Source organism: Camelus ferus, chromosome 35, assembly GCF_009834535.1.
Source record: "Camelus ferus isolate YT-003-E chromosome 35, BCGSAC_Cfer_1.0, whole genome shotgun sequence".
Classification (NCBI taxonomy): domain Eukaryota; kingdom Metazoa; phylum Chordata; class Mammalia; order Artiodactyla; family Camelidae; genus Camelus; species Camelus ferus.
The window spans coordinates 20302883-20447061 of NC_045730.1; the positions used below are offsets into that span (position 1 = coordinate 20302883).

At 38.0% G+C, this 144179-nt stretch overlaps 1 long non-coding RNA gene and 1 pseudogene across 3 annotated transcripts; both read left to right on the forward strand.

Annotated features, from left to right (window-relative positions):
• The first annotated feature begins 1406 nt into the window (after positions 1–1406).
• On the forward strand, positions 1407–57970 carry LOC106730910 (annotated as a pseudogene).
• Positions 57954–93883, forward strand: LOC116661514. Of its 3 annotated transcripts, none has more exons than XR_004317398.1 (7): positions 57954–58031; positions 59057–59122; positions 68320–68402; positions 69250–69338; positions 86321–86385; positions 92445–92602; positions 93778–93883. It is a non-coding gene; the product is annotated as an uncharacterized LOC116661514 (long non-coding RNA). The 3 variants fall into 3 exon arrangements; XR_004317399.1 differs by having other exon boundaries at positions 92481–92602; XR_004317400.1 differs by having other exon boundaries at positions 93781–93879.
• Positions 93884–144179: the final 50296 nt, after the last annotated feature.

The following is a 144179-nucleotide window of genomic DNA, read 5'->3' on the forward strand; positions in this document are numbered from 1 at the left end:
ACATCCGTGTGGGTCAGAGTGAGTTCGGGGACTTCATCTCTGTCCTGCTCCGAGCAGGCGGCACATAAATTGTGCTTCTGGTGGCCCCCTGGAGAGAGGGTTGACAGCTGGCGGGGCGCCTGCTGGGTGTTAGCGGTGTGGAGAGGTCCCGACAGCGAGGGGGGTGCATGCAGGTGGCAACAGCGCCGAGGGAGCCACAGAAAGGGTGCTTCTCTCTGCATTCCCCACGTTCCCTTCCAGGTCCATAGAGTTTTGTTCTTCTCAGTTGTGAGAGGAAGAGAATGAGGGATTTATTTCAGAAGGTTTTCTGAAAACCCCTCTACACAGGTGGCCAGGAGCTGACCTGTCGGGCTGACAGATGAACAGCTGAAGTCATAAAGACTCCTAGGTGACATTTTTGTGAGAGTTATTTCCAAGAGGGTCACTGCTGGTGAACTGCAAGGGCAAACTCACACTTGGTGTTTGGTCCCTTAGAAAACACAGCTCAGAGATCCAGCCCAGGGCCACGAGCAGGGGTCAATTTCCAGGGTCACCGAGAGATAAACACATCTGAACTCTCCCAAGTAATAATGGGCCCCGGTGTCCTGTGCAGGAGGGACACCAGGCTGACCTCGGGGAACAAAGCTTGGCCAGCACGGCCCTCCTCTTTCAGGACCAGATGGCACGGGTGGGACCCACACCCTTTAGATCTTGTGGGTCAGATTCCAAGTCCCCCGGATGTCCCCTAAGTCTGAGACTCAAGTTCCGGATTTTCCTTCTGCGATCTGGGCACAACCACTCAGGCCAGAAGGATGCTGTGGGGCTGGGGAGTGAGCTGAGGAATGAGGTCATGACCCTTTACTTGTTACGGAAACGACAGGCCAGCCAAGAAACAAGCACCACTCGGAGGGTTGGAGTACTCAGATTTATTACGCTGGCGGGCTCAGAGGGGCTTCTGCTCCGAAGCTCTGAGCACCTCCAAGACGTGCACATGAGGTTTTATAGGGTTAGTTACAATTATGGGGCTATTAGCCAATAAGGTTCAAACAACAAAAAGCAAGGAATCAGTACACTGGAGCTTATCAATTTGGAACAGATTACATTACTGACACTTGTTGAGCTTGGATTTACGAGTTAGCTTGTTAGCCCAGTAAACTGACACTAAACTTCAGATTTACGAGTTAGCCCAGCAGAACTTAGATCAGTAAACCTACACTTATCACACTTAGATTTGTGACTTAGCTTGTTAGCCCAGCTGGGCTTTTCCTTCACACTCTGAGCCACGGTTTCCTCCCTTGTAAAATAGGAATAAAAATAATTCTCACCTCCGGTTGTTTTGAGGATTGAATGAGAATTGAATATGTAGAGTTCTTAGCGCATAAAAGTGCTTAACATGCTATCAACAATACTAATAGTAAGTTTTTATTATGACTGTTGAGTATCGAGATGAGAGATTGAAGGAGGGTTTCTTTAAGGCTGATGATAGGTTCTGGGGTCCAGGCGCCTTTCCTAATACTCCGGGTGTCAGGTATATGGGCAGCTACTTCTGCTTGGTAAGCTTAACCCTAGCTTTCAACCTTACTTCCTGCCTTCTCTAGGCCCTCATGGCTTCTCTGCCTCAGAATCACCCTCCAAGAAGACCTCATCTTCACTATTTCTGGTGCTGGGCTGAAGGGGAACCAAAGATGCTGGCCCTGGCTGCCTGGGAAAGGCAGTGCAGGATGCATGCTCCGCTCACACCAGAGCACTGAAGACAGCAGAAGGGGCTTTGCTCATAAACTTAAATCCCAGCTTGGTTTGAAAAGGTCTCCACTTTCTCTTTCTGAGCCCTGGTCCCTGTGTCTCTCGGCAGCTTGAGCCATTGAAGAGCGTACCCAGCATCCCAGCAGATTTCTCAGCAGTTGTGCTGGCTCTTGGACTCCTGTCTTCTGACAGAGTCACGTAAATCCTGAAGACTCTGAACTGCCAATCCCTTGTCCATAGCATCCTTGGCCTTCTGACCAAGACCTAGCCTCGTGACTTTGTAGAAGCAGAAAGAGTGTTGGACTTGACCTTGGGAGATCTGGGTTCAAATCTTAGCTCTGTCGTTCAGTAGTGACCATGTGACCTTGGGCAGAGAGATTTACCTTCCTGAACCTCAGTTTCTGATGAGTGAAATGAGGATGGTAATATTGTCTGGGGGGGTAGAAAACCATTTCTTGGTGAAAATACCCTGATAAACCTTGAAGTAAAAAGAGAGTTATACAGTGTTATGTCCAGTATGATCACATTTTTGGAGAAGTAAAATACACATGCACAGAAAAAAAGCTGAAAAGGCTATTCACTGAAATGTATGGTGTTATCTCTGGGTAATAAAATGGTAAGTGATTTGTAATTATTTTCTTTGAGAATTATTGTTTTTAGAACCATACATTAATATGCAAGAGCAAAATGAAAGGTATTTTCTTTAAAAAAAAAAAGATACATTTTCCTCAAGGTTTTATCAGTTTAATAAGAGGAGATGCACAAATCTCTCTAAGGCACACAGGGAGGGACTGGGTGAATTGCAGCAGCTGGGCTAGTGGTGTCAGACTTTCTTGAATCACTGCAGGCAAGAGGTGAGAAAGCCTTCAGTAAGGAAATGAAACTTTAGCTAGGTCTTAAGATGACAGAGAAAGCCAGGCATATTTGGTGAATTTAGGTAGGTAATAAAGGTGGCTCCCAGCATCATTAGCTCAGCATTCCAAAATGGTAGTGGCCAAAACCAATAAATTCTTTTTAAACATCTCTTATGTGCTGGATCTTGTGACAATTTTGTCCTAGTCCCTGTGAATTTATGTTTTTTAAATAAGATACCAAGAATCTTTTAAACATTAGAATTAAGAATTTGGAAAATATGAAATGCATCCCCCAGAAAGCAATGTTCATGTAACTGTTGTGTAGATGTACCCCCTTACACATATATTTATATATTCAGTTCTTTCTTGTCAGTTGCTATAAATCTTAAAAGTGCAGCATGAGAGAAGAAAAATTCAGATTCACTTGAAGCAGTAGTTCCGAGCACACAGAGAAGAAGACAAAAAAAAAAAAAAAATGCACTTTCTGGAAAATAGTTTCCCTGGAGCTTGGGAACAACCACTGGGCATGCTCCCCCTTGATCTGATGCTGGGGGTTCCCAGTGTGAAGGGAGGGGCTGTCTGGTGACACGGAGCAGATTGACTTGATCAGCAATGCCAATCCAACCCCAAGAACATGGGCCACCACTTCTCTGACTGATCAGTTTTAGATATAAATGGTTACAAAATGTTCTAGGGCAGCCAAGGGAGATCACAAAAGATCAAAGCAATCTGCACGGGGGGAGGAGGTGGGCACAGCTGGGAGTCGCCAAGCAGATTTGGGGGTCTTCAGTGAAGGGCCACGTCTCCCTGTTCATGTTTATCCCGGGTCCCTTCTCCCTGCACTCAGCTCAAAGCCAATCTGAGCTACTGAATATGTAAATACCTTCTTAAGTCTTTGTGCCTGGAACATGTTACAACGTTTCCATATAATGTGTTTCTTTGCCCTCTCCTGGGCCTGGGTCACTGGCCATGAACACACACTTGGCCTTGGTCACAGGTCCTGAATTAGCACCCTGGACCTGGGTCACTGTTCCTGAAAACACACCCTGGGACTGTGTCACTGGCCTTGAAGGCACACCATGGGCCTGGGTCACTGACCCTGAGGGCATACCCTGGGCTTGGTTCAATGGCGCTGAAACATACCAAGATGGATTACAGTTTTTTTCCTTTTTAGTAGGATTCAGATCACTTTTATTTGCTTTTCCATACTTTAGTGGTGGAAATTATCAAATGAATGTAGTAACTGAAGGTAAGATTTTAAAAGCTACTATTAATACATCAAATCATCATTCATTTAAACCATTGGCTTAGGCTCTTAAAATAGACTGTGATACTTATCTGTCTGTATACTCATTCACCTATATCTATTTATATGATCAAATTTATTAAGCTAATTAATGGTAGCTCCCTAATAGCACACATGCCATTCCCTCATCTTATTGTGATCATCTACCTACTCATCTAAGAGATGGTCCTAGGAAGAAGAAAGAATAATTTGGGATAATTATTTTGTGAAATTGTTTTTCTTTTACCAATTTTCATATATATTATAAATATTTTGAGTGCTTTGGTAATTCCTTATGTCTTCCACAAGATAATTTAATTGATCCCTTTATTTGACCTGAACACACATATACACAATTACAAAGACAAACATAAACAAACTTACACATATACAAAAATGTCACAACTTTTCTAGCTACTTCTGTCATTTCAAAATGGGTGCTGCACTTTGACATAGGTTGGTGGCTTCTTTGCTCTCTTCATTTTTTTTCAATTTATTCCACAATTTTTTACTATTCCCAGTAGGTAAAAGGCTATTTGAAGTTTCATAGCACTATTTCTGACACTTTCGTGATGAGTACTTTCTTGTTGTATATAGGTTTATAAAAATATGGGAATGTATTTACTTATTTTTAAAACTTTAAACTGGGCTTTAGCAAGGCATGATGGAAAAAGAATGAGAATGTCTCTATGTGTGTCTGTATGTGTATAAGAATGCTTATGATGTTTAAAAGTGTGTTTGTGATGTGTGTTTATGCTTTGTATTTACAATAAAAATAAAAATATTTCATATTAAGTTCAATAATTTATGTAATATAACTAAAATATGTATGTATTATACTTTGTATGATAAATAATATAGATATATGATACATATCATATAGACTTATGAAGTATATAATATTTATATATATTCATAATATATTTATAAACATGTAAAATAAGTATATTTATTAATTTGTAAAATATATTTGTGATGTATTTATTATATTTGTAGAATGGACAGCTAATTGAATTAGAAGATGGCTTATGTAAGGATAGGAGTGGAGAATACTTTACTCCCTTTAACCCTGTTCCAGCCAGAAAGGGTGAAAAGTTAGAATCACTGCTTGAGTCATTAAAAATGCTGCTTGATGAGTAATCAGGAGTAATGGGTGTGCTCCTTTCTGCCTTTGTGCCTTCTTTATATTATCTAGATTCTGTATGTTTTATTTTCTGCTTGTGATTAGAAATCTGCAATTCATTTAACAACATTTATTCAGTGTATTTCCTGGGAACCCTCTACTTGGCAATAGAAGATTAGAAATGAAGTAAATAGTCTTTGCAAGTAGAAGTGCTTATTTCATACACCTAACTATGCATATATTTTACTTAATTTGTTTAAAAGTTTAGTTCTTACATAACTAAATTTCTACTTTGTGTCCATATTCATTTTATGTATGTATGTATTTTTTTGAATTTCTATATTTTCTTCCTGTATCCCTTTTTTTTTTTTTTTTTGAGATCCTTCTCTTACTCTTTTCTGCTATCTCTCCTATTCTGTTCTCTGTCTATATTCCTAGTTACCTGCTAGCCTCATTTCCCCATGTGACTTGTTTGACCCTCTGTGGAACAGCCTATTTACCACCACCTCCCACTCCCTTTTTCTGCCCCCTCTACCCCATCACAGTTTTTTGTACTCAGCTCCTGTGCCTTAGCTAACATGTAGAAATCATACTCTACCAAATCCTTGAGAAGTTAAAACTAAATATCTCCACTAGTTTATGAAAACAGTTCTGTCACTCTCTGATCTTTAGTTTCTGGATCTTTACATATATTTGAACACCCAGCATATCCATGGTTGAAGTGATACAAAAGAGAGCAGGGGTTTACAAGTGTTAAGATAACAGTGAGAGAAGAAAGGAGATGAAGGGAACATTGGTATAGTGAAAAGGAGCATGATCAATGGATTATAGGTCTTGGTGGGTTTTAAGGATGGTTGGAATTGGGTTATTAGGTAGAGTGAACCCAAAAGATAAAGATAGTTTGAGTGTAAGAAGCTTGACATTTCAATTAAGGAAGGTTTGTAGTTATTGTTTCTGAAAGTTTAAAGTCAGTAGCTTAGGTAAGTGGAGTACAAGTACATGGAAGGAGAGGAGTTCAAGGAACTAAGAGGATAGGGTGTTGGAAGTGTCACATTGATGTTGCTATCACCCCAAGTTAATATGTCTATGTAAAACCGAATCATCAGTGTTTTGAATCACAATTCTGGAGACTTCTTCCTATTTGATATGGAATCAAGTATCATTCTGTATGGATACAGAACCAGCTGAAAACTTCCACTGGTGTCCTATTTTGCAATCTATACATTTACCAGTTGTCCATAATAATATTTTAAGAGCATTTGTTAAATTCCAATCAAAATAGGCACAGTCAGAATGATCTAAAAGCATTGCCTGGATCTATCAATCTAATAACAAATACAATTCCAACAAACATTTATTTACTATTATTCTACAGCCATATGAATTTTTTTAAAGCTATGAAATAGACTGTCATCTAAAGGAATTTAAAATCTAGTGTATAACCATATGACAAGTAGAGAGAAGTTTTTATTGTATAATGCCTTGTCCTTATGAACCTATATTCTAGAAGTCAGTGGGTCTAAAATGGGAAACTGGTAACAGAAAGTTAATGTGAAAATTGCTGAAGAAATGGATCTAGAACTAAACTCAGAAGGTAATCTTTAGTAATTCAGATATTAAAACATTGGAAATACTTTTACCCCAGGGTCAAAACTCAGGGGTACCAGATGCCAAATTTAGGAGAAATATGTGTGTATGTATGTTATGTATGTGTGTATGTGTATGTATACCTATGTACGGTGTGTGATAAGCATATAATCATTCATACACATTTATATTTGGTTTATAGTATGTGCATCCTTCCTTGTATTCCCACAAATGTTCTTTTATCATTGCTTTTCGTCTTAAAACGTGATGATTGATTATAGAACTACTACATTCAATATAAATGAAATGTTATCTAAAATAAAAACAGTGTTGGAAATAGCTTGTAAAAGGTAAAGCACATCATAAAAGATACTGTATATTTGTTGTGTGTTTAACTTTTGACTCATTTAACAAAATATAATTATCTTTTCAAAAGATATTTGCAAAGAAGTGAAGATTGTCAAGGCGCACAAGAAAACTTCATTATCATTCCTATCAAAAGACATGACTTTCTTCGCCCTTGGGCAGAGTGTGCAGGGACTAGCGGGAGTACCTCTTCATGTCCTTGGAGTAGTCTTTATTTATAACAGCGTTGCCACATACTCAGCTGGTATTTATCTAGGCAAGTTTTTTCCCCGTCTCGTATGATTTATATATATTTTCATCATATCAAACTGTATAGGCTGCAGTTCATTTTTCTAGGAAAAAAAAACTCAAGGTACCAGATTAAGTTGCTTGAATAAATTGTATGTTTAAACTTCGGGAATGTAGTGGGATGTTGCTGCCATCATGTCGAAAAGGGGTAAAAACATTGTTTTATGCCTCTTTAGAGCCAGATTCTGTGTGGTGCTGAAATAATCATTACTGCACTAAGCTCTTTATGTACATTAGCTTACTTAATCATTCTGGGGAGGATTGATATTTTTGAAGTTAGTGAAAACATAATCTTGTTCATTCTATCAAAGAAGGGAGTGATACACTATTTAATTAATTAAAAACAGTGCAGTATCCTCTGTTTACAATGTTTTATGCTAAAGTATCATACAGTAAGTAACCCTAGGGTATATCTCAGAATAATAAGTGCCTCTTTATATTACACTAGCTGCTTGTCCTGATAAATCTCCTATTTATGCAGGTTTATCTAACCATCACTTTTGAAAAAACAATTTTAAAGTTGTTTTTACATACTTGTTGTGAAGGTGAGTTAAAAGAAAATAGCATTTTTGCATCAAAATAATCATTTTTCCACCAGAGGTAAGGAAAGTCATGTCAATAAAATAGATGACATTCATATTTATGTTTGCTTTTAGAAAAAAAATTTGCAGTGATTCGTTAGTGTTGGCTGATGGTGGCAACAAATCTGATTGTTTTAATTTGGTTCTACTGAATGGCAATTAAAACACACATCTGTACGCTGCAGAGAGTAGCTTACTTCATTGCCACCTCCTGCCTCCTTGGCAACTGAGGTGAAGGATGCAAAGGCAATATTTATGTTAAAGTATTGTTTTGCTTTAGCACCACGATTTAAAGTGAAATAGGATCTGTTGAATTTGTATGAATATAAATATATTTATATCACATTAATATGTAGATTAAATAAGGTATACTGAATTATGAAGTTATCTGAATTTCTCTAATACATGCACTGAGTAATACGTATAATGATTAATTTTATGTGTCAGCTTGGCAGGTTACGGCAACCAGTTGTTTAGTCAAACACCATTCTAGATATTTCTATGATTTTTTTAGATGTGACTAATATTTCTTATCAGTAGACTTTGAGTCAAGCAGTTTACTCTTCATAATATGGGTGAGCCTCATCCAATCGATGGAAGCCTTTCAGAACAGAGACTGAGGTTTCCCAAAGAAGCAATTCTGTCTCCAAAGTGCAATTTAGAAACTACCTGAGTTTTCCCATTCTGCTAGCCTGCCCTGTGGATGTAAGACTTAACTATGGACTCAGGACTGCAACATTAACTCTTATGTGGATTTCCAGCCTGCCAGCCTACCCTACAAATTTGGACTTGCTAGCCCTACAGTTTCATGAGCCACTTCCTAAAAATATCAGTCAATCAATCTCTCTCTCTCTCTCTCTCTCTCTCTCTCTCTCTCTCTCTCTCTCTCTCTCTCTCTCTCGATATCCTACTGGTTCTGTTTCTTTGGAGACTGATAGAGTATGGTATGAACCTATCAGAGGTAATCCATTTCAGTGAGGTAGTCTTTATATTTTTACAACAAAGCTGGCTTATGTAGTTGTTTGATGTCGAGTATTCATTTTATAGGCATTGTGGAAGCTTCAGGAATACTCAGATATGCTTTGGGTCATGCGATAGGAGAATGCTTAATTAAGACCTCTGAGAACAGTTCTTTTGAGGAAAGGTAAGCTGCTTTTGCCTTTTTTGGTTTACACTCTATATAACATTTATTGGTTAGATACTGTAGCTTGTGAATACACATATTGTAACAAATATATTTTAAAGAGAAATATATGTAAATGTGATGGATATGCATATATATGTACATATAAATACATCTAAATATGCATTTTTATCTTTGCTGGTTGAAATATAACTTTAAAAACTACTTCTAATTACAACCTTACTACTAATTCCATATATAGCTTTTTTTAAAAAATTGGGGTAAAAAAACACATAGTAAAAAATGTACCATCCTAACCATTTTTAAGTGTGTAATACAGGTAGTATTAACTATATGCATATTGTTATGCAACAGATGTTTAGAATTTTTTCATCTTGCAGAACTGAAACTCTGTATCCATTGTACAACAACTCCCCATTTTGCCCTTCCCCAGCCCTTGGCAACCACTGTTCTGCTTTCTGTATTTAAGAGTTTGACTATTTTTCAGCACCATTTATTGAAGAGACTATCTTTTCTCCAATTTATATTCTTACCATCCTTCTGAAAGAGCATTTGTCTGTATTTATGAGAGTTTATTTCTGGACTCTTTCTTGTCTTCTATTGGTCTATGTTGCTGTCTTTATACCAACCAACACCATACTGTTTTGAGTACTATAGCTTTGTGCTATATTTTGAAATCAGGAGGTGTGAAGCTTCTGGCTTTATTTTTCTTTCTCAGGATTGTTTTGGCTATTTGGAGTCTAGTCAGATTCCATATGAAATTTTAGGATTTTTAAAATTTCTGCAAAAAAAATTCTGCTGAGACTTTGATAGGGATTGCATTGAATCTATAGATTGCTTTGGGCATTAAGGGAATTTAATAATAGAAAGTCTTCAAATCCATGAGCATGGATATCTTCCCATTAATTTGTAGCTTCTTTAATTCTATTAGCAATGTTCTGGAGTTTTCACTGTGTAAGTCTTCCACCTTGGATGCTGTTCAGTGTGTATAGAAACACATTTGACTTTTGTGTTGATTTGGTATCCTGCCACTTTGCTGAATTATTAGTTCTAACAGATTTTATTTTTGAGTCTTTAGCATTTTCTAAGTATAAGATCATGTCATCTGCAAACAGAAGTAAGTTTACCTCTTACTTTCCAATATGGATGCCTTTTATTTCTTTTTCTTGCCTGTTTGTTCTGACTAGAATTTCCAGCACTATGTTGAATAGAAGTGGTAAGAATAGGTAGGCATCCTTGCCTTGTTCCAGATCTTAGAGGAGTGCAGTATTAGTAGTGGACTTCTCATATATGGCTTTTTATTATGTTGGGATAGTTTCCTTCTATTTTCAGTTTGTTGAGTGTTTTTATAATGAAAGAGTGTTAAACTTCATTGAATGTTTTTTCTGCATCAATTGAGATAACTTTGTGGTTTTGCCCTTCATTATGTTAATATGGTATATCACAATAATTGATTTTCCCATATTGAAACATTATTGTTGTATTCCAGAATATATCTATCTTGGTCATGATATGATTCTCTTAATATGTTGTTGAATTTGGTTTCCTAGTATTTTGTTGATGATTTTTACATCCCAATGATTTTAGTGTATGGTTTTCTTTTCTTGTAGTATCTTTGTCTGATTTTTTGTTTTTAGGGTAATGCTGACCTCATGGAATGAGTTTGGAAGTATTCCCTCCTCTTAATTTTTTTGGAAAAATTTGTGAAGGATTGGTATTAATTCTTCTTAAAGAGTTTGGTGGTATTCTCCACTGAAGCCATCTGGTCCTGGGATTTTCTTTGTAGTGAGGTTTTTTAAGTTTTGGGGTTTTTGTTTGTTCTTATTGAACCAAAACACTGTTTACAAAAGTCTGTTTACAATAGTGAGTTAATTTCTGGTGTACAGCATAGTGATTCAGTTACACACACACACACACACACACACATATATATTCCATTTCATATTCTTTTTCCTTATAGGCTATTACAAGATATTGAATATAGTTCCCTGTGCTATACAGTAGGACTTTGTTGTTTATCTTTTTTATGTATGATAGCATCTGCAAATCCCAAGCTCCCAGTTTATTCTTTTCCCACAGATAACCCTGTTTGTTTTCTACGCCTGTGAGTCTGTTCCTGTTTTGTAAAAAGTTCATTTGTGTCACTTTTTTTTAGATTCCACATATAAATAATATCGTATGGTATTTTTCTTTCTCTTTCTGGCTTAATTCACTTCATATGACAATCTCCAGATCCATCCGTGTTGCTGCAAATGGTGTTATTTTATTCTTCTTTATGGCTGAATAGTATGTGTGTTTGTGTGTATATATATATTTTATATATATATAAACATTATTGATATTATATATTATATATGTGTGTGTGTGTGTGTATATATATACACACACACACATTATAACTTCTTTATCCAATCATCTGTTGTGTTGATGGACTGTTAGGTTGTTTCCATGTCTTGGCTCTTGTAAATAGTGCTACTGTAAGCATTGGGGTGCATGTATCTTTTCAAATTAGAGCCTCCTCTGAATGTATGCCCAGGAGTGGGATTGCTGGATCATAGATTAAGTCTATTTTCAGTTTTTTCATGGAATCTCCATACTGTCTTCCATGATGATTGCACCAAGCTACTTTGTTGAAAGGTTTTTTAATTGCTGATTTAATTTCCTTACTGGTTATATGTTTGCTCAAATATTTTATTCTTTCATGATTCAGTCTTCATGGCTTATATGTTTCTAGAAATTTATCCACTTCTTATGTTATTTGTTGATATAAAATTGTTCATAGTAGTCTCTTGTGATTCTTTTTATTTCTGTGGCATCAGTTGTAATATCTCCTCTTTCATTTCTAATTTTTGTTATTTGAGTCTTCTCTTTTTTTTTCTTATTCTAGCTAAGGGTTTGTCAATTTTGTTGATTTAAAAAAAAACTCTCAAAAAAAGCTCTTAGTTTTATTGATTTTCCCTGTGCTTTTTCTATTCTATATTTTATTCTTTTCTAATCTTTATTTCATTCTTTATCCTATATAAATATGTATTTTAAAGTTATGTTTAATTATGTAGTGAAGTGGTACTATAAGTGACTTCTTGCCTTTTTTAGTTGTCTCATTAAGATGTTGGAGTTAATGAAGGAGGTATAATCTACCACTACAAGAAAATAGGGAGATCCATTCTCCATTTCTGAAACTCTGGTTTTATATAAATGGAGAACTAATTGAAACTGAGATGTAGAAACTAGCTAGCTCCTCTTAATTTATTGTCAAGCTGCCAACGAATTCCTTAATTATTTATTGCTACGGATACTGTATGGACACTCTGCTGCTAGCTTCCCTGCCAGCTCATCTGGGCTCTTACCTGGCCAGAATGAAGTGTTGGTAGCTATCAGATGAATATAATAAAGGGGGGCAGATAAGGTGTCAGAAGGTGTCAGGGAATAAGCTGTATGTTGGATATATTTAGTTTGACTCTCTAAATTCACTTCTTTCTAAAATCTTCTATTCTCTTCTCTTCCCCAGGAGGCTATATTGAGAGCCTCAACATAATCTCTTTAACTCTGGATTTCAGTTGGATTTGGCCAGTGAGAAGCACTGGCAGATGAGAGGACAGGAGCATATTAAGGCTAGGGTATTTTTCCTCCTAGTTCCTTTTCTGCAAGAGGTGTACCCAAATTGGCTGTATCCCTATTCTGAAGGTCATGGCTCCTTTCAGGCTTCCATTACCATTTATTAAGCATTGTTTTAGTTGACATTCAGGCCTGTGGTAACAGCTTGTTATTGTAGCTAGCCCCAGAATTTTGTGCTGTGCCTTGTTATTTCCCTAAATCCTGCCCACATCTCTGGAAATAGTTTTCTTGTCACTATCTCTTTAAATTATCTAATATGAATGTATTATGTTTCCTATCAGTATCCTGACTGATACCAAAAATAGTATCAGAAGTAGCTTTAGGATTCCAGAACTAGGTTGTGTATTTGTATGCCCAGATAACCTCCTTACTGAGAGTAAGTTATTAAAATGATCACAAATTGTAGATGGGATTAAGTCCAGGGGAGGGCCAGACTGGGAAATTAAGTATTCACAGCATTTAATCAATCTGAGGGATAGAAGTTATTGTAAGACTTCTGGGTCATTTGGCTTCTTTAAACAATATTGGAGAATATTCTCAGGGAAAAGGAACACGTTTAATTGTATGAATATTAAGTTTTCTTATTGAGATGAGAAAGGAGATGGCCACTATATTATAGCTCCACTCACCAGTGGCCTTAGCATACAGGAAATCATTCTAGTGAGTAGAACTTCAGGCTGGTTGACCACTTATCATAGGAGAGATGGCCTGAGGTATAAATTTATACTAATTTATGGTTGGGTAGCCAGGAGCTTATAATAAGATTAGAACATGGGAAATCAAAAGAAAATGTGAGTGAACCCCTTAGAATGGGCACATGTAAAAGGTGTGTACTTTGGAAGAAGCTCTTTAGTCAGCTGGACAAGATAACCCATCCTGTTAATGTCAGGTCAGCCTCTCTTCTTTCTAACCATCCCAGCTCTTCCTCAGTAGGCTCACGGAAAAAGTGGCCTTGGTGACAGTAATGGTGACTTTGCATGAGTGTGGTAACTTGGACTTCTTCACACTGGGACAGTCCGTCAACAAGAGGATTTACTAGGATGTGAGTATCTAATTCGCCAACAGTAGAGGTCCACCCTGAGTCCTTGGTATAGCACATTCATTGGGAGACAAGCTGTCATCAGGTTTACTACTTTGTCGTTAGGTTGCCCCTCTTTTAATTTGCCTTTATATGAAAAGATTCATATCCTAGGCAAGAATTTTTCTTCTATACTATCTTAGTCCATTTGGACAGCTATACAAAAACAGAAATTTATTTCTTGTAGTTTTATATGCTGAGAAGTTCAAGATCAAGGTGCTGGCAAATTCAGTGTCTTGGGAGATTCTGTTTCCTGGTTCATAGACATAGCCATCTTCTCCCTGTATTCCCACATCGCTAAAAGGTCAAGAAGTTTCTCTGGGTCATTAATCACATCCATGCAGACTATCCTCATGACCTAATCATCTCCCAAAGGCCCCACTTGCTAATACCATCACATTAGAGGGTAGGATCTTAACATATGAATTTGCAGGAGGCAAAAATATTCAGTTCATAACATCTGCCTACTGTGTTTATGCTAGCGTCACTATTCAAAGACTTAGATGCCATATTCATCCCTGTAGTATCACATACAGAATTGTCTTTGACTGGAGACCATATGATAAGACAAAGGAAGTGTGTCAGCATGATAATTACAGAACTCACTGGTGGTACTCTGTGACCCATTAAACAGAAATGACTGGCTTGATAGAATGGTATCATGGCTTGGTGCCTATATAGATTTTTGGTGGAGTAGTTAGGGTTTTCTGTATATACTATCATGTCGTCTTCAAACAGAGACAGTTTTACTTATTCTTTTCTTATTTGGATGCCTTTTATTCCTTTTTTTTTTTTTTTTTTTTTTTTTTTGCCAAATTGCTCTGGCTAGTACTTCCAGTGCTATATTGAATAAAGGTAAGGATGTTAGGCGTACTTGTCTTATTCCTGATTTTAGAAGAAAAATTTTCAGCTTTTCACTGTTGAGTCTGATGTTAGAGGTGGGGTTGTCATATATAGCCTTTTTATGTTCCCTCTATACCCAATCTGTTGAAAGTTTCAATCATGAGTGGTTGTTGAATTTTGTTAAATGCTTTTCCTGCATCAATTGACATGATCATATGCTTTTTATTAATTTTGTTAATGTGGTATCTCACAATGATTGATTTGCAGATGTTGAACCATCCTTCCATCCCTGGAATAAATCCCACTTAATCATGGTATATGATCATTTTAATGTATTGTTGAATTCAGTTTGCTAATATTTTGTTGAGAATTTTTGCATCTATGTTAATCAGGGCTATTGGCCTGTAATTTTCTTTACTTGTATTGTCTTTTTCTGAATTTGGTTGTACATTTAAATTTAACATCCAATTTTAGTTTACTTTTGTATATAATATGAGGCATGGGACACATTTCTGTTTTCTCCTGAAAGAGATATTTAATTGTACTGATGATCTTTATGGATCATTCCATGATTTTTTTAAATTAATTTCATTTGTACAGATACTCAACATTGTCTTTATCATAAATTAAAATTTCCTTTTTACATAGGCTTTCTTCTTGTCTCTGTATCTCTAATCTGTTCCTTGATATATTTTTCTACTCCTATGCCAAAAATGTAAGGTTTCAATAATTAAAGCTTTATTGTATTATTTTCTGTGTGTTTGGAAAAGTCTCCACTTATTCATCAAAAACCAGCTGCTATTTTTGCAAAATTATTCTTCTAGATACATTTGATAGTTTCAGTTATAATTAAAACATTTTGATTTGTAAATCTTGAGTTTATGTGTCAAATTGGGAATAATTACATACTAATAATCAGAAATAAGGCATGCTTATATTTGGAATACATAGCTGAGTTCAAAAGAAAAAAATTTCTAAAAGATGAAAAAAACTGTAATTTTATAAATGCTTTAAAAGAGAGGGGGGAAAAGGACATTTTCTGAATATTATAATCAATAAGGGAACATATAGCCTTAGTGATTGATTGTCTGGAGTTGAATCTCCCTGGGCATAGAATATTCACATATATGTGCCTAATGGATAATTAAAATCAAGATTGTAACCCTGTGTCATTGCAAGTTGGAATGTGGATCCCTGAATAATGTAGCAATGGATAAAAAGTTGTCCCATCAATGAATAAAGCTGAGAATATTCTCCATATTCTATGAAAAATGAGACCTATATGCAAGCTGCTTATCAGATTCTGTTGGCAGTAGTTCTCTTCTGGCAGTAGAGCACCTCCAAAACTGTGGTTCCTGTGGATGTGAAGATTTTCCCACGATGGCTGGTTGGACAAGGTCTTAAATGTGTGTGGACCTGAAGATAATGGCAGCTGTGTAGTAATCAGCTTTCCTAAATCTCCTCCCTAAATGAAACAAAATAACTTCACAACTGTGAAAATCCCCTGTAAAATCATGGCCTGAGCATTATTGAAGACAAGGAATGTTGAAATTGCAAAATAACTGTGAGTAAAAAGGGAAAAACCAACAAATTGCAGCAGAGGATCCTTTACATTCCCATCCCACCTGGCTCGATGCAAAGCTTTGCGGTTTGCAAAGGTAGACCAAGGAAGACCACACAGAAGATAGAAGGCCAAGGCTATCAAAGGGTGATTTGGTATGAGCACTAGAAGGGTAATAAACGTTCACTCTGAGAGTTCAGAGAAGGGACTATAGGAAAAAGATTTCAAAGTATATGTGATTTAAAGGGTCAGATGCCCAGATAAAATGTTAGTTGTGTAACTTAAAGGGCCAGGCTTGCCCTAAAGAACTGGGTGTAGGATTTAAAGGGGCAGGGATGATTTCAAAAAAGGATGAGATTTAGTGGGATACTCTTACAAATGCATAGCTTCTGTTGGAGAAAAAAAGTTAAAGAGGGAAAAAGAATTACTCTTCACTTGAGTGGACAGGTGAAAAGGAGTTGAAAGGAAAAATTTTAGGATCCTGCAGGATGAGAACCACATAATTGGAGGACTTACAACTACTCAATCCTAGCAAAACAAATAATAACAGGACAAATTAACAGAAAATGTTTATTCTCTCTCTCTCTGTCTCTCTCTAATTATGGCTTTGTTTGTAATAAAATATACATAGTTGAAAGTTTTTATTTCCTTTATTAAAACATTGAAGACTGTGATGCCAATGAACACTGGCTGCGGACTTGGTGGAGTCAGTTTGTTATTATCTCAGTTATTGCATGGTCTACATTAATACCATTGTCACACTTTCCACAAAGTATACGAGGTGACTGTAGAAATAAAATTAATTAAATTAGAGAACAGTAGATTGCTTACTTCCATCCTGGTCCCCAGTTTTCAGAGTATGGCTACTATATTCTTTCTGTCTACATTTCTTTCTGTTGTGAACATACAGTGACATGTGCTAGTATTATTTGAACAAATAAAGCTGCATGCAGCCAAGCATTCTTTTATATGTACCAGACTTTTATTAGTACATATTTTGCTTCTTGTCATTCCTCTTTAAAAATGCTTTATATCTAGAATTCAGAAACTTTTTAAAGAAAAAGGCATATTCAAATTTTTTTATCTAATATTATTTAATACATGTATTACCCCATAGAATTTTATGATAAAATAATAACTATTAGGATTCTTTTGGAAACACTAAATTATACATGTTAACATCAGAGAAATCAAATACTCTCCTAACACAAAATATTTTTAGTAATATCAAAGATTTGATTTAGTAATATCAAATGCTTTTATATTTTTGGGCTATGCTGTCAAGTACTGTAGTCACTTGCCATATGTAGCTATTTAAGTTTTAAATTGAAAAATCCATTTACTTATTCATAGGAGCTATATTTCAAGTATTTAATAGCCACATATGGCTGATAGTTACAGGGCAGATATGGACATTTTTCTTTATCATACAATATTCTTTAGGACATCACTGTTTTAGAAGAATGTGCATTTTACTTAGATTGACTTTGGCTTGTTCAAAAATAGCTCACTTGCCTTTCCAAGACAAACCGTCTGTATTGTGATATGTACATATGTTTATTATATGTTTTAGTTATTTGAACATTTCATAAGATTCTTTTACTTGTTAACATATAGGTACAGCCAGGATAAAACCCGAGAAACAAAAGCCTCATTTGCTGGATGAAAATCAAACAAAAGATCAGGAATTTGTACCTAGTCTCAAGGACTTCTTTGCTACTATTTGGATAAAGTAAAATGTTTTACATAAACAAGCCAATTAAATTGACATGTACAATTTTCTAATAGTGGATTTACCGATTTAATAAAATAACTATAAAATGTTCAACTTAAATCTAAGTGGGACTTATGAAGTCTTGATTAACATACTCATCTTATAGATAATGGAAAATAAGATGCATTGTGCCTAAGTGGTATTGCTAAGAGCTTGGTTAGTGTCAAAGACTGGTACTTAGTATTTTTTCTTCTATTGCTTTTAATTTTACCTTCATATTATGTTGTATTTTTTCCCTGTATAAATAAATAAGACATTTAATGAAATTACAAACAAAAATTAACATTGTCTTTTTGTTACACTTAAATGACTTAGACAAGAACTCTAGAAGTAAACAAATAACTCTAACAAACATTTTATTTTAAGGAAATTATCTCATCTCAGTATCAAATGGAGAACTATTTGTTTATTTGGGTGAGAAACAAGGCTTATAATACAGACTTGGTGGGGTTAAAAAAACACTTCTAAATAGTGATTCTGTATTCAATTTGTTTTCTCTTCTACTGCTCATAACTTCATTCTTTCTGTTGCCTGAAGAACTGTATTTCTCATGTGTAGATTTTATCAAGTCATTTTCCAGAGTACTTCACAGATAAATCTCACACTATTTCAGTGTGTGGGACTTTGAAAACTCTTCCCAGTAGCATCAACTGAATTTTCCTACCTCATCTCAGAATTTTATCCCCATCTCCCCCACATTCTAGCCGCTTGCTCTTTCCTGGACATACTGGATATTTTTATAATTCTGTACCTTTGTAGATGCGAATCTCTCTACTTCAAATGTTCTTCTCTCTCTTCTCCATTTGAAAGAACCTCCTTGTCAAATCTTATTTTACATTCCCAGGCAAAATGAGTTTCTCCTTCCTTAATGCTTTCATAGATGTTTGTTGAAAATATGATATAATATAAATGTATATACTGGATGTGTATATAAATATATATGTAGTACTTTTATTATACTAGTTTAATTCATCTTAAAATGAATAGATTTATTGTATAAAATCAGAAATTTTGTTTACTTGTTTTCCTTCACATGAGGGTTTAGTTTTTTATCAGATTATGAACTCTTCCTAGTAATAAATTATATTTCATTCAGCTTTTTTAATTTTAACTTTTACAAAATTATTACATGTATATATTTTAATTACATAAATAAATTAGGCATAACTTCAGAAAATTTAAACATGATTTTTTAAAAGATTATTGCCAGGCAAAAAACAAAAACAAGTCAATTCTAATATTTCTTTCTTGGAAATAGAGTTCTTTGATTACTATTGTTAGTCTACAGAATAATATAATGTTTGGTTAATAATCTTGGATTTCTGACTGACATTTGTCTGGATGGGTAACTCAAAGATATTTTAATCCTTTTAAAAGTTTATTAGAAGAGACTTCCAGAATGTCAGAGTGAGGAGCTTAGAATATCTTTAGCCCCAAAAAGCAGTAGTTGAAGCTGACAAAATTGTCAACAGTCATTTCAAAACTCTGGAAATTAGGACTACACTTTGAAAATTACTGATCTACTCTATTAGAGTTCTTCCTACTTACCCTAATTCTGAAAGCACTGTTACAGAGCAGGTTCTGCGTATGTTATTGGTTTGTAGATTCACTGTCTTGCAACTACCTGTCCCAGGAAGAAGGAAGGTAATGAAAACCATAAATCACATTGTGATATTCCTAACACATTGCCACAAAGCAGCCAAGAGCAAAACAATAGTCAAAATGAAGTTGCCTGCCAAAGACATTTTATGAAATCCCATAAGGGCACAAAGGAGACTCTGGCCTCCTGATAATGTTTGATTTTTCACCCAGGTGGTGGTTACATAGTTATGTTCACTTTGAAAATTTATCAATATGTATAATTGTGATTTGTGCATTTTTCTGTACACCAGTAAAATATTTACATAGAAAGTTGATTGGAAGTTCTGTACTTCGCAGTTGATTTTCAGCTGTTTTTTTTTTTTTTTCCTTTTAGAGTGATCTTTCAAGGACACAGCTATTTAATAGTTGAACTCCCCGTATCCAGTATTTTCTTATTGCCTAGCATAATGAAACTGACAGCCAATACTTTCTTAGCTGCATTGGGATCTCAGTTTTCTGCTTTACAGATGTGCTTGATGTTCCCAACTAGTTGTTGAGTTCAACTGGATAAACCTAGAGTCCTCTTCTGGGTCAGTGATCCTGTGTTGTGGGTGGGGGACACTGTATTTAGACTGCCATCCAATCCTCTTGGTTTTTTAAGTCTATTCACTCTTGCTTTCAGTCATACTTGCTGCCCTTAGTTTCTAAGATTGTGAAGCAAAATGTGGTTTACTTCTTCTTGACTTCCTACCTGCAGCCTTATTGTTCACCCCCTGAAATCTCCCGATTCACTTCCAGTTCCCACTATTTCCTTAATAAATATTGCCCTTAATCTATTTGTACTTTTTTGCTTTCTAATGAATGAATTTGTCTATAAATGTCTACCTTCTAACAAGCACTCATATATTTACTGTGTGGCTGGGCACTGTCCTAAGCACTTAAATATTAACTCATTTAATTCTCTTAACAACCTTATAATGGACATATCATTATTTATAGATTTTCTTTAGTAACATCTCATACATTTAGATACAATTTTTATTATTCTTCAGTTCTGAGCATTTTAAATTCTCATCATTATATTTTCATTTAAGCCATGCATTATTGGGAAGAGATTTATAGTTTCTAGTTATTCTCATTTCTCTTTTTAAATAACTGATTGTTCAGATCAGTTAATACTTTTCCATATTTTTAATAGTGTTGTAAGCTATGCCTCTGTTTCTGAAAAAGCTGAGTTAAAACACTACTAATAGATCTTTAGTTTTCTTGAAATCTAGGCAATGTTTACATGACTTATTTTGTACATTGTATGAGTTTACTGTGCTATCTTCATCTAATTTACTATTTTCTAACTATATTTCTTCTCCTCTTCCTCCTCTTCCTCATTTTCCTGCTTGTGTTTACCTCTTTCTAATCCCTTATGCTTGGTTGAAAAGAAAACTATGTCTCATAATTGCTGTTCTCTTGATGTGAGATTGTTAATATTTCACATCCATTCACAGAACCTATGAGTGGCTTGGTTTCATTTTTGGTAGCAAAACTATGTGAATGCTTGTCACTGTGGGCATACTTCTTGCTATAAACCATAAATGCAGGCAGTTATCCAATAATAGCTCTCAGTAAGACACCTCTCATTTTAATGTTTTACATGGATTAAGTTCTGGTTTTTTTCATTGAGCCATTACTGCTTAGGAGCAAAACTTCACCATCACTCCTCTAGAGTCCTTTAGGCCCATAGATTCAGCCCCACTCACAAATTTGTATTTCTTATAAGGTTCAGGTTTGTTGTGGTATTTATCATGCCTTTAAGTTTTTTCTCTGTCTCTTGATTTAAATCTATGTTTGCTGTATGTTTAGAGCAGAGATAATTGCATCGATGTATGAATTTTCTGTACTATATTTAGCTGATTATTTTTAACTATGTTTTCTCTTCCTCCTTTCTTTTAGGATTTGTTTTAATTCCAGAAGGTGCAATTGGCCAGTTTCTGGGAGGTATCATTGTTTCCAAGTTACAAATGTCTTGAAAAAGCCTTATGAGGTCTGTGGTGGTTACATCTGCTGTATCACTTGTTCTACTTGCGTTAATAATCTTTGTACGCTGTGCTCCACTACCACTTGCTGGGATCAGTGAAGATTATGGCAGGTAAGTGTAACTTTGTGCATTAGATTTTTTTTTAAGTTATAGCCAGTTTACAATTTTGTGTCAATTTCCAGAGTAGAGCACAGTTTTTCAGTTATACGTGAACATTCATATATTCATTGTCACATTCTTTTTCACTGTGAGCTACCACAAGATCTTGTATATGTTTCTGTGTGTTGTACAGTATAATCTTGTTTATCTATTCTACATATGCCTATAAGTATCTACAAATTTCGAACTCCCAGTCTGTCCCTTCCCACCCCCTGCCCCCTTGGCAACCACAAGTTTATATTCTATGTCTATGAGTCTGTTTCTGTTTTATATTTAAGTTCGTTTTTTTTAATTTCACATATGAATGATATCATAAGATACTTCGCTTTCTCCTTCTGGATTACTTCACTTAGAATGACATTCTCCAGGGACATCTATGTTGCTGCAAATGGTGTTATACTGAATAGTATTCCATTGTATAAATATACCACAGCTTCTTTATCCAGTCATCTGTCGATGAATATTTAGGCTCTTTCCATGTTTTGGCTATTGTAAATAGTGCTGCTATGAACATTGGGGTGCAGGTGTCTTTTTGAAGTAGGATTCCTTCTGGATATATGCCCAGAAGCGGGATTCCTGGGTCATATGGTAAGTCTATTCCTAGTCTTTTGAGGAATCTCCGCACTGTTTTCCACAGTGGCTGCACCAACCTGCATTCCCACCAGCAGTGTAGGAGGGTTCCCTTTTCTCCACAGCCTCTCCAGCATTTGTCATTTGTGGACTTTTGAATGATGGCCACTCTGACTGGTGTGAGGTGATACCTCATTGTAGTTTTGATTTTCATTTCTCTGATAATTAGTGATATTGACCATTTTTTCATGTGCCTATTGATCATTTGTATTTCTTCCTTGGAGAACTGCTTGTTTAGGTCTTCTGCCCATTTTTGGATTGGGTTGTTTGTTTTTTTCTTATTAAGTCATATGAGCTGCTTATATATTCTGGAGATAAAGCTTTTGTCGGTTTCATCATTTTCAAAAATGTTCTCCCATTCTGTAGGTTGTTGTTTTGTTTTACTTGTGGTTTCCTTTGCTGTGCAGAAGCTTGTAAGTTTAATTAGGTTCCTTTTGTTTATTGTACTGTTTTTTGTAGTAGCTGGACTGATTTATATTCCAACCAACAGTGTACAAGGGCTTCCTTTTCTTGACAGTGTCACCAACATTTGCTATCCCTCATCTTTTTGATGATAACCATTTTAACAGGCATCATGTAATAGCTCATTGTGGTTTTAATTTGCATTTCCCTAATAGAGAACGTTGAGCACCTTTTGATGTACCTGTTAGCCATTTGAGGAGCTTTGGGAAAAATGTCTGTTTAGATCTCTTGCCCATTTTTTAATTGGATTGTTTGATTTTTTTGTCCTTGAGTTGTGTGAGTTCCTTATGTATTTTGCATACTAATCTCTCAATAGATGTAATGTTTGCACATATTTTCTCCCGTTTTGTAAGATGTCTTTCCAGTTTGTTGACTGCTGCTTTTGCTGTGCAGAAGTGTTTTGTTTGATGTCTTGCTTATTTTGCTTTTGCTGCTTGTGCTTTTGGTGTCATACCAATAAAATTGTTGCCAAGATCAATGTCAAAGGCGTTTTCCCCATGTTTTCTTCTGAGAGTTTTGTGGTTTCAGGTTTTATATTTGTCTTTAATCCATTTTGAGTTCATTTTTGTGAATGATGTAAGATAGGGAATCAGTTTCATTCTGTCCTATGCAGCTGCCTAGTTTTACCAGCACCATTGACTGAAGAGACACTTTTTTTTCATTGAGTATTCTTGGCTTCCCTGTCAAATATTAGTTGATGATACGTGCATGGGTTTATTTTGGGGCTTTTGGTTCTGTTCCATTGGGCTGTGTATCTGTTTTTATGCCAGTACCATACTGTCCTGATTGCTATAGATTTGTAATACAGTTTGAAATCAGGAAGTATGATGTCTCAAGATTTTTCTGAAATACTGTAAATATCTTTGGTTTCTCCATTATTGCCTATGAAAGACCAAAATGAGGCACTGCTGACCTAAATAATTGCTTCCCCCCCCCCACCCTGTAAATATCTGAATGTGCTTTTTCTTCCATACATGAAAAGTATAGGTCTCTTAGCGTAAAGCATGGAGAACCCACATGGGAGCAGTGAGTATGCTGCTCTTTCATGGGAGTGAGTAAAGAGGGAGAAATGTATTTCGGTAATTCTACTTTAGAAAATAAAGTTTACTTCCTCTCAGAAAAAAAATGTTTATCCTATCATTAGGCACAACTGGAATCCTATTATTTCACCTATAATTCAGATGGACTGAGGTTTAACACACTTTTATTACACAGCCTAAGAATTTGGCCACTAATTAAATATTCTTGGATATTCTTCTGAAATATTTCTGGATTTTCAAACATAAGTGGAATCACTCAGAATGCTTATAAATTTCCTATTCATTTGTGGCCTTCAGCATCAAAAGCAAAAACAGAGCTAAAACAACAGAGTAGTATCTGGGGATGCTGTAGTCAGATACCACAGTGAACATGGACATTTACGTTAGAACACTTTGAGGTGAGTTTGCATCAATTATTATGGGCATGTACGTGAGGCCCTCCTCTCATTCTCATTCTCATTATGATTGGTGGTTTATATTGTGAAAATAAGTCACCCCTTCAGAGTTTGAACTATTATCTGTCTTATAAAGCATAAACTAAAATGTCAGATTCATAACTTACATGTACCATGTATTATGTTGAGGTTTTCTTTTTTTTTTAATTAGAAGAATGATAGGACCAGCTAAAAGTTTGTTGACATACTTTATCCTATGATGTATCTGTTGAATGAAAGAAAAAAGCACAATGTGAAAGTTGTGAGTTAAGCATTATTCAGGGACATTACTGGGGAGGCTGGGGAAGCAGCTTCTCAGATAGTTCTGAGGAACTACTCCAAAGAGGTGAAGGAGGATCCAGAATACATATGAATCTTTTGCTAGGAAAAAAGCACACAGTCAAACAAACGTCACAATATTAACTGCTGATCACAAAGAATAGACATCTCAAGTTTATGATTTTAGTGCTTTTCTATGTATGGGAAGATGAAAGAATCTGGGATCATTGAAATATTTCCTTAGATTCCTTAGAACTATCTAGGAGCCTGTGTACCCAAAACACAGAATGCTTCCCGTTTTTCTCCATCCTGAATTCCTGTCAGGGTGCACTATCCATGGGCAGCTTCAGTGGCTGATGGCTGATCCTTGTAGAAATGGAATGGCAGGCAACATTTCTTTCTTGACTTGCTTTTCACATATTTTACCATGAGGATAATGTGATTCAAATTTTAAATTAGCAATCTTCAGCAATCAGTGATAGGTTCATTCATATTCATAGATAAAAATTTCTCCTTAGAAATAGGTATTTCAGAGGCAACTTGGAAAAATACACTGTGAGTGACTTTAGTTTAATAATATGACTTTAATACTGGCCCTCATGGAATTGCCTGGCCGGTGAGTTGGTGACTTTAGGGCCACTCTTTTGCAGCCCTCACCCCTGGCCTGTTGCTGCCACTGCTGCAGACCTCTCATGACGTAGCAGGTATAGTTGTAATCACACACTGGAGGGGTGTGAGTATAATGTGCTTTACTATTTTCTCTAATCTGATTCTATACCTAGAGGCTATAAAATGTGCCATTTCAGACAATACTGGGGCTTCAAAATACTTACCTGGAGCCCAAAATGATCTATAATTTTCAGATTATTCTTTTTGCCATTGAAAGCCAGAAGCCCGCAGTTGATCTTGAGATGACTAGCTCAGTGCCAGTCAGGGCTAAAGACTTTGGAAGTGAGATGTCTGCCTGGGCCAGGAATCTCCATGCTCAGCTCCTCCCTGTGCTCTAGGGGTCCCAGAGCTTTCAGCTTCTCTAGATGTCTTGTGCAGCAACTCCCCTCTGAGGTGCGGGCACGTTTTTTATCCAGCGCTGCTCAGGGAGGCGGCAGATAGAGTGTAGGCCCCAATCTTTGTGTGGCCCAGCAGCCTCCGCCCTCCCATGCATTCTGAAAGCATCTCCTCCCTCTCTCCCACCTCTTCGAGCTTGTTCAGCCTTTAGTAGACTTCCTCAGGGAACTGACACTTTCTTGAGCTTAAAAGCCAAGAAAGCAGGCTAGTTACTACGACTTTTGCTTCTATACCACCTTTCTCTCAGGGAAGTGGGCATAAAGAGCATGGTTACTTTCTCTGAATAAGAAGAAAGGAAAATTACAGAACTGACAAATTAATCTCTCAGTCAATTTCATTTTCATTGTTCTTTAATATTATGAGAAATCTGGTTTGAGTTGTTGACTATGGAGATACCTTGGACTTTCACAAAATCAAAGTTCTTAAGCAACTTTAACAAAATAACTCCACAGAAAAACTGACGTAGCATGAATTTTTTATAGATTCCCTAATTCCCAAATAGCCATTATTCCTAAATGAGACTCTACATACCTATGAAACTAACAGGGGAGTGGGTTCTCCTACCACCCATGATAATCTCTTCTAGTACTTAATAACTTACTATCTAAAATATATTGTTCATACAGTATCATTTATGAAGCACCTACTATGTGTTGATGAAAATTCCATTAGTAATCAAGAAGAAAAAAGGGAATGCTATTTGAACCTAGCTGAGGATTATAACCTAGGAGACACTTTCAGAAAGTTCTAAGAACTGTTCCACCTGTTAGAAGTTGAAGGCATGGTTATATACATTTTCAAGACAAAGGACTGTACATCAAAATGACATACTGATATTTTACATAAAGTTCGCCAGGATACATAGTCCAGGTAAGGATGTACAGAGCAAATAGCAAGTCACCACAACCCTCCACAGAATTGGGAAAGAACACTATTCTTTTAAGAAGTTACATTCCTAGTTTCAGAAGAAGGGGGACAAAAGCTTGTTATGGTCCAGCAGGCACTCCCATCTTTGAAAAGTTGTGGTTAATGTGTAATGCAGATGCACATTGCACATTAGGGAGGGAGAGGGGAAGCCCAAAATGGACACAGAGAATTTTATGTTTAAATTTTCTTGTCCTGCCTTAAAATATAAAGTTTATTTCATCATCTGTGTCAAACATCTTTCCAAATTGTAGGGATATATTAGTGAACAAAATAGATTCAAATCCCTGCCCTCATCATGCTCATGTTCTAGTGCATAATGATTTTAAATGACAGGTTTAGTGGAATGAACCTATAAACACATGCCTGTATTTAAACTTAATTAACACAATATTATCCCAATTTGTAGACAACCAACTGTCTATTAGCATATAAATATATTTTTCATAGGTACTATTCCCAGACCATTTATTTTTTGTCTAGCAACAGACACTTCTTGTGTCCTGTGACATACTGAGAGTTATGAAAGTGAATATTGTTGACTTTATGACAACATAAAAATGTCCTATGTAATGACAGAAATAAGTAAGCTTTGACTTTTTTATAATTATAGATTAAACAACTTGCTTACAAAACTAGGCACCAAGTAGATAGTAAGGTAGTTGTTTAGTAATTGAGAAAAAGTTCCATAGATAAGAAGGAAATATTTAAGAAAAATTTAGAACTATGTAATATTGCTTATTACATTGCATTTACAAAATATATGTTTTTAATTTATTATAAATAATCGTTTTTTTCTCATTTGGAAGTATCTTGTTTGTGGAAATATTTAACTAACATATAGTAGAACAAATAAAATAAGTTCTGTGTGATGTATTCCACGTGATAATATAGCACAAAAAAAGACAGAGAATGAAGCTAGTTTGAAACAAAGAAATAATGCCAGACAGTAACTGGAATCCATAGGAAGAAATGAGCATATCAGAAAAGGTATGTATGCAGGTTAATAAAAAAAAGAAAACCTTCATATATGTGTGTATATTTTCTCCTTTGTTCTCTTAATTTCTATAAGGTTTTATAAGCAATAATTGTAATACTATGTTGCTGTGTTTATAGCATATATGGAACATGGGAGTATGGAACAGATCTATATTGAAACAAAGTTTCCATATTTTACTGAAATTAAATTAGTGTTGATCTGAAGTGGCATTTGAGCAGAGATTTAAACAAAACGAGATATGAGATATAGGACTATCTGAGCAGAGCGTTTCAGACAATTTACAAAAGAGATGCAAGGCAAATGTGTTAGGTTTATTGAGGAAACCAAGAAGGTTAGAGTGGAGTCTACAATGGAGGGAAACTCATTACTCAGTCACTTCAACACATTCACATTTTTATATACATCGTGTGATGCTTAATAAGTATTATATTGGTTAAATTCATTATTTCTTATATATGCTAAGGGATAAAGAAAATGTCACAACACACACACACAAAAAAGCAAAGGAAATGGTAATAATATGTAATTGAGGAGTCCAGCTCCAGGCCAAAATCCTATGTGTGATCTTTTAAGCCCAACCACTTATAATTACAAAGGCTCTATCTGGAAGGTCTCATGGAAGAAGGCTGCCCTCTCCTCACCGGAACTGGTGCCAGTCTGGAGGGAGTTACATTCAAGGATTCTGCTCCTCCCTTGCCCAGTCATGCTCTTAATATGCATTTTTTTTTCAGTCCTAGCCCAAATACCTCAATTTGGAGACATCTTTATCAGGGGCCCTTGGCCAAGACCTCTCTCAGGTGCCTCCGCTGTGGCCACATTATGGAACGCCTCGAGGATATTTTTCTTCATTCTGACTCAGTATTCAGAACTTTTCCACTTGCACCCATCTCTCCCTCTCCACCAAACACCTGGGTTCATAAAAGGGCAGGAGCCCTTTGCTAGGGGCCTCAGCAAAGAGACAGCTCTGACGTCTGTGCTGATCCGCCTGACCCCGGCCTGGTGCTGTTCCATGGGCAGGATGGAGCCCCGGGGGAGCCAGTGCTTTCTCATGTTTGGCCTCTTACTTATACCATCACTGATTACGGTCTTTACTCTTACTTCTGTTTTAACCAGCTACTCAGTCAGACACCTGGCAGGTTAGCTCTCTCCAATTTAGCTTAACTCTTGAGAGAAATGTCTTTCTCTTAAATTAATGTCACCTAGTCATGGTACCTGATTAGATTCCCATTCTTTACCCTAAGAATTACATATGCTCAAATATGGTTTCAGACATTACCATCTTTGCTCACAGGAGAGGCACAAGTGCAGAATCAGAAATTCCATAAGCAGTGAGATCAACTATGTTATACACTGTGAACAAAAGCTGGAGTAAGGCAGAGGTAAAATGGAAGTCAGAATTTGATGGCTAATTCAAGATATTATCATATTAATGCTATGGTCTAAATGTTTGTGTCCCTCCCAAATTCGTGTGTTGAAATCCTAATTTCTAAGGTGATGGTAATAGGAAGTAGGGCCTTTGAAATGTGCTTAGGTTATGAGAGTTGAGCCCTCATGACTAGGATTAGCGCCCTTATAAAGAATCCACAGAGCTCCCTCGCCCTTACTACCCTATGAGGGAACAAGAGAAGTCTGAAACAAAGAAGAGGGCCCTCACCTGACCATGCTGGCACCCTAATCTTAAATTCTACAACTGTGAGAAGCTAATTTCTATTGTTTATAAGCTATCCAGTCTGCGGTATTTGTTATAACAGCCCCAATGGACTAAGACAGTTAACAACTAACTTTAACCCAGAGATCTGAATCCAGAAAGTTAGACGAGAGTTTGAACTGGAAAAGAATAGGTGACAGGAACAAGACAGCCATCTAGTAGAGGGTTTCTAAAAACCTTTTGTCACCTCTTAAGGAGTAAGGATGTCCTTGGAGTATCAGGTGCACAAGAATTTGGGGACAGTGGCTACTTGACTCAGGACAACTACTAAATACATATAAGCTAATCTATGAACTAACAGAAAACATCTCATCCAACTGGGCACAAAGCCAGGAGCCCATTTCCTCTGAGTGCAACTTCACTACAGAGAACATAGGATGTATATGATCATTAAATGAAACAGAATGAGGTCTATAACAAGAACAGTCCAGTGAGGTGCATTTTTCTCACAAAATGGAAATCCTCATCACTGCTTTTCAACATCGTACTGGAAGTACTAGTTAATACGATAATACAGGAAAATGAAATTAAAAGTATCTAGACCAGGAGAGAAGAAATAAAACTGTCTTTGTTTGCAGATGACATGATCAACTATGTAGAAAATCCAAAAGAATAAAAAACTGGAACTAATAAGCAATTGTAGTAAGGTTACAAGGTACAAGTTTAATATACAAACATCAGCTGCTTTCCTGTATGCCAACAATGAACAAGTGGAATTTGAAATGAAAAACACAGTACCATTTACATTAACACCCAAAAGTGAAATTCTATGGTATAAGGCTAACAGAATATGTACAATGTCCATATAAGGAAAATTACAAAACTCTGATGAAAGTAATAAAAAAGAACTAAATAAATAGAGAGATTTATGCTCCTGGCTAGGAAGACTAAATATTTTCAAGATGTCAGTTTTTCCCGACTTGATCCTTAAATTCCACACAATCCCAATAAAAATCCCATCAGTTATTTTACGGGTGTGACAAACTGATTCTAAAATTTATATGGAGACCCCAAAGTCTTGGAATAGCCAACAAAATATTGAAGGAGAAGAATGTTGAAAGTTGGAGGACTGATGCTACCAGACTTCAAGACTTAGTATAAAGCTGTATTAATCAAGACATTGTGGTATTGGTGAAAGAATAGACAAAGATCAAAAAAACAGAATAGAGAACCCAGAAATAGATCTAAATGTATATAGTTAACTGATCTGTGATAAAGGAGCAAATGCAACACAAAGGAGCAAAGGTAATCTCTTCAACTAATGATGTTGGAACAACTGGACATCCACATGTTAAAAAAAATGAATTTAGACACAGATTTTATACCCTTCACAACAATTACCCAAAATGAATCACAAACCTAAATATAAAATGCAGAACTACAAAACTCAGATATGATAACATAGGAGAAAACCTAGATAACCTGAGGATGGTGATGGCTCATTAGATTAATCGTCAAAGGCATGATCCATGAAAGATGTAACTGATAAGCTTGATTAATTAAAATCAAAAACTTCTGCTCTGCAAAAGACAATCTAAAGATAAGCCACAGACCGGAAGAAAATATTTGGAGACAACACATCTAATAAAAGACTGCTGTCCAAAATATGAGAACTCTTAAAACTGAACAATAAGAAAATGACCTGATTTTAAAATGAGCCAAAGACCTTAACAGATATTTCATCAAGGAAAATATATAATTGGCAAGTAAGTATATGAAAAAATGCTCCACATCATATGTCGTCAAGAAAATGCAAACTAAAACAACAATGAAATACCACTATACACCTATTAGAATGGCCAAAATCTGGAACACTGTCAACACCAAGTCCTGGAGAGAATGCGGAACAACAGGGATTCTCATTTATTGCTGATGGGAGTGTTTGTTCAATGGTATAGCCAATTTGGAAGACAGTTTGGCAGTTTCTTACAAAACTAACCATACTCTTACCATGAGACCCAGCAATCAGACTCCTTGGTATTTACCCAAAGGAGTTGAAAACTTCTATCCACACAAAAAAACCTGCACACGTATTTATAGCAGATTTATTCATAATTGCTAAAATTGGCAATTTTTAGCATAATTTGCTTTGGAAGCAAACAAGATGTCCTTCAGTGGGTGAATGGATAAATAAACTGTGGCATATCCAATCGGATATTATTCAGCACTAAAAATAAATGAGCTATCAAGCCATGAAAAGACAGGGGGGTAACTTAAATTCATATTACCAAGTGAAAGAAGCCAATCTGAAAAGGCTAAATATTGTGTGATTCCAACTACATAACATTTTGGAAAAGGCAAAACTATGGCGACAATAAAAAGATCAATAGTTGCCAGGGATTAAGAAGGAGGGAAAGAGAAGGATGTATAGGCAGAGCACAGGTAATTCTTAGGGCAATGAAACTACTCTGTATGATACTATAATGGTGGATACGTGTCATAAACTTGTCCAAACCCTTAGAATGTACAATATCACGAGCAAACTGTAAGGTAAATGATGGATGTTAAGTGATAATGATTTTTTCAATGCAGTTTCATCAGTTGCAATCAATTCCGGTGGGGGATGTTGAAAATGTTCAATATTTTTCCTTTCACTTTCATATTTTCAATGTTCTATAATATTTCTTTCATTCAGCAATGCTGATATTTTAATCTATTTTTATTAATGTACTTCTTAATACTTTTTGCTTCTAAAAGCACTGGAAGCAACAGGGAGCATTTATTTTAAGGAGAAATAAATTATAGGACTACCTAGGAAAACAGGATTTACTTGTTTCAGAAAATGATACTGAACGGCATATGGCAATGTTATTACTGAATTAATTTCTCTTCTTCCTTGTTTCTAAGACTAAAAGGAAAACATATTGTGTTACTTCACTCCTATGAATTGATAAAAAGGAAGATTTATAGGTTTTTAAATGTGAATTTTATGTAAAAGTCATTGCATAACATAATAATTATGTTTAATAGCAGTTACGACAAAACTGCACAAACGTTTTTCATATCCTACTGGAACAGGCAGAATAGCGGCCCCTCAAAAATGTCCATGTCCATATCTCTGGGACCTGTGACTATGTTATCCTATGTGACAAAGGAGAATTAGGGTTGCAGATGGAATTAAGGTTCTAATCAGCTGACTTTAAAATAGACTACCCTGGATTATCCGGTTAAATGGAATCATGAGAATCCTGAAAGGTGGAGGAGGGAAGCAGAAGAGCCCATGTCAGAATGATGAGATGTGAGAAAAAGTGCCCACTTCTTGCTTCGAAGACAGAAGAAGAGAAGGGGCCAGGAGCCAAGGAATGCCACCACCTAGACTTGAATCCAGTGAGACTCATTTGGGATTTCTGATCTTCACAACTGTAAGGTAATAAATTTGTGCTGTTTTGAGTCTCTGGTTTGTAGTAATTTGTTAAAGCAGCATAGCAAACTAGTATGTCTGTCATATTAGTCCTCAAAACCTGATAGGAATGACACTGCCACAGTGATGATATTTATCACATACTTTGTTCCCTCCCCTCACTTACATTTTCCACTCCCTCTGAAGTTAGATGTTAGTCATTCTGGCCAATGAAATGGTTCACTTTTAGATCAGATTCTTTTCTACTGCTGTGTCTGTATGGTTTAGATGGGAAAACTACAAGATGGTAGCTCCTCAGTCAACCTGGGCCCCCGAGTGTCTATGTATTGCATAGAAAACACTCTCCCATCCTCATTGAACATGAAGTGGAGCTAGAAATAAAGTTTTTTATTATGTTAAGTCACCATAGTCTGAGTGGTAAGTTGTTACTGCAATGTGACATAGTTTGTCCTTAAAAAAAAAATACAGATACCAAATATAACTTAGCAAAGATGTTTCTGTCAGGAACTAAGTTTCTCTAATTTCTAGAGTTCTGGCTTAAAGACAGAGCTTACAAAATTTAGAAGACTTCATGGCTAACATTGCCCTTAGACTGTAACGTCGCGTCTATACTTTCAGCACACAAGATTTCCAATTCTAAATTGTGCTCTCTGGCTAGTGTCTGAAATGAAGACTGTACCTTATTGAAAAGGGTCATATGTTCTTTACGGATAATGGTCGGTAGCAGAATAAGATGCAATTACAGAAATTAAAGAGGTGGTTTTATTTTTGGTTAGAGGTAATCCCACCTTCTCATGGAGGTGCCTGGGGCAGAGGCTACAGTAAAGTCTGGCAAGGAGCCAGCATCATTCTCAGAGAACTTTGAGCCTCTCGTAGCCTGAATAATACTTCTGTGGTGGTTCAGGGTTACTTGAGAATTAAAAGTTATGGCTTTATCTTAGTCTAGAGGCTTTTAAAGGCAAGTTATTGCAAATGACCTAGTCAATTTTAGAAGAACTTTAGTGTAAATCTGCTGTATAAATTAACCAGAGATGTCCCCTAGGTTGTTTATTTCTTCACAGCAGACTGGGTCCTGTTAGGTCAAAGATCACTGGTGCCAAACTAAAATTTACACATCAATTGTTTTCAACATAGGCTAAATAAACAGATATTTAACCATTCTGAGCTTGCCTGCTTTGCATATCTTGGGAAGCTATGCCCCAAATCTGCTAGCCATGGATAAAATGAACCCTATGGCTGTAAAAGACTGAGAGGAGAGCTGCTGCTGCCCTTTGGAGGTCGCTGACCCAGACTTCCTGATGGACTTCTGAGTGACAGCACTTAGACATGTAAGCGCCCTCTCTGAGCCCCCTGTCCCCTGGGAGTTCCCTTGCCCCTCTCCCCCCTTCTAGATATTCTTCACATCTCTTCCCCTGTGTTTAGGCCTCCAAATGCTGTCACGCTGTGGGGGACTTCCCCCCAGGTAAACCTGTCAAAGTGTGCTGACGTAAGGGCCATGGTACTACTGCCACCTCATGGTCATACCTTTTCTCTTAATCAGCCCTGAAGCCCCTCAGACTCACTACAGAATCTTATAGAATGTCTGACTTTTGTCTATCATTGCTGGGCCAACTAAATGTTAATTGTCAAAAATACCTCCAAGTAGCTGAGGCAATTTACTAGTTAAATGGGATTACTTATCCATTTGGATTACAGTGAGTAATCACCCACAAAAACTCATGGTTTTACTTTGACATTGTTAGATGTTAAATTTAAATTTATTTGGCAGTAGGTTCAGATGCTTTGTAAAATTTTATTTTGTTTTAGACTAATTTCATTAACAGCAATATAACTGCTACTCTAAGGGACTTTGTGAGCACATTATAATGCTGTGTCTTTGTCTCTGATAGACCAGGATTTGAATTATAGTTTTCTCACTTAATTATGTAAATTTGGGCAAGTTGTCTAACTACTTTAAGCCACTTTCCTTATTGAAAAAAATAGAAATAATAATTGTGTAGAACAATGGGTCTTAGTTATCTGTTACTATATAAGAAACTAATCTAAAATTTAATGGCTTAAAATGACATTTATCATCCAGTTTCTGTGGATCAGGAATTTGGAGGCAGTTTACCTGGCTTCTGTGGCTCATGATCTCACAGGGCTGGGAATCAATGTGTCAGCTATAGTTATCTGAAGTCTTACATGGAGAAGAATCTTCTTCTAATTTCAATCATGAGGTAATCTTGCAGTTGTTGGTAGGATTCTCTTTCTCAAAGGATGTTGGGACAAGGGCCTCAGCGACTCCACTGGCATTTGTCCATAATCCACCCTCAGTTCTTTGCCATGTGGGCCATTCCCTGTAGCTCACATCATGGAACTTGCTTCATCAGAGCAGCGAGCAGGAAGAGCCCAGGAGTAAGCACAAGTCAGATGGAAGTCATAGTCTTCTACAGCCAAATCTTGGAATTGACATATTACTTAAAAAAAAAACCACTAAAAACTAAAGTACAATTTTATCCAGATTTTACAGTTTTTCCACCCAGGATCCTATTCAAGATGTCACAGTACATTTAGTTGTCATGTCTTCTTAGTCTCTTTGATATGTAATAATTCCTCAGTCTTTCCTTGTGTTTCATGATCTTGACATTTTTTATGAGAATGAGTAATTATTTTGTTGCATACCCCTCAATTTGGATTTGTTGATATTTTATCATGATTTTGTTGAGGTTTTGCATTATGAAAAGGATAACACAGAAGTGATTTGTTCTTTCCATTATATCATATCATGGGTACATGACATCAGTATACATTGTCAGCGTCATTAACTTTGATAATTTGGTCAAGGCTGTATGCATCAGGATTCACTTCGATAAAGTTACTATTTTTTTTTAATCAACCCACCACCACCACTTTTGACATATTCTGTTTATTAGAGACAAGTCACTAGGACCAGCCAGTACACACAAGGGAAGCAAATGACATAATGGCATAAATATCAGGAGGTAGGGTTCACTGGGAGTCATTTTGGAAGTTGCCCATCATACTATGAAAGGTAAGGTAAGGATACATTGGTAGGTAAGGTAAGGATATAGAAAGTAAGTGTATAGTAGGTAAGGTAAGGCTACAATAACATCATGCATGCAGGACTTAGCATGTTACTATCCAAATAAATGGTAGCTATCCTAATGATAATTATAATGGTAACTATTCTGTGGCTCTCTTTCAGATTGATTCATTCAGCAAATGTTTATTGAACCCTTATCATGCTAAAACTGTTAATATGAAACTATTCTGGTTTAGAAGAGAGATAATAATAAATAGGTAAGGAAAATATATGTAAATTGTGATGAATGATATAAGAAGAGCAATCAGGGCAAAGTGATTTTGTGTGTGTGTGTCTGTGTGTGTGTGTGTGTGTGTGTGATAGATTATTTCAATCAAGCCAGAAAAAGCCTACTTGAGATGACACTTATGTTAAGATTGAATTTTGAGAAAACATCAGCTTTACAAGATCCTGGAAAGTAATATTTTGGGAAGAGATTAGCAACTTCAAGGACAACAAGGCAGAGAAGATTTGCCATGTGAAGGACATAGGAGAAACTTACAACTAAAGTATACTGAGCAAGGGGTAAAGTGTTATAAGTTAATGTTGAAGAGATAGGCAGGGGCTAAAGTCTCTAGAACCTTGTAGGACATAGGAGGGATGTTATTTTGTCCTAAGTATGATGGAAAGCATTGGCGTGTTTTATGACGGTAATGATAAGATCTTATTTTAATAAATTTTTGTCTAATTGTAAATTACAGAAAACTTGCAGAATGATGCAAGAAAGTTCTGTGTATGTGAGTGAAAAGCATGGCAATGCCAGCTCTCTCTAGTCAAATCTATTATCAAAACATTTAAAATGGTATACTGGCCTTTAGTTTTCTAGGATTCAAAAGAAGACATTTCCATACCTACCATATGAGGACCAGAGATCATAATATTCAGACCACTTTCTCTTTACATATTCAGATAATATTTCATAACTATTTGGTGACTACTGGAATTATCTTGACCATTTAAGTTTGGGATAACCATGAAGTCATATCTACTGATTAGTGGGAAACTATTTTTCAGATCAGCCTCTGCTGTCTGGTGTCACTGCAAGTATCCCCTGGGCAATTTTATTTTACTGCTTGAATTTCACCTTAGGATTTTTGCCTTTACTCTTGACTTTTTCATTTTGGCAATGAAATATAGGTACAACTTTCTGAACCGTGGACATTATAAAGGAATATGTAATTGACCCAAAATTTTGACCCCAACAATAATGCTTGAATATTATGACACCTACGTGAGAGTACCTAACTTGTTTGTGCCTGCAGTATCTTCATACTCAGAGCATGCCATACTTACTGATTTATTACAATTCCTTCAGAAAATGTTGCATGGCATTCATCTGAGATACCTTTTATGTTCAGGTCCATTATTTGGGAAAGTATTTGTTGGTGTACAATTGTTTGTGCTTTAGTGTTTTATGACTCATACCACACCATGAATGACCCAAAAACTAGGTAATATCATCACCTGATTTCTTTCTTGTTCTCTTCCCACCCACATATCAGAATTCAATCTGTCTTTCTTTGCTAACCTGTACTTTGAATGCCTTAGGCATAAATAGAAAACAAGAGTCAGGGTAAACAGTACGTGAGAAGTCCAAGAGATTTACTGTCTATTCAGTCAAGGAGTGCTAAGAAAGTCAACAAACATCTTAGCCAGTGAGCTCATGAATGGTTCTGGTTAGAATAGAACACAGTCCATTTATTTGTCTGGCCAAGGCCTGGAAGTAAACACAAGGTTGTTAGCTATGGGAATAGGATTGGGGGAATGATAAAAGTGGTCTAGGAGAAAGACACCAGAATTCTAATTATGCCTTTGACACTAAACAGACGTTAGACAAAATAAATTTTAATCAAGTTTATATTCCTATCTATTTTATGAAATTAATAGGTTACAGAGCTTTAGCCTCATTAAATTTCAGATTTGGAAAAGTGTTCAGTGGTTGTCTAACCCAAATCTCTGTAGTTTGAATGCTTCCCACAATATCCCTAAAAACTGACCAGCTAGCTCCTCCACTGAAAGAGAATTTATTATCTACTGAGGCAATCTATCTCATTTCGTATAGCTCTAATTCAATAGGTCTTAAACTTTTTTGTCTCACAATCCATTTATACTGTTAGAACTTACTGAGCATTACAAAGAGCTATACCTATTGATAGATACAGATTAACAGATCTGCAATCTACTGACTTATATTAGAAATTAAAATAAGGTATTTAAATAATTAGTTCATTTTAAATAACGATAATAAGCCCATTAGATATTAACAAACATTTAAAGTTTTTGGTAATTATGAACTAGACACTGAAAGATGACTACTGCATGATCTCAATTATATGTGGAATTTTTTAAAAAGTTCAATTCATGGTGACAGAGAGTAGAATGGTGGCTACTAGGGACTGGAGAAGGTGGGAGGAAAAGAGGAGAAGTTGGCTTTTTCAGTTTTAAGATGAAGAAGTCCTGGAGACCTAATGTACAGCATAGTGACTACAGTTAATAATAATGCACTGTACGCCTGAAATTTGCTAAGAGAATAGACCTGAAGTGTTCTCACACCACACACACACACTCACGCACGCATGCACACAGGCACAAAGGTAACTGTGAGGTGATGGGTATGTTAGCTTGATTGTGGTAATCATTTCACAGTGTATACATATATTAAAATATGTGTACACCCTAAGTATATAAAATTTTTATTTGTCAATCATACCTCAATAAAGTTGAAACAATTATATTTTCAAAACTTATAGTGAGAAAAATAAAATGGTTTTTATCTTTTTTCAAATCTCTTTAATGTCTTGCTCTATAAGGGGTTCTTACATCTTCTTTTTTTGTGATTTGACATGACAAGTAGCCTCTGGAGAACTTCACTGTTTACTGGTAAGAAAATGAGAATCTAAAAGGCAAGTAACATCCTAGTATTATTTTAAATAAAGTTGTGAACTTGCAGATTCCTTGATAAGATCTCAGATTGTCCTTGAGGTTCCTCAATCACATTTTGGGAACCATTGCTCCAATTATTTATAAAGGATTTTCTTTATTTTGAACTCACGTTTTCCTTCTAAAGGTCCTTATACTAATCTCAAGAATCATAAAAAAATAAGTATGATTTCTGTTTCAAATGATGCCCTCACTCAAATATTTGATAACAGCTCTCTTTTTATCCCTATTTCGTTCCTTCAGGATAAACTTTCCTAGTTCTTTTAACTAATTATAATGTGAAAAAATTCAGTTTTTCTTTCCGTCTTAGTTCTATTACCCTTAGGCCTGCTCCCATTAGTCAGTGGTTCTCCTGGTGCAACAATTAAGACTGAATATGATTATTTCAGGATAGTCTGAATGGTGCAGAGAGAACATCAGTTAATGTCTCAAATTCATGCCCATTCGATTCATATTTTAACTAGCTGATGTTCAGTCAGATCTTTATTATTTTGTCATTTTGATTTAAGTTGGTTTTTAGCATTTTTTTAAACCTGTGGATCCTGATGCTGTTACACAAAGTACTCGTAATATTTGTGGCAGATACAATGCTGTATTTACCAAATTGTTTTATTTTCCTCCTGGGCACACAGCACAGCTACATACCGTGCTCCCCTTGCATCTAGGCATAGGACCGAGTTTTTGTCAGTAAGATATAGGCAGAAGTGCCCCTAGATCTGTTTCAGTGCTGGCCAGATTCGTGTTGATCAGGGGCAGGGGTTGAGGGTGGGGGAATTCAGTGAAGGCCGTCGAATATACAAACTTCCACTTATAAAATAAATAAGTACTGGGGATGAGATGTACAATATGATGACTATATTAGCTACAATTCTTATGGAAGAACGTGAAATGAGAAGCCTTTTCCACTCTGTGCACACTCCAAAGGCATACTTTATTTTGGACTATGGCAGCTGATTTAAAACCTGGATCTGGACAAAGTCTGTTTCTTCAAAGCAAACCATTAATGTAAACTCTTGCCCACTTTCTAGTTCTCTGTGAGATCTTGTCTTGCAGCAAGTCAGCTGGGGAGAGAGTGCAAACCTTTACACTGCACGTGTCATATTTGCCCTTTGGAATACTCTGTAAACCCTTGTTCTTAGGGCTCTCATTTATGCCTGCTATCTGTTGTGATTTAGCACAACGACTCCACTTAAAATGTTGGATATTATAATAATGTTTCCCTACATATGCATTTGAGTTATAAATTATATAATTAGTTTAATGACAAGATAGAGTTGACGTTTGCCTCTTGTTTTTCTGTCACAGCACTGACGTCACTGAGGATGACCCACGATGGTTGGGGGCGTGGTGAATTGGGCTTCTTATGTCTTGGTTCCTTACTTGGTCTTTGATAATACCTTATTCTTGCTTTCCAAAGCATTTACCAGGTAAAAATGTTTTCTTTAAAACAAGTTTTATTCCAAGTCTAGGCGAAGTGTTGCTTTCTATATGTTTAATAAGAACCCTAGAATATTCACTGTTTATTTTATAGAATCTCAGTTGTCTGCCTATGCAAACTTTTGAATAGCTGTCTTTATTTTAGAAAATACTGGGTAGCAAACTTAATGTTCATGTTTTTTTCTTTCTTCTCAGTTAACACCCAGTGAAACTGTACATATTCACTTTTTTATTAAATACTTACTATATTGGTATTTTATGTGTTATCTGGAATCTTGCTTTATGTTCATGAAAGATACAGTGTCTTTTAAACTATTAGTGTATATTCAGTAACTTCAAGAGCCAATCTGCTTTTATTAATGCTAATTATTTGTTAAGGATAGTACAAGTACTTTTTCTTCAATTGTCACCAAAGTCATGCTGTAGTATACTTATTTTTTTTTTTACCAAATTTCAGAATTAACAATCTGTCCAAAAAGAAAAGGTTCATAGAAAAGAATATCCATTCCTATCTCTGTGAGATTTTTACTTCTACGTAGTCATGTGGTTCAAATACATATCTATAGAAATATTTTTTTCTAGGCTGAAGGCATTTAGTTATTTGTGTTGTTATATGCAACACAATAGATGATTAACTTTTGGAGGTGGGCAAAGAAAAATAGGCAGAGTAGAGGTACATAGACTCATTGATTTCTTTCTGTCCTGGACCCTCCAATTTAGAATTCCACATATTGACTACTTTCTCAGATGTATTCACAGTACCATTATTAAACATTAAAGTACATGATAGTAAACATTATTTTATCTGTAAAGCATGTTAGAATTAGAGTAAAAGAAAAAAAGCTTTAAACATACTTTATTTATTACATAAAAGATGATAAAGAACCATTTGAAAGGAAGAAACATTTAGAGAGAGTGTAAATAAAGAGAACACATATGTGATTAGCATAAATTGTCTTAATTTTTAGACTGGTTGGAACTTCCTTAGCTAGTAGTAATAATACTAGCTCTTAAAACAGCCAGATTACAGTCGTAGATATTCATACAAACTTGTTGACAAAAAGAGGAACTGGTTTCTTGTGTCATGGAATTTATATACTTGTATAAATATGTGTCAAATAAAGCCAGCATTTTTCAAAATGAAGAATGAAGTGATTGAGTGAGTAAATGAAGTGTACCATTTTTTAAGGTACGGCAGAAATTCAAGATGGAAAAACTTCCCAGACTCATCAGAGTAATTCCTTACAAAATACAGATGGGAATTTTGGACAAAGTTTTAAAGATTTTCCAGCTGTTCTAAAGGTAAAATAGCACTGCACACACACACCATGCACACATACATATGTAGAGATATGTATGTATTACAAATAAATTAACACATATATACATACACACAAATATTCTCATAATTTACTCTTATTTGCTTATTTAATATAGTTCTAGCTCTTATAAAAACCTCTTCAGATTTAATTTTATTATGCTTTGAGTAAATGAAAACTATTCCACAGTAGAATGGTTGGAAGAACCTGAGTTACTTTATAGGCAATATCAATATTCAGGGGTTCTTCATTAGCACTGCAGCCCATTATTCCACGCCATTTCCCGTATGTAATGGATTGACCAGTTATCACTGAATTGTAAATATATTTTTGGGAATGCTAAAATAGTATTTTTTCCCTTGTGGAAGAAGTGTTTCTTAGTGGTTACTTGTTTTGAATTTGAGGTTAAAGAAACAAAAGTGTTATGGTCTATTTTATTGAACTCAGCAGAAAAGTATTCTTTCTATTTAGCATCATAAAAGTTTTGTACATAAAGGAGTTTATAATTTTACCTTTCAAGATTTGAAATCATTTACTTTTCATGACTTTTTTGCATCTCACATGAAAGCCTTAAATTGTTTTTACTCCATTCATCCCACCTTGTAACTCTCCTTCCTCCTTTCCCCTACAGGCACATTCTTGTGTTTTGTGAATATTGTTCATAATTTTAAATTTCAAGTATTGTTGTTTTCTTTTAGAGCAGTTCTGTTTCATGTATTTCTATTTAATTTATCTTATAAATTCTTATATATATATGTATGTATGTGTGTGTGTGTACATATAAAACCATCGAGAGTCGTTACTCACCGTAGCTTTTTTTATCCTCATGTTCTTATGCTTTGAGATCTCAATTCTGATTCAGATTTCTGTGTATATAACATTTTATTGCTGGTTTTTCTCAGATAGGATGGTATCTAAGTACCCTTGGGTGTCAAGATGATATTTCTGACTGGATGAATACTTTTAGATCATACTCCTTTAGTTCCAGTAGTCTGTAGGTGTTGTTTTGCTCTTTCCTAGTTAAATAGGTTGCAGTTGAGAAGCTCCATGTTAATGTGATTCTTATTCTTTCTATCTGCAAATTTGTAAAATTTTTCAATTTATCTTTGATTTCAGGAAATTTACTAGGATATTCCTAAATATGTATCTTTTTTCACTAATCCTTGCTAGGAGTCCAGTATCTTTTTCTGAAAAGTTAATTTAATCTGAAAACTTAAATATTTTCTACACATTATTTTTTAAAATTACTGCATGTTTTCGTTAATTACCTTTTCCTTTTCTCAGTATTGTTATTCTTATGTTAGATCATCTGGCTCTGACTTCTAAATCTCTTATCTTGCCTTTTTGTGACTCTACTGTGTGTGTGTGTGTGTGTGTGTGTGTGTGTGTGTGCTTTATTCGGTTTTATGAAATTTTTTTGCACTGAATATTTCAGAACTACACTTAATGGTTTTCGCTTTATGGTTAAATATAGTAAAATAACTGAATCTTTATACTCCCCCTCTGATAGATTAATAAGATTCTGAGAACTCCAGCAATACAGACTCTTAGTTAAAATTGCTTAACTGTATACCTATCCAAAGTTCTTAACTACTGAGTCCTTCACTCATGGAACAATACTGCAAGTTTAATACTTAGAGACCATTCTTATCTTTACTCACAGTCTGTTCTTCATTTGTTGGACATAGGAATTCAGAACACAATAAAAAAAATCAAATAAGGGGTAGATTTATTGAATGGAGATTTACAGTAAGACTGGGGAAGAGAACTTTCCAATCGAGCTTTTACCTCCTTTCCCTAGTCCCTTGAATATGATCAAGGCACATTCAGTAGATCAGTCATCTGTCAATTCTCTAGGTGCTCAGTGTATGAATGTTCTCAACATTGTATGTATATAAAGCTATTAATAATCAATATTTATACCTTTGTGCTAGAGGAAATGCTGAAATTTTACAGATAATTATATTGTATTCATTTAAGATTTGCTATTTCATCATGCTACCTACCTTCTAATGCTGAATTTTGCAGTATAATCATAGTTATTCATTTGGCGAACTGTATTTTTTCTTTAGAATTAGAGGAGGAATACTGTCTTTATGTGCTTAGTTCTATCAGCTTGTTCAGAAGCCTTAGTTACTACTGGATTTGCTACATTTTTACCTAAATTTATAGAAAATCAATTTGGATTGTCTTCTAGCTCTGCAGCTACCCTTGGAGGTAAAACATTTTCTTTTTTCTAACTTAACCTAATAATTTTACTTGACCACATTGGATATTTATCAAAATAGCATATAATTTTTGATAGCCCACTCCTAGAAGTTTAAATTTTATACTGTGTTTGATAAAAGCTCCCAATTTTCTGACATTAGACAATCTGTTGTATGGACTTGAGAGGTACAGAGGCTACACGTAGAGTTGAAGAGAATATATCTTAATCTTAACATTCAAAGCATTAATTGTATTAATCTCTTACTTGATATAAGTTATTTACTCATATGTTTCTAAATCACATGAATGCTTTCATGTGTTAAAACCATAGTGGTACTTGTTTTTGATGCTTTCCAGTTGTTGATATAAGTTACTGAGTACACTTGTGTGTTTTCCCACTGTGTCTTCTTTCTCATTAGGGGCTGTTTTAGTTCCTGGAGCTGCTCTTGGTCAGATTTTAGGTGGTGTCCTTGTTTCAAAACTCAAAATGACGTGTAAAAACATAATGAAGTTTGCTTTGCTCACATCCGTAGTTGCACTTACGCTGAGTTTTGTATTTCTTTATGCCAAATGTGAAAATGAGCCATTTGCAGGTGTGTCTGAATCATATAACAGGTAAATATATTTTACTGCTTTTTGATATTAGTATCAGAGTAATAAACTATGTGTATATTTCCAAGTGTGTACTTTCTTAAATAAAATGATGAGACCTTGGCTTCTTTTATTAACTGGAAGGCTGCTTTTTCCTATATAAGACTATGTAGTTTTTATTTTTAGTTTCAATAATTGAAATCCTATTAAAAGTTGAGTATTTTTTTAGAGAGCATGTAAGAAACAGCTATTCTGTATTGAGTACTATGCTCAAGGATACAAAGATTAATATTACAGAATCTTTGTCCATAATGGTTTCAACATCCTAAGAATAATTTTCACATTATATGTTTCTATTGATTTAAATTTTAAAACTCCCTATGGTGAGTTAGACTAGGAGAGAAATGAAAATGAAGCTAGTACTAGGTGATACTAATCATTGCAGTTACATTAGAAGTGCATGTATATTGTAGAGAAATAAACAACTTGTTGTTCTGACCTGTAGACATGTTTCTACCTATAACTGGTTTGACCATATTACCTTTCTTTGCCTTGTCTGTTTTGCTTTGAAACCCTAACTCCAAGCTGGGGATGAGGCAGGAGGGTGTTGCCCAGCAGTGGGTTGTGTAGCCCACAGTACTGCTTTGTTTCCATAGAGGTGTTTGAGGCTCCTGAGGGAGATGGTGCTCCAGGTCAGGGACTCCATAATCAGAAGGGAAGGAAAGTGGGACAGTGTCAGTTTGAGGTGCTTGTGGTGGATGGTCATCAAGAAATATCAAGCTCTGTGACATGGAAATAGTGCTTAATTACATACACATTCTTAGCAATGGAAAAGAACTGAAAGTGAATATACACACACACATAGCCACATTCACATACACGGCATGTGTGTGAGTATATGTGTGCAGATATAAGTACAGAGGTAAAGCTTAAAGTCACAATGGAAGGCTGTGGCCCCAAAATCTTAATTTTAGCTCTGTATTCTGCATATTTAAATGTCCATATCATGGGCAGCTTAGACATAACAGCCTTATGCAAAAAACCCATGTAGGAGAAAAAGTACGTGGAAAGAACAGACTAAGGAGCTTAAGAAAAGCCTCTTTAGTGAGTGGGAGAAAGGAGAGCGTGTGAGAATACAGGGTTTCTAGCAGAGCGGTGCAGAATCTTTGCCCTTTGCTGTGTAACAGTGGGTGGTTAAAAAGAGTTTTTGTGACTCTGAATTAATGAGTTATGCTTATTAATAAGTTCATTTAAAGCCCTGTTTAACAGTATATACTAAAAGTTTAAGATCAATAATACTGATTATTTCAGAAGATATTTTTACTATAATATTTAAAATGAATTTGTCATGAAATGTTTAGTATGAGCACAACACTAAATTTGGTTGAAAGGAGATTGTCAAAGTATATTTCTAGAGCTCTGTTAGTTATTAAAATTTGCATTTGTCCTTATATTGCCTTAATAGTCTATAGGATCTTTGGTCTGTTTTGGTAATCAGTATTGGCAATGGTGATTTGTGTTTTACTTTATACTTAGTAAGTACACATATATTTTTTTTCTCTCTGTCTGGCCTGTAGTTAGAATTTCATTGCTTATCTGAAACAGCACCTTAAAGAGGCATATCTATCAAAGAGTTGCAGAAGATTTAGGGAACTCTTCGCCTATTATAGAGGCATAATTATAGAATAACAACTAATTAATTAATGTTAAAATTCTACTATCTGTGATAAACTTGTTTCTTATGTGTACGTATATGTATGTATAAGCACATACATATATTTGTATTTTTTAATATTTAAAATACATTTTGTCTATATTCAAGTAATATATATTTAAATATATATTTTTAAAAAATTTTTAGAATAACATGAGTAAATTAAGAAAATTTAGTAAACTTCACAAGTTTTGGCTATTTTCTAAATAATCGTTTCCCCTTTACCTCATGAAATAAATCTTTATAAAATATATAGACTAAAGTGATGGGCCCTTGACAATAAGAAATCTATGCTCTATTTCTTTGTTTCTACTGTAGTTTCCATCATACTGTCCTAAAGTTTCATGTTCTCAGTAATCATTTATCAGTAACAGAATTATATGTTGGAAAATTTAATTTAAAAATTACTGTATAGAGGCTATTTCTGGAGTTGTTGGGATGGTTCTTCTGCCATCTTATTTCGGTATCCATATTGTAAACTGGTTGTGGGCAGAGAGTATAATGCTTGCTTTTGTGAATGGGATTGTGCTTGATTAAGAAATCTAGCAGCAGCCTGTGGAATATGTTCAAAGAAGGAAAAACTCCAGGCAGAGTGACAAATTACTTAAAATTTACTCTTTGCTACCCTTTCCCTTCAAACTCCCCACTGATTTATTTCCAGTTTGTTTTCTGTCCTTCTCTTTAATCTATTTCTTTCATGAGCTTCTTGTTCTCCATCTACTCCTTAAGTATCATCATTTTGCAGCATAGAAATTGCTATCTCTAATATTTAGATAAATCACTCATTTACTGTTTTTGATCCCCAGGGTAAGCAGGTTAGCTTCATGGCTATTAGGAATGTTATTCCTTCCTCCCTCTTCCCCTCCCCCTGCACCTTCCCTTCCCCCTTCCTTCTCCCTTGCTTGCTCTTCCTCCCTTCTTCCCTTCCTCTGTATTTACCTCTATCGCTTTATTTATTTTAGATATATTTCCACCACTTTGAGTTCAGCACGTAACTGGAGCTCATTACGTATTCATGAAATAAATGAACTCCCAGGACCTCTCTGTCCTCTTCTCACTCTACGCTCCTTATATGGTTGAGCTTATCATTCTCATGGTTTCAGCTACATCTGTGTGCAAATGCGCATTAAGGTATCAGGCTCCAGGCCAGGTTCCTTCACCACATTTGAGATTCTTAATCTCAATATGTATAAAACCATACCCGTTCTCTCTTCCCCAAAACTAGTTCTTCTCTACCAAAATGCCAAGTTAAACACTAGTCAACCAAACACCAGATCTAGCTGATTCTACATCCAAAATATTTCTCAAATCTGTTTTCTTTTCTCAGATGCTCTCTTTTAGTTCTCCTAGACATTACCATAACCTATTGCCTGGTGTGTTATAACTGGTCCCCTTACTTCAAATTCAAACGCTGTATAACCCCTAGGATTATTTCTTTAAAATGCGCTTTTACAATGTCACTTTTCAGTCTAAAAATACTTGATTACCTTTTCAAAATAAGTTAAAGCCCATGGTTTTAAAGAAGGCCCATGAGGCCCTCAATACTCTGGTCCCTGACTCTTTCCCGATTACATTTCCTGTCCGTCTCTGCCTCAGACATCATTCACATTTCTCCACTTAGAATGCTGTTTCTCACCTTTATGCCTTTTCCCTACTTCTCTGAAGGAGCCGTCACCTCCCCCATTTATCCAGCTGACTCGTACTCATCCTTTAAGACTCATCTCAGGCAGTAGCTCCTTCAGACCCTCATATTCAAACTTTGGCTTATTTTACGTGTCATAAAATACACCTCATCAACATCTCTAACCACACTCACCGTATTCGTGTATAATTTTCTGTGTCCATCTCCACTCCTAGACAGTGAAGTCTTTGAGGACAGCGACTGTCTTACTCAGCTTTGTATTCCTGATACCTAGCACAGGGCCTAGCACTCGCTCAAGGTGTATTGGTTGAATGAATAAATAAGCAAGGGATTGAAGAAGTGTCTTTGGCTAGGGTATCCCTTTATATTTTAAAAGATGTTGCCTTCCATTAAGAGGCAACATGGAACAACACTGAGCCTGTGAACCAGGAGTATTATATTTGGCAAAGAAGGAAAAGTAAATTAATCTCTCTGGGCCTCAGTTTTCCCCGTTGATAAAGTGAGTAAATTCAACATCATAATTTTATTCATCATTCTAGGTTTAAAATTTTGCCCACACCCCAGGGATATGTGGCCATATCTGGAGCCATTTTGGTTGTCACACCTACGGGGATGCTACTAGCATCTAGTGGGTAGAGGCCAGGGACGCTGCTAAAATCCTACAGGCCACAGAACCAGCCCTCCCCCGTGCCCTACCCTAAATAAATAAATAAATTGATTAAATTTTTTTAAAAAGAATTATTTGGTACCAAATGAGAAACTGCTTTATGTGTTTACTCTGCCTATTTGTTTTTAATGACTGACAGAATTTATGCTATGTAACTATTTTTTCCTCTGCCTGTCTCTCCCACAAGAAGTGAAGCTGTGTGTGAAAAGGCAGACATTCTGTTTGTTTTATTTGTTCAGTAATTAAATATGTGTTGAGTGAGTGAGTAAATGACTGAATGGCAAGACACGGCAATGCTTCTGCACTGTTCATTAGAAGTGATAACATAGGTATCTTACCCGTCTTTCATTTCTCGTTGACAGGACAGGAGAACTGGGGAACCTGACCGCCCCTTGTAAAGCCAATTGTCACTGCCTGCGGTCCTATTATTACCCTCTCTGTGGAGGAGATGGAGTCCAGTATTTCTCTCCCTGCTATGCAGGTTGTGCGAGTTCCATTTCCAAAACACATCCGAAGGTGACTTGTATGGCTCCTTTACCCTAATGAGGCAGCATGTGTGTGTGTTTATGGATGCTGCTTTATCCCTCTAATGGGGTAATGCCGCACCTGTTCACCCTGTTCTGGCCCACCTCCTCTGTTCAGAAGCCAGGGGTAAAGTTTCAGTCAAGTAAAATGAGTAAGCTCTAGAGATCTGCTGCACACACTGCACCTGTGGTCAACAGTGATGCTTAAGATTTGTTGTGGTCTTACCTTAATTTTTTAAAAAAAGGCCCCTGACCACCCCAACTGAAAAAGATTCTTCTTTCTTTATACCTCAGAATCAGTTGTTGTTGAAAAATCAATTTGGCGGTTCCTCACATACATCTTTATAACATCACTCCTGTTATAGTGGTGAAATATTATTTACGTTTTTACATTTTTTTTTTCTCAACTAGACTTTATGCCCTTTGAAGTTAGGGGACTTCTCTTACTCTTATTAAGTACAGTGTATATAATAAAAATATAATAAATATTTGTGGCTTTTATTTGATAAGCCATAGATACATTTAAAAATATACAAATCACTAATTCATTCTCAAATACAAATTTACTTTTAGTTCTGGATTAGAATGTTTATTAGTCTCCCTAAATATGATTTCTTTTTAATACAATTAAATAGTTAAGAGAATTCAGTAACATTTTATTGTACTACACCTACAATCTAAAGATTCTATCTTAGCTAAGTTTAAGAGCCTTGGGAAGAAATAATATTCACATTACTAGTAGTTTGTGATACTAGGTTATGCTGTGCATTAATAGATAATGTGATAACTTTAAAAAGACCTGCAGGAAATATATAGTATGATATAAGAGACTATAATGAATAAAGATACTAAGAATTATACAACAGAACAGCACGGTCTTGGATATATGAAATATGGACTAGTGAAACCGCATTCCTTTTCGTATGTAAAGTTTAATATTGCAAAGAAAAGATTTTTACATAAATAAATAGAAATAATTAATTGAAATAATCTGTAAAATTAGTTCAGATTTCTTTTAGAACATGGATATCTGTATGTGTGTGATTATACACATTTCTATGTTCATATGTACACACATAAATGTGTCTTTGCATATGTATACATATCTTTAATGATGTGTGATAAATACATTAAACATTTATCTCAACAGAGATGTAGGATTTGATCTTTCTGCTAGGGGTAAACCAGAATGTGAGAAACACTAGACTTCTTTTCATATTTCCTAGCTTATAGATTTTAAAATAGTCATCTAAGAACATTGAAAAATATGCCAGAAGAAAATGTCTGTGATGAATCATAGCAGACTTAATAGAACTGATTGACATGTGCAGTTTTAATCCTTGAAATAAAACTGAAAATTTCTATGAAAGTTTACTGAAAGGCATCAGAAGATTTTTAAGATCCCCAAACTGAGGGTTGTCATACCTTCAAACTAGTGGACATCTGGGGTTGCTTTAGTTTCAAAACACGTTGAGATAAGTAGCTGTTTGCATCAGTTATAAAGAATCAAATTCCAAAAGCGAGCATGATACACATTATAGAATCTGAACTACCTAGAAGGTAAACTGCTCTTTTGAGAGGCAGGTAAGTAGGTAGCACTTTTTGTGTGTATAAAATATAATCAATAAGTGTTATTGACTAACTAATTAGAAGATTATGACAAGGAATTAAATTATTAGAAGGGTTTTACCCACATACAAAATGTACAGACACAAATACCATCACGTGCAAGGAAACCAAAATAAATAAATGAATAAATGAAAATCTAATTCCCAGACACACTTGAAATGGTGTTGGCTGTTTTGATATGGTTAATCTGCTACTTATGTTTGTCACCAAAATACTATCATTGCCATTTTAAAGAATAAATTGTCTTCTAAGGATTGTTTAGGCAAAGCAAGTTATTTTGATTTCCAAATTTTCTATTTGTCCTGGCTTTTTTATGTCTAACTAGTCCATGTAACAACTCATTTTTTTCACAGGATTTTTTTTTTCTCATGGAATATTTCAGACAGGCAAAATGCATTGATAAAATGTAATAACACCTACGTACACTTATTCACAGAAATAGAATGTAGTTCATACCAGTGACCCAAACTACAAAAACAGATGCTGACTAACAGCTAGCTATACTGTAGGCAAATGTATACTTTTTTAATGTAAGAGAGTAGTATAATTTCATCAGGATAGAAATGACTGTTTTCAGTTTTTCTTAAAATTTTTAAAGGCTACCTTACTTCATTAGTTGATATATCTGATTGCTGAGTATGTAATAGTTCAGTATAGGGGTGTCACCTGCCTGTTTGGGTTTCCTGAGTCAGTGCCAGCAGTCTCTGGCCTTTGGAACAATAAAAGCACTGCTTTGCTTTGACTTTTCTAGCTCTGCTATGACTTTATTGAGGCCTTAAACATATAAAAAGATTTGCAGTAAGGATGGAATTGAGATATAAAAAGCCTTTAAAAAATGATTATGCCTAACTTTCAAATACCTGAATTCTTTTCCTACAAAAGTAATGCTTGTTTTGAGGAGGGGTGATAAATTAGGAGTTTGGGATTAACATATACACACTGCTGTATATAAAACAGATAAACAACAAGGACCTACTGTACAGCACAGGGAACTATATTCAATATCTTATAACAACCTATAATGGAAAAGAATCTGAAAATATATATAACTGAATCAATTTGCTGTATACCTGAAACTAACACAACATTGTAAATCAACTACACTTCAATTTAAAAAGTAATACTGTAATTTTTAAACGTTACTTTCCAACATTTCATATTATTAATTTATATGTATACATATACATGCATATATATATGTATTAAATAGTTAATATATTATGTATAAAATAGCCTTCAGGATAATCTAATAACTTCTAGTTTTTGATTATCATAAATATGTCATCTTAAGAGACATACAGTTTGCTTTTGGTAAAGCAAAAAGAAAATTCAGAAAATTACAGTAAAAAGGTTTAAATTAAAGTAGTATTTTTCCCCAAAAGTTGTGTGACGTATTAGTTAATTTTACTGTGGCATTTATTAAAATTATAGAGTGTGTTCAAACTAGCATAGTGAAATTGTTATTATGCATGCTTCTCTTTGTGTCCTAATAATTGAAAAGAAGAAAATTAGCATGAAAAAATCTTTGAACAGTTATGGTCTATTGAAAGCAGTCTAGAATGTGTGAGATCATCTGATTGTTATATTCTTGTCAATTTGTTTTATAAGCCATGAGTCAGTACTAGGTTACAAGTTAAAATAGTGGACACAAAAGTCAAATATAGATTATTCTACTTCATAAATATAGCCCCTTGTTTTTGCTTACTTAATTTCTTAAGGGTAATTACTGTTTCTCATAATTATTTCTCGTGTATGATTTAAGACTGTGTAAGAGTATTTGCCATGTCTAGAAATCATCTAACTTATAATGATAGTACATTTTGAAGATAAGCACTTTCAGTATTTTTATGTCTAATATTTCTAGGTATATTATAACTGTTCGTGTATTGAAAGGAAAATAGAAATAACACCTACTCCATCAAGTTTTGCTTTTGAAGCTAAAGCAGGAAAATGTCCAACTTGATGTGCAAATTTGCCTGTATTTCTTGTCATTTTCTTTGCTACAGTTGTGTTTACCTTTATGGCTAGTACTCCTATAACTGTGTCCATCCTAAGATATGTGTTATATTATGAAATTTGCCATCCCTAAGGCAACATGTTGAGTGAAAAGAAAATGGACTTAGGGATTCATTTGGGGTTTATACTGACTGTTGGCTCCAAGACCAGTTCAGCCCATATAGGATCGTTAGTTCTATGGGACTGGAACAGCTGCCTTATTGAACCTGAAATGTGTGAGGCTTACACAAGATCATGTATGTGAAAGTGTCTTACCATTGCCTATTTGGTGTTAGTTTAACTCGATGTTAGTTTCTCTGCTTCTTTCGCGAGTCTTCAGCTGTAAGCTGGAGATGTGCTCAATTGTATTTGAGTATGATGGGAGTGACGGTGCATTCCACACGTGTCAGAATCAGAATGACCTGCATTCTATTCTGCCTTATACAATAATTACTGTGATATTAAACTTTCCTGTAAACAGTAAAACATGCTGCCTGTCACCTGGCTCTTCACGGTGTTTTGTGCTTTCATTTGTTCTTCCTTCTCCATTGCTTCTCAAAATATCAGCCTTTCTAAAGATTTCCTAACAAACTAGCCTTTTCCCTCTTCAATTGTTGTTTTCTGATACTCTCTCACTACTTTTTCACGTAACTTTTTGAGAAATGGAAACTTTAGAGATTTTGTATAAAAACATTAAGCAGTCTGTTAACATTACACCTATTACATCCATGTCACCTTTTACTTACATCTTTGGGGGTTTTTTTTAAACATTTTTTTATTGATTTATAATCATTTTACAATGTTGTGTCAAATTCCACTTCAAGATGACACCTGCACCCCAATGTTCATAGCAGCATTATTTACAATAGCCAAGACATGGAAACAGCCTAAATATCCATCAACAGATGACTGGATAAAGAAGTTGTGGTATATTTATACAATGGAATATTACTCAGACATAAAAACTGACAACATAACGCCATTTGCAGCAACATGGATGCTCCTGGAGAATGTCATTCTAAGTGAAGTAAGCCAGAAAGAAAAAGAAAAATACCATATGAGATCGCTCATATGTGGAATCTAAAAAAACAACAAACAAAGCATAAATACAGAACAGAAATAGACTCACAGACATAGAATATAAACTTGTGGTTGCCAAGGGGGCGGGGGGTGGGAAGAGATAGACGGGGATTTCAAAATTGTAGAATAGATAAACAAGATTATACTGTATAGCACAGGAAAATATATACAAGATCTTACATCTTTTTTTTTTAAACACTACTTGTTCTCTTTTCTCTCCCATCTAACTCTCATGTGCCAACGTCACATCTCATTCATCTTTGACAGTTATTATGTAAAAAATTTGTGTTCAACCAAATTGAGCATCAGCAACTATTCCACACTGCCTCAAATTTGTTCTCTTAACTCACAGGTATGATTTCTGCTCAAAGTTAGCAAGAGAGTAAGAATTATTTGCTTGCAACTTAAGTCATGTGACTTGTAACTTAACTTAAGGGCTAGTCAAAAAGAAGTCTTATTAATAACTTTCCTTTCTCCATTACATTTGTTAAAATTCATTTGATTCCTTTTGGTGTTATTTGTAGTAGTTTAGTTCAGGTAAAATTTTTATTCTCTTATAATTCCAGAAAAGTTGAACTGTATGTAAGCTGTTACAAATAATTTATTTCATGTGTATAATATTTACTGTAATCCGGAAGTGCTAAGCTGGTATAAAAGTGAATTTGCTCAAAAAGTAAATATACTATACAATCATTTTTTGGTCTCATATGTGTTTAATATCCCCAGGTGTGTTAATCATAAGCAACAGTCTCTAGCATTGGGAATACAGTGTATGTTTCTTCAAATATTAGGTATGCCATTTTTCTTAATTTTTTGATAACTATTGGTTAGTTTTGTTCATTACTGTTGTTGACTTATTTACATACAGTATGTGCCAAGAAAACAATTAACTACAGAAGAAAACTACATAATTGCCATTGCAGAAAGCTGTTTTTTAATATTCAAGATATGGTATTATTTATATATCACATAGGGAAATAATAACTTTACGTATTCACCTACCTGATTGGCTAACTGTTGTTTCTAATTCTGTTGCAAATGTACCCTTAAAAAGTATATCATATTTATCTGAAATATAACTTACAATCATCAAAACAATTCTAATAGAACATAGCAAAAGATAGATTTTTTTCTATCCATATAAAACCTATTACCAACATAAATTATGCTAAAATCTTATTTATAACTAGTGTAATTCCTTTTCCTCTCTGCATTTAACTACATTTGGGACATTATTATGTTACATTAGCAATGAAAAATAATGAGTTTAAATATTTCAATAAAAACTGTGCTTTAGATAGTGTTTCTAGTTAAGAGCTGATGGAAGAAATAATTTAGGGCAGAAAATTTTATAAGATTTCAGATGTAGGAAAAATAATAAGACAGAAACTTAGTTATACACATATTAAGATTATTTATAAAAACAAAAACCAAAAGCAGGAACATTAGTGGTACCAGAGAACAACTTTCCCATTTTTCAGTAAATTAAGGACAGGAGAGATTCAGAGATTTGCCCATAGTTGCACAATTAATGGTGAAAATGAGAGTAGGAAAACTCTCCTTACTCTCAGTCCAGGACCCTTTTGATTATTTCATGCTGCAGTCATGGCAGAACAGGCTGGACGTAGCTGAAATCTAAGACAAACCACTTCAGACTATGTATTTGCTTTGTAACGACTGGAAGCTCCTTAACTGTGTGGAATTTGATTGCCTTAAGACCTCATCTGGGGGAGGGTGTGTGTGTGTTTGAGACAGTAGCACTTCCAGGCATGTTTGTATGGATGGGTGTGTGTGCGTGTACACATGTGCACTCCCATGCACAGACATGTCAGTGTGTGTGTGTACATGTATACGTATATCCACACGCCCACATTAGTTTACATGCACATGCACATTATGCATATACTATAGTTGAGCAGATTTAGTCTGCATCAGTAATTTATTTTGATTTTTTTAAGTACAATAGCTAATTTCAAAGACAAATTCATTAAATTAGAAAAGCAGTGAATTAAAATATTTACTTAACTAAATGTTAATGTACTATATGCCAGAGATTTTTATTAAAATAATTTTTGAATTGATTAGGAATATAATGTACAATTACTTTAGGTTGTTTTGTCTGTTTTTTAATATTCTTATTATTTGCATGAGCTGATTAATTTGCATTTGGATAGATTAATGCCTATTCTTATTTATATAAAATATATACATAACCATGTATAAAAAATCTGTAACTATGAACTAATTTTTACCCATGTACATTTCACATATAATTCTTGTAGGCACAATACTTGGACCCATTATATTTGGCATCACAATAGACAGCACGCGTATTCTCTGGGATGTTAACGAATGTGGAATTAAAGGAGATTGCTGGATTTATAATAATAGCAAGATGGCCCATATGCTAGTGGCCATAAGTAAGTGGTGATTTCCTGATAACTCTAGAATAAATTGATGATGTCAACCGACAAAAAAATCTTATTGTTACTTAGGTTTTGAAATGTTCAGTCCATGCATTTGGACTGTCCTATAGTGAAGCAGAGATCAGTGATCGTAGCATGTTATAAAAGACCTTACCTGGAGTCTGAAAGGCTCAGTCTAAAATAGAAGGGAGTAACATTTCAGCTTTCGTCACATCACATATCATATGATTTTCTTTTAACAACTTCTCTCAAACATTTTTTGGAAAGTGTAGCAAAAGCTAAAAGACAATTCTGAGAAACTCTGGACTGATTGTCATCTAGGCACCTGGGCTTTGGAAAGCACGTAAAGCTGAGGTAGGGAAGTATTCTTTGGCTCTATGGCACGTCGTGAAAAACCTTTTTATGGTTCACAAAGCCTGGCCATGATGTTTAACCCTTTTTGCCTTTGGTAGTCTGTTTTGTGTAGTCTTGGTTAAGCAATCCCTGAAACTTAAGATTAAGGAAGTAGAGCAATGCATCTAGTTTTTGTAGGAGTGTGATAAAATTTAAAATTTAAAAAAAAAACCTAAGAAATTAGAATATTTAAAACTAGAGAATTCTAGACAAAAACACACACACACCGAGCTGACCCTTGAACAACCTGGGTTTGAACTGTACAGGTCGACTTATATGCAGATTTTTTTCAATAAATACATACTACAGAAGTACTACCCATTCTTCGGTTGGTTGACTCTGTGAATCTGAAACTGCAGGTACAGAGGGCAGACTGTAAAGTCGTATGAGGATTTTCGACTGCATGGAGTGCTGGCACCCCAAAGCCTTGCGTTGTTCAGGGGTCAACGATGTGTGTGTGTGTGTGTGTGTGTGTGTGTGTGTGTGTGTGTATTTAACATAATGTGTGATTTTCATTGTGATTGTGGTTGCGATTATTTTGGCACATGTATCAAGATAGCTTTTTTCCTCCTACATGTGTTTAAACCCAGAATATGTGTCTGAATTTATAATGACAGCCTAATAAATTATTCACTGAAGAAATAAATACATAAATCCAGAAAAACAAGAGAGTAAATATTGATTAGAATAGGAAAAATTAATCTTCCCACCACTTTTGCCTGTTAAAAGACATTTTTTATTTAGTGTTTTTATGATTAAAAATTTACTTAATTGGTTATGTTTGTACTTTTGGGGCCAAATATATATAAATAATGAGTTGTTCCTTTACCTACTCTGTGATGAATATGAGAATTTTCCCCCCAAAACATGTATACCTTTAAACACTCCAAAAATATTGTAACTATGGTACCTATGTAATTGGTCTTATAAATTGGTCTTATAAACTATGGTACCTATGTAATTGGTCTTATAAATGCTTAGCTCAATGAGCATTCTTGGTTTTCACATAAACATTTTGAGTAAAATATTAATGATTAACACACAATTTAGCTACTGTAAACACTACATTGTGAGGTCATTTAATTTACTTGACTGGCATAGATTCTTGCACTGTGGCCAGGACTAGTTTTCTCTTCAAATAACTGAGCTAACTTGAAAATCATAGTTCTTTGAAAACAAATCACATCATGTAAAGTGGATCTTAATGTTTCAAATTTTCAACTGATGCTTAAAAGTAAATTTTATTGAGTACTGAATGTGATACATTCTCATAGAGGCTTTCTCCTAAGAACTCCAAAGCCATTTTTATTTTTAGAAATGCTTTTCATCGTAAGGCATGAAAATGTTGCAACTCATTATTCAGGTTCAAGGATGTTATAAGCTGTTTTCCTTGGTTAAGAAGGTACAATCATAACCAAGAATAGAAGAATTATTTACATTTTTATTGTTTAGAAAAGAAAGACTGCTTCATTGAATTGTATACAATGTTCTATTGCAGAATATCACCTTTATCACTAAAATTTAAAAAATTCAAAACAACTATAATTGCCTATATACTTCTCTTTAAGTAATGAGTTTCTAGTCACGAAGAATTTCTAAATGAGAATTAATTTTTGTAATAATTATTAGAGGTCCAAATGCATGATTTTTTTTTTTTATTTAGGTGTTACCTGTAAAGTTATCACCATTTTCTTCATTGGGTTTGCAGTCTTCTTGTATAAACCACCACCGTCAGGCACAGATGTGCCCTTTCTAGATCAGAATACGGTTGTGACTACAGTTCCATTAGAATGTGACCTCAACAAATTAGGAAATGAAGACTGAAACAGAAAAAGAGGAGACTATTCTACAGCTTGATCAAAAATTGGCCTCCATTTGTAAGAATGTACGTTGTCACTGTAGGTTTGATACCCAATAGGGATAATCATATTTTTAAAATTGATATTTTATAATTAAATATGTTTTCTGTATATTTATGGACTTTGTTTTTGTTTTAATCTAAGAAACATACCTATGGTTTCAAAACCCATCAAAAACCTCAACAGACACACAAACACACACATACACACACACACACACATCGAGGTATGAAATCTTCAAGTAAAAAACTGTACTAGAAAGAAAAAGCCGAAGATTAATTAAAAGTTTACATTTTAAAAGCAAAGTGATGTTTCTATCCCTCTTACAACTTGTTTTATTTTCATTATTATTGCCAGTATTTGGGCTTGTTTAGAAAATTTATGGTGTAAAAATTTAATTTCATCAAGTTTATGTGCTGAGTTTCAAGAACGCTTACTAAAAGACCATGAATTTAAAACTGCCTAAATAATGTTATTTGTTTTTAAATTTACATATACTAGTCTGTCCTTGATTTTTACAGAAAGTTACTAAACTATTAGAATATAGGTTAATTACCTTCTTGTATCCCAGAACATATTGAAATCTGAGATATTAGAGTTGTATACAGATATTTTCACTCTAAGTCAAGAATTCCAGGAGGTGATTTGTTGATACTGCTGATTTTTAACACTTACCTTTTATTATTCTGTGGTAGTATTATTCAACTGCATGTCTTCCAGAGGAAGGTACCAGCTTCAGTAAAGTGCCAATTACACAGATTTGAAAAGATTTCTTTTTTTCCAATGGCTCACATACATTTTATCAGTTTTCTTTGAAAAAATTTCTTATGAACCATTGATTAATTTTTATATACTCAGTACATGAACTTTTCTCATTTTAAAACCTGATCACCTAGAACATTACTTACAGCACTTAAGTAGTGCTTTGCTCTTAGAAGGCATGTATTATTGTTGTTTGATTAAAACATTAAACTCTACTGTTTAACTGATCCATTTATTTAAAGGTTAAGTATTTCACATATATGATAACATTATAATTCTATTTTTTCAGATCAGACTTGGGCCAACTTTGTCTACTTAGAACGTGGAAGAAATAGATCAGTGAACATCAACAAAAGTAAGAATTTTACTGATTAAAAAATGTTGAAGTTCATACCCATTTGAAATTTCATAAAAATAAGGTTACTTACTTACTAAGTTTTATTATCAGCTTTCCCCTGGGTTACCTTTTTACAAGCAGTGTGTTACATACACTGTGATCAGAATAACAGAGTAAAGGCCTGGGAGGAAACCTCACTCAGAAGCACCAGTATTTCCCAGAGTTTGAGAGATTATGTTTTGTGTTAATCGGTGGCCAAGGGTGATTCAAGAAATGAGTAGCATTTATAAAGTGAAATGCGAGAAGGAATGAATTAGAGTTGGGCAAGCTAGCATGCTTGATGATTAGAGAAGTAGAGGAACAGTGGATCAGTAGTTATCAGACCAACCAACTTAGACCAGGAGCATAGAAACTCCAGAGAACAAAGCCAGGTGGGCATTCAAACACCCAGGTATCTGAGAAGCGGGAAAGTCATGGCAACCAAAGAGACAGTTCGTGGTGAACAGGAGAACAAACACATACATGATACCTCGATTCAGAAGCAATCTCCCTCACAACCAGCCAGACATATTTTAAATGCTTCTTCCTGTTAGAGCCAAGGCTAAAAGGAGCTCAGACTTTCTGTGTTCTATACGAGGAAGCAGGGAACTGAATGGAAACATTTTCTAGCTGTACAACAATGGCAAATCCTCAGGAACTCACTGATACAGATGTGAAACAACAGTAAGAGAGGAAACAATAACTACAAAACATATTAGGCTAAGGCCGCATAATTTAGAGAAAAGAAAAAAAATTACCCGACTCATAGAAAGTTTGATAATTAAGTCACTAAATAATTGGCATTCATAATGATTTTTAGTTATCAAGGGTTTCATTGTATTCAGCTTACTCAGTTTTTATAAGCTGATACATTTTTACAAAGTTTATGATGAAAATGGTTAAAGCGAAAATAATTTTGGCAGGTGAAAGAATTGAGACTCTTATTTATAACATATATATTTACAAAGAACACCTCCTTTCATAATAAGGCAGTATAGACACTACTGTAATTTATACACATGGTTTATATTTTTGGATTCACCTAAATGAGTTGGTATTATGCCACTTTCAGAATGTATTTTTTTCATAGTATGTATTTTTCACAATTTATAATGATTTTTAAGTAAGCTTGAATCTGTAAGTTGACCTGTGGTGATTTTTGTACATAATTGGATATATGTCTTAAAATTTAACATTTGTATTTTCTTATATGTAGGAAATATAAATGTAAAATTTATACATGGAAAGAACGCTATACAATTGTTTAGCTATGTAAATTGGAGGAAAGTACAGATAAAATTTTAGCTCTATTTGCTTTCAAGATTTTCTTTATTGTAAATAATTATGTTAGATGTATATATTTTTTAAAAAATCAAAATGTTTATACTAGATTAAGTGTTTAATCTTATTAAATGACACATATTTTGAAATATGACTTATCTCTGTTTATGAATACATGCATATTAGATGGTTGGGAGAGGGAAAATCACTGCACTTTTGAATTTGGAGAATATAAATTAATCCAATGACTTCTGGTATCTCAACAGATGTATTAAATTCCATATAAAGAGCAGTCATTATGAAATGTATACTAAAATTCTTTCACACAACAGTTGTGACAGATGGATATATAGGATTTGTATGAGTAGGATACATGTTTTGCAGATGGTTTGCTGTAAAATATCTGACACTGCAGGAGTAATGTGTTTGGGGAGGTTATACTGGATTCATCTTGGGTTATTAAAATACTCAGTACGATATTTTTAAAGTCAGATTGGACATTAATTTGAGATACGATGTTCTTTGCCCCTCACTGCAGCACAATCAGGTTCCTTCAGCCTTTTTGTACTCAAAACAATAAACATTGACACATGTTACATACAAATGACAATCAAAAATAAATAACCGATCCTTTTTTAAAAACCGAGTCAGTGAATTAGATCAAAACATTTTAGTATTTTAGCTAAAATAAATGTAGCCTCTAAAAATTACCCACAAGAATTGACATTCTAAAATTTTTCTTTATAGATTTAACGTGTCTGAGTTTATTTTTTAAATTTTAATTTTGTAATAATTTTAGGCTTTTAAAAAGTTGTAAAAATAATACATACAATTCCCCATCAGGTTTATTCAGTTTCCCCTAATGTTGACATTTCACGTATCCATAGAACAGTGATCTAAACTGGGAAATTAGCATAGGAAAAATAGTTAATACTACATCTGTAAAATAGCGTGGCAGAACTATTTCCTATGATGGTAGTGCTGGTCCTGTCTTTGAAATGCTGAATTGTACACATTAAAATGGTGCATTTTACTGTACATAAATTATGCCCCAAAAGAGTTCATTTGCAAAGAAGAAATGGTATTAGAAACAATGCTAAAAAACCAACCATTGCTGGGTGTTTCAAAGTCGAATGAGAAGGCCCTAAAAGAATCAGGCTGTTGATGAGGATGTTTGAAGAAAGGAGGCTGGTATCTCCTCCGTAGTTGGATGTTTGCTGAGTTCAGTCCCTCCCATCAGAATGGAGTATGTACCCCAGCATGTTGAGGGAGCGACTGGCACACAAAATTGGGTTCCTGGCTTAAGCTGACGGACCACAATACACAGAGAGGAATAGTTGTACTTGTAACATCAGAAGACGAGGATTTCCCATGCCATGAGATCATGAGATGTCACAAATTGTGACATTCTCATGAGGTCCTCATGGGACTCTGCCCAGAAGAGCTGCCTGCTGTGAGGTCCTACTAGAGGCAGAAACTAAGGTGGGTAGGTCTGTAAGAAATCAGCTCAGGGAGCATCAACCTGTCTGGGAATCTATCAGTTCAAACATCAGTCTGAACCAACAATTGCACCGCATAGTTAAGCCAGGTTTTGGAGATCTTCCATAATGGAGGGCACAGAGGTCAGCCAGCGCTGGTCAAGAGACAGTTATATGTAGGTCCTGACGGTGTAAGATTTTTGCCTCTCTTCCCCTCTTCTTTCTACCCCCCTGCTCCGTTCACAAGAATACAGAAGATGAAAAGGACTACAGATCTTCCCTGACTTACAATGGGTTACATACAGATAAACCCATTTTAAGTTGAAAATATTGTTAGGCAAAAATGCATTTAATGCACCTAACCTACCGAACATCATAGCCTAGCCTAGCCTAGCCTACCTTCAGGGCGCTCAGAACACCTACATTAGCCTACAATTGGGCAAAATCATCTACACAAAGCCTATTTTATAATAAAGTGTTAAACATTTCATGTAATTTATCTATTTTAAATTTTTTAATTGAAGTACCCTTCTGAATTATGAATATGTCAAGTGAAAAACAGCATGGCTGTACGAATACAAAACAGCTAGAAGTACCCATTGTTTACGTTGTTTACCTTGGGGTCACGTGGCTAACCCGGGGCTGCCAGCACTGCCAGGCCGCTGCCGCCGCTACCCGCGTAGCGCGGGAGAGTTAACCGCAGCGGATCACGGCCCTGGGAAAAGGTCAGAATTCAAGCTTCCGAGTGCAATTTCTACTGAATGGGTATGGCTTTTGCACCGTTCTAAAGTCAGAAAAACGGTAAGGTGAACCGTCCTCACTTAGGGACTGTCTGTAGGGAGGAATTTATCCAGCTCCCCTTTGTAGGATCTTTTCCACAAGTCAGTTCTAATTTGAGGGCTGAGAGAAATGGAACCTTTCTGATACCTAAAAATGGCCACGTAGGAATCTATCCAAAATCTTTTCAAGGGGGTGGAGCTAGCAGTTCCTGCAGAATGAATTTGAAAGTAACAGTAAGATAAAAAATGTTGTTTTTCATGGGTTTCATCTTTTTGAATTAATTTACCATTTTTGAGCCTCCTTTTACTTATTCAGAGGAAATAAACATTATGGTTTTACTGTATTTCTTCCTCTCTAGCCAATGAAAACATCTATTTCTTAACTCTGAAATTCGTTAACTAGTGTCTGGGTAGAATTGTTGGCAAAGATGACTAAAATTGAAGTCACCTGTAGAGCGTTAACACTTAACAATGTTCAGGCCCCATCCAGGACCAATTAAATTTGTTAAAAATTTTCCTAGGTGATTGTTAAAGTGAAATCAGGGCTGGAAATTTCTGCATATAAACTACTTAATTTAAAAGGTAGGGGAAGGGCAAGAATTACATTTTGTTGTCAGTGATTTCCTATTTCTAATTTTGATCTCTAAGAGAATAAAATTTGGCTTGAAAGTAAAGGAGAGAGAAGGAATAATGGGATAATGTTGAAGGTAGAGGTACTGCTGGGGCTTCTTTTGAAAATACGGGAAACAGTGCTCTCTGGGATGCAGCAAGGTGAGTTGGGATAAAAAGAGTGCTAAGTTGGAAAGGACTAGAGAGAAATTACCAGTTTTAAATTTTTCCCAAGGCTCTTCCTTTCAGAAGTAAAAAATTAGAGAACAGCAATTGATAAATTTCTTCTTATCTTACATTAGTGAGGTACTTAAGTAATAATGTGGACGTGAAACATACTACGGGCTATTTCATGGAGAGATCCCAGGGTGGTGGGGTTGAGTGCATGGCATGGTGCAGTGATGTGCATGTGAGAAATTCTAATAAATAAAATGGAGCAGATCTGACATAACTAAGTACAGATTCAAATTCAATGACAGACATAAAACGAAGATATCCAGGCATGTGCTCCTCAACTGTATTTCTGAGATCTTTCAAATAATATGAAAACAACTGTCCCATCTGGCTTCCCAATGATGAGATACTCTGGCTGGTCTCTACTGCTTGTCTGCAAAGCAGAAACTTGCCCAAGGAAAAGAAAAAATAAATCACTGTATCAAATGTATCTGAAAATTTTCCTCCTCCTCTCTCTTTCCCTTGTCTTATATACATCCTGCTTTTGCCTTGGCTAGATTGTCAGTCTATTGTTGGCTTTACTTTTCTGTAAGTAAGTGGTGTAATGATAATCACTGTAGGTCTTTGACAGGGAATTTGAAGGTCTGAAAATTATAAGCAGTAAAACCTGTTAAGTAACAAACACTACTCATGAAAACACTTTTAAAAACATAGCAAAGATGAGGTAATTCTAGTGAAGATGAGGCTGCTATTGCTTATTGAAAATATCAGTTATTGCTTATCTGTTGGGTAAGAGGAATTGTGCTAGCTTACTACTGTATTTCTATACTCACTGCAGCCATGTCAACTGTTGGACATATGAGACAGCGAAAGCCCAGGGAAATTAATCAAGGTCCAAAAGCTAATAAGTGTCAGAGCTAGAACTTGAATTCAGGTGTCTTTGGCTCCAAAGCTCAGGCTTTTTCTTTTTCCTTGGAACATGCTGAGGTTTACTTACACAGGTTTGGAAAAAAACAAACAAACAAACATATATTAGTTACGGGGATTATCCATTGTCTTTCAATACTAAAAATTATATTTTATGAAGTTATAGTCAGTAAGCAAATTTGAGGCAGTTAGACATAAAAATGTGCTGGTCTCAAGAAAAAGTGTTAAATTTAAATCCCTTTATATTCTGTCCAGGTTTGCACTTTATGATTTTACCAGCTGGTGGTGGTGTTGCTTTTGCTACCACAGTAAAGACGCTTTGCTTTTTCAATCTTTTTCTTGATGGAGTATTTCTGATTTTGGTGAAAGTTGCATTTGCATTTTTTTTCACTTCCTGTCCTTTTAATAAATTTGCCAGAACTCTTTTCTCATTGAAGATCATTGGAAAGATTTTCAGTTAGAAGAGAAACTATACAGAAACTAATGAGCATTATTTGGTGACTGCAGCAAAGCAGTTTTCACTATTTTGATTTTTCACTTGTTTAGAAATAGAATGGTACATATGTCTGACTTCATGAGTTTTCTCTCTAGATACTGTCCAGGAGTGAATTTTTCATATTATTCTATATTTTTAAAATACCAAATAGCTATTTAGATTATCTTCCATAAAAAGAATTTGATCCTTAAAAAGCATAGAAAAAAATATTAAAAAATAATAAATTTCAAAATTTTGTTTAGGTTGTCTTTCCATTGGTAAGCATGAATTCTGAACATACTAACATTTATTTTTTACTATAATGCTGGCATTTCATCCCATCAGTTTCTATGAGACCATCTCAGAATCAGATTAAAACGAACTGATCTGAGATGAGAACATAAATAATATGCTCTCATACTTACTTTATACTTGCTATTAAAAGATTTCAATTGTGTTTATAGTTCTCAAATCCTTTTGGCTAGCCAAGAAATGCATTATGTTATATATAGTTTTCTTACAAAACTCCCTCCCTCAAGATTCTTTTTAAGCCAATTGAGGCTTTAATGTGCAATTTGTGCCTCAAGTTACTCTCCTCAAAAACTTGGAATCTAATTGGCAAAATAAATCACAAGTATGTGAAGCATTAACAAGTAAAACAATGAAAGATTTAAACAAAAAGTCAGAACATCCAGCTTCCAGAAACATTTATTGATCCTTTACTTAATACCAGGAACTGTTCTGAGCTCCAAAAATTGGGAAGGGGTGCGGGGTGGGAGGATGGGAAAGAGAGAGAGGCCGAGAGAGAGGGAAGTTCTCTGTCTATATTTATTCCTTAAGGGCTTATGGACTTCTGTACCTGAACTATATTCAATCAATTATATTAAAATACAATTCAATTTTATTACCAGGCATTTTTTGTAAAGGAGTTTGATGTCAAGCACAGCACTGATAACACAGAAATATAGCCCTTCCCCTCTCACCCCCCTCCCAAGCCAGCGCTTACAGTAAATCTATGGAAGAATAATAGTGTTCAAATTGTTACCAGAATACACAGTGGTAGTGATTCAACAGCTCATGCAGGGGAGTGACAGCTGTGTTAGTGATTTAGAAAGTGATGGATTCACGTAATGTTACAAAGCAATGTCTGATCACAAATGATCTGCACAGCTCTATACCCAAACTAGTTTAGTTTAGAGCTATCACCTTAGTGGAGCAGACATTTAGAAACCCTGATTATGCATCCTGATTTCATTTTCCACAAGTGATAGTGCTTTTTAATTTTCAGAGAAGGCAGAGACTATCAGATAGGACTGTTCGCAGCTTTCATTTACATCTCTTTACCCCCCGTTTACAAATTAACATTTATCTATCTTTCATTCTGCCTCAGTGGAAAAGAGGTCCTTTTAACTGTAATCCATCAATCTAGTCCTTTCATTTCATTCTGAATCCCCGTGATCTTCTTTCTCAGGACCTTGCTCAATTTCCCTCTGTTCTGTGGAATATATTAATCTCTTTCTGTCCCATCTCTTTCACAGCTAAAGAGTTTAATGTCCTTCTGCTGTAGAAAATTATCTTTCTCCCCTCATGCCTTCCAAATGCCAAAATCAGCTCTGATCAGCCTTCAAATATTCAGGGTTATAGTGGACACCCCTTGGGCTAAATCGCAGGCATCATAAACTCAATTTGTCAGCTGCTGAGCTCACCATCCACCTTGTCCCTCCAACCTTTCTTAACTATTGTTTTCTCTATTTAATGGTTGGATCCAGCTGACTCCCAGACTCCTGCCTTTGCAGTCTAAACCCATCAGTGGTCCTGTTCTAAACCCGTAAACAATTCCTATCTCAACAATTGATTATAAACTAGCCACAAACATTGCATATAATGACTATATTTTTAAGGAAAGAATAATATATAAATACGGTTTTAAATTTCTTTGGTAAATATGTATTGTGAAAGTAGAATAAACAATATGCCATGTCTACATCTAGACTAAATTTTTATTTCTTCATTATTTATATGCATTGTCAAGAAACAATTGAATTTTAAAAAGTCAAAAATGACAAAACACTAAACTTAATTTCTTGGCTTAATTTCTATTTTCAAGCATTTATTTTGTAAATGTATGATAATTTAATAATCTGACATATGAATTACTTGCTGGTATAAACTGGAAATTGAAATACTTATTCTCTTGAATTCTCATTTTTCGGCTTCACAATACCCAACTGATTGGCTACAGTCAGTCCTGGGGAAAAGTTATGAAACAAAATCTATGGTTTTGAATATTTTAAAAAACAATTTTATCAGACATTAGGGTGTCAAAGCAAAAATTGCGCTAGCAAAATTAAACAGGAAAGGAAGACTATTCAAGGCTGTTGCAATAAAGGAGAGAGACCAAACTCAGTCTGAACTCAGGTCTACAGAAACAGAGGTTATGGGGTCGGTTTTAAGAGGTGGGGGTAGGAGGAGATCTGAGGCCATCGATGTTTGCCCATTGTTTTTAACCAAAGGAAAAGTAAACTTCCTCTTACCTTCCTGACGTCAGGTAGCTTTACAGCTCAGAGCAAGAATTCTACTGAAGTTAGGCTCCTATCCTTCCACAGAAATGGGTGAAGGGGGTGATGAATGGGGATGTTATCTTCCTCAATAATGCGTTTCAAAGAGAAGGCTCCCAAGTCCTTGAGAAAGACATTCCTAGGTTGTAAAATAGGCAAGACATTTTAAAAAAAAATGTTTACCTCTCAAAAGGGCAGAGAAAGAATTTACAGTGACCAGTTTTCTAAAGATAAATGTTCTAAGAAAAGGGAGATCAAGGCTGGCCTAGAGTCAGGAAGAAACTTTTTTCAGATCAACAAAGCCGAGGGTAATGTTGAAGCTGTTTTGGTTAAAGGGTTGAAAATTCATTCACTTCATTTCAATCTTCCTTAAATCCTCTCTAAGGACATTTTACATAACATTTTTGTAGTTGCTTGTTATTTGACTTTGGATTTAGGGACTCTAAAATAGTAGCCCTTCACAAATTTTGGTCGGACTTAACCTGTTATTTTTGGTTAAATAGTACCGCTGTCAATGGATTTGTGTTTTTACTTGAAGAGTATAACAGAGCAATTGGTTGCTAGAAACTGAAAAAAATAAGCTGCAGTGTCCTCAACAGACAGGCATTGATCCTATTTTGAATCTTTGAAATTCTGATGTAAGAAGAATACTTATAAAAGACTGCTGTGAACAGTGTAGGCTGAGATAATACAGGCTTGGACCCACTAAAGCTAACTACCTGCAGTAAATGGTCTGAATATGGGCCAATAAGAGATAGGAGAATAAGCATATTAAAGCCACTATAAATGGAGACATGAAATGAGACAAAAGAAATGAGGGATGGAAATGTAATGCATGGAAGAAAAGTCATACAGAAGATTAAGAAAATTACATTGCTATTGTGTTTCATTCCAGTTAAAGTGAATGATCTTCGCTGGCAACGAAGTCCGTGAATCCAGTATTTATAAGAGAATACAGACACATACAGTGGCACACAGGTTGGCTCCTTTTTGCCTTTCTCTATTTCTTTCCTTATCCTTTTTTCTGTAATGCTTAGAAAATTAAGTACTTTGCAGATATACAGTCTGCACACATGAAACCTTAGAGAACGGGTATGCAATAAGCTATGCTTATCTTGCTGAAGATAGGACTTCCCACGTCATATCCTCTTCATTAGTCACAAAACTGCTGGCTTTATGCATTAATAACTGTTTAATTGATGACAGAAGGAGCACTGTCCCACTTTTCAGTGAATTTCTAGGCCCAGGAAGTCTGGCCCTCTGGATTCTCCCTTTTGGTCAAAAGTAGCTTTTTCATTAATTCATTCTCATGCACATATGAATGTGAATAATATACTTTATTATTATTCCTGTGACAAGATAGCAGTGGATCCTGTGATTAGGGAGGGGAAACAAAACCTAAATTTGGTGCCATTTCTGGTCTGTCCAAGATAAAATGATTGTCTTAGAATGATTTCCATTCTAGTGACTATGCACTTAACTCTCAGAGAGTGGGAGGGCATAGTTACCTTCCTTTCTATCATTTAACTTATGAGGAAAAGAGGCACAGACTGAGGTGACTTTACTGTATTCCTACATTGCAAAGTAGTTTTGCAGAGATTAAGCACTGATCCAGGGGTTCCCAAACTTTCTTAGTTCTTAAAAAACAGAGTCTCAGTCATTTTTTTCATGGCTCATCTAGACCCAAAATGGCTAACAATTGTGTGTCTTAATGACATAGGTCCAAAATTTAATAAATATTTATTTCCTAAAAGTTTAATAGTTATTTGGAAAAAAAACACATGTAAGTTGATGGGCGAGTTATATTTTTATTTCCTTCTTCAAGAACCTGTTGGACACTGTGCAGCTTCTCAAACCTTGGAATTGGATTGGACACTGTCATCCTTGTTTCCTTTCTTACACTGAGTTTCACAGGTACTTGCTTTTATTATCACAATGATTGCTGAAAACCCACCTTTGCAAAGATATGATATCATCTCAAGGAAGATAGTGCAATCAAATATTAAGACTTTGAATTTCTCAAGCTTGCAATTTGTACAGAGTACGACAGATATTGACTATTGCTGTGTTTCCTTAAAAACTTTAAATATCCTATGGGGCCTGTTGAGTTTGCTATGGCATACTGGGATGTGTAAGAGCAAATATAAATTAAAAATTAGATGTTTAATTCTCCCTGTGGAAAATAAGGAAAGAAACTTCTCCCTCCATTTTCTAAGAGCATTAACTTTAGAAAACTTGTAATTGAGAATCTTTCCGTCTCCTCCTGTAGGGACGAGGTTTTGTTTTCAATTGTATTTATCTAAGCTTTTGGGCTGAGTATCAGAATATGATCCTAGACACAAAGTTTGTAATCTTCCATGTTTTGACCTGACTCAAATATTACAAATGTATTATGATTATCATAGATCTATACCCTATAGACATTTTCACTTTTTTATATGTCAAAGAAATGGTTTGTATCCCATGACATTACCACAGCCTTCTCAAAGTTAGAAGGCAGGCATCACACTCCTTTTTAAAAATTGATTTTGGAGACAAAGAACAATCTAACAAGGATTATTTACATGGGTTGCCAGAAAGATGACACGGTTAGTACCTTGGGTAGGTATGATAACTATATTTTTAACATTATTTTAACAAACTCAGAGTATGAGATTTGCCCAAAGGTCAAATTCAGCACCTAAATTTCAGTACCTTGTCACACTTTCCATAGCTTTATGAAAGAAGGTTTTTTTTTTTTAATGACTAACAAAAAAGAAATATGATTAAATAATGAGAAAAAACTTCCTTTGTGTGAAAATTTGTAAGACATCAGAAATCATGTTTAAGTAAGTTTCTGGAATTTTTGTTTTTATCCTTTTCAGGAGATTATTGGTAATTTAACTTACAGCGTTTCTGTATGGCTGTTAAAATACATTGCGTCATCTTCCCATCCCCTCACCATTCTTTTCTCAATCTTTCCACACGTCACAATCTTATTCCCCTAATTAGCTAGTGTTGTAGTGCATAGGCTTTCTAATTTTTTTCCTGCAGGCAGACACACACAGTCACACAGAGAGTTTTCTTATTTATTTGGTTATTCATTTGTTTCTTTAATTTTACAAAACTGGAAAAATCCAATTGTGTTACACAGAATTTTACACGACTTTTTCTGCTCTTCCATTTACTATGTCATGGACATCATCAGTGTCTCTCTAGATAGATCTAATGTAGTTTTTAAACAACCTCATAGGTTTCTAATGTATGACTATCATGATTAATTTAGTCTTTCTTTCTGTAATTTAAAAATATCATGCCAGGCCAGTATCTTTAAATAGGTTTGAATGCATTTCTTGCCAGACACAGGAGATGAAATTGATGACTCTATCAGTTACTAAGAGACCAAACAGGCTTACATGGTAGTATATAATGTGGTCTATCTGGTAGATTTGATACTTTAGGATACAAAGTCATTTTAGAACATAACACTGAAGGAAATTAGATTAAGATTAAAAAGTTCTCTTTGTCAAAATTTTTGAAACCACGTCTTCCAACTTCATAGACCTGAGATTGATTGATATCTCGGAAAAATTTCTAAGAAATAAATTTTGAACAGAGTGTTAAGGATTCAAGATTATACTAGAATAAAGACTAAATAGTGGCATTTAAAATCATTCAGTAGTAATTACAGAAGAACATAATAAATTTTAAAAAGCATGGAAGATGCTCTCTCACAGGAGCATTTACAAACATTGACTACAGAGCATTTTAAAAAAACATACCATAGATGGAACACTAGTAAAGACACATGAGATTAAGGCATTTAGTAAATAAAATTTACTGTCAGTAAATAAAATTTTAAAAGAAATTATATAACTTTGAGTCATATGTCTTTATAAAATTGAAAATAAAATGGTTTGAAATATCGTTATACCAAAATATGACATACAAAGTGCTAATTTCTTTAAAAAAAAAAAAAACAAGATTTTCAAGTCTTTTAAAATTATATGAGAGTTTTCTCCAGATACATGCCCAGGAGTGAGATTACTGGCTCATATGATAAACCTTTTCTTAGTTTTTTTGAGGAATCTCCATACTGTTTTCCATAGTGGCTGCACCAATTTACATTCCCACCAACAGTGTCTTATGTTTAAGTGTTTAATCTATTTTGAGTTTATTTTTGTGTGTGGTATGAGGGAGTACTCTAACTTCATTGATTAATGTGCAGCTGTCCAGCTTTCCCAACACCACTTGCTGAAGAGACTGTCTTTTCTCCGTTTATATTCTTGCCTCCTTTGTTGAAGATTAACTGACTGTAGGTTTGTGGGTTTATTTCTGGGCTCTCTATTCTGTTCCAGTGATATCCATATGTCTGTTTTTGTGCCAATACCACACTGTTTTGATTACTGTAACTTTGTAGTATTGTCTGATGTTTAGGAGGTCTATGCCTCCAGCTTTGTTCTTTTTCCTCAGGATTGCTTGGCAATTATGGGTCTTTTATGATGTTATATACATTTTAGGATTATTTGTTCTAGCTTTTTGAAAAATGTCATAGGTAATCTGATAGGGATCATATTAATATGTAGATTTCTTTGAGTAGTATGGCCATTTTAACAATATTCTTCCAATCCAAGATCATGGGCTATCTTTGCATTTCTTTAAATCATTTTCATTTTCCTTTATCAGTATTTTTTAATTCTCAGCATATAAATCTAATTTAAGAAGATACATGTACCCCAAAATTCATAGCAGCACTATTTTGCAATAGCCAAGACATAGAAGTAACCTAAATGTTCATCAACAGATGGATGGGTAAAGAAAATGTGGGTATTATTTATAATGGAATATTATTTGGCCATAAAAAAGAATGAAATAATGCCATTTGCAGCAACATGGATGGACCTAGAGATTTTCATACAAAGTGAATTAAACCAGACAGAGAAAAACAAATATCATATGATTTCACTTATATGTGAAATCTAAAAAAAAATGATAAAATGAACTTATTTACAAAATAGAGACAGACTTACAGACATAGAAAACAAATTTGTGGTTTGTTACCTCAGGGGGAAGAGGGGAGGAATAAATTAAAAGTTTGAGATTAGCAGATACAAACTACTATATATAAAATAGTTAAAAACAACAAGGTTCTACTGTATAGCACAGGGAACTATATGCAATAGCTTGTAATAACCTATAATAATAGAAAAGAATCTGAAAAAGAAATATATATATAAATATATATATATAACTAAATATATATATATATAACTAAATCACTTTGCTATACACCAGAAACTAATACAACATTGTAAATCAACTATACTTCAATAAAAACATTATATCGGAAAAAAAGAAACTCTTTGAGTGTTTAAAGTTTGTAATATATAGGAATTCATTTGCCCGTTAGATTCTGGAATCAGGCAATTTTATTTTATTAAATTTTCTTTACTTAGTAAATATTGTAACAGATCCTTATATCAGAAAGAACAACCAATTCCTTTCTATATTTTGTTTTTATTGAAGTATAATATGAAACTTCAGTTATGAGCAGATATTGTGTAGATTCCAGAAGAACACCGAAGCTAAGTTTTGTATAGAGTCCCTCTTGAATTAGGCTACTCAAAAATAATTTGTTTGTCTCAGGTGTCTTATGTCCCAAATCATAATAATGAATTAATGAAGCTTTCTTACAGGAAAAAAAACACAAAAGAAAAGCAAAACAAAAAGAGTTTCTGCTAACACTTTCCTCTTCACTCTTACTATTTATATTCAAAAGAAGAATTTCTTCAGTCTAGTTCTTAACTGTGAAACAGTAGAAATTATCAGAATCATTCGTAAGGGATATAAATTCTTTGAGCCTGAAATTATTTGTCAGAAAAAATGAAGTTTGCCTAAATGATTTCAGTTACTCCAAGATTCCATCTAGCTCCACAATTTTCAGTTATTTTTTATCATATTATCTTTTCATTTCTATTGTACTTTTAAGAAACAGTGTGCTTCACAGAAAGTCTGGAAGTTCTACAGAAATTCCTTGATGACTTAATACTGACATTCAAATGATGCATTTAGGGACAACATTGATTTATTAATCCTCAGGTTGACACATTTCACAAATGTTAGCCACACTCTTGTCATTATTTTGCTATTCTCCAGTGCAATTAAAAAAAAAAAGGTTAACTTTCATAGTGCAGAAAATAATTTCCCATGGAAATGTGCTTGAATTACTTATATATATTTATTTCCAGTTTTATTGAGATATAACTGACAGACAACACTGGATAAGTTTAAGGTGTGCAGCAGAATGATTTGACTTCTATAAAATGACAAGTTTCGTGAACATCCATCACCTCATCCATCACCTCATATAAATACAGAATTAAGGACAGAAAAACATTTTTTATGATGAGAACTCAGGTTTACTCTTCTAATAATGTTCAAATATAATACACAGCCATGTTAATCCCATTTATCATGCTGTATGTTACATCCCTAGTACTTATTGCCTTGTAACTGGGAGTTTGTACCTTTTGACCACCTTTCACACTTCTCCCTCTTCCACCCCATGCCTCTGGTAGCCACAAACTGATCTCTTTCTGTGAGTTTGTTTGTTTGTTTGCATCTTTGTTTGTTTGTTTTGGGAGTATAATTGACCTACAACACTGTGTTAGTTCCTGTTACACACACAATGATTTGGTATTTCTGTACATTTCAAAATAACCACCACGATAAGTCTAGTTACCATCTGTCACCATCAAAAGATACTACATTATTATTGACTATATTTCTCACACTGTACATTTCTTACCTGTGACTCATTTATTTTGCAATTAGAAGTTTGCACCTCTTAATATCCCTGACCCATTACTCTCCTCCCACCACCTATCTCTCCTCTGGCCACCACTTGTTTGTTCTCTGTATCTATGACTTTGTTTCTGTTTTGTTGTGTTTGTTCATTTGTTTTGTTTTTTTTTTTTTTTTAGATTCCACATATAAGTAAAATCATACAGTGTTTGTCTTCCTCTGCCAGACATGTTTCCTAGGAACTCTTGTTTTTCTTAAGCTTTCAGCACTATTTGACATTTCAAACTCTGTGGATATATTACTCATGTAAAAATTAAAGTTAAAAACCCCTTGATTTGTACAGGAAAACTGATTTTTTTAAAAGCATCCACTTACAAAGAGTTTTGTGGGCTTTTCAATGGAACATCTAAAATTTTCCTTCAGTTACACTTTCCTAAACTTTGCTAAAATTTTCATGGCATCTCCTCTTTGCCTCTACTTTTTCCGTGAGTTTAGGAAAAGAGGTACGCAGAGATCAATGGATCTCAAGGTGAAACATACGGTTTGAAAATGTTCTGAAATTTGCAATTTGTCTGGAAATTTGGAATAGATACACTGTGTCTGCACGAGATGGCAGATTAATAAACTAAAATGGGAAGAATTTAGTCAGTCAACGGAATGCAAAAAGTCTTTTAACTTACTGCCAGGTTTTCTCCATCTCGTATAGATACAAATTCAGTGCTTGATAGCATTTATATAAAAGTATTTTTAATACATTTGCTATGAAATATTTAAACAGAACTGTAAGCTTTTGCATACACATACACACACACACATATTCTTTTTTTTTCTCATAGAAGTACCCAAATCCTGAATTTTAAAAATGTTTCTTAACCACATGAGTAGCATGATTGTTAGTTGGACAGAGAGAGTTGAGCTTGGTAAGGGCCTGATCATAGGAGGCTTTCTTTGCCATGCATAACATGAACGATGTTATCCTGTGTACGTCTGGAAGCCACTGAAAAGAGTAAACCTTGGGAGTAAAAATGATCAAATATGTATTTTAGATAGAGTACTTTGAAGGTACTGTAGAAGATGAAGCTGAGGGGGAGAATTTGAGGAAAAAAAGTAAGCACTTAGGAGACCATTTAGAATTTATCTCTGTTTAGAGATAGAATAGAATATATTTGAGAAAAATTTAGTTTGGATAAAAGGGAAAGTTTATTAGTTTGATATTGCTGGTACAAAATATGGAAAAATTTAGAATCATGTCTAGCTATCCAGTCTGGGGAACTAAAGACACCCTTTAACCACAGTCCAGCTCAAGAAATGGATAATTATAAATACTCCAAAATACTTTACTCCCTTCAGGTTACCACCCTCCTGACATCTACAATGAGTAGGTTAATTTGTTCTGTATTTAAACTTTATGAGTACCGAGGAAGACACAGCACATAGTCATTTGTATCTGCACTGTGTTACTCAGCAACGTGCTTTTGAGCATCCATATGGTCGCATATAACAGAGATTCATTTTAATTGCTCAGTACAGTGCTATCCAGCCAGATTTTCTAAAATGATGAAAATATTCTATAACTCTGAGTACAGTGTAGCCTCCAGCCACATGTGCATTTTGTGTATTTGAAATTCAGTTAGTGTGAATGAGGCACTGCAGTTTTAATTTTATTTAGTTTTAATGGACTTCAATTTGAGTAGGCGCATATGGATAATAGTTACCATATTATAGAGCATAGTTTTACAGTAGTCCATTGTATGAATACACTAAAATTTGTTCATTTGTTGTACACTTAATGTTTCCAGTTTAGGGCTGTTACGATTACTGTTTCTATGAGCATTCTAGTACTTGTCTTTTGGAGAACATATGAATGCATTTCTACTGAGTACATATATAAACAGCAGAATTTCTGGGTCATAGCGTAAATGTATATTAAGCTTTTCAATATCTTTTAGAAGTATTTGCACAAGTTCATTCTTCTACTAGTCTTATTGTTTTTAAACTTGAACAATTTTAATAGGTGTGTGTTGATGTTTCATTGTAGTTTTAATTTCCTTATTCAGAAGACTAATGGTAATGAACATACTTTCCTTTGTTTGTTAGCCATATGAATGTGCAGTTTTGTCAAATGTCTGCTCAGTTCTCTTGTCTATTTTTACATTAGGTTGCCTGTCTTTTTTATCACTGATTTGCAGGAGTTCTTTATATATTTTTTTCAATGACAAAGATCAGTTATATTTATATTTTCCAGCAATAAAAATTTGACAAGTATGATTTTTAATAGTCTATTTGTTATAGCTTCAAAAAGCATGAAGTATTTCATAATTATTTATTTAATACATATTCTTTATACACTCCAAATGTGGGAGGTCATTTGTCATATATATATTCATGAAAAATATCTTCAACTCTGTGACTTGCCTTTTCACTTTGATAATGGTATCTTTTGAGTGAAATAAAATTTTAATTTTAATGTCCTTTCTGAGAGATTTTTGCCTAATCAAAATTATGAGTACATTTCCTATGTGATTTTAATAAAAGATTATAAGTCAGCAGTTCAGCTGGAAATGATTTTTTTGTATAAAGTAGGGACCCAGATTAATCCTTTTTTTATATGAATACTAATTGACTCACCACCATTTATTTAAAGGCTATCTTTTCCTCACAGTATTGCACCAGCAGACTCTATGTAATGTGGAACAAATTTCACCACAGCAGAGCTGCAAAGAAATAATGGTTTTATTTGGGATCTCAGAATTCCAATTCAGGAGATACTGATTTCAGCAAGCATTTAAAATGTGTTGCAAGGAGAAGAGAAAAGTCAGGGATTTATAAAAGAAACAAAACAAAACAAAACAAAAAACACAAGCTTGCAAAAATTGTTTCAAAAGAATTATGATCATTGCTGGCAAACTGAAGCTGTTTTTATTTTTTACATGATTGGTTGCTAGAGGCTACACTAGAGGGAGGTAAAAGTTCATTACTGTGACAGATTGCAGGTTTCCTTGTAGGGTCCTTGGATTATTTGTGTTTTGGCCCAACTCGAAAGTTCATGGGTCCAGCTAGTGAGGGCATACATAAGCCCTGCTTCCTTAATGGCCTCCAGGCTCCATTTTAAATAGCTCTCTTAGCGATAATGGCTACATTTTGAAGTTCCTCTTTCCACAGTACGTAATTGTTATCTGCAAATAATGATTTTTATTTCTTCTTCACCAACCATTGTATCATTTTCCCCCACTGATTAAACTGTCCTGTACAATGCTAAATAGAAGTATTGGGAGTATCCTTGTTTTTTATGCTCATTGGGATGAAGGTTTTTGGTATTTCATCGTTAGATATATTTACTGTAAATTTCACCCTTAAGTGTGGTATTGGTACCATCTATCAGAATAAGCCAGTTTACTTCCATTTCTAGTTCACTAAAACTTTTTTTAATTAGTAAATTTTGAAATTTTTCAAACGCATTTGATACATCTATTGAGATGATCACAGTACGATATTTCTTTATTCTGGGAATAAATTGGATTTGGTCAGTTGGTGGATTTATTTTGCTGATATTTTGTTTAGAATTTTTGCATCTGTGTTAATGAATAAGGTTGCCTTATAATTTTCTCTTCTTAGTAATATGCTTGTTAGGTTTTGGCAACAGTGTTATTCTGGCCTCGTAAAATGAATTAAGAAGTATTTCGTCTTCTCCTAATATCTGGACTATTTTATGATGTATGGTATTTTTTTTTTTAAATTGAATCTTTGGAAGAAATCACTTATGTCCCCTGGGCCTGAAATTTCTTTGTGAGAATGTTTTAAATTCAAAAATTGAATGCCTTTGTGTGTGTGTGTGTGTGAATGTGTGTGTGTGTGTATGACTAATCTTTCTGCCTTTCTCTTTATAATTTCTATCATTTAACTTTTATGTTTATAATATTTTTATTTTATTCACATATATATTCTGCCCATTCGTGTATATGCCATTTCCATCCAGGTATAAATTTAGCTGCATCCTGTAAGTCTTGATATATAATTTTCTCATCCTTTCAATTTAAATATGCCTTTCAATGTATTTTTTAATTTGAACCATGTGTTATTTAGAAGTATATAGTTTAATTTCTAAATATTTGGAAGTGTTCTTGATATATTTTGTTAGTTACCTTTGTATTGAGTCCACTGTGTTCAGAGAATGTATAAGGATTCCTTCCTTGAATATTTCTTTAGACTTAAAAAAGATCTGAAATCTTTGTTATTGTGTTTGCCTATTCTTTTATTTCTATCATTTTTTGCTGTGTATATTTTGAGGCTATATTAACTGAACACAAATTTAGTTTTATTTATTTATTTTTTAATTGAAGTATAGTTGATTTACAATGTTGTGTTAGTTTCTGGTGTGGAGCATAGTGATTCAGTTATACGTATGTATATTCTTTTTCATATTCATTTTCATTTTAGGCTATTACAAGATATTGAATATAGTTCCCTATGCTATACAGTAGGACTTTGTTGTTTATCTATTTTATATATAGTAGTATGTATCTGATAATCTCAAACTCCTAATTTATCCCTCTCTCCCTTTCCCCTTTGGTAACCATGAGTTGATTTTCTGTGTCTGCGATTCAGATTCTGTTTTGTAAATGAGTTCATTTGTCTCATTTTTTTTTTTTAGATTCCACATAAAAGTAGTATCATATGATATTTACCTTTCTCTGTGTGACTTCTCTTGTATGAAAATCTCTAGATCCATCCATCTTGCTGCAAATGGCTTATTTCATTCTTTTTTATGACTAAGTAGTATTCCATTGCATAAATATACCATTTCTTCTTATCCATTCATCTGTCAGTGGAAGCTTGTTTCCATGTCTTGGCTATTGTAAAATAGTATTGCTGTGAACATTCAGGTGCATGTATCTTTTTGGATTAGAGTTTTCTCTGGATATATGCCCAGCATTGGGATTGCTGGATCATATGGTAACTCTATTTTTAGTTTTTAAAGAAATCTTCATATTATTTTCCATAGTGGCTGCACAAAACTACATTTCTACCAGCAGTGTAGGAGAGTTCCTTTTTCTCCATACCCTCTCCAGCATTTATCATTTGTAGATTTTTTAATGATGGTCATTCTGACTGGTGTGGGGTGATACCTCATTGTATTTTGATTTGCATTTCTCTGATAATTAGCAATATTGAGCATCTTTTCACGTGCCTATTGGCCATCTCTGTGTCTTCTTTGGAGAAATATATGTTTAGGTCTTCTGCCCATTTTTGATTGGGTTGTTTTTCGTTATTGTTGTTATTGAGTTATATGAGCTACTTGTATGTTGTAGAAATTAAGCACTTGTCAAGTGCATCATTTGCATATATTTTCTTCTATTCAGTAGGTTATCTTTTCATTTTGTTTATAGTTTCGTTCTCTCACTGTGCAAAAACTCAGTAAGTTTAACTATCTTTTTTTTTTTTGGTTTGGTTTTTTGGTTTTTTGTTGGTTTTTGTTGTTGTTGTTGTTGTTGTTGTTGTTTTGCTTTTATTTCTATTGCTTTGGCAGACTGACCTAGGAGAACATTGCTAAGATTTTTGTCAGAGAATGTTTTGCCTGTATTCTCTTATGAGATTTATGGTGTCTTGTCTTATGTTGAAGTCTTTAAGCCATTTTAAGTTTATTTTTGAATATGGTGTGAGGGAGTGTCATAACTTCATTGATATACATGCAGCTGTCCAGCTTTCCCAACAGCACCGGCAAAGAGACCATCTTCTCTCCACTGTATTTTGCCTCCTTTGTTGAAGATGAATTGATCATAGGAGTGTGGGTTTATTTCTAGGGTCTCTGTTCTGTTCCATTGATCCATATGTCTGTTTTGTGCCAATAACACACTGTTTTGATTACTGTAGCTTTAGTATTGTCTGAAGTCTGGGAGGGTTATGCCTCCAGTTTCATTCTTTTTCTGCAGTACTGCTTTGTCATTTATGGGTCTTTTGTGATTCCATATAAATTTTAGATTATTTGTTCTAGTTCTGTGAAAAATGTTGTAGGTAATTTGATAGAGAGCCCATTAAATGTATAGCTTGCTTTGAGTACTATGGCCATCTTAACAATATTAATTCTTCCAGTCCAAGAGCATGGGCTATCTTTCCATTTCTTTAAATCATCTTTAATTGCCTTTATCGATGTTTTGTAGCTCTCAGCATATAAATCTTTAACCTCCTTGGTAAGGGTTATTCCTAAGTTTTTCAGTTTTTTGGATATCATTTTCAGAGATTTTTTTAACTTCTATTTTCTGATATTTCATTGTTAGTGTAAAGAAATGCAACAGAGTTTTGTATGTTAATCTTGCTACCTAGCTGAATTCTTTTATTAGCTCTAGGAGTTTTTGTGTGAAGTCTTTAGGGTTTTCTGTATATAGTATCATGCCATCCTCATATAGTGACAGTTTTACCTCTTCCTTTCCAATTTGGATCCCTTTGATTTCTTTTTCTTGTCTGAATCCCATGGCTAGGACTTCCAATATTATGTTGAATAGAAGTGGTGAGAGTGGGCATCCTTGTTTTGTTCCAGATTTCAGTGGGAAGGCTTTTAGCTTTTCTCCAGTAAGTATGATGTTAGGTGTGGGTTTGTCATAAACAGCTTTTATTATGTTGAGATATGTTCCCTCTATACCTACTTTGATAAGAGTTTTTATCATGAATTGATGTTGAATTTTATCAAATGCTTTTTCTGCATCTGTTGAGATAATTATGTGGGTTTTGTCCTTTCTTTTGTTGGTGTGGTGTATCACATTGATTGATTTACACATGTTGATCCATCCTGCTGACCCTGGGATGAATTCAACTTGATCATAGTGTATGATCTGTTCAAAATGTTGTTGTATTCAATCTGCGAATATTCATTGAGAATTTTTGCATCTATATTCATAAAAGATATGGGGCTATAATTTTCTTTTTTGGTAGTACTTTTCTCTGCTTTTGGTATCAGGGTGATGATGGCTTCATAGAATGACTTTGGGAGTGTTCTCTCCTCTTCAGTCTTTTGGAAGAATTTGAGAAGGATTGGTATAAGTTCTTTGTATGTTTGGTAGAATTCCCCAGTGAATCCATCTGGTCCTGGGCTTTTGTTTGCAGGAAGGTTTTTGGTTTTTGTTTTTGTTTTGTTTTTGTTTTTGTTTTTGTTTTTGTTTAGATTGTACTTCACTTTTAGTGATCAGTCTGTTCAAATTATCTATTTCTTCTTGATTCAGTTTTGGTGGACTGTATGTTTCTAGAAACTTGTCCATTTTTTTCTAGGTTGTCCAATTTGTTAGCATATAATTATTTATAGTATTCATATAAAAACAAATTTAGAATTGCCTTAACTTCCTGCTTTATTGACCCCTTTATCCTTGTGAAATACTCTTCTTTATCTCTAATGACTTTTTTGTCTTAGAGGTACTTTTATTCTGATTTAACATTTCTTCATCAGCTGTATTTTATTAGCATTTGCATAAAGTATAGTTTTCTTTCCTTTTACTTTCAATCCTTCTCTGACTATACATATTTAAGGTATACCTAGTAAGACATAAATAGTTGAATTAAGAAAAAAAGCCAGTCTGACAACTTAGTTTTTAAGTTGGAGTATATAGACTATTAAATTAAAAATAATTGCTAATTATGTTTGGGTTTTCAACTATCACTTTATTATTTTTTTACTTATTCCTTTTGTTCCTTTCTTTACTTCTTTTGAATTGATTGAGTTATTTCTAATTTTTAATAATTTCTCTCTATTATTATGCTAGTATGTATTTTTTTCTTCTTATAGTAGTCACCTTAGAAAGGAAGGTATTTGTAACTATGACTCAAAATCTACAAGTCATGATGGAAAGACTGATACATTTTACTCCATAAAATTAAAAATAATAAAGTCAAATTCAAGCAGTGATGAATATATACAACTCATATCCTATACAAAGATTTACTCCTCTACTAAGTAAATCTCTTCTAAGATTAATAACCCAATAGAAAAGTGTGAAAGCATCAAAGAAAACAAAAAACAAATACAAATATGAAAGAATGTTCAGCCACATCTATAGTAAGGGTCATAGAAATTAAAATTTTAGTGTGATAATATTTATGTACCTAGTTGACAGGAATAAAATCTTGATAACAAAATTGCTTATGTGGCTGTGTAGAAACAGAATACTTTCATATATTGCTTGTAAGATGACAAAATGGTGCAACTCTGATGAAAAGGGTATCTTTAATATCTAAAAAATTGCAGGTATGTTTGCCTTTTATGCCAGCACTTCTACTTCTTGCAGACCTTATTGCAGATATCCTGCCTACTGATATATTTACATTCGTAAGGCTATCTATATATACAACCACATATCGTATAGGTAACATATGTAATATATATATTGTATATATTACACGTATGAAACAAAAAACACTAGGAAAAGACTAAGTATGAAGGAGCAACAGACAGGTTAGATAGATGATTGCATTTCTGCACACTGTAATATAATTCAAGTGAGAAAAATGAATAGAGTGTAGCTCTGTGTTCACATAGGAGGCGATCTTAAAAAAAATCAGGTAGAGAACAGTGAATGTAGTTTGCTACTTCCTTTGAAGGAAGAAGAGAATATAGAAGTATGCATTCATAGTCATTTGTATTTGCCTAAAGAAACACTGGAGGTATAAACAAGAAAGTAATTAAAATGATAACCTAAAGGGTAGGGTAGAATGGGGGTAGATGAGATCACGGGTATAAGCAAGCAAGTCTCTCCAGCATGTGGTCTTTGTATATCTTTCCAAAGCATATGATTATATTACATATTCAAAAAATAAAGCTTAATTTTTAAAAACCATAATGAAAGTCAAAGCCAAAGACATAAATTGTGAAATCATTATCAAGTGATAATTAATGTCATGAAAGTGGGGTAGGGTGGAGTAGTTTGCAGTAGGCCAATACTCCTACAGAGGATAACTAGAAAAGCTGGGTTAAATGATAAAAATCATGTATTTAAAGTCACAAAGTGGCAGAGGACTAAAGGGATTAAAATTCAAAACAGAGCAGAAGCTTTTAAAGATGAATTGGGGATCTAAAGCTGACCCTAACATCCCTGCCAATCCTTGGTGAGGGGCAGATGCTGACAACATGGACTATGTCTACATGGAGGGTCACTACTAGGGGGCAAGCAAACTGGCAGAATTTCTGGTGATCACATGGGGCTAAGAGTGACAACATTCTTTATCCTCTGGAGAAATTTGATGAGTTCTGAAGCTGTGTGAGGCTTAAGTCTAAGAAGGAAGGTATTATGATTTGTCTGTATCTCTCCATCAAGATGCTCGTTAAGAAAAGCTAGTTCTTAAATTCTTTCCCTTCCGTCCTTCATTATTTTAACGTGTTTATGTATTCTCTCCTGTGATAGTTACCATGGATTTAAACAAGAAGGTGGGTGAGCACTTTAAGGAGAAAAAGGTGAAATAAAAAAGGAACAGAAGTTACCAGGTCCCTGCTGCCCTGATGGACCTTGGAGGGTGCCAAGATAGAGAGCAAATAAAAAAAGTAGTTTCACTAATAAGTATACAATTATAATATTAAAACATACTATAAGGAAATTGTAGAAAAATGCAATGAGAAAGTTATGGGTCAATCTAAATTAGTCTGGGGATTCAGAGAGGGTAACCGTGAAGAAATCGTATTTAAGCTGAGCTGTAAAGGTTGGGGGATGAGAATTTCACACAGCGAGAACAACATATGCAGACACTCTGAGCTGAAGAAACAGCTTTATAAGAGCTGTGCTAAACAGTGTCATAGGCAAAAATTGTGAGATGGCATGTGATGAAGCTGATGAGATCAGGTTGATCTTGTAATTTTTTGTCTTTTTTTTTTGCAGTTCTAGATTTTATCCTAAGAACAGTGGGAAGCCATTGAAGGATCCAATGGGGCAGTGAAATAATCAGAATTTGACCTTAAAAAAAATCACTTTGGCTCTAGTTGGAAAGTGGACTGAAGGGATAAGAATGTTTTTTGGGAGACAAGTTAGGAAATTGTTACATTTTCTTCAGGCAAAACACACAAGCTTAGAATAGGCCAGTAGCATTAGGGATGAAGAAAACCAGAGAAAAGGATGTGAAAAAAAATTTTTTAAGTCACAACATTTTATGATTGAATGTGGTGAATGAGGAAAATGATACTCTTTCAAGGATGACTCTTCCCAGGTTTTAGGCTTGAAAACTGCATGGATGATGATTCTGTTTACTGTGACTGGGAGCACTAGGGGAAGAGCGACTTTTATGCAGGATAGAAACTTAAGTCTAGAACTTAAGAAAGATATGCACTGAAAACATAAATTTAGAAGTCATAAGAGATATTAGAAGCTGCCTTTTACATTTTGGAAGAGCAGTAACAAATTTTTTGTTTATTCTATGAAATTCTTAAACCATCAAATCATAACCTTACTCCTTACACAAAACACACAAAAAAATTCACTTCATTGTTAAAAACGTAGTAATATTTTTCTTTAAAATTTTGTTTTTTATACCTATTATTTATTGTTTTGCTGTTCATTTAACTGATTTTGGAAAATCAATTAATCTTTTCATTTGTATATCAGCTAGAAAGAAGGTTATAATCAAACTGATGATATATAAATATGTCTTAATGATTATACTTACGAATTATTGTTAGCTCTTTGTTATGCTTCAGAGAGCACTGACATCATATTACATGTAAGAAAATTGCTTATGCTCAATGAAACAGAACATTCAATTACAGTTAAGCATATGACCCGCATTTCCACTTTATACCAAAAACTTTATACTGAAGTGTGGTTCTAAAATGTGATACTTTCCTGCTTTTATGTGTCTTTAGTGAATCTGCTTATAATAAAAGTTAAATTATTTTTTATTTAAGAACATTATCAGCTAAGAATTAGTAAATTTGTTTTCACTTTCCTAGTAGTAAACATTTGAGGAAAGAATATATATTTTTAGCAGGTTGATAGAGATGGAATTATCTCACTTTTCACAAAATAGTCATAAAATACTGTACATATGCTACATTTTAATAAATTGAGTCATTTTTGATGAAAATATTGGTCATATTTGTTTATTATTCAAGTTCCAGAGAAAGAAAGCAAAGGCTAAGCATAGAGTTTATTTAAAATATCCATTTAAAATGTAGCTTTTTTTTTACTTTCTAAAATGTTCAAAGATTATTTTTTATAGTATTTTAGTTTATTTTCCAAACCATTAATATGTGATGTTATTCATTATTTTTCCTTTTAAAACAAATATTTGGTTTGACTAATATGAAATACAGAGATCTTCATTCTTTATATTTGAGGAAGTTATTTTTTATTTATTTTAGCTCTTGAATACTGAAGGTAAGAGTCAGAGGTCCAACAGGAAAGAAATGGTACCCTCAAATTAGGACAGTTCAAGTAAGGTTGAAAAAAGTGGCTATTTAACTTGTGGGCAGGGTGTAAGGAATCTCAAGGCATACTGCAATACTTCAGGTCTGTTACTATCCCACACCCAAAGGGAAATGGGGATAGGAAGGAGAGAGACGTGCAGAGGGGTCTACTTTGCCTAGGGACCCAGTTAGCCTGACGTAACTCTGCAGGAAGGGAGCCTGAGAATGAAGACATTGACTTGACTTTCTTTCCTCACTCTGAAGCACCCCGTTGGCAGAACTCAATCAGAAGCCAGAGACAAGAGCTATTGCTTTAGTCCATTTAGGTCAGCCTCCCAGAGCAGAGAACCAGGTAGAAAAGGTGTAGAGAGTTAATCTCAAGAGGCAAAAGGAAGAAATCTGAAACAATAGATGTGCACCACAGAATGAAGAATGACAAGTGTGAAACGTAGTGCTAAGTTGTTTTTTTTTTTTTTCAGCAAAGGCTGGGGGAGAGGGTTGAGGTCAATAAATGACTACTCCCTGTGAAGAGCAAGAAACTCTGGATTTGGTTGGCAAGGGGCAGGATATAGAGAAATGGGAAAAGTTGTAGTTCTTTCATTCAACCAGATTGAACTCTGTCAACTAGCTAAAGATTCTTAGTCTAATTGATGCACAAGAAAAAAAGTTAACCCTGAAACTAACAAACATTCTCTATAGCTAATAATAATGTTTTGATGATATCATTGCTATTTGCTTGCAGGACTGTACCTGACAAACAACGTTCTCTAGCCTTGGATGTGACCTGTGTGATTCTGAGACTATTTGGTATGGACTTTTTACAATCTTTTATTCCATTGAATTGTTCCTTTTTTGATTTATGTATGTGTCAACATGTATATTCAGAATTTCAAATGAATAATAATGGTTAACTGACAAAAACAATCGAATGAAGGAGCTGCTTTAAAGAATTTAGGAGACATTACTTAATGCAAAAAGACAATACTTAATGTAAAGCCCATTCTGTCATATAAAATATGCATTAATATTATATTCAGTTAGGAGAGACAGTCTTTTTATCTTCAAGCTCATACAAGTGGTTTGATAAGCGGAAACAAAATGCATATGAGCACAGGAACTATATTTTACATTGCTTGCATGTTTGAGAAGTCACTAACTTAGACTAGTACTTCTAAACATTTTCATTGCCAGGGACACTGAATCTGATGTTTTAAAGTATTTATATCCAAAGAACAGATTGATTTTGCTGAGGGTAATGTACTCTGTACTTCAGGCTTTCTTAAAATAGCAGAAACCTGCTTTCAAGTCTGCATCATGACTCTATTAGGATCCCTGATTCAAGAAGTTGATTAAAAATATTGGTGGGGTAAGGAAACAAGATTAGACTGACTTGAAGACTGAAAGACATATGATAAATGGAGTCAAGAATGTAGAAAATTCTATGTGCAGCTCTAATCATTCTCTAGCTAGCTCAGTGTGCAGGGTTTAAGTTAGCTTTTTTAACTGAGAAAAATTAGAGCATAATTTTTTATGGTGGATCCTGACCCAATAGATAAGGACAGATTCTTAATGGAGGAGGGAGCATAAGAAACAGCAAATGCTCGGTTTCCTACCTCAGAAAGGATGCCAGTGAGGCCAATGCGTTCTTGAATGGGAGAGAGTAGAATAAGGTGATGATACTTTAGATATGACTGTCTTTAGATCTTGCAGAGTTTTGCCATCAGAGAATTTTAAGCAGAGGGTAGATATTTTCTGATTTACATTTAAAAGATAACTCTGCTGCTGGAGGGAGAAATATTTATAGAAGATAAATGTGGAGGAAAAGAAAAAGGAGGCTTTTGCTGAAGTCTAAGTTAGGCTTACATTAAGTTGGATTCTGGGAATTGTAATGAAGAAAGAACGAAATCAACTTATCCAAGATATATTTGGAGTTAGTGTTACAAAAAATTTATCATGGATTGGAAAAATATGGTGGGAAATAGAAAGAAAAATGAGTAGTATGTCTAGGTTTTTCACCTTGAGCAATTATAAACAGAGTGCCCGCACTCACTGAGATTAGAAATCTGGTGATGGGTAGTGTTTGACTGGAATCAGAAAGTCATGAGCATGATGGCTCTGATAATTTCATTAAATCTGTTAGTTCTGAGAACCCAGGTCTAATGTCTTTAGAGTGGCTTTTTATTTTTTATTTATTTATTTTTAATTTTAAGACTATTCACTCACTTTTAGCTGAAAGCAACCATGTTGCTAAGGAGATGCCGTCTCTGTGAGTAAATGACTTTTCCCTCACGCAGCACACAACTGTTCCCCTGGATTTGAGGTCTTCTGAAGCTAAGGCTGCTACCAAAACAATTATATTTTCAGTTATTTCTCTCAATATCTTGATCAATAATATATATATTACATTTTGAAACTATTTTTTCAGTCACTGAAAATTTCACAATTTGAAATCTTTGGAGATACACTGAGTTCACAAAATCAGTATTTAGTATCTCTGTTTTAAATACTTTCTCTTACATTTTTCATTCGGAAATTAACGAATACTTTGATGTGTGTCAGCTGAATAACAACATGCATACCATTCTAAAAGGATGAAATCTACTAGTGTTCTTTTAATACCTACAGGGATAAGGATTTTTCAAAAACACAGTTATGTTTCCAGTTATTAACAATCCTATCGATAAGTAAACTCTTAGATAATTTTAAATGATATGTTTATGGTGATGATGACTAAATATATAAGTTTAATTTTAGGATAAAAATTATTCTGACCCCAACCTATAGTGTTTTCATGGAGAATTTACAATCACTGCATTTTTCATAGGGAGTATACCTGGACCAGTAGTTTTTAAAATATTAAGAAACAATTCTTGTATCTTTGGGGACGCTGAGCACCATGGAGGCAGTAGAAATTGTTGGATCTATAACAAGACAAAAATGATGTACTTATTGGTAGGAGCATGTAAGTGATAACTGTTAAGGAATGTAGAGAAATAAAATTGTTTTTAAAAGCTTCTGGTTGTTTATACTAAGGTATAGATATAATAAACTAAGAACAAATGGATACATTTATGACTAAAGAAGACTTATTATACAGAAAATATTTTAGAAACTAAATTACTATAGAATGTATGTAAATATTTGAGACACGGTTGTTTTATGTTATTCCTGAATAAAGGGTGATAACTAGCAGAATTTCAGTTTGGGAAGCAATTTTGCCTATATCCATAAACAACCAAGTTGCTGGACCTTGTGCCCTTTCCATTTCTGAAGTAAGATTGGATAGTTAAAAAAAAAATTTTACACCACTAAAAAGTATCAAAATACTGCTATCCCACTTAAATGTAAATTTCACATTACTTTTATGCTCAATGATTTAACAGTGCTGGACACATTGCAAACATTCAGTATGTGTTAAATAATTAAGAGACACGGAAATGGGACGCTATGGTGATAAGGTGAAAGTACTGGGAAAGTCTAGGTATGCTTGTATTACTTTGGAGAGTTCACTAGATCTTGGATCTTAGTTTATTCACCTGTGAAATGAAGATGTTGGACTACATAATTTCTGAAGTGTTAATCAGCATTAACATTCAGTGGTTTTATCATACAGATACTATTGGTGGGTTAAATATTTTTAAATGTTTACATGTTTTGTGATTTTACTGAGTTCAGTAATTCAAAGAGTCACATAATGATAGACTCCAATATTTAACAGTAACAAATATCTGTTTGATAAACAGTATACAGAAATGCCTTTTAATCCAGAAGTCAGTTGTCCAACGAGCTTGGTCTACACTGAACACTGAGTAAAGTAAAATTTTAAAAAAAATTAGAAAGTCAAAAATGGCAGTTAAGAAGTCAAAATTAATTTCTCAGAGATAATTCAACAAAACTAGACAATATTCTTAAAGAAGTCCTCTTAAACACTGTTGAGCCTTTAAATTTTTGTTTTAGATATAACTAATATGCTTAACTATTTTCAAACACAGCGTATAATTGAGAAAATTAATGAATTGCTAGATAGAAGATCCTAGGATGCTAGGGAGCTACTAAAAGGAGATAATGATAATAAAGAACATCAGGAATTACAGTCAGACAGGGCAAATGCAGGAAACTGCAATAGGATATGCATTTGGGGCAATTTAGTGTAAACCAGTATATTTTAAATTTTATCCCATGAGTCATTTGAATCAGAATCATTTGAAGTGCTTCATAAAGTAAAAGTTCTAAGGTCCTGGTTTAGAACACCGAGAATTAGTGGTAGGATCTCTTCAGCAAATGGTGTTGGGAAAACTAGACAGCAGCATGTAAATCAGTGAAGCTAGAACACTCCCTCACACCATACACAAAAATAAACTCAAAATGGATCAAAGACTTAAACATAAGACAAGATACAATAAACCTCCTAGAAGAAAATATAGGCAAAACATTATCTCACATACATCTCAAAAATGTTCTCCTCGGGCACTCTACCCACACAATAGAAATAAAAGCAAGAATAAACAAATGGAACCTAGTTAAACTTACAAGCTTCTGCACAGCAAAGGAAACCACAAGTAAAACAAAATGACAAACCTACAGAATGGGAGAACATTTTTACAAATGATGAAACTGACAAAAGCTTGATCTCCAGAATATATAAGCAGCTCATATGATTTAATAAGAAAAAAACAAACAACCCAATCCAAAAATGGGCAGAAGACCTAAACAAGCAGTTCTCCAAGGAAGAAATACAAATGATCAATAGGCACATGAAAAAATGCTCAATATCACTAATTATCAGAGAAATGCAGATCAAAACTACAATGAGGTATCACCTCACACCAGTCAGAATGGCAATCATTCAAAAGTCCACAAATGACAAATGCTGGAGAGGCTGTGGAGAATAGGGGACCCTCCTACACTGCTGGTGGGAATGCAGGCTGGTGCAGCCACTGTGGAAAACAGTATGGAGATTCCTCAAAAGACTAGGAATAGACTTACCATATGACCCAGGAATCCCGCTTCTGGGCATATATCCAGAAGGAACCCTACTTCAAAAAGACACCTGCACCCCAATGTTCATAGCAGTACTATTTACAATAGCCAAGACATGGAAACAGCCTAAATGTCCATCAACAGATGACTGGATAAGGAAGATGTAGTATATTTATACAATGGAATACTATTCAGCCATAAAAATGACAACATAACGCCATTTGCAGCAACATAGATGTCCCTGGAGAATGTCATTCTAAGTGAAGTAAGCCAGAAAGAGAAAGAAAAATACCATATGAGATTGCTCATATGTGGAATCTAAAAAAAAAAAATATATATATATATATATATATATATATATATATATATATATATATATGAAACAGAAACAGACTCACAGACATAGAATACAAACTTGTGGTTGCCAAGGGTGCAGGGGGTGGGAAGGGACAGATGGGATTTCAAAATTTGTACATACTGACAGGCATATGCAGAATAGAGAAACAAGATTATACTGTATTGCACAGGGAAATATATACAAGATCTTGTGATAGCTCACAGCAAAAAAAAAAAAATGTGACAAGGAATATATGTATGTTCATGTAAAACTGAAAAATTGTGCTCTACACTGGAATTTGACACAACATTGTAAAATGACTATAACTCAATAAAAAATGTAAATAAATAAATAAATAAATAAAATGGGAAAAGACTAAAAAAAAAAAAGAATTAGTGGTAGGAATGCATTGTTTTAATGAAGCACCTTGAGTTGTGTTTATCACAGTGAACTTTGAAGACAGCTATGTGGGAGATCCGACAGCTGTACCTTTCTACATTGTAGACAATAACCACATAGAGCTATTTAAATTTCATTAAATTAAATGCAATTAAAAATTCAGTTCCTCAGTAACCAATAACCTAATTTCACTTGCTTAATGGTTACATTTGACTGTTCTAATGGACGGGCAGTGTAGCTGTAGAACACTGCCTTTGTCACAGGAAATCCTGTGCCCACTGCTCCTCCAGAGCGAAGCATAGTCAACAGGGATCTATGAGCTGTAGGAGCCCACACTGAACTTCAGTATGTTTTTGAAATCCTAAAATTCTGTCTATAACAGTAGTTTGTCCTTTTAAAAAATTTCTGAGTATTATTTCATTTTGTGAATATTCTATAGTTGACTCATGTTCTTATTAATGGACATTTGAGTTGTCTGCAGTGTTTGGCTGTTATAAATAAATATTTGAAATACTATAGTGTCGTTACAAATGGCATAGACTCATTAATGTTTCCTGTTTTAACCTTTGAAATCACTACAAATGATAATGTCAGATAATTGACATATTGTTGCAGTAAAATATTTTTACTTTAATTAACAGGGTCGTTTGCATCCAAAGTTCGAGTACTTTTATGTATTGCCCGTAATAAATTAAGTTTATGAAACTTGAAAAATGAAAATGAATCCAAAAAGTAACACAATCGATTAATTTTCAAAAATAGTCTGTTGGTATGTGGAAAATGATGAATATTTCAGAAAAGGTAATGCTGCTTGAGTAACTTAAAAAGCTTCCAGTTCCCACTGATTATTAAGTTTTGAAAGTAGAAACGTATTTTTATGTTTTAGAATTAATACATCCTGTGAAGTGATAACACACTTTGCATTGTTCTTGGGCTATATGTTTAAGAAATCTAAAAGGTTTTGTAAATATTTTTTTAAATTTCCTTTAACTTGATAAAAGTTCATGACATTAATTACATTCTACAGCTGGAAAATTGATATCTTTAGAGATGATATATATTTACCTTTTCTTTGATAAATGACTTTCCACAAACATTTTTACTGTAAATAAATGGATACATCTGAGGGTTGTATTTTCTTCTAATCCAGGGTTTACTTGCAAAGCAATTACTATCTTCTTCACAGCCATTGCACTTCGCCTATATAAATACTTACAAAAGAAAAATCGTGACGTCCTGCGTTCAGTTGTGAAGAATCGAAAAGTAAAAAATAAGGAAAGAACTGATTTATAACTGGATCATCACTGGGTAAGAATTACACATTGTCAATCTATCAATGGGATATTATTAAATAATAAACATTAATAAAATCTAAAATAATTATAACTACATGTTTAGTAATTAAATATAATTCATATGATCCTATAAACTTTATTATATTTTGAGTACAAATATAATAATATCGTCTCTATTTTGTATTTTTAAAATATTATAAAGATACACATTTAATACTTTGAAAGAAAAAGATGAAGTGGAATTGGGAAAATGCACATAGGTTAACTCTGATTGCAATGATATATATTAGTTATTGGTCTTGGTTATGTAGTATTACTTAGGTTTCCCATAGTTTATTCTTGTGTCTTTTCATTTGGTCTGTGGAGGTTTATTTCTCAATATATTTTCAAAATAAAATTAGGTGTGCCAATCCAGTTCATGTAATAAAAATTTGTATTTAAGGCCATATTTATTCTCCAAAAGAAGACTATTTTAAAACCATTTAAAATTAACATTTATCTTTTATTTGATGGTGGAGAGGTTTCCTCAGAAAATTTCTTTGGTCAGTTGGCCAGTTTGCAATACATATTTTCATGCTCCTTTAATTTTAGTGAACAGAAATTCTATATGATCATATACATCTCTTGTTACCTTGACTCGAATTTTATTGAAGAGACTAACTACCTGGTACCTAAATTGATATCCATTTTGTGCTTTATGTTTAATTTTATGATTAATCATTATTTTTCACTTGAAGAAATATTCAAATTTGAATGCAGAAAGTGTGAACCATTTGTGGAATTTTTCTTAAGTTGAAATGTATGTCTATAGAAAATGGTTGATATAATTGTTTCATACATGATTGTATATCTATCCAAATCATATACCAATTTTCCAAACATCGAGATAAAAATCAGATTCTTATGAAGCAAAAACTTCTCTACAATGTTTCTTTTGTTCTCTTGGGAGAAGGAACAATTGACGAAATTTCCCCTTTGTTAACTCACATTAGTCAATGGCCCTGTGTGTAAGGGCAGGCATTGCCCTGTTCATGGTCTTGGCTGGCAGAAGGAATTGTGAAGCAAGGAGTTTTCATGTCTTACTATATGTTTTTAGTCCTTAACTTCAACATATATTTATGAAAATTTATAAACTTGTCTGTATGTGAAACTCTACTTGACTGCTTGATTTTTCTCCATTTGAACCAGCAGGATGGCGGAATATCTGAGGATCAGATTGTAAAACCAAGAGTTTTTCCTTTAAAGATTCACAAGATCTGTTGGTGTGCCCTACATTCAGAAAAGGAAAACCACACATGATATTTACCGAAGTAGCCAAGTGTATCTGTGGTGATCTGTATTTTCAAAATAAAGTGCATTCTTGTAAAGAATTTCTCATATGTTTTTAATGTTCATAGGACTTTAAACATCAATGTACAATATAGGTTTTTTTGAATTGAAGATTAATAATTTTAGGTTATTTATATTTTATTAATATTCCACTGTCTAAAATTATTATTTGAAAATTTATGTACACTGGAAAGTAAGGTAAGAAAAAACATTTAAATCCAGTTTGAAGGTGCTTATAATATGTGTCTGTGTATATGCATCAATATCTATGTATTTTTCAGAAAACAAACCAGCAAAGGTATAATAAGATTTATAATAATTTGGAGAGTAGTCTTAAGACTTAAATTTGAATATAACGTTCTGCTATGACAGAGCATGTGTTTCTGTGTCACTAACTAGTTCATAGAAGGTTAATAGAGAAACAATACAATTATAACCCAGAAGTCACATTGCTTAACACCAAGTTAGTAGCTTTTAAAACAGTCAGTGGAAGCTTTCTCACTATTAAAGAGAAGAACTTAGCAATAAATGAAATCTGAAGGAAAAAACAGCTAAAAATCCTGTCAAAGTACCTTCCTTTGGAGTTAGCTTTGAGTGATTTAACACTATCTAGAATCTTTATACTTTCTACTGGGTTAATGTATCCAGTAAGCTGCAAGTACAGATGGAGGAGCTGCAAAAATATTGTTAAATATTAGATTTTAAATTTTTGATGGAAATGTTCTTTTGAGAATTCATGCTCTCAAGGAGCTACATCTCGAAGGAGAGAGGTGAGTCCCAGCATTTAAACCTGCAGAAGATTGGCTGAATGTGATGCTAGGTAAAAATGCTGTGGAGATTTAGCTGTGCCTAGGATTTATTAAGATTGTGATTGTTTTTGTTAGGACAATGGTTACAAAGTTGCATAGGTTTTTGAATGGTTTACTTCTACAATATTTTTTCCATAAGCCTAGTTATTTCTGGTGCTTGACTTTGCCTAAAGGGACATTTTAAAAGAAACATACTTAGTATTACAAGCAGAAATGCTTATGCTATAGAATTGGTGAGAGTTTATTTGTGCTCTTCAAACTGCGTCTTCTCCAAAGTCTTAAAATAATAACTACAAATATCCTAGTTCCTCAATCTTTTTCTTTTCTGGAGTCTCACTTATATTGGATTGAAGTTTTCCTGCTTTAACATTGAGCATTTAATCTTACATATATAACCTAGAAAAGTATCATTTTGATTTATTAATAGCATATTTCCCTTTTCAGCACTAAGAGGTTACTGTCCTTTTCCTTTTTAAGATATAATTGGCATGCAGCACTGTATAAGGTGTGTAGCATAATGCCTTGACTTACGTATATTGTGAAGTGATTACCACAAAGTTTAGTTGATACTTGTCATCTAATATAGATGAGAAAGGAGGAAAGAGAAATAAAGAAAGAGAACAAAAAAAGGAAGGTAGGAAGAAAGAAAAGAAAGAAAATCAGTGTTTTTTCCTTGTGACGAGAACCCTTAGGATCTTCTCTCTTAACTTTCAAATATACCCTACAGCAGTGTTAACTGTAGTCGTCATACTGTACATCTCATCCCCAGTACTTACTTATCTTATAACTGGAAGTTTGTATATTTGACCACCTTCATTGAATTCCCCCACCCTCAACCCCTGCCCCTGATCAACACGAATCTGATCTTTTTTCTATGAGTTCATTTTGTTTCATTTGTTTTAAATCCCACATATAAGTGATAACATTCAGTGTTTGTCTTTCCGTGTCTGACTTATTTCACTAAGCATAATACCCTCTAGGTCTTTTCATGTTGTTGCAAATGGCAGAATTTCATTCTTTTTTAGGACTGAGTAATATTTCATGGTGTGTGTGTGTGTGTGTGTGTGTGTGTGTGTGTGTACACATACATCTTCTTTACTCATTTATGGTTGCAAACCTAGGTTGCTTCCATACCTTGGCTATTATAAATAATACTTCTGTGAGCATGGGGGTGCAGTTATCTTTTCAAAGTAGTATTTTTGTTTTCTTTGGATATATACCAAAAAGTGGATTTACTGGATTATGTGTAAGTTCTATTTTTAGTTTTTTAGTTTTTTAGGGTTTTTTTGTTTTTTTTTTTAGAAATCTCCATACTGTTTTTGGTATTGGCTACACCAAAGTACATTCCTACCAATAGTGTGGGAAGGTTCCCTTTTCTCCACACCTTCCCCAGCATTTATCGTTTGTGGACTTTTGAATGATGGCCATTTTGATTGGTGTGAGGTGATACCTCATTGTGGTTTTGATTTGCATTTCTCTGATAATTAATGATATTGAGCATTTTTTCATGTGCTGGCTTATATATTTTGATACAGAATGTTACCATTTATTAATATGTGGAACATAGGTGGAGTAGAGGATTTAGAAGAAAAGGTGAGTTCGGTTTTAGATATATTAAGCTCAAAGTACTAACGAGGCAGCTAACTGCCTTTGGCAGTTGAAAACACAGATCCAAAGCTGAAGAGAGAGATCTCAGCTAAAGCCATGATTGGGGATCATCAATGTAAAAACGATTATTAGGTCTATGGAAAAAAGATAAATTTGCCCAAGAAAAAAAAAAGCCTACTACAAACAGAAATTTTGAAGACTGTGATGTGTAAGAAATGGCTAGAGCAAGACACTGAGAAGAAGAAAGAAGAAAACCAGGGAAGAGCGGTGGAGAAGCTAAGGTGAAGGGGTTTAAACATCGTCTTCATGTTCCTCTGGCATCCTGGCCTCAAGCAATTTCTCTGCCCATCTATCCTCAGATGTCAGCTTGCTGCCCTGCTTCCCACGACCTTGACCCCCTTCACCTCCCCTCTTTTCTGCTTTCCCAAGACTCCCGCCTCCCCATGTCTGAGAACGGAGCAACTGAGCACTATTTCATATTCCCCTCACCTTTAGGTCACACCCATGTGACCTGGGGGTGGGTGTGTGTGTGCACATTTGTACATTATATGGGGATGGGGACTCACTGAAGTTTCCACTGAGTTCTTTCAAGTTATTTTCTAAACTAATGAGCCATCTTCTCTCACATTGATTGTGTCACCTTAATTTGCAGCTGATTTCTGCTTGAAATTGCACTTTCTGCCTTGCTTGCCTCCTGAGTTTTCTCTGGAGAGCACTGTGTTTTCACTTCCAGAACAAAGATGCACAGCCCTGTTCTCAGGGAGTTTGGGGTCCAGTAGGAGATGGACACTGAGAGAGAGGTTTCAATGATAGAGAGCTCGATGGGGGCTGGTGGGGGGGTCAGGGCAGCTAACCCCGCTTGGCATCAGGAGGGAGGTGCCCAGAGGTGGTACTTGAATTGAGTCTTGAAGGGCAGATTCAAATCAGCCTCTCCAACAAGGGCAGAGGGCATTCCAGGCCGAAGGCACAGCTCCAGCAAAAATAAGGACTCAAGAGGCCTCATGCCGGATGTGTAGTGAGAGCAGGTGTGAGAAGGGATGAGGCTGCAATGCGGTAAGAAAGCAGCGGAAACCGCCTCGTGACCTCTCTGAGGGCTGGAGGAAGAGCCTCAGAGCAGATGCAGGAAGGATTAGGAATTGCAGAGGGAGAGGGGACGGAGGCCCAGGGACAGCAGAGGCTGGGGTGGGGAGGAGAGGCTGCATTTGAGACCTCATTAAGGAGTAAAACTGGCAGGACCTGTGGGGCGTGTCCCCACCTCACTGGGCGTCCCCTTTTCTCCCTCTGGTTACCCTTTCACGTGGAACCTACGGGAATAGACACCTGTGATGAGGTTGTTCTCAGAGCTGGCGGTCAAGGGCGGGATCTAACAGGAGCAGAAGGGATAGTCCCAGGGCTGAGCCTCGAGGAGGGCGGTCTCACCCACCCACCCAGGTTAGGCGCTGATGGTCGGTGGACCCCAAAGCAGCATCTGGGAGAGACAGCATCTTCTCAGCAGGGCTGCAGGGAACTACTGCACAGAGGGGCTCCTGAGGCCGTGCTCCCACCTCTCTCCCCATCAGCCCCACCCCACCCCCTGTTTCTGGGGAAAGGTGGGCTGGGCTGCCTCAGGAGGAGGGGAGCTCCTGGTTCCTGGAGCTGCAGGAGCTGGAGGAGGCCCCCAGACAGGGAGCCTAGAGGGGCTTGGGGTCCTGCCAACTCTTCCTGGCCATGGGCACAGCCCTCGCCTGGCTTTCTCCCATCCTCCCCCTCCCTAACACAGCTGCAACCCCCTACAACCCCAATACCAACCGATCCTTGAGCCACATGAGATTTGCACCCACTTGGGGTGTGTGGGTATGAGTGTGAGGGCGCCCCCACATCAGGCCCTCGGCAGTGCTACCTCAGTGCCTGCTCAAATTTAAGGCCCAGGTCAAAGCTCCTCTAAGGAAAGGCACGGCATCCTCTGTGCCCCCATACCTTCTGAGTCATTCCTCCTGGGACCTCTCACCCCATCACTGCAGGGTGTCTGTTTCCACACTGGCTTCCTGCTACCCTGGGTGCTTCCTGAGGGTGGACGCTTTATTATAAGCCCAACATGAGGCATGGCATGGGGTGGGGGCCCACAGCATATATGGGAGTCTCTGTCTTTGGGATGCTCATTGTGGTCGCCTGGCGCTGCTGTCCTGCTCTGAAAGTCAAGCAGTGTTTAGAAGCCTATTAATGGTGCAAGACACCACTGCACACCTGCCAGAAAGGCTGACTTCAGACGTGGACAATTGTTGCATGGCGTGTGGAGCTACTGGAATGATCCTGAGCTGTTAGAAAATGTGCCAATCATATGAGCACTTGGGAAACTAAAGCCAAACATACACCTACCCTATGATCCAAGTGGAAGGCGAGCACATGGCAGCTGAAAGGCACATGTGAGAATGTCTGTCACATCCCAAATGTGGGAACAATCCAAATGTCCATCAACAGGAGACTGGATAAAGATACTGTGCTATGGTCCTACAATGGAATACTACTCAGCCATAAAAAAGAACAAACTGCTGCTATACATACAATGTAGATGATATTACAAGCAATCTATTAAGCCAGACTCGAGAGCTTAGACTGCATGATTCCATTTATAAAAAGTTCAGGAACAGGCAAAACTAATGGGTGATAGAAGCTGGTGGTACCTCTGCTGAGGGTGTGGAATTGATGGGGGTAGGGGGACATGAAGGACCCTTCTCTGAAAAGTTCTTTGGAATATTCTCCAGTTTGATGCAGGTGATGATTACAAGGGCGTATGTACCTGTAAATAAATCATCAAGTTATGCACTTAAGATGAGTGTACTCCATGTATTTTATTCTGCAAAAAGAAAGTTAAAGGGCGGGGGGGGAAGCTTATAAAAGTGCTTCTGAGATTCTAATTAGTTTCTTTAAAACCTACTGTAGCTTTTTCAGTAAAAAGGAGGGAGGCCCACATGGCCCACGTTTTCTTCAGGATCCCAGTGGATTCTAATTTATGAACAGAGAGACCTGGAGCAAAAGGCTTCCAGGGCTGCTGCTGAACGGAGGAGACAGGGAGGGTGGGCACCACCCAGAGGGCAGCTCTGATGACCCCTTCTCCACCAGCTGCAGCCAGACCCTGCTCTTCCTCCGGCTCCTGGAACCTACCCAACCCAGTGGTGCTTCCAGCTCTTATGGCTGGGAGCTAAGCTGCTCCTCCACTCCAGGAAAATATTTGTTCAGGGACTTGGTGTCCCGCAGAAGAGGAAATGAAAGCCACCTTGGGGTTGAGCGGGTGGCCCTGCTCTGGGTTGCTGTGTCTGCCCCTCCAGATCACCTCGGCAGGCCTGCCATCTGGGGCCAGGCCCGGGAGTCCTGCTCCATAAGCAGGCCTGCTTCGGCGATGAACCTGGGGTGCCAGCGGCTCGTGCCTTCCTCATTCTGGTCAGGCAGTCATGTGTCAGTCCAGTCGGCAGACATTTATGAAACCTACTATGTGCCCCACATGGCGCTGGGCCCTGGGCACCATCGGTGAGCCAGGCCCTGTCCTTACTGTCATGGCTGTTGTGAGGTAGTGAGGGAGGGACCAGTGGGAAGGCCACTAGGGCACAGTACGAGCTTCGGCATGATGGAAGTCAAGCCAGGGCTCTGGGAGGCAGCGGGCCAGACTGCCCAGGGGTGGGTGGGGTGGACGGGCAGGCACCTGGCGTCAGGCCCCCAGATGAGGAAGCAAAGTTTCAGGGCGATCAGAGAGGGCAGAGTGTTCCAGGGAGACGGAGCAGCATGGCCAGAAGCCCAGAGATGAGAGAGAGCAAGGGGTTTTGGGGTAAGGAAGGTGGATCGGGTCAGCTGTAGTTGAGACCCAGGAGTCAGGAGACTGGAGATGGGGCAACCGCTGGTGCCGCAGGACCTCCCTGAGCGAGTCCAGGATCACGGACTTTATCCCCAGCACAATGAAAGTTTGTTTGCAACATTTAAACACATTGATTTTGATTCTTTTTGATATAGAAAAAGTATAAAGAAGAAAGTGAAATTGGCCTCAAATCCCACCCCCTCCAGATATTTCCTGATGAGATTTTAAAAACGAAAATAATCTGTGCACATGATTCGAAATCCAAGCAGAACAGGAAAGCACACAATGAAAAGTGAAATCCTCTTTCTTCCCACCTGTCTCTCTTGCCAAAGGCAATTTCAATGTAACGGGTTTTTGGTGTGTGCTTCCAGAAGTTTTTTCCATGCATATCCTTGAGAGGATACGTCTACGCTTGCAGAGTGATACCAAAGAGGTGGTTCTATGTGCCAAGGTCTGCAGCTCCCTTTCCTGACCTGGTTTTATTTCAGCACGTGTAGTTGGTCCTACCCCATTCTTCTTCTTAATGTCTGCAGGGAATTTAGTTGTACAGATGGAGCAGGTGAGTGTTACTGACTCTTCCCACTGGGTGGGCACCTCTCTTCCAGGCTTCTGCTGTTGTAAACGTTGCTGGGAGAAACCCCCACAGACAGCCATCACAGTATCACATGGTACAGTCACAGGGAACTGTTGGGAGGAGGCACCACGGGCACTTTTATAGCAGTGAGTTCTGGATGGAAGGAGACATTTTTTACAAGCATCTTCCAAAAGTTGCACCAGCTTGCCACACCTGTCACCACACCCAGACTGCATGGGAGAGACCAGGAGACCACCCCATCACACGTCACCATGCATATCATCAAATGGTTCCATTTTCTGTTTGGGGGGATGGAGATGGTATCACGTGGTTGTTTCACTTTTCATTTATTTAACTATAAATGAAAGCACAGTTTAAATTTATAGGAATCTTTTCATGTGTTTTTGCCATTTGTATTTTTTTTTTCATAGGGGAGCTGCTTCTTCATACATATAATTTTACCCGTTTTTCAAATGAGTCTCTTGTCCTTTCCTCATGGATTGGCATGGGTTCCTTGTGTACTAATGGTTTTGAGAGAGAGCGGACTGTTAGGATTTGTCTCCGAAATATCCCTCTGGCTGGGGTGTGAGGGGCATAGGGGCTGGGCCGCTAGGAGGCCTGTGCAGGGGTCCGTGTGAGAGGTGCATGGCCTGGAGCAAGCAGGGGACTTGGGGAAGAGCTCTGTGAAGACATTCGGGAAAGAATGGCAACAGGATGAGCCAATGGATTGATTTTTTTGTGTAATAGTTCAGGGCACATTCAGGTCAGTGGAAAAAAAGTTGCCAGCCACCCACCCCAAAAGTTGTGACACAGGATAAGACACACAGTTAGGCCTGAGCCCCTGCCTGTTAATTTGTGCCACCTGGCCCCTGACTTCCCTGACTGCAGGACAGGAGAGGGGTGGGTGACAAGGAGGAGGGAGGTGTCAGGGACGGTTCCCAGGTTCCCATTTCAAATATTATGGTCCCATAAACCATGGAAACGTCTCAGAAATTCCAGTGTTTCAGCATATAGTTACCAATCTACCCACATCAGTTAGCATTAGGCAGAGGTGATCCAGAGTCACCTCAAAGGGAAGTAGGGGTGCACTTGGCCTGAGCATGCTTGTTAGGAGGTGTTGGGGGAGGCTGAGAAGGGACAGGGGTCCCATGCCCTTCTCCAAGCAGAGCAGAAGGACTGACACAAGAGAGGTGTTTCAGAAACATCCACTGAGTGAAATTTGTTAATATTTATATTTGTTATGTTATGTTAAGTTTAAACATGAGTGGGAAAAGAGACAGACAAGGAAATGTAATTTTTCCTGTTTCTAAAATATTAAGGTCTATTTTCTGTACAGTAATTCATTCTTTTTTTTTAATTAAAGAAATCAAAATGCAGGGATTTTTAGAAAATTCAAGTACAGTGGATTTACAATCAGTAAATCATTCTTATTGTCAATTCTTCTACAAACGCATACAGTCGTGTAACCATCACCATAATTACAATACACAGCAGTTTCAGCACCCTCGCGCGTGCCCCGCCCGCAAACCAGAAGTCTCGCGTGCGCACCCCCCACCCCCATCCCCAATCCCCACCCCCCAACCCCCAACCCCCACCGCCTCAAACCACACATCCCACACACAACCCTCCCACCCCCACCCCCAACCCCACACCCCACCCCCCCACCCACACACCCCCCCCACCCCCCCCCCCCCCACCCCCCCACCCACACACCCCCACACCCCCAACCCCACACCCCCACCCCGTGACTTTCAAACCGGACGTCGCGCCCCCGCCCCGCCCCAGGAAGGAGCAGAGCCCGGAAGTTCACGTCCCTGTGAAAGAAAGCTAGTGCCGCAGCTGGCTGTGCAGCCCTCTCTGGGGCCGAGTGCCCGGGGCTACGAGGTAGAGAAGGGAGAGGACCGCGCCTAGCCTCCGTTCGACGCCCCCTCCACGCAACCCCCAGGCGGAGGCGGCCGACCCCGGCCCCGGCCCCGCCAGCGCTAGGCCCCGATGCTCGGCCGCGCCTCCCCCACCTAGCCTACCTCCCGCCGCCGGCTCAGAGTCAGGAAGTTGGGGAGAAACTGCTCCACTCTCCAGGCCTGGCTAGCGGGGGCCAGGCTTGCACGACAGGCGTGTCTAATTTCTGGCGCTACCAGCTGACCCCAGCGTCGTTCTCCGCCCGTGCAGTCCTTCCAGGTACCGCCGAGGTGCCACCTAAGGTCCTCCTGGGCTGGGACATCCCCACCCGCAACTTTTAGTTCGACGGACCAGCCGGTAAGGGAGCGACGAGGTTCACTGGCGATGATGGCAACCATGGGTCAGGGTAAGAGCCCATGAAGACACACACTTGGCCTGGGTCACTGGCACAGAAGTGACACACTGTGCTTGGGTCACTGGGGCTGAGGGCATATCCTGGGCCTGGGTCACTAGCACTGATTGCAACCCTGGTCCTGGGTCACTAGCCATGGATACACACTCTTGGCCTGTGTCACTGGCCTTAATACACACCCTGGGCCTGGGTCACTTCACTGGCCTTGAGAAGACCCCAGGGGCCTGGGCCACTACCCCTGAAGGCACCCCCTGAGACTGTGTAACTTGACATGAAAGCAGTCCCAGGGCCTGGGTCCCTTTCCTAGAAGGAACACCAAGGGACTGTGTCACTGGTGCTGCACGCATACCCTTGGCCTGTGTCAGTGACCCTGAAGAAAGACACTTAGACTGGGTCACTGGCCCTGAAGACACACACTTGGCTTGGGTCAGTGGCCCTGAAGACACACTTGGCCTGGGTCACTGGCACAGAAGTAACACACTGTGCTTGTGTCACTGGGGCTGAGGGCATACCCCGGGCCTGGGTCACTGGCGCTGATTGCAACCCTGGGCCTGGGTCACTGGCCGTGGAGACACACTCTTGTCCTGGGTGCTGGCCCTGATACACACCCTGGGCCTGGGTCACTGGCCATGAAGACAAACACTTTGCCTTGGTCTTTGGCCAAAACACACACTTGGCTTTTGATAGTGGACCTCAAGACACACTCTTGGCTTGGGTCACGGACCCCTAAGACAGCCTGGGCCTGGGTCACTGGAGCAGAAGCCATCCACTGGCCAGGGTCACTGGCCTTGAGAAGACCCCAAGGCCTTGGGTCACTGCCCCTGAGGGTAACCGCTGGGACTGTGTAACTTGAAATGAAAGCAGTCCCAAGGCCTGTGTCACATTCCTAGAAGGAACACCGAGGGACTGTCACCAAGGGTGTGCTACATGCATACCCTTGGCTTGGGTCAGTGAACCTAAAAAGACACTTAGACTGGGTCATTGGCCCTGAAGACACACACTTGGCTTGGGTCAGTGGCCCAGAAGTAACACGCGGTTCTTGGGTCACTGGGGCTGAGGGCATACCCCGGGCTTCAGTCACTGGCACTGATTGCAACCCTGGGCCTGGGTCACTGGCCATGAAAAAGCACTCTTGGCCTGGGTCACTGGCCATAAATACACATACTTGTTCTGGTTCACTGGCCTGATACACACCCTGAGCTTTGGTGACTTTCACTCAAGGAACACTCTGGGCCTCAGTCAATTGTCCTGAAGGCACACCATGAGTCTTGGTCACTGGCCCTGAACACTCACTCAACCTGTGTCACTGGCTCTGAAACAGCACCCTGGGCCTGGGTGCTTGACCCTGAAGACACACTCTTGGACTAGGTCACAGGCCGTCAAGTCACACCATAGGCCTGGTTGTCTGGCCTTGAAGACACACCCTGGGCCGGTGTCACTGTTGTTGAACGCACTGCCTGGGCCTCGGTCACTGGTCCTGAAGATACACCCTTGTCCTGTGTGTGTGGCCTGAAGGTACACCCTGGGCTTGTGTCAATGGGCTTGAAACACATGCTGGCCCTGTGTGACTGGCCATGAAAGCACACCCTGGGCTTGAGTCACTGGCGCTGAAGGCACACCCTGAGCCTGTGTCACTGGTGCAGAAGTAATTCACTAGGCTTGGGTCACAGGGGCTGAGGACACACCCTGGGCCTGGGTCACTGGCGCTGATGGGAACCCTGGTTCTGTTTTCACTGGCCCTGAAGACACACACTTGTTCTGGTTCACTGGCCCTGATACACACCCTGGGCCTCGGTGACTGGCACTCAAGGCACTCCCTGGGCCTGGGTCAATAGTCCTGAAGGCACACCATGAGTCTGGGTCACTGGCCCTGAACACACCCACTTGGCTTAGGTCACTAACCCTCGAGTCACAACATTGGTCTGGTTCACTGGCCTTGAAGACACACCATCGGCCTGGGTGACTCGTGCTGAAGACACACCCTGGACGTGGGTCACTGGCCCTGAAGGCACACCCTTGGCCTGTGTCATTGGAGATGAAAACACATCCTGGGCCTCGGTCACTTTCGTAGAAGGCACACCCTGGGCCTGTGTCACTGGCCCTGAAGACATACGCTTGGCCTTGTTCACTGGCCCAAGAGACACACTCTTGGCTTGGGTCACTGGCCTGAAGACACACTTGTTCTGGTTCACCGGCCCTGATACACACCATAGACGTTGGACCACTGGTACTTAAGGCACACCTTGGACCAAAGTTAATGGCCTTGAAGGCACACCCTGGGCTTGGGTCACTGGCCCTGAACACTCACTTGGCCTGTGTCACTGGCCCTGAATTAGCACCCTGGGCCTGGGTGCTTGGCCCTGAAGACACACTCTTGGCCTAGATCACTGGCCCTCAAGTCACACCATTGGCCTCGTTGTCTGGCCTTGAAGACACACTCTGGGCCTGTGTCACTGGTGCTGAACGCACACCCTTCACTTGGGTCACCGGTCCTGAAGACACACCCTTGGCATGGGTGTGTGGCCCGAAGGTACACCCTGGGCTTTGGTCAGTGGCCTTGAAACACACACTGGGCCTGGGTGACTGGCCCTGAAGGCACACCCTTCCCCTGGGTCACTGCTGAGAAGTCACAATATTGACCTGGGTCACTAGCCCAGAAATCACACCATTGGTCTGAACTAACCCTGTAGACACACCATTGGTGTGGTCACTACAAACAAGCACACCTTGGGCCTCGGTCATTTCGTAGAAGACACAACTTCAGCCTGTGTCACTGGTGCTCAACGCACACACTTGGCCTGGGTCACTGACCCTGGAGAAACACACTTAGCCTGGATAACTGGCCCTGAAGGCAAACCCTGGACCTGTGTGTCGGGCCTGAAGGTACATCTGGGCTCAGTCTCTGGCGCCGAAGGCACACCCTGGTCCTGGGTTCCTGGTTATAAAGGTACACCCTTGACTTGGTTCACTGATGCTGAAGACACACACTTGGCCTTGGTCAATGGTCATGAAGCTACACCCTGGACCTGAGTGTGTCGCCTAAAGGTACACCCTGGGCTTGGGTCAATGGCCTTGAAACACATACTGGGCCTGGATGACTGGTGCTGAAGGCACACGTGTAGCCTGGGTCACTGGCCGTAAAGTCACACACTTGGCATTGGTCGTTGGCCTTCAAGACACACCCTGGGCTAGGGTCACTGGTGCAGAAGGCACACCCTGGGCCTGGGTTCCTGGAGCTGAAGCACACCCTGGGCCTGGGTCAAGGCGCTGATGGTAACCCTGGGTCTGGGTCACTGGCCCTGAACACACACTTGACCTGTGTCACTGGCTCTGCATTAGCACCCTGGACCTGGGTCACTGGCTGTTGATACGCACTCTTGGCCTGGATCACTGGCACAGAAGTAACACGCTGTGCTTGGGTCACTGGGGCTGAGGGCATAACCCAGGCCTGGGTCACTGGCACTGATTGCAACTCTGGGCCTCGGTCACTGGCCGTGGAGACGCACTCCGGCCTGGGTCACTGGCCCTGATACACACCCTGGGCCTGGGTCACTGGTCGTGAAGACAAACTCTTGGCCTTGGTCTCTGGCCAAAAGTTACACACATTGGCCAGAGACCATTGGCCATTGGCCTTTGTCAATGACCATTGGCCTTTGTCAATGGCCCTGAAGACACACCCTCTGCCTGGGTCAATGACCGTGAAGACACACCCTGGGCCTGGGTGACTGGCATTTAATCACACGTGTGACTTGTGTTACTGACCCTAAAGAAACACACTTAGCCTGGGTTTCTGGCTCTGAATACACAACCTGGGCTCGGGTGTCTGGGCTGAAGTCACATGTGGTCTTCGACCACAGGTGCCGAAGGCACACCCTGGGCCTGGGTGACTGGTGCTGAAGGTACACCCTGGGTCTCAGTCACTGGGGCTGAGGGCAACACTGGGCCTGTGACACTGGCCCTGAAGACACTCTTTTAGCCTTGGTCACTCGCCCTGAAGACATAATTGTTCTGGTTCACTGGCCTTGATACACATGGGCCTTGGGTCACTGGCACTGAAGGCACACAGTTGGTCTGGGTCACTGGCCCTGATACACACCCTGGGCCTGTGTCACTGGACGTGAAAGCACAACCTGGGCCTTGGTCACTGGCCCTGAAGGCTCAACCTGGACCTGGGTCACTGGCCATGACACCACACCCTAGGCCTGTGTCACTGGACATGAAAGCACAACCTGGGCTTCGGTCATTTTCATTAAAGACACACCTTGGGCCTCTGTCACTGGTGCTGAAGGCACATACTTGGCCTTTGTCACTGGCCCTTAAGACACATACTATGCCTGGGTCTCTGGTGCTGAACACACATCCTTGGGCCTGGTTCACTGGCCCTGAAGTCACATCTTTGTCCTGGGTCACTGACCTTCAAGAAACACACATAGAAGACACACCCTGGTCTTGGGTGTCTGGTTTTGAAAGCAATTGGGCTTATTTACAGGAGCCAGAGAGCTACAGGAAATAAAACCCTACTGTCAAAGGGTTCACACAAAATCTTGCATGCTCTGAGATCCAAGGTAAAATGCAATAATTTAAAAGGAGCCTAGGTAAGACTCACTTGCTAGTCACGGAGAGCTTCTGGAAGAGGCAGGAGGAAATTGAACCTCATCTAGGCACATATATGCTGGTGGAAGCCATTTCAGGAAGCTCATCCCACCACAGGGACACTGGTCCTAGAAACTGCCATTTGGGAATTCTATCTTTTGCTTATAGTGTCATAGTGTCAGGACCCAACCCTACCCACCAGCTAATCAGCACCAGTCCAGGGATGCCCCAGGCCAGGTGGGAGAGGCACACAACCCCATTGACTTTGGATCACCTGATCCCCCAGCCATCCCAGGACCTATCCCCACATCCCAGAGGGCCCAGGAGCCAGTCCCTTTCCAACAGTGGGACAGTGCAAGTCCTAGGACCTGGTCTCACCCATCAAGAGAGGGCACCAGAATTTCCTGATCCCGTCTCACCCAACTATGAGTCAGCACCAACTATCAGACCTCCAGGTTCATATAGCCAGAGACCTCTCTACACAGGTTCACCCATCAGTGGAGCAGCACTGCCCAATAGTGAGGGTGCACCATCTCCAGAAACTGAGACCCCTATTGTGAGAGACCCCAGGACCTGGCTCATCCCACCAGTGAGCCAGCACTAGCCTTGGGACTTGGTCTCACCCACCACTGAGTAGACAGCAGCCCGGAACCCCTTGGTCCTCAGTCCCACTCAGCATTGGCAAACACCATCCCCATGACCACAGAGGTCCTAAAGACGGCTGCATCAGGACCTGGTGCACTTACAAGCAAGCTTGTACCAGCCCCAGGACTGTCTGGGCTGTTGTCATCCTGAGGCCTGATTCTGCCCACTAGTGGATTAGCACTAGCTCCAGGACTCCCAGAGAATACATATCCAGTCACCTCACAAGGTCACAACACAAGCTTGTTCATCTGTAGGCCAGCACCAGGACTGATACTCCCCAGGCAATTCAGCCAGCCATGTTGAACTTGGGCCCGTCTGAGAGCTTCCACACCAGGTAGGCTTGGCAACCAACCACCCTGGGGTCCAGCCGCACCTAGCAGTGCACCCACAGTAGTCAGCTCACTACAACAGAATGATGAAACCCCTAAATAATATAGCTCTGGTGACCAGAGAGGAGCTCACTGCAGGACTCCATAGGACATTGCTATATAAAGTCACTTTTCCTAGATCAGGAAACAAAACCAATCAAATAAATATATAGAAATTAAAACAGATAATGACTCAAAATGTGGTGACAAAGAAATATGTTCCAAATGAAGGAACAAACGTGGAGATAAGCATCATATTCAATATAGACTTTAATGGACATAAATATGCTCAAAGAACATGGGATAAGAACGGTTGAACAGAGTGAGAAATCAGAGGTTTTTAACAAATAGTTAGGAAATATAAAGAACCACAAAGCTAAAAAATACAATCGAGGAAAAAAATACACTAGAAGTAATTGACTATAGATCAGATGATACAGAGGAATGAATGAGTGAACTAGAAGACAGAGTAGTGAAGATCATTCAAGCTAAACAGAAAACAAGAAAAAGAAAAAAATGACGACAGTTTAAGAGATCTCTGGGACAACATAAAGCATCATAATATTCACATTACATGGGTTCCAGAAAGAGAAGAGAGAGAGAAAGTGGTAGAGAATTTATTTGAACAAATAATAGCTGAAAACTTTCTTAACCTTGGAAAGGAAAAAGACATCCAGGTCCAGGAAACACATCCAGGACAAGGAAATGTCTCAAACGGGATCAACCCGAAGAAGACTACATCAAGATACACTGTAACTAAAATGACAAAAATTAAAGATAAGGAAATCCTATTAAAAGCAGCAGGAAAAAAACAAGTTACATAGAACAGATCTCCCATAAGGCCATCAGTTAACTTTTCAGCAGAAGCTCTGCAGGCCAAAAAGGAGTGGCACAATCCACTGAAAGTAATAAAAGGAGAAAAACCCCAATCAAGAATACTCTACCCAGGAGGACTTTCATTCAGATGTGAAAGAGATCAAAAGTTTTACCAACAAATATAAACGAAAGGAGTCGAGCTTCATAAAACCGGCTTCACAGGAAATGTTAAAGGGGCTTCTCTAAGAGGAAAATAATAAGGTCACAACTAGAAACTTGGGCCCGTCTGAGAGCTTCCACACCAGGTAGGCTTGGCAACCAACCACCCTGGGGTCCAGCCGCGCCTAGCAGTGCACCCACAGTAGTCAGCTCACTACAACAGAATGATGAAACCCCTAAATAATATAGCTCTGGTGACCAGAGAGGAGCTCACTGCAGGACCCCATACTATGTGTCTTCAGGGCCAGTCACCCGGGCCCAGTGCATGTTTCAAGGCCATTGACCCAAGCCCAGGGTGTACCTTCAGGCCACACATCCAGGCACACGGTTGCCATCAGCGCCAGTGACCCAGGCCCAGGGTGGTCAAACTGTCTCTAGTTTTCATTTTAAAAGAAGCAGCTTATGAAAGTCAGTAAGAAAAAGATCCTACTCACACAAAATCCAGTTGGAACTCAGCCCAGGTAACTACCAGGGTGATCAGAGAGGACAAAATTCCAGGATCTTTCACGAGTGCTGGGCAGGTGGGCACGGAGCCTCGGGTCCACTGCCACAGCAAGCCTGGCTCTGACCTGGCCTTGCAGAGCCACCCCACCCATGCAGCCGGTCCAGCGGCATCCACGTGCATGTCATCGGACACAGGATCACAAGAGGGGTGCCAGCTTCCAGGAGGAAGATTCCCAGAGTCACAGCTGGCAGATTCTGGGCTTCATCTTCAGCAGAGAGCAGAGGGTAATGCTGGAGACATTCAGGCAGCAATCCCAGGAAACTTTGGGACTGACGCTGCCAGGAAGGCCCACGTGGTCCCAAGAAACGTGATCACAAGATTTAACATTTAGAACCTAACAGGACGGCCTTCCCAGCTACACCTGGACTTGAATCTGAGCTAGGACATCCTTCCCCCACTTTCCTATTAAAAATGAAAGGGGCTGAAAATGGGGCTTCCAAGAATATAGACTGAAAGATGCTGTCAGAAAGGAAGTTTTGCCTTTAAAAAAAAAAAAAGGGGGCATCGCAATGCTGCAGCTAATCCAGTGCCCGGGTGGCATCTGCTGAGAAGTGCGCCCTCCAAGCAGAAGTGAAAGCTCCCCCCTTCCACTGCTCTTCTCCCAAGGCCACTCCTAGGATCACTGTGACCTCAAATCACCCGGATGAACTGGGGAGGGGGAGGGACAGGGAGGACAGGAGCCTTGTCCCAGCGGAGCTGGATGCTGACCAAGCAGACACTGTGACACCGCCATCTTGATCCTCGCTACAACCCTGAGGTGGGTTATTAACCCTCTGACAGCCGAGGAAGCTGAGGCTGGGAGGGACCAGCCAGCTCAGCCAGGGTGATGCTGGGACGGCAGTGGACGAAAATCAACCTGGAGGAAGGTGTCTCAGTGGACATTCATGAGAAATCTCAAGATCCTCACACAAATCTCTGCAAACAGGGTTTAGAGAAAGACCCAAGGAGATTCAGGAAGCACAGAAGAAGGTCACCCACAAGTTACAAATGGATTATTGTTTTAAGTTCCTGCAGCACCAAAATCCAGCCCCTCAGATTGACGGCTCCTAAGTGAGGCAGCCCTTTCTAAAGCGTTGGGCCAACTCCAGATGTCACCTGCTCCTGTCCTCCTCCGACTCCTGGCCTGGCGGCCACTCTTCCCCCCCAAGGGTTTATAAGCTCATGTTGTCGGACACGAGGAGCTGTAACATGACATCCTGGACCTGTGGTGTCTGCAATCTAACACACGCTCTCCACCCGCATTACTTCACTCACAAAGACCCAGAATCTGCTGATACGGTTAACTAGCAACACCGTCTGCATTTCCATTTCCATCCCAGGTAAACTGGCCAACAAATTCCACTGTGCACAGGAAGCACTTCCTCAGCGAGGTGGTCACACAGACCCACGCCACCTCCGTCTTCAGCTTGGAGAGAAAGGCGAGGAGGTAAGACCGGGACCCCACGTGCATGTGCGTGTTTTTCTGGGAGCGAAGAGGTCCAGACACGTGCTCTGCCCCCACAGGGGCACAGCCAGAACAAGGACGTAAGTGCGGGGGACCCAGCATCTGACCAAGGAAACCAGGCTGCGAGGGCCTCTCCCGGCCTTACGTGTTCTGTAAACTGCTGACACAAGGAGTAGCCTCACTCCTGCAGCTCCGGAAGATGGTTCCTCTCTGCCCAGGACTGAGTGAACCAGCGCTCAGACCTGAGGCTGGTGGGTGTGAAACAGCCCGTGTTGAAGAGGGGACATATTTACACGTGTTTTTTTTTTTCATAATTTTAAAATGTTATAGTTTCTCTAGGAAATAAAATAGAAAAATATGTGACTTGACCAACCAGATAATTCAATAAAATAAATAAATAGATTGTGCATAACTGTGGAGAGGCGTGCAAGGAATAACTCTCTGGGGCCAACGGAATTAGTCTGCATCCGGCCCACAGCCTTCAATCTTTTCATTATGACACAGTTTCCAACCTATTAAGCAAAAAAAAAAAATTATTTAAAACCAGCAGCCCAGAAGGAGAAGTCTATTTAACCCACCAGCAATCACAGAACCCCTCCGTCCCTCCCTATCTCGGACAGCTTTTTTTCCTGATCTTTCATGCCTGTTGTCCAAAGCACTTGAGTAAAGAAGTACCTCAGTGTGCAGTTGTCACAGCGCAGAGAGCACGTTTTAGTCTCCAAGATACTCAGCAGCAGCAGAACCAAACAGCAACCCCTCCCAGCCCCACCAAACAGGCTGCTGGCTGTGGTGCTGACGTTTGCAGCTCAGTATTTCAGCATTTTCCCACTTTACTGCCTCAAGGGCTTACTAGCATTAACATCCCGTTGGTTCCTGAAGGAAGTGCCGAGACGCAGAGCACTCGCTCCTCTGGCAAGCCGACTCCTGCGTTCTCACCCCACGCCAGCTGGGATTCCCGATTAGAGCCTCCCCTTTGAGAGCACTGGTTGTTATCATCACAAACAAATGGATGCAACTGCTTCTTCCGAGAGTGACAAGTTTTCGACCCTCTCAGCAGAAAGAGCAGAGCACTGGCAACAACAGCAGGTGACCTCTGCAGCGCACACAGAGAGGTCATGAAAGAAGGAAAACCAATGCTGGCAACCTTGAAAGTGGCTGCGTACAGGAGGAGAGACTGGAGGACGACAACGGTGAAACCCAAGGTGACACGGCCCCCTGCTCCCAGGACAAACACCAAAGTGCGAAATAAAGCCAATAACTGCAACCAAGCATCCACATCTGTGAAGGTGCTTGAGTAATGACGAGAACTGGAAATTATCTTAATATGGCCAGGCTTTGAACTGGTGAGTCAGTCCATGTACACGACATCAAAGCTAAGATTATACAATATATTCTCTTTGCAAGTCAGAAGAATGCTACAACTCATCCCATAAATCACTGCTTTAAAAAAAAAATCAGTTCTAAAAAAAGAGACAACCCATCTGAAAAAGGCTGGGAGGAGGAAGGCAAGATGTGACTCATAACATCCAACAGCACAAGAGTATAAAGCCCGTGGGCCCAGCATGAAGCCGAACAGTCACCGTTACAGCTGTGACCTCGCAACACTGGAGCCGAGCGAGACTTCAGCACCGCACACACCTCGTGTGCACCGGGAACAGTCTTACACGTCAGAGCCTTTAATGTGTGTGTGTTTCCCTCCGTAGTTTCCTGACTCAATTTGACATCTATATTTATTCATCGAGAAAAGATCATTCAAGTCTTACTATTTTCATAACTGAATAACTCTTAAAACTCAAGTCCACACATCCAAATCCCGCATGCATCCATGCTGCCATTTGCAAATTTTTTAATACAGGTAACAATCTTCCAGATTTATCAAGCCAAGTACTCCACTCCGCTCACCACAACGCCTACAGTGACGCGGGACAGCGCTGGGGCGGACGCCACAGGGTAAAGAGGGTTTGCTGACAACAGTGAGGTCCGATTCCAGGTGGAGAGGCTCAGATATTATTCCCTGAATCTGCTTCCCCTTCCAATTACAACAAATTATCAGTGCGACTCTGGAAGAAAACGCTTTTCCATATATTTGTTTTCCAGAGTCCACTTCCTCCCTGCAGTGAGAAGAGCATGTGGGTTACGTCTCCTCTTGCCAACCCTGGAAGGTGGTCCTAGGTTCTGTGGCCGCAGGGACCTCCAAGAAAAGCACAGGGGCGGTGGGGACAGAACTCAAGTCCTGGAGCTATGTGCACCTGCTACCTGAAAATTCCACCCCCTCCCAAATCTACACACCTTCCAACTGGTCATCTCTCAGGTTTTACTCTGGTGATGGTTATGCCTGCTGCATGTGAATTGCTCAGCCACAGTTTAAGAAATTATCGGTTCCTTAAGCAGCACTAAGAACTGATATTTAAGTTAGTATCTACCTCCTTCCTTGGGCAGCTTCACACTCACTAGAAAATGTTAATTTGGACACGATTACGGAACAGAGCTAATACCTGCAGTCATTCGGTGCGTTGCAGACTAACTGCCGTGAGCAAAACGCCGGTACTCAGTAGGCACACTGACAATTAAAAAGCCACAAAGTGTAAAGCTAACGGACTTCTGCAAACACCAGTTTTCCCAGGCCAGATCACAAGGTGATTTCTCTACATTCTACCAAAATAGGAATGTAACCACTTCAGAGAGAGCAGGGTGCGATCTTCTGGAGTGCAAGTCCAGTGTGCGCACTGCCTGGGACGCAAACCATTGGTTAACAGAGAAATTATTGCTGAATTTCATCAACAACTCATTTTTTTTCTTCTTTTTTTTTAACAACTGGTTTTTTTTAGTAAGACATGAGTCTGTCTCTATTGAGAACTTTTCTGTTTCCTCATTGCTTTGCTGGCATTTCCATTTAAAGTTTTTCCTCCAGCCAAGTAATGTTTATTCACATATTCGTGAAACTACTTTGGGGCCCTCCTAAAGTCAAATAGAAAACTGCAGGATTCCAAACGGCAAGAATGTAGGGAAAGGAAGAAGAAACTGACACGGGGGAAAGTGTGTGGAGAAGCCGCTCCCCCCTGGCACGCAGCAGCCCCGCTCCCTGGTGTGGAGGCCCCTCCGTCTCACGTTCCATCCCAAGGAGTCGCCAGAGCGACAACCCCTGGCCCCACACCAACGGCGTCATCCGGACACACGGCCTGGAGGCTGTCAGTGCCCCACCTCCCACTCTTTGCTGGCATTGTGGTTCTGCAGGGACAGGGAAGCACTAGGTATAAACAGACAGTGGAGAGAAGAGGCAGCCACCTGCCAGGCAGCACAGTGGAAACCTGAGCTCTGCAGCCAAGAAGTCAATCTGCAACCCTGACCAAAGAGAGACCCATAAAATGGAGAAACATTAGTGTCTGCAACAGCCCCGGCAGACGGTGCAACCGAAACTGCTCCAGCGCCTGCAAATCTAGATAATACACCACCATTAAGCGCTGGCAGGCCACAGAGGAACGTGGAGAGAAAAGACTACTCTGTTTTTTCAACCTACATTATGTGCTTAAAATGGAATTGTTTTTCCATCCTCCTCTGTGGGAACTGAGCACTGGAAAGTCCACCCATGTTTCCACAATACCTTCTGACATTTTAATAAAATGATGAAGATTAATTTAAAGAATTATCTCCACCTGAACCTTGACTGAAGGTAAAATATGAAAGCAACACACTTAAATAATTTGGAATTAAAAATTGTTTTAACTTTTCAGTTTGAAAGTTGATGTGTTGCCCTCCTCGCCCAGCCCAGCCCAGCCCTCGCCTTCCCCGGGCCTAAGGCAGAAAAATACCTCCTGGAGCCTGGGTCTAAGTGTTCTGGGTCTTCGAGGGCTGATTTTTGTCCTTTTTGAATATATACATGTGGGAGTGGGGAGTGTAAAAGACAGCATGGGCCATGGGAAGAGGACTAGGTTTGGAAGTTCCTAATTCTGAATCTGTAGCCTGCTAGCTGGCGCCCTGAGGCTGTAATCAGTGCCTCTGCCTCGGCTCACTTTCCCCACCCTTGAAGGAGGGTGGAGGAGACACGGGTCGCCTATCTGCTCATTCCCAGGCAGCCCAAGCACGCGTGCTCAGTCACCCAGCCTCAGGCTCCTGTGTGCTCTGCAGGATCTTCCTTCGCCCTCGCGGGCATGGCCCTGTGGCTCCGCCTGCACCCTCTTCTCTTCTGCAACAGTGTCACCTCTGCAGAGGTCGCCAGACCTGGGCCTCTAGTCCTGACAGTTTGGAGGGGGCTATCTCACACCTGCACCTGTCCAACTGAATAACCTCACCCAGATGCCCTCACCCCATGCCCCGAATTCCACAAACCCCGAATTAAGTCAGCTCCTTCTCCTGGCTTCCAACGACTTGCACCATTTTCTTAATAGTCCAGGCTGGAAAGAGCCCTGGGCGACTTCTCTGTCTCCCTGGGTCTCACACACCCTCTGCTTCCCTAACTCCTCAAGGCCCTGCACAGTCTTGGTCATCTCACTTACTTTCATTCAGGAACCACTCTTCCCAGTTCAGCGACTGCTGTAGACCTGGGGCATTCTGATGACCTCCTGGTTGGTTCCCTGCCACCATCTACTCGACCCTGTGGCGGGAGTGGCCAAGGTTGGCTCCCCAGAACACAGTGGCATTTATTCCCTTTTCAAAAATAGGCAATATAATACTTACTGCATGGTCCACTGAATACAAGTCCAACTTCTTAGCCAGATACTCCAGACCTTCCACCACCTGGCTGTAACCCACAGTCCCACCCCATGCCCCACAGGCTCCTGTTCCTGAAGACCTGATGTGCCTTCATCCCACAGTGCCCACCCCGCTTCTCTGCCGACAATCATCGCTAATATCAACTCCAGAAAAACCTCTCCTCCTCCCTGTCTGTGCTCGCACTACTGGCTGCACTAACCTACTTGGGCTGCTGTCTATCTTTCTCATTAGCCTGGGGTCAAAGACCACACTGTCTTTGTCTTTGTACTTGCGGGTGACCCCAGAGCTGTAGGCATTTCTCATACAGACCTCGTGATCTCATGTGGCTCAATGACAAACCTGAAATGGCGAACCTCAAACTCCTGTGCTTTGTGTTCTCAGATGTAAGTCTCGTAGACTCTGGGGTCACACCTGCGTGGCCCCACCATGGACCCCTTCCCACCATACACAGACCACTGAGGTAGAGCGCCCTTGAGGGCAGCTGGTCCAGCCCCTTCATGCCACAGGTGAAGGCCTTGGAGAAATAAAATGCCGCATAACCAGGGTTCACATTCCAATCCCCAGAGCAAAGCTCCAGGCTCATTTTATTACTGCCCTTCCCACACAACAAGTGTATCAAGTCAGTCTAGGGCCAGATGGTGCAAGAGTAAAAGCACAAATTCCCTTTTAGCTCATAGGTGGGATTAACCGTGGTGTCTGATGCTGTAACTGAGGCTGGTTCCAAAGAAGACCATCATTTTGCATTAGATACCTCGATAAGTTACTCACATTCTGAGCTGGGGTGTCTTCATTTCAGTCCTGTATAAGGACTAAGCACACAGGGAGAGGGCTCCTGGCGTTACCAGTGGCCTGAGAGACAGCTTTATCTGAAAATCCTGCCAAGTCCTCGAAACACATCATGTCCAAAATCAAACTCCACTTGCCTGCCGGTCCCCACTGTGGTTGTTGCTCTGGAGTAGACGCCCTTTCTCCTGGCTTCCCTGCTTTGAGTCATGCCTGTGGTCCAGCTTCAGCAACGTCCACCTCCAGCATCTCCCTCACACCTCCCTCCTTCCCTGCAGTCCCACTGACTCAGGCCTCTGAGCCCCCCCACCCTGTTCCTTTCCTTCTAGTCTTTCCCACCGTGGCTGCCAGCCACTCGGGCTGGGTTGCAGCCCCCTTGCTCTGCAACCTGCAGTGATTCCCTGCCTACAAACCAATGAACTCCTTGACTTGACATCAAAGGCTTCACAGGCACAAAGCTTCCTTCCCTACTTGCTATCCCACAGCTCCGGGTCATAAGGGGGAGGAATGCTCACTTGTCTGTGGGGAGCCTCCCCCTTCCTATGTCTCTTTGGTGACATGTCCCCCTCCCGACTCGCAGTCACAAGTTGGATCAACTGTTCAAGTCCGGGTTCAAATGCCTCTTCTTCCATGAAGCCTTCCTTCTGAATCTCCTGGTTAGAGAGATCCCCCTCAACCTCTGGAATGATACCCTTCTTTTCCCTCCTGTTCTTCCTGGGGCCGTAGTTCACATGTGCCTCTCAATGGGCAGCTCCTTTACCTGTGGCTCTCCCGCTGTGCTGACTGACACAGAAACAGTGTATTGTCTCTCAAAGTGCAGCCCAGCTCCCGTCCTGGCTCCCAGAGAGAAAGGCTCCCAGCCAGCCCCAGGCCTGCACGGAGGTGGCCAGCCAGAGGCCGGTGGCCTGGAGGGACGCCCACACAGGACACAGAGCTGGCTCTCCTCCTCCACAGTTTCACCCAGATGAGTCCTGAGGACAGTGTCTTGAGTTCCATGGAGGGGCAGCTGCCTGACAATAATGAATTAATTAATCATTGCACCAGCCAGCACCTGAGCACCTCTGTCTCTCTCGTGCTTGACCGTCTGCTGTGGGTAATTTGTCAGCACTATTTGCCTACCGTGCAACACCACACCTCTATTTTTTCTCTGTTTCACCAAATCCCAAGTCAATTCTGAACGAAAACCTGATGACACACATGTGACTGGGCTCCAAACGTCAGAAAACCTGGTTGGGGTAGAAGAAAGCGGTAAAGAAAGGTTTCAAATCAGCTGTGCTGATGGTGTTGGCGCAGCAGGCAGGCTGGCTCATTAATGAGGAAGCTCCCGGGAAGGAAGCAGGGGCCGCGGGGGGGGACCGCGCCCTGCAGAAGCCCTCTCAAGTCGCACCTGCACGCCCCGAGTCTCCTTGCTGATACGAGTTGATCATTTCCCTCCTTACCAGATTCTGTAGAATTTGTTCATGTTGTGCTCTCTCCGATGAACCCCGACTCTGTGAGATTCCTACCTTTTCCAAAGTGGCTAGGAAGAGCTGGTTGTAAAATACAGCTGTCGGGTCCTCCACATGCTGACATCGTGACCCCACGGCCATGCTATGACAGGACCTTTGTAAGCTGACACTTCCCTGCAGCACCATGGCTGACAACTTATGTTTTTGGTTATGTTTCATGTTGGTCTTACTACATTACTGGAAATCCAGCTTGGGTGGAGCAATAGAGAAACAACAGAAGTGAACAATCCGACATGAGAAGTTTGGGTTTAATTAATTAGTATTAAGAAAGCAGCTTAAACCCTTGAATGAAGCCAGCCTATGCATGCAAGAGATCATTAACACTTTTGTGACTTTTCCCCCACATCATTATAGAGTTAATTAAATATTGCAAATGTGGCTGAATTTGGTGAACCACACATGTGCATTTGCATTCATGTGCATGGTCATTACCTTCCTCTGGAAATAAGAGCTGTCCAACCTATTCACCCAAGAGCAAGTGTACCCACAAAACAGAAGAAGCAGGAAGCAACCCTACAGAAGTGCTGAGAACTTAACAGTGAGTCAGAGACATCTTGATGGAAAAGTAAGTGTATAAAATTTATCCTGGACAAATAATAGCCTGAGTGTCTCTTTGTCCGTATTATTACAGATCAATTTGCAATTGTCAATAATGTAATTACTTTTGATCATTCTAGCGAATTTTTAATCATGTGTGCTAACAGTGATATGGATAGCACAAAACGCATTATCCAAAAATTAATACTGTTTCGTCTTAAGTTGCATCATATTTTTATAGCACATTTCCTTTGCAATTATGATTGACTACTGTCTAGCTTAATGAAGCTAATGTTAAAGTTAATTGTCACTCCCAGAACTTGTATCAATTAATGGCTGAGACAAATGACACATAGATTTTTTTTCCCAAAGATTGTTCAAAGAGTTCTAAGATATAAGACTTTAATGGATGTTTAAAGCATAAGCATTTGAAGTAGAAGAAAAGGGAGTGAGTGGTTGAGGACTGAAGTTTTGCCATCAAAAATCCACACAGTGGAACAGCATCATAAAAGAAAGTCATAAAATTGACCTCATGCCTTCAAAATGGAAACACAGAGAGAGAGAGAGTCAGGCACATTCCTAAAGGGCCTCTGCTGCCAGGAGGCGCCCCACCGCGAAGTCCATAAAATTCATTTGTGTGAAACGCAGAACCTTGTTCCTGGGAAGGTAATTAGAAGCAGTGCTGTCAGTCCACGCGAGCTCACAGACACTGAATGTACGTACATAAAAATAAAGATGGAGAGGCTGACACTGTCCCCCACAGACCACACGCTGGTCTGAGCGTCCCGACGACCCCAGGCCTTGGATTCCCAGCCAGCACCTTTCCCCAAATCAGAGGAGAAGCTCGCTGCTTTGAGGGTGAGATTGGGCGGGCCAGGAGAGCCTGGGTGACCACAGAGCAGCCAGAGCCAGGCTGACATAGTCGGGGCTGGTGCTTCAGGTCCTGGCCGTGATCCCAGGCATGTAAATGGATGAGGTGATCAGGCGGGTTCCCAGGTAGCAGAGCTGAGACGAGGGTCCAGCGGCATGTGCCTTACTGAGGATGTGCTCATAAAAGGTAGAACCTGTCAGGGGTGAGCACATTGAGGCAGGAGGGAAAGGGCGGGCCTCAGCAGCCTGGTCCGTAGGTCGGTGGCTGCTTGGCGCTCTGGCAGGGGCGCACAGCACCGATGGCCGCCTTGGTACCACTGCGCCTCCACCATCAGTTTGTCCCTCCAGGGAAGTGAGAGGCAGTGATCCATTAGCACCAATACTCCCAGCAGCCAAGGAATGGCACACCCAGCCTGTACAGGGATCGGGCGGCACCATGTCCCTGCCTGCAGGTCCATAGGGTAGACACTTGAGTCACCCACCATGAAGCTGGTCTGTGCAGACAGATCATGGAAAGTCAGGAACCTGCAAAGTCTCAGGTGGGAAAATTGGGCTTAAGTGATTGAGTGTTTTGGATTTATTTTGTGTTAATATTTGGATAATTTTGTATGTTAATATTCCTTGGGGTTTTCTATTTTTATTTTTAATAAGCTGAAGAATTATTCAAAATGACTTCGTTGATTTTGCACGGGCTCAGAGTTTCAGATGATGCCAGTGATTCACGTAGCTTTACAATGTGGTTGGTGTGAAGCTCGGTGCTGGGCCACGTAGATTTGACTCATCCTTCCAGGGGCGAGTCCTGTGGCACGCGGCCCAAGTCAGAGGCACCGATGGAGACCGTCTCTGCGAAGCCTAGAAGGTATCCCATGTTGTCCAAAGACAGACTCATGGGAGACTTGCCCGTCTGTACCGCGAGTGTCTCGGCCTCCAGAGCACAAAGCAGGCCCCTCTCCGGCCCTTCTCTGGCCTCTCTCTGGCCCTCTGGGGCAGCTGCAGACCTGGTGCCCTGTCTTCCCTTCCCAGAGGCTGTGCAGCTGGCATTTCCCTCCTCGTTAGACCTCAGGTGTTGGCGTGGGGAGACCCCGGGCCAGAGCGGGACTGGAGCATCCTGCTCTCTCCGCAGGCTCCCAGGAGATGGATCCGCTCCTGTGCTTTCAGCCCCCACCCTGACCCGGAGCCCCCAGTTTTAGATGCAAGAATAGGAAAACCTCACCACTGCCCACTCACACAGCAGCCCCGTCCAGGCCAGGGCCTCCTGGGGGTCTGGCCTGAGGTGGGAAAACCATGACTGTGTGCAGAGTTCACAAAGTTCTAGACTCACCATTGGCAGTGGTCACCTCCAAACACCCACACTTCCTGGGCGGAACCAGGGGGCTCTGTCCCCACCTGACTGCCCCAGGCTTCTGGTTCCTCCCAGCACCCTCTCCATCCCAAGCAGGCATCCCCACTGAAGGATTCACAAAGTCCCTTAGCGGTTTCAGACCTCAGGAAGAAGAGGATACACATGCAAATCACTGCAGAACAAAGAAGAATTTAATAAGTGCCACGTGGGCAATGGGTTTCTGAAGAAGACAATTTAGGAAGTTTCACTAAATCTTCGAGTGTGGCTTTGATCCCTACCTCATGGAAGCTGTGTGTCCCGGGGACACTGCTCCCTCCCTCAGATGTACTGCCATCCTTCCTCTCTGACCCCGATGCCCACAAAACCAAGTGAGCTGGAAAAGGAAGATAATGAAAGACGGAGGATAAGAAAAAGGGGTGGAGGATGTGGCCAGGAAGGGACGAAGGAGAACATACAGACGAGTTAATTTTTCAAGGAACATGCATCCAAGGAAAAAGAACAGTGTTAAAACAGAAAAGAGGGTTCGTGGAACAAAACACAAACACAGGCAGACAAAAAACTCATGATTTTCCAGATATAATAAACCAGATAAAAGTTTTTAAAATAGGGAAGCAAAATGCTATGCTGGGATGCTGCCTTGGAAGGCGGATGTGTGTCAGACCACCAGGGCTGCTGCCATGATGTGGCATAAACTCACGGGCTTGAGTGGGAGAAGCGTGCTGTCTCGCCATCTGGAGGCTGGAGTCAGAGCCCAGGGTGTGTGCTGGGGAAGAATCCCCCCCTGCCCCCTGCCTCTTCCTGGTGCCTGGAGGCTCTCAGCCTGTCCTGCGGTCTCTGACTCTGTGGTTGCCTTGCATCTCTACATCATTCAGGACTTTGAATATATCTAGTTCTCCTGGAGATGCTGTGCTCTTAATGATTTTATTGAGAGGTCTTTGTGTCTTCGTCCTGTTTCACAAATTCAGCTTGCCGTTTCCAGAAGCCCTCTGTTGGTGCCCTCATCTGTGCTGCTCCCAGTGGCTGTTGGCTAGCAGACTGTGCGCGAGGGGCTCGTCTTGACGCAGGCATGTCCCCCACAAGGCTGACCTCACAGCTCTGGGACAGTCAGCTGTGTTGCTCTGCCTCCCCTGAACCTTCCTGTTTTCCACCAGTAACTGACCCCAGAGGTCCTGCTGCTACAGATCCTTGGTGCTTTTGTGGCACTTTCTTCCCCCAAACGCAGTCTTTTTCATTCCATTTCACTTCAGCAGGGATGTTCAGCCCAAGGACACCCTCATACAGCAGAACCTCAGCTACCCTTGTCCATCATGTCGGATAATCCTCACAGGGTGGCATGGGTGGGGTTCCTTCTCTACCAAACAAATCAGCTGTACCCTAGAGGAAGGGGCGGCTTCACAGTTGGTCACACATTCCACCCAGATGGGCCCCAGCCACAAAAAAAAATCAAACTCAAACTCACATTTAAACACTTTTCGAATGAGCACATGACTCAGTGTCCTTTTTAAATGAATGAAATGGAAACTTAGTTTTCCATCTGTCTGACCCAAGGAAAGTCTTACAACAGATGTCTTCGAGATGCACATCTAAGAGGAACAGAACAAGAATAAGGAGCCCTGCTGAACAAATCAGAAGCACCAGCAAAGCCTGTGACCGCACACACGCTCACGTGCTGCAAGGGGAGAGAGAACTGCCGGCTGTGCCTGGTTTTCATCAACGTGCCAGCCAAATTTTAGTTCTTTTCAATTTCAGGGTTTAGTGTCTATAACATTTGCAATTTTCAATGTTCTTTGAATAAAGAGAGACAAGATGATCTGAACCTCTGTTGCATTTTGTGGAGGGCACGCTGCAAATATCAGCTGCAGTAAAGCACCATTCTTTCCACTACAGGGGAAGACGGATCTTCTTCAGTCTGGGCCCAAAGTCATTATTACTTTAACAAAGAGATAGAGAGACAGGAAAGAGATTCTCTAAAGTACATGCAGTGGATTGTAGCACTCAAAACCCCATCTGCGGAGAACCTCTACGTGAGCAGCTTACACCCCAGACGACACGCCGTCCACCAACTGCACCAACACCTAAGCGTTAGCCAGCCGTGACGCCAAAATGACTCATTCCAGTCTCCAGACTTCCCAGGAAGCGGACAGGTGAGACTCCAGAGCGTCTTGACAGCTTTGACCATCACCATCACCATTAATTACATGTCTGGAAGCGGCTGCAGAGATCTGGCCTACATCCTGTCACAGTGGTGTTCCCCTTAGGTACCTGGGAAGCAGACAGCAAAAGGACCAGGGTGTAGGAGTGAAATTCAGGACTGCCTTTTTGTCACTGGCTCACAGACGTGCAGGTCTAAGTGGAGAAATTATCAGCTAGCATGGATGGAGGACGCTTGCCGGTGGGTCGAGAAGACGTGGGCTGGACCCTTTCCGTCCACGGCACCAGCATCAGCAGTCGCTGAAAGAGATTATCTTCACCCGTAAGTTTACAGAGGCTTGAATTCATTCTCTGAACTCCCACTCAAGGGTCACAATCATTTTTATGTTAAAAAGCAGGGGAAGCTTTTCTATTGTGATCAGAAATGAACTTCTTTTAAGTATTTCATCCTCAGTACCACAGAAGTAAGAGTGGCATTTTGTGGAAATAAATAAAGAGGTGGAAATACAAAGAGCCCTCAAGTGTAGCCCAGTGGGCACCCGTGTGCAAATCACAGAAGGACTGAGCCCCGTCTGCCACTTGGCAGGGCCACCTCCTCACTGGCCCTGACTCCATGACGGGTAATCTGAGCTTCAGTCTGTTCCTGGCCTGAGGTTGGCTCTGGCTGTCGTGGGCCCACATGTTTCTGGAAGACCAGCCTTGGCTTCTCCCCATGTGTCTGGTCACCAGAAGTCCAAGATGGAGCATGAGCCCTGCCCCAGGTCAGGGGTCCCACTGGCTTGTCCCGACGTGGGCAGGAGGGGTCCCACAGGACAGGGGTGCAGGTGGGAGTGGCTCACTGAGATGGGCCTTTTCCTGAAGATCCCGTCCCTGCAGTGCAGAGAAGGACTCAGTGTGCTGTTTTGACTAGACCAGGACCCTTCACTGTAATTTTCTGGGACATTGTCACAAACTGCAATGTCCATGGGGACTGGAGCGGACAGATGACTGGACAGAGAAGATGTGGTAGACACATGCAATGGAATATTATTTGGTTGTGAAAGGAACCAAATCTTGCTGTTTGCGACAACACAGACGGACCTTGAGGGTATTATGTTCAGTGAAGTTAGTCAGACAGAGAAAGACAAATACTGCATGATCTCACTTCTATGTGGAAGTAAAAAAGCTTACGGAAGCAGAAATCGGATTTGTGGTTATCAGAGGTGGAGGCTAGGGGTGAGGGGAGTTTGGAGGAAGTTGGTCAAAATGCACAAATATCCAGTAAAAAGGTAAATAAATACAAGGAATGTAGTGCACAGTGTGGTGTGTTATATATGAAAGATGTTAAAAGAGAAGATCCTAAAAGTTCTCATCACAAGGGTGTTTGTAACTATATGAGGAAATGGATGTTGACTAAATTAACTGTGATAACCATTTTGTAACATATTTGTGTCAAGTCATGTTGTACATCGTAAACTTACACAGTGCTGGAGGTCAACTATATTCAATAAGATTGGAAAGAAACTTACAAATCAACTGAAAAAAACAATAGTTATTTATCTTACTTGTTTTGAAGTGTAATAGTAATTCATGGGCATTATTAAAAGTCACTCCCCTAAACACAACTTCTCAGAATTTACAAATGTTTTCTTCTATTTCTCTATAATTTTACAATTGTATTTTTTATATGTTATTATATTATGCTTACTGCTTGGCAACATTTTTTTACTTAAGATATTAAACATTTTTCCATACCAACTCATATAAATCCACTTTATTCTTTTGAATAGCTACATGATATTCTTTTAATAAGACATAATTTATTTAATCATTTCCTACTGATAAAAATTTAGAATATTTAAACAATTTTCCTGTAACAAATAATGCCTTTATGGATGTCTTGCAAAGCCATCAGTTCTTCTGTTTTTTCCCAGAAATATAATTGCTGGGTTGAGGGTTATACATTTTTTAAATCTTGATATGTTAGGCCTATTGCCTTCTGATTCAGTTATCTCCTTCTCCAATAGTGCTGCATAACCAAACCCCACAAGCCTTACATTTAATAATCTAATAACGGTGCCTTCTTGATCACGTGACCCCTCCTTGCGCTGCTGGTCTTGGCTGGCCCACCTGTGTGTCTGCATTCAGGCTGAGTAGGGGATGCGGGGCGGCCCTGGCTGGGAGGTAGGGTCCTCTGCTCTGCTCAGACATGTCCTGTCCTCCAGCAGAGCAGCCCGGCACATTCTTCTGGTACGTTCTCCTGGGGAGGGGGCAGAGAGAGAGGCCCATGCCTTTCATGTCCCTGCTTGCACTCTGCGAACACCCCAGGGGCTGCTGCAAGTCACAGGGCTGAGCCTGGACTCAGGATGGGAGGGAACCACCAGGTCAGTGAGGCAAGGGGCTGATTTAGGGAGGGGTGCAGAACTGAGGACGTCTGAGCTACCCACCAGCCACACCCTCCAAAGAGTAGGAGCTCACTGACCGTCCTTCCAACATCAGATGAGAACCTTTATTTCACCACAGGCTTACTAACATTGGATGTTATCAATTTTAAAACTCTATGCTAACCTGGGAGGCAAAATACTACATTAATCATGGCTTTCATTTTACTTCCTGCGCCAGCAGTGGGGCGTGTCCATTTCCATACGTACACTGGCTATTTGCATTTCTTCTGTGAATCGCCTCTGCACATACTTTTTCCATTTCTCCACTGGTTTCATTTTAAGAAAATGTTTAACTATTTTCTTCAAAAAAGCAAGGTCTCAATTTTCCTTTCCTAGACCACTATTTTATTCATAAAGGTGAAGTGGAAGATAAAACAGGTAATTCAAGCAAGTAAAATCTTTACTTTGCACTCAATTATCTGGATATTCCCAGGGCAAATTATGAATAATCTTCATAATTTCTTTAATTCTCTGCTTTACCCAGTTTCAGCCAAGAAAAATTAGATTATTTCCACTTGTACTTTGGAGAATTAAAAAATGAAACACTGTTCCACTTTGTCCTTAACAAAACAAAAAATCTAATACTAGAAATCAACCCCACCTTTCTAGACTCAGCAGGTGTTTTTAACAAAGCCTTTCTTACTGTTTTTTGCCTAAAATCTTCCAAAGCTTTCTATTGGGCACACACTCTTTTTGGTCATTTTGGTTGAACTGATGAGTCCAGTTGTGGAAGAAAAGAGGGTTCTCAGGTCAGCTCTGTTCAGCCTCCTCCAAACATCGCCCCATCCTCAGGAAGGTTGGGAGGACCCCGGGAGGGGGCAGTGGGATGCCAGCCAAGGGTTCAACCAAGAAGACAGGCTATTCCAATTAGAAGAGAAATAAAAATGATAAAGGTACAATCATTATTTACAGAAGCTACAATTAGCCCTCTAGAAATTAAAAAGAAATAAAATTAAATTTAAATTTTTGGAAAAGTGGCTGCATGTAAATTCAAGTTTTAGATTTCAGTAACAGGCCTATATACACTAAGCAACAATGACAAATTAGAAAACATGGAAAGAGAGAGATGTGTGTGCTACCATTTTTGACAGAATCTAAAAAAATAAAAGTCTTTGAAAAGTTTAAAGAAAAGGGTAAATGGCATATGTGACAACTACACAATGTTTTTATGCGATAAGGAAGGACTTCCATTTCTAATAATGACTAATAATACTAATATTCATGACTGCTGGACCACACACTTGCAAGGAACAACTACAACATCCAGACATCACTCAAAGGCAGCTGCCTGCAGGTCCAGAGAAGCTCATGGATTCCAGGGCTGTCCACCCCAGAGAAGGGCCCTTGTACAGGTCAGTGCCTGTCTCTGTAGCTCTTAGGACCAGACATGATGGGCCTCGTGCACAGGGCCCCACAGGGGCTGGTGGTGAAGGCGTGGAGAACCAGACAGCAGAATCCAGAGACCATGACCTCCAGAGGGAGAGAGGGAGAGAATCCTATAAGGGAAATCTAGAGAGGGGATCCCCAAATCCTGTCTGTCTCTGAGCTACACACATGCGGGGCAGACTCTGAGAACAACCACTCAGGAGCAAAGATCTGAGCGAGGCAGGTTCTGCAGCCCCACAGGACAGCTGTTTCTAAAACTGAGAACCAACAGAGGAAAGGAGCAGAAGCCTGAGTCTTCACAGCTTAATGTTTTGAATGTCCACAATTTCCAAAATTATCTTACAAACAAACAGAAAACCCAGGTAAGTGGAACTCATCCTTCAGAGAAAAGAAAATAAATTGATATCAAGCCTGAGATGACTCAGATTTGTAACTAACAGGCAAAGATTTTAAAGTAGATGTTATAACTATCACCAGTGGAAAAAAACATGTTCACTAAGAAGTGGAAATGACAAAAAAGGAACCAAAAGAAAATTTCTAGAACTGAAAAACTTAAATAAAAAATTCACTGGACAGACTTAATAGCCAAATGGAGTTGACAGGAGAAAGAATAAGCAAAACCTGATCAATAAACAGAAATGATACAGTGAGAAGAACCAAGAGCATTAGGATTGATTTAAAAAAGATGGAATCCTGAGGGACCTATTAGGTGAGATCAAACAATCTTGCACATGTACAACTGAAGACCAAGAGGGAGAGGAGAAAGAATGGCACGGGGAAAGTATTTGAGGAAACAATGGCTGAATTTTTTTCATCTTATAAAAGACATAACTTTACAGATTTAAGATGTTCAGTACAGCCAAGCTGGACAAATTTAAGAAGGTCATCCTGAGGCTCATCACAGTCAAACTACTGAAGCTGAACTGGAGACTAACTTGTGAAAGGACAGAAAAACATAACACATTAAATACGGGGATGATAATTCAGTTATTGGCTGATTGTTTCCTCAAATGTGAATGAGGCCAGGAAAAAGGAAGCTGTTGACCCAGAATTCTCTAGTGAAAATATCCTTCAAGAATCAAGGCAAAGTTAAGTTTATTTTTGCAAATAGGCAGCTGGGAACTTCCGATTTCAAGCTCCTCTTCAAATTCGCCACTCTGTCTTAACAAAAAGTAAAAAACCAAACAGAATGAAAAATCAGCAACTGTTCTTGAATCTGAAAGAGAGGAAATAACACCTGGCAAGCCGCTGCCCCCAAGACTGGAGAAACGTACCGGCACAGAGAATCACAGTTACTGAGCAGGAACCCGGGGCAGACAACACCATGGGGAACAATGAGGGTAGGAAAACCTAAATGTAACTGATGAATTCCTGGAGGCTCTGTGGGGACCCAACCATAGGGACTCCACACTTTGTGAGCTTTATCCCCAGGATCTCTACCAGCCTCCCATGGTGAGTATCTGAGGGAGCTCCCCTCAGGTCTCCAGCAGAGAAAGGGGGAAAGAACCACTTTAAAATACTCCAGAGCACCATGTTCCCTTAACAAGGCCTGCCCTCAGGGAAAACTAGTTAACCTGAGACTAACCTGCTGGAGTATCATCAGAGCCTAACTGACCTAGGGAAGGGGAAATGCACTCCAGTCTACTCTACCCATCCTGTCCTACCTATGGGAGGAAAAAGAGTGAGAAACACTTGTGAAGTTCACAGTCCAGAGGCACAGGCTTCACTAAAGGATCTAGACCCAAGCATAGGACTACAGAACGCTTCCTCTCCCCCCACACCTCACCACCACATCACCAGCGGCCTATCAGCAGCAGTTCCTGTTAATCAGTACAATTTGTTCAGACACCAAGAAAAAACTATGAGACAAAGGCAAAAACACACAATTTGAAGAAACAGAGCAAACATCAGAACCAGACATGGCAGGATGTTAGAATTATCAGACTGGGAATTTAAAACAACTATGATTAACATGCCATGGGGTTCAAATTGGATAAAGTAGACAGCATGCAAGAACTGATGGGCAACATAAGCAGAGAGATGGAAATCCTAAGAAAGAGCCAAAAAGAAATGCTAGAGATCACAAACACTGGACTGAAGAATTCCTTTGATGTTCTTATTAGTGTGTGTGTGTGTGTGTGTGTGTGTGTGTGTGAGAGATAGATGCAAAGTCCTCAACAAAATGTTAGCAAATTGAATAAAAACATGACTTAAAAAATTATATACCACAACTCAGTGGGATTTATCTCAGGTATGCAAGACTGGTCCACTACTCATAAATCAATTAATATAATCTAGCACATGAATAGTCTAAAAAAGAAAAATCATTGGTCAGATCAATGGATACAGAAAAAGAATTTGACAAAATCCAACACCCATTCATGATAAAAACTCTCAGTAAATTAAGAATAGAGGGAAACTTTCTTAACTTGATAAAGGCTCTCTACAAAAAAACCTGTGGCTAATGTCATAGTTAATGGTGAGAAACTTGAAGCTTTCCCACTAAGCTCAGGTACAAGGCAAGGATGTCCCCTCCCACTACTCTTCTACATGATACTGAAAGTCCTTGCAAATGTAGTAAGTCGAGAAAAGGAAGGGAAAGGTATACAGTTTGGGAAGGAAAAAATAAAACTGTATTTGTTTGCAGATGGCATGACTGTCTACACAGAAGGACAGTCCAAAAGAATCAACAATAATGAAGAATCTCCTGGAAGTAATAAGTGATTGTAGCAACATTGTAAGATACAAGGCTAATATGCAAAAGTCAGTTGTAGGGGGAAGGGTGTAGCTCAAGTGGTAGAGCACGTGCTTAGCATGCACAAGGTCCTGGGTTCAATCCCCAGTACCTCCACTGAAAGTAAACAAACCTAATTACCTCCCCCTACCAAAATAAAATAATTAAATGATAAATAAATATTTTTTAAAAGATCAATTGTTTTCCTGTATGCCAACAATGAAAAGTGAAAACTGAAATTTAAAAAATAATACCATTTATATTAGAAACACCAAAACTGAAATACTTAGGTACAAATACAATGAAATTTATAACTATAACACTCTGATGAACAAATCAAAGAACTAAGCAGAAAATATTCCATGTTCATGGATAGGAAGATGCAATATTGTCAGGATGTCAGTTTTCCCAGATTGATCTACAGATTCAATCCATCCCATCAAAATACCAGCAGGTTATTTTGTGAATATCAACAAACTAATTCTAAATTTTATAGAGACCCAGAAAGGACAGCACATTGCTGAAGGAGAAGAACAAAGTTGTAGGACTGACATCACCAGACTTCAAGATTTATTATAAAGCTACAATAATCAAAACAGTGTAATGTTGGTGAAAGAGTAGACAGACATGTCGATGGAGCAGAACGGAGAGCCAGGAGTAGACCCACATGAATACAGTCAGCCCACCTTTGATGAAGGAGCAAGGCGACACAAGCAGTGAAGACAGTGTCTTCAACAAGTGGTGCTGAAATACTGTGGACGTACACACTCAAAAATTTTAATCTAGACATCAGTCTTACACCTTTCATTAAAAAATAACTCAAAGACATCATAGACCTACATGTAAAGGCAAAACTAAAATTCCCAGAAGGTAACAAGGGAGAGAACCTAGATGGCCTTGGGGATGATGATGCCTTTTTTGATACAACACCAATGACACGATATATCAAAGGAAGAATTGATAAGCTGGACTTCATTGAAATTTAAAACTTCTGCTCTGTGAAAGACAATAACAAGAGAATTAGAAGACAAGCCACAGACTGGGAGAAAATATTTGTGAAAGACGTATCTAATAAAGGACTGTTGCCCAAAATATACAAGAACCCTTAAAACTCAACAATAAGAAAACAAACAGATATGGGTCAAAGACCTGAGGAGACATCTCATCAAAGAAGATATTCAAACAGCAAATAAGCATATGGAAATATGCTCCACATTATGTCATCAGAGAAATGCAAATTAAAATGACATAACACTATGTACCTATTAGAACGTCCCAAAATCCAGAACACTGACAGCACCAAATGCTGACAAGTATGGGGGGCCACACAAACCCTCACTCGTTGCTGGTGGGAATGCAAAACGGTGCAGCCACTTTGGAAGACAATTTGGCAGTTTCTTACAAAACTAAACATACTCTTTCTTACCATACGATCCAGCAATTGTGCTCCCTGATGTTTACCCAAATCAGCTGAAAACTTATGTCCTCACAAAAACCTGCATGTGGATCTATAGCAGCTTTATTCATAATTGCCAAAACTCGTACAGCCACTTTGGAAGACAATTTGGCAGTTTCTTACAAAACTGAACACACTCTTGTCATGTGATCCAGCAATTACACTCCATGGTATTTACCCCAAGGAGTTGAAAATGTATGTCCACACAAAAACCTGCACATGGACTCATAGCAGCTTTATTTATAACAGCCAAAACTTGGAAACCACCAAGATGTCCTATAGTAGGTGAATGGATAAGTAAACTGTGGCACATACAGACATTGAATACTATTGAGTGCTAAAAAGAAATGTGCTATCCAGCCATGAAAAGACCTCATGAAACTGTAAATGTATATTACTAAGTGAAAGAAGCCAGTCTGGAAAATTACGGACTGTATGGTTTCAAATTTATGACATTCTGGAAAAGGTATAACTATGGAGAAAGTAAAAATATCAGTGGTTTCCAAGGACTGGGCCTGGATAGGGATGAGTAGGTGGAACACGGGGGACTTTTAGGGCAGTGACACTACTCTGTAAGATACTATAATTGTGGACACACGTCACAATACATCTGTCCAAACACGTAGAACATACGACACCAGAGTGAACCCCAACGTAAACTATGACCTCTGGGTGATTGTGACGTGTCTGTGGAGGTGCATCCTTGGTAAACACACACATACATTAAAAGTCCCACTCTGGTGAGTGGTGTTTGTAATGGGAGGGACCATGCAGGTGTGGCATCAGGGGGTATGTGGAAATTTCTGTACCTTCCTCTCAATTTTAATGTAAACCTTAAACTACTCTAAAATATAAAGTGTAAAAAAAGAATCAAAACAAAATACCTTCTCATATAACAGAAAATACTTTGTTACCAGCAAATTAATACCACAAGGAATATGAAAGTAAGTTCTTCAGAATGAAAGGAGTTGATGTCAGATGGAAACTTGGACTGTCAGAAGTGAATGAAGAGCATAAGAAATGGTACATATCTGGCCAAATACAAGTATGTTTTATTTGCCTTTAATTTATTTATACTACATATGACTATTTAAAGCAAACACTATAACATACCTTGTGGAGTTCATAATATGTATAGATAAAATATATTTTACATTTATAGCATAAAGAATGTGGGGTGGGAGAAGTATGGACCTATAATTGCCAGATTTCTACATTTTATGTGAATTATTAAAATAGCAACTGTAATTAGAATGTGAAAAGTTACAAATGTAAAATACAGGTTTCTCTTTTAATAGAGTAAGCACATTGCTCCTTGTCTCTCCACTAAATGCAGCCTTACGTATAAAAAATAAAACCTGAATACAATGCATGGGGCAAATAACTGAGGTCCCTGAAGATAAACAGTAGCAGGCAGACTGGAGAAGAAGAGCAGAGTTTGAAATATCACCAAACTAGCAGTGAGTTTACCATATTTTTCCTTCAGTGTGATCTACCCTGGGCACAGTGTAGTGTAAAATCCTGAGCACAGAGTACAGGACAGAGGCTTCAGAAGAGGCTGCCCAATTCTGAGCTGAGTAATGGGAAAGGATCTCCTAATACTCAGAAATCTCCCATTTTTCCTTCCATCCATTCATGCACATCCAAGTCTCTAAGCTACATTGAAGTAGCAGAATGTACAACAGCAATGATCAAGGTCTGCCCACAGAGCTTGAAACTGGAGGGAGCAGAACCATCCTCTCCACTTGGAGGAGCTGTGGTGGAAAGAGGGAAGCATGAATCACTGCTTACTTTCTCTCTCCTCTGATCGGTTGGGCCTGGAAACATGATCAGCTGCATGAAGTGTAAGCAGAGGAAGGTAGGTGAAGCCCCAGTTTCTGGCTGAGGAATTGAAGTGGGGCACTTCAGGGAGCTTGAAAAGTACCAGGGAACTTGTGGAGAAGTAGGATCTCAGGAAAGTGAATCCATAAATTTGCTTATGAATGTCTGGGATCACCCTTGAAGTGTGAATGCATAGATCTGACCTTAAACATATATAAAACTTCCATAGGATTTAAATAGGACCTAGAGTCCCATAACATGATGCTCAAATTATCCAGGATACAATCCAAAATTACTGGACATAAGAACCAGTAAAATCTCAAGTTGGATGGGGGGGGTGACAATCAACAGACAATGATGCTGAGATGACACAGGTGTTGGTATTACTTGACAAGACTTTAAAGCAATAAAAATGCTCCAGGAAGTAAGGGTTAATGCTCTTGAAAGAAAATACAGAAAGTGAGAGCAAAGAAGTAGAAGACATAGTTAAAAACTAAATGGAAAATTTATAACTGAAAAGTACAGTCATGGAAAATTTAAGATAGTCTCAATAGCAGAGTGGAAATGATGGGAGGAAGAAGACAGTGCAGCTGAAGGATCAATAGAAACTATTCAATCTGAACAATGGAGTGAAGAGATTGAAAAGAAAATGACATTTTCAGGGACTTACGTGGCAACATCAAAATGTCTAACATTTATGCCACCAGAGTCCCAGGAGAGATGAAAGAGTGTGGTGCAGAAAAGGCATTTGAAGAACAGTGGCTGGAAAATTCTGACATTTGACAAAAGACAAAAACTTCCATGTCTTTTGAGTTTTAAGAGACTCAGTGAACACCAAATAAGAGAAGTCTAAAGAAACACACACTCAACCACAGCATAATTACACAGCTGAAAACTAAAGACAAAAAAACTTTGAAAGCAACCAAAGTAAAATGACACATTACTCACAGGGGAACACAGATTCAAATGAGTGCAGATTTCTCATCAGAAACCATGGAGGCCAGAAGAAAGTGAAGCTTTTTTTTTTTTTTTTTTTTAATCCTGGAAGAAAAGAACAGTCAACTCAGAATTCTATATCCAGTGAAAAATATCCTTCAAGAACCAAGATGAAATAACCATATTCTCAGATGAAGCAAAATTAAGAGAATTCATTGCCAATAGGTCTGTTACAAAATAAATTCTAAAGGGAGTTTCTTTAGACAGAAGGAAAATGAAACCATAAAGAACCTTGGAACATCTGGGCAAATATTACAGACTGTTCTCCTCTTGAGTCCTTGGCAGTTAGTATGGTAATTGAAAGCAAAAATTAAAACATTCTCTGATTGGTTTCTCAGTGTGTAAATGTAATATATAAAACAATTGCAACATAAAGTGTGGAAGGGGTAAAGAAACCTACGTGGTGATGAGGGTTCCACATTCCATTTGAAGTGGTAAAATGGTGGTTATAGCTTGACTGTGAAAGTTAAATATGTGTATTCTAGTCCCTAGAGCATTCCTTAAGGAGAGAAAACTATACAAAGAGATAAAACCACACTGGATAAAATAAATATTAAAATGTTCAAATAACAAACAAGAAAGCAGGGAAGGGGAAAACAGGAACAGAAACCAGAAGGAACAAGCAGAAAACAACTAATAAAATCTTGACCTAAATCCAAGCATATCAATAATGACATTAAACATAAATCACCTAAGTACACCAATTAAAAGACAGAAATTTTTAGAATATAGGAAAAAATGACCTAATCATATGCTGCCTACAAGAAATTAACTTCCAATATATTGATATCGTCAGTTTAAGGGTAGAAGAATGGAAAACATATGGTATGAAAATGCCAATCAAAATAAAGCAGGAAAGTGACATCAGTAAAATGGTGGAGTAGGCAGAACCAAGTTTGCATCCTCCCAAAGAAACACTGAAAAACCAGCAGATACTGCTTGAAAACACTACAAGTCAGACTACCAACATGCAGACATTCGGGGCAATTCCTCATTCAATGTCCTCATTCAAGTGCAGCTATGCATACTGAGGAATTTAGAACACAATGCAAACACCCAGGCAAGATGCATGCTCAGAAAAGACCTGAGAAGACCCTAAATTTTCACCTTGGGCTTGTTCATTACAAGCTTGGCTAATAGTTGAACGAGGGTCCTGGCACAGAACCAATTTTCAAAGATTGTTAGAGGTCTGTCTGTCTGTCTCTGCATCTCTTTCACTCTCTGTCTCTCTGTCTCTGTCTCTGTCACTCTTTCTGTATCTCCCCCCTCCACCTCTGTTTTTGTTCGTGTTCTTAGTTCCTGGAATTCCAGGAAATCTCTGTAAAAACACTAGCTGAACAAAGCTGAAGATCAAAGACTTCAGCATACACATTAGCAGGGAATACAGTCTTTGAAATAACAGTTTGGGAAAGGATTAAAACAAATAGACAACATCTGACAACCAAAAACCTAGCAAGCCCTCGGAAAATCAGGGAGCCTGACTTTCAGGGTAATCACCTTTATAATACTCAAATGTCATTTTTAGTAGCAGCAGCAACAACAAAAGGCATACAAAGACACAGGAGAGCATGGCCCATTCAAAGGAACAAAATAATTGACAGAAATAACCTCTATGGAAGCCCAGAAATCAGATTTATCCAATAAATATTTTTTAATAACTGTTCTAAATATTTTCAATGACCTAAAAGAAAACATAGACAAGTAACTAAAGCAAATTAGGAAAGTGATGTGTAAATAAAATGAGAATATCAATAAAAAGATTGAAGAAACATAAAAAGGAACCAAAAAAATTCTAGAGCAGAATACAACAATTAAAATGAAAATTTACTAGGGAGGATCAACAGCAGGTTTGAGCAGACAGAAGAATCAGCAAACTCAAGACAGAACAAAGAAAATTATTCAGCATAAAAATGTAGAAAGAAAAAAGAATAAAGAAAAGTGAACATAGCCCAGGGGGCTTGGGGCAACACTGTCAAGTGAACTGGCATGTACATATGGAAGTCCCAGGAGGAGAGAGAAAGTGAGGAAAGAATATTTAAAGAAATAACAGTAAACAAACAAACAAACAAAAAAGTCCCAAGTTTGATGAAAGACATGAAGCTACAAATCCAGGGTGTTCAATGAACTCCAACTAGGTTGAACTCAAAGAGACCTATGTGAGACACATTATAATAAAACTGTCAAAAGACAAAGAGAAAATGCTGAAAGTAACAAAGGAAGAGTGGCTCATCAAGTACCTGGAGTCTTCAGTAAGATTAACAGCCAATTTCTCATCAGAAACCTTGGGAGCCAAAAGAGAGAGGGTTGACATTTTTAAAGTGTTGGGGAAAAAAAAACTGTCAACAGAAAATTCTATATTTGGCAGAGCTGGCCATTAAAAATGAGGTATAGACAAGACATTCCCTGAAAAACAAAATCTGAGGGGGCTCATTACCACTAGACATGCCCTATGAGAAATGTTAAAGGTAGTCCTTCAGATAGAAATGAAAGGACACTAGGTAGCAACTCAAAGCTGTATAAAGAAATGAAGACTTCCAGTGAATGTAAATACATGTACAAATATAAAAAGTATTACTGTATTTTGGTTTGTATTTCTACTTTTTTCCATTAAATTAAAATACACATTTATGAGTCTATATTATTGGGTATAAATGTATAAAGATGTAATTTTGTGACAACAATAATATAAACTGGGGAGAACACACTTGTATAGGAGTAGTTTTGTATGCTTTTAAATATAAATTGGTAAGAACTCAAAATAGATTACTTTAAATTTAGGATGTTAAACATAATCTCCATGGTAACCACAAAGAAAACCTCTTTAAAAATATACACACAAAAGGCAATGAAAAGGGGATCAAATGGTTTACTATTAAAAAAAAATCAACTAAACACAAAAGAAGACAGTAATGGAGGAAATGAGGGCTAAAAAAGATGCAAGACATACAGAAAACAAAGAGCAAGATGGCAGAAGTAAATTATTTCTTATCAGTAATTGCTTTAACTCTTTAATCAAAAGGCAGACGTTGTAGAATGGATGAAAAACATGATCCAACTATATGCTGCCTACAAGAGACGCACTTGAAATGCAAAAACACAAATAGATTGAAAGTAGAAAAGTTGAAAAGACGCTTCATACAAATAGTAAGCAAAAGGGAACTAGGGTGGTTATATCAGACAAAATAACCGTGAAATAAAAAACTGTTAAGAGAGTCAAGAAATACATTACATATTAATAAATGAATCAAACAAAGAGCCCCCAGTATATGAAGTAAACAATTGATACAACTGAAGGGAGAGATAAAGAGTTACAAATAAGAGCAGGAGACTTAAATACACCAAGCGCAATAATGGATAGATACGTATACAGAAATTAACAATGAGATAGAGAACTCAAACGACACTCTAAACCAACTATGTGGAACAGACAATACGGAACACTCTACCGAACAACAGAATACACATTTCTCTCAAGTGCACTGGAACATGCTCCAGGATAAAGCATACGTTAGGCCACAAAACAATACTCAATAAATTTAGAACAATTGAAATCATACAAAGTATCTTTTCTGATCACAGTGAAATGAAGCTAGAAACAATAACAAAGGGAAACTGGAAAGTTCATAAATGCGTGGCAATTAAACAACATAGTCTCACAACCAGTGCATCAAAAGAGAAGTCACGAGGGAAATGACAAAATACTCAGGGATGAATGAAAAATAATACAACACACCAGAACTTACGGGCTGCAGCAAAGCCAGTGCTCAGAGCAAAATTTATAGTTGTAAATGTCTAAAATTAAAAGGAATATCTCAGATCAATAGTCTAACTTTACTTTTGAGGAACTAGTAAAAGAAGAGAAAGCCAAACTGAAAGCTAGCAGAAGAAAGGAAATAATAAAGATCAGAGAGAATACAGATAGATAGCAAAATAATAAAATCAATAAAACCAAAAGATGGTTCTTTGAAAAGATCAACAAAGTTGACAAATCTGGATTGACAAAGGAAAAAGAAAGAGAAAATGCTAATCAACCAAAATCAGACATGAAAGTGAAACATCACTATCGATCTTACAGAAATAGAAGGGACTGTAAAAGAACACTATAAGCAATTGTATGCCAACAAATTGAATTGCCTAAATGAAATGGACAGATTCCTATAAACACACAAATTACCTAACCAGACTCATTATGAAATGTTCATGAAAATCTCAACAGACCTATAACAAGTAGAGATTGAATCAGTAATCAAATATCTGCTAACAAAGAAAAGTCCAGGACCAGATGGCTCCATTGTAAATTTTACCAAACATTTAAAGAAAAACTCAGCAATCTTTCTCGAACTCTTCCAGAAAATAAAAAAGGAGAGAATACTTCCTAACTCATTCAGTGAACCTAGCATTACCCTGATACCAAAACCATACAAGGACTTCACAAGAGAAAAAAAACAACTACAGACCAATATCCCTTATGAATATTGATTTTTAAACACTCAATAAAATATTAACAAAATAAATCCAAGAGCATATTAAAAGGATTATGTACCACATAACCAAGTGGGATTTATACCAGAAAAGCAACAGTGGTTCAACATAAGAAAATCAATCAGTATAGTACATCTCATCAATAGAACAAAGGAAATAAGCCAAAGGATCATCTAAATTGATATAAAAATGCATTTGAAAAAATTTAACACACTTTTATGATAAAACCATTCATAAAACTAGGAACATAAGAGAACTTCCTCAACATGATAAAGGACGTTTACTAAAAACCCAAGCTAATATTATACTCAATAGTGAAAAATCAAACTATTTCCCTCTAAGACTAAAAACAAGACAAAGATGATCACTTTTAATTTTTCAGTTCAGTATTATACTGGTAATCCTAGCCAAAGCAATAAGAAAAGGGTAAGAAACAAAAGGCATCTCAAATGGAAGGGAAGAATTTAAATTATCTCCATTTCCAGATAACATAGTCCTATATACAGAAAAACCCCCCAAATCCACAATACAGTTAATAAACCTCACAAGGGAACTCAGCAAAGTTGCAGGGTATAAGATCAAGCAATTCAATATGTAATAGCATTTAAAAGAATAAAATACACAGCAATAAACTTAACCAAGGTGGGGAAAGGCCTGTACACTGAAAACTACAGAGTATTGCTGAAATAAATTAAAGAAAACCTCCATAAATGGAAAGACATCCCTTGTTCATGGACAGACAATATTGTTAAGATGTCAATATTACTTGAAGTGGTCTGCAGAGTCAATGCAATCCCTATAAAATTCCAACAGCCTTTTTTGCAGAAATGAAAAAGATGATCCTCAAATTCCTGTGAAATTGCAACGGGCCCTGAAAGGCCAAAACAACCTTGAAAAAGAACAAAGCTGGATGGCTCATCCTTCCTGTGTTTTTACACACTGAGCCTGTAAGAATTATCAATTTATTGCAATCAAGCTTGACGTGAGGAAACCAGCAAAGATCTTGAAGCTTTCTCATTACCAAAAGACTACAAATATTCTTGTAGACAAGCGAGTTACAGAAAATGCAGTTTCCCTAGACAAGTTATTAGTTTGTATAGCCCCAAAACTGTTACATTCCACAGGAGATTAAGTATTTGAAATTAAATATTTACAATCCAGATGACACAAAATGGCACAAAATGGAATTTCTAGGGAATAAATTCTGCCAAGTCATGAGGATAAGATCTAGAATGGGTATTAATGTCAACACAAAAGGACTTTGACCCAACTTGGGTTAAGATTTACTTTCTTACAGATTCAATGCAATTGCTGTCAAAATTCCAATGACATTTTTTTGCAGACGTAGAGAAGTCTATCCTAAAATTTATATAGAATGTCAAGGGACGCAGGAGACCCAAAACAATCTCAAAAAAGAACAAAGCTGAAAGTCTCAAACTTCCTTATTTCAGAAATTACTGCAAAGCTACAGTAATTGAAACAGTGCAGTACTGGCAAAAAGACCAGTAAAACAGTGGAAGACAATGGACAGCCCAGAAATAAACCCTCACATGTGGAGCCAAATGAGTTTCAACAAGGGTGCCAAGACCACTAAGCAGGTGCAAGAACAGTCTTTTCAACAAATGGTGTTGAGAAAACTGGATATCCACAAATGAAAGAATGACACTGGACCCTAAAATATATTACACACAAAAATTAATTCCAAATGGATCAAAGACCTAACTGAAAGAGTTAAAACTATAAAAACTCTTAGGAGAAAGCACAAGGGATATTTTCATGATTTTTAATTTGGAAGTGATTTCTGTATATGACACCAAAAGCACAGGCAACAAATGGGGAAAAAAAAGTAAACTAGACTACATCACAATTTAAAACTTCTGTGCATCGAGAGACACAATCAACAGAGCGAAAAGGCAACCCCTGGATTGGAAGAAAATATTTGGAAATTATATATCTGCTAAGGAGTTAATACCCAGAATATATAAAGAACTCTTACAACTCAGTAACAACAACAAAAAACAACCCTTTAAAAATGGGCCAAAGACTTGAATAGACGTTTCCCCAAAGAAGATACATAAGTGGCCAAAAACCACATGTAAAGGTGTTCAGTGTTACTGATTATTAGGTGAATGCAAATCAGAACCACAATGAGATACCACCTCATACCCATTAGGATGGCTACCATCACAAAAACAGAAAATAAGTCATGTTGGCGAGGATGCAGAGAAATTGGAATCCTTGTGCACCGTTGATGGGAATGTAAAGTGATACAGCTGCTGTAGAAAATAGTATGGTGGTTTCTCAAAAAAAAAAAAACACTTAGAATCAGCATATGATTCAGCAATTCCATTTTTGTGTATGTACCTAAAAGAATTGAAAGCAGAGATTCAAACAGATTTCTGTGCACTCATGTTTATAACAACATTATTCACAACAGTCAGAAGTTGAAAGAAACCCAACTGTCCATCAGTGGATGAATGGATAAACAAAATGTGATATTATATGTATAACGGGACATCATTCAGCCATAAAAAGGAACAAAATTCTGACACAGGCTACAACATAGATAAGCTTTGATGACATTTTTTGTAAGTAAAATAAGTCAGCCCCAAAATGACTGATGTTACATGATTCCAGTTATATGAAGTAGCTGATGTAGTCAGATTCATGGAGACAGTAGAATGGTGATCACCAGAGCCTGAGGGCAGGCGAGAATGGAGAATTACTGTTTAACGGGGACAGAGTTTCAGTTTTACGAGATGGAGAGTTGTAGATGTGGATGGTGGTGATGGTGCACAACTATGTGAATGTATCTAATGTGAGCAAACTGTACAGTCAAAAATAGTTAAGATGATGCATTTTAGGCAGGAGGGTATATATAGCTCAGAGGCAGAGTGTGTGCTTAGCAAGCATGAGGTTCTGGCTTCAACCCCTAGTACCTTCATTAAAAATAAATAAATAAACCTAATTGCCTTCCCCCCATAAATAAATAAATCTCATGTTATGTATATTTCACCACAATTTTAAAAAACCCAAAGATGTACATTCTTGGGATCTTTACGTGCTCTACAAGTGTTTGCAAACTTTATCCTTGATTTCTTTTCCTACCTGAGTCAACAATCCTTATCTTCCCAAGTTTCTTGCTAATAAATGCTAATAAAAGGCTCTCAATCTCTGGTATATGCTTGATTTTTTTTTGAGCCAGGTAAATATAAGTTTATGGAACTTATTGAACATGTGACTTGTTGAATCAAAGAATGTACGGTTTACAGTTTCGATTCCATAGTATTTCTGGATAAACTCAGCAAACTTCATAATGAATGAAGTAGTGTTGAAAAGCGTTCTCTTTAAGAATCAAACAAGACAGATACCTGCTCGCTCTGCTTCTATTCAGCGCTGTTGAAGCCCTTGCACTAAAGAAAAAGCAATACAAAGAATACTGTTGTAAAAGAAAAGACGAATTATCCCTATTGACAGCTGTGATGGTGCGCTTCAAAATGACCCCCAAAATACACAGACAAAGTGTTAAAATTAAGGTGAAAACTTGTCAAAGTTGCGAGATTTAAGATCAATATGCAAAACTCAATAATTAAATTTATATGTATATAATAATAATATATAGGAAATACAATTTGTTAAAAACACTTATAATAGCAATTAAGAAAAAGTTACCTAGTACAATTGTCACTGAAGTTGATCTTCACCCTCTGTTTTTGGCCCAAATTTGCTACTTGGTGTTGGCTTTGGATGTGAGAAGGTCAGATGTCTACTTTCATGTCGTTTCTTGGATACCTGAACCTGTGTGTGACCACAAGGCCGTGCAGGTTACCATTAGCAATACAGACAAAGCATGCTGTTAGATTTTATTGCTAGTATCTGTCTTTAATTTACGAATATAGGTGAGCATTCTGCATATAACTTGGAGGGAAAAATCTTAGGTTCTTCCCATGTTGAAATGTTGGTTGTAATGTAACTGTGTATTTATTACCGCAGGAGTAAAATTCCACAGTCATTAATGATGATTATGAAAGTAGTTAATTTTACACAGAAAAACAATGATACGGAGCTTCCAAATAGCTAAATAAATAAGGGAAAAGACTGCAGGTTAATAAGCATATTAAGAGAATGCATTAGTGAGATTGACTTAGGATGAACATTATAACATTTTTGAACTAAGAAATGTTCCTAAAACTTTTGCAATTATACAAGCACAAAGCTAAGGATTAGATCGTGTAATTACTCTAGTTATCATAGAAGTGTTTGGCATACCAGCACTCATTACACTAAACAAAATAATCTTTAACCTGCATTTAATTTTCAGTTACTTAATTTCACTTAAAACATGAGATCTTTGAGGAAAATTATTGTTTGATAATCCTTCACATCTCATGAAGATAAATTTAAAATATATTGTTATGTTTGCCACTTCAAATTTTCTCTAGGAAGAAAAGATCTAGCCAATAAGACATAAAAACATGAAGATAAAAGTCTTAGAGAAGAAACTGATATTCCTCAAAAACATCTTGCTTTTCCCTGCATCTCATTTGGAAGTGAGGGCACTGCCAGCGGGCCGTTTGTGAGCTGTGGGAGCAGTCTAACAGTTGTTGGCTCTGAGAACTGACTGTTCCTGCATTATAGTATCAAACTTTTTGTACTAAAATTTTATTATAAAATTGAAATATTTTTTCATAACATGAATTTCCTGATAAAATTTTATATTTATGCATGTGTTTCACAGATTTAGTTTTAGTTTACTTTATTAGTTTTCTGAAATCAGATTTTTCCATGGCTTTGGCCAAATATCTGTTTTGGCATTTGGTTATTCAGTATTTGGCAAAAAAATGTATTTGACACACTTCTAGTAACTCTAAATATAATGAAAAAATTATTTGTAAGACCATTATTGAGAAAAAATTATTTGAAGACCATTAAAGAATACCTTAAAGAAATATATTTATGAATAGAAAAACCCAAGTTTATACAGATTTTATTTTCCCCTATTGATATATAGATTCAATGCAATTTTTAATAAAAATCCCTAGAGGTGTTTTTGTGGAACTTGATGAGTTAACTATAAAATTTCTATGGAAAGGCAAAGAACCATGAATAGCCAAGACATTCCTGAAGAGAACACAGTGGGAAACTTGCCAAATAGCAAGACTTATGAAGTTACAGGGATCAATCCAGTGTGGTGGTTCTGGTTCATGGATGGACCAATGGAACAGAAAGAGAGCTCAGAAACAAACCTGCACATATTTGCAGTTTTCAGTGTTTATAGTTTGTGAATATGAATACCTATTGATAACTAGGATAAAAATATGAAATTACCTGAGTCATAAAAAAA